At 40.1% G+C, this 122,696-nt stretch overlaps 8 protein-coding genes across 12 annotated transcripts; 3 read left to right on the top strand and 5 right to left on the bottom strand.

The window, feature by feature from the left end:
- Positions 1–5,250: 5,250 nt before the first annotated feature.
- On the bottom strand, positions 5,251–7,289 carry LOC147334953 (zinc finger MYM-type protein 1-like). The gene is made up of 3 exons (XM_086286961.1): positions 6,822–7,289; positions 6,283–6,397; positions 5,251–6,075 (listed from the first exon to the last, which is right to left on the bottom strand). The coding sequence occupies exons 1-3, from the start codon at positions 7,259–7,261 to the stop codon at positions 5,548–5,550; spliced, it is 1,083 nt and encodes a 360-aa protein (XP_086143087.1). The 5' UTR covers positions 7,262–7,289; the 3' UTR covers positions 5,251–5,547.
- A 5,189-nt stretch (positions 7,290–12,478) lies between these two features.
- Positions 12,479–20,099, bottom strand: LOC147334952 (NLR family CARD domain-containing protein 3-like). Of its 2 annotated transcripts, XM_086286866.1 has the most exons (8): positions 19,900–20,099; positions 18,660–18,689; positions 17,819–17,947; positions 17,579–17,701; positions 17,211–17,339; positions 16,469–16,547; positions 16,080–16,299; positions 12,479–14,483 (listed from the first exon to the last, which is right to left on the bottom strand). In XM_086286866.1, exons 2-8 carry the CDS (start codon positions 18,665–18,667, stop codon positions 12,685–12,687), a joined length of 2,487 nt encoding a protein of 828 aa, XP_086142992.1. In that variant the 5' UTR covers positions 18,668–18,689; positions 19,900–20,099; the 3' UTR covers positions 12,479–12,684. The 2 variants fall into 2 exon arrangements, with proteins under 2 accessions (XP_086142992.1, XP_086142993.1); XM_086286867.1 differs by lacking the exon at positions 17,579–17,701.
- Positions 20,100–49,404: 29,305 nt separating this feature from the next.
- LOC147334951 (protein NLRC3-like) lies at positions 49,405–60,673 on the top strand. Its single transcript, XM_086286849.1, has 12 exons — positions 49,405–49,594; positions 49,776–49,875; positions 50,836–50,865; positions 51,075–51,200; positions 51,455–51,577; positions 52,623–52,674; positions 53,207–53,426; positions 53,524–55,318; positions 55,409–55,582; positions 55,938–56,111; positions 57,443–57,489; positions 57,566–60,673. Exons 3-12 carry the CDS (start codon positions 50,858–50,860, stop codon positions 58,105–58,107), a joined length of 3,261 nt encoding a protein of 1,086 aa, XP_086142975.1. The 5' UTR covers positions 49,405–49,594; positions 49,776–49,875; positions 50,836–50,857; the 3' UTR covers positions 58,108–60,673.
- A 3,181-nt stretch (positions 60,674–63,854) lies between these two features.
- On the bottom strand, positions 63,855–67,388 carry LOC147334950 (polymeric immunoglobulin receptor-like). Its single transcript, XM_086286028.1, has 5 exons — positions 67,336–67,388; positions 66,848–67,183; positions 65,402–65,722; positions 64,648–64,835; positions 63,855–63,941 (listed from the first exon to the last, which is right to left on the bottom strand). Exons 1-5 carry the CDS (start codon positions 67,373–67,375, stop codon positions 63,855–63,857), a joined length of 972 nt encoding a protein of 323 aa, XP_086142154.1. The 5' UTR covers positions 67,376–67,388.
- A 4,808-nt stretch (positions 67,389–72,196) lies between these two features.
- Positions 72,197–74,990, top strand: LOC147334949 (tripartite motif-containing protein 16-like). 4 transcript variants are annotated; one of them, XM_086286897.1, is made up of 3 exons: positions 72,197–72,955; positions 73,082–73,148; positions 73,266–74,990. In XM_086286897.1, the coding sequence occupies exons 1-3, from the start codon at positions 72,205–72,207 to the stop codon at positions 73,888–73,890; spliced, it is 1,443 nt and encodes a 480-aa protein (XP_086143023.1). In that variant the 5' UTR covers positions 72,197–72,204; the 3' UTR covers positions 73,891–74,990. The 4 variants fall into 4 exon arrangements, with proteins under 4 accessions (XP_086143023.1, XP_086143021.1, XP_086143020.1 ...); XM_086286896.1 differs by having other exon boundaries at positions 72,205–72,239; positions 72,375–72,682; positions 72,755–74,990; XM_086286895.1 differs by having other exon boundaries at positions 72,197–72,663; positions 72,817–74,990.
- A 15,835-nt stretch (positions 74,991–90,825) lies between these two features.
- On the bottom strand, positions 90,826–97,159 carry LOC147334948 (neoverrucotoxin subunit beta-like). Its single transcript, XM_086286969.1, has 4 exons — positions 97,027–97,159; positions 96,395–96,568; positions 93,579–93,625; positions 90,826–92,478 (listed from the first exon to the last, which is right to left on the bottom strand). Exons 1-4 carry the CDS (start codon positions 97,110–97,112, stop codon positions 91,937–91,939), a joined length of 849 nt encoding a protein of 282 aa, XP_086143095.1. The 5' UTR covers positions 97,113–97,159; the 3' UTR covers positions 90,826–91,936.
- LOC147334947 (protein NLRC3-like) lies at positions 97,066–104,922 on the bottom strand. The gene is made up of 9 exons (XM_086286868.1): positions 104,593–104,922; positions 103,351–103,380; positions 102,486–102,614; positions 102,245–102,367; positions 101,278–101,406; positions 100,535–100,613; positions 100,146–100,365; positions 97,289–98,958; positions 97,066–97,200 (listed from the first exon to the last, which is right to left on the bottom strand). Exons 2-9 carry the CDS (start codon positions 103,356–103,358, stop codon positions 97,186–97,188), a joined length of 2,373 nt encoding a protein of 790 aa, XP_086142994.1. The 5' UTR covers positions 103,359–103,380; positions 104,593–104,922; the 3' UTR covers positions 97,066–97,185.
- Positions 104,923–119,596: 14,674 nt separating this feature from the next.
- Positions 119,597–121,789, top strand: LOC147334946 (tripartite motif-containing protein 16-like). Its single transcript, XM_086286876.1, has one exon. It carries the CDS (start codon positions 119,612–119,614, stop codon positions 121,286–121,288), a length of 1,677 nt encoding a protein of 558 aa, XP_086143002.1. The 5' UTR covers positions 119,597–119,611; the 3' UTR covers positions 121,289–121,789.
- The last annotated feature ends 907 nt before the right edge of the window (positions 121,790–122,696 follow it).

The following is a 122,696-nucleotide window of genomic DNA, read 5'->3' as shown; positions in this document are numbered from 1 at the left end:
TTTGGTTATGTGATGAGAGGGAAACATGAAGATGAAACCAGGAGATGTCCTTACTGAATCATTAGAGCTGTGATGGAGAAACAGGTTTACCTTTTAGGTGACATGAATGAGTTGAAGGGAAGTTATGAACTGTTTCTGAGAGACAAATAACCCCAGGATCCTTTTCTATGTAGCTGACAGCTGGTAACTGTGCAGGGGCGGGTCTAGCAAAGTTTTGCCAGGGGTCCATGTAGGGCATTAACAGGGGAAGGGGGGCACAAAGAAATACTTTCTTATTCTCATTTAAAATGTCTCACTTTTAAAAAAAATAATTATCTGAGTCTTGCAACAAACAATTGATAGATTGATACATATACACCATCAGAACATTCATGCACAACTCTGTTGCTTGTGAAGCTCACACACAAGAATTTCGCTCACATGTACTGTACCAATGTACCTGCACATGTGATGTGACAATAAAAGTGATTTGATTTGAACAGTGTACATCACTGTCACAACAGTGTTTGTTTTCATTCACAGGCTTTATGATTTTTCCTATAATGGTGGGCCGGTCTCTAGTCAAAATGCCCGGGACGATTTTTTTGTCCCAGTCCAGCCCTGTATGCAGCTCATCTGCAGTCTGGTGTTACCTACATCTTCCTATTCAGAAGGCAGAATTTCCGAGTTCTGAGTACAATCAAAGCACCACGACTGCAGTTTTTGTGTTGGATGTAAAAAGCAGGCTAGGATAGAATCAGGCGTGGGATTTCTCTCATGGAAATGTGCACATTATTTTTTCCTTTCTATTGGTAGGTGGCACAGTGCACTTGTGGCAAGTAAGCAAGCTAGAAGACTGGCAATCTTGCTGGGTATCCAGTTACGGAAGCAACACTTTAAGAAGAGAATTCTGAGTAAAACCAAAGTTACTTTCCCTAGTAAATAGTTACTCTGAAAGTAACGAGTAACTTGAAGTAACTGAGTTACTTTTGATAGAAGTAACTAGTAATGTAACTAAGTTACTAATTTAAAGTAACTTACCCAACACTGGTTAACAGGGACTATAAGACACTTTAGTGGCTTTAATGCATATTTATATGTTTAACACAGTCAGGTGCACAGGTTCTTTATACTAAAATGAGGGAGGAGATGTGCTTCCAAGATTTATTATCCAGACAGGGAAATCAACTTCACATTCAACCATACAGGGAAGAGGAGTTCAGGACTGAGGCTTACCAGCAGGTGAGAATGGTCGACACAAGGGGGAGGCGGATCCATCAAATAAATAAATAAGTAAAAATAGATCAACAGTAACACTGTTTCGTCTTCCGTGGACTCTGTATCTCCTGAATCAGATAACTCCACTACTGTGTGTTTGAACTCTAAAGACATTATTCAGAGTGACACCTCGGTGTCAAGTTGAAACCGTCTTTGGCACCATTAACCTAGTTTGCCCAGTGACTGCTACTGCTCCTGAGCTCCGCTCTCCACTTCCAGTTCCTGTTCCCAGGGCAGCTCAGCTGAGGACTGCATCTTTCTGACAAAGCTCAGACAGACTGTTTTGGGCTCCTGCTGCTGGAACTTTGATTTCTTTGGACTGCTTTCCTGGACTCCAGCATTTTTGTTTTAAGTTTTTTTCATGTATTTCTGAACTCATGCTGAATTAACACAATGTATGTGACACTGATATGTCTGCTGAAATGTCAAAGCACCAGCAGCAACAGGTGCAACATGCCAATAAATTCTACGGCGCAAACAGCTCAAGTCAGAATATTTTAGACCAAAACTAACAACACTGTGAACAGCGCACAAATATTAACAAACTCATCAGTCTGATTACAGTTTGTTTAGATAAATCCAAGAGGACGTGAGATGTTGATGTTAAAACTGTTGCAGTGTTTTCAAATGATGGGACAGAGAGTGTACTCATGAATACTGAGGTGATGGTGACATTATTCATTTTTATTAAGAAAATAATTCTGTTTTTCTCCCATTGTGCTTGGAATGAGCTTGTTTCTCTTTTTGGTAATAATCTCCCCGACTTTGGAAAACCCTTTCACATGGAACTGAGGAGAGTATCCCACAGCAGGCCTGTAAAGGTTTGGATCGATGCACCTCTGCCTAGATAATACCCATAGATCAGGTGGTGTTGGTGTTGGTGGTGTTCCCCAGTTGCTTGGTACAACACAAACACTTCACCTTGGAATTCAAAAACACAAAAGCTTGTGAGTATTTTAGCAGTAACACATTTCATTATTGACGTGAACATTATGTGTAATATTTTCCTGAGAAAGATCAGCTCAAAGTGTTGCCACACAGGAGGAAACCCTTCTCCTTTAAGCAGGCTCCATGGAAACAAGCTCCTCTGTGTCACAGCTGAAACTGTTCGTAACTCGCACCAACACTCGAAACACTTTCTGAACCAGCGAGACTTCAGATGTCATCGGTGACATCACCGTCCCTTAAAGAAGTGAGCCTGAATATGAGCTTCATCAAAGACTTCCTGGATTTGTCGGCACACGCCTCGTTGTTACATAACATCAATATCCACATTGTACACATGCAGCTATAGTGATGACAGACAGAACCAGGGTGTATGTTGTTAACAAAATGACAAACCAAAGCATCATTACCAGCAAGATAAGTCCCATAAACATTAATCAGGTGTGTATAAGGTTCACCTTTTTGTACCTGACACAGAAACAAAAGCACAATGTTGTCTGCAGGGTTGTTGGGAAGTCACTCTGAACCTGTCTTCCAGAAAACATGGATGTGCAGTTTTTCACTAAAACATGTTTTTCTCTCAGATGTAAATTCATCCAGTGAGTCGTTAAACTGTGAAAAATTAGCTTGTTTGTCTTTTGTGACATAAAACACTCAGTGTAAACAACACTCATGTGTGGAAATGTGCTGATAATGTGTGTTGGGAGCTGATAACAAGTTAAGACAGCCAGCAAATGTGTGCCCTCGATAGTTGTTGTTTTAACAATGCTGGTTAATTCTGTCGTGTTCATGTTGATTCTTAGTAGCAGTGTGTGGTCAGTGTGGTTTGTGCTCGGCTGCAGGGGAGGAGTGGAGCAGTGGGTTCAGGGTATGGTGTCAGAGGATACGGTTGTTACAACCAGCAAGCATCATCTAAACACACCTTCCCTCCTTTAAACAGCGAAACAAATGAGATTCATGGTACGATCCAGAGGATTTCTGAAACAGGTTTCCAGCCTTACATTTCCAGTTTGAATTAACGACACATTAGTGAATGCTCTTTATCAGCTTCCAGGCTCAAGCTGAATAAAGTGCACTTGCTCTCACAGTCTTTCTGTCATCACCCAAAAGTTCAATGTTGCAGTGAAACAGAATTTACAAACTAAAAGACAAAAACAAAAAAAGACATGAACTGATCCATATCAGTTTATAACAATATTGAACACAGGCTGCAGCTGGACGCTGACAGGTAACATAATTTTCACCTGCTGTCTCCTGTATGTGGAGCTGTACTGTAAACAAACACTGAAGCCCAATTCGATCAGAATAGGAACAGAAATGTGCTATGGGGTGCTCTTGATAACTGTTTTTGTCATGTAACTGGATTGCACTTTGTCAGGCCTCCACCCTAAGACTAGACCAACCTGGGTGTCGCACCTGCAGGCTAAACTTCTGCTGGTGTAGCTCTTAGGGTCACTGAGGAACGCAAACCCCCCCTGACCACATTAAGGTGGTAATCCATCAAGGGGAAAACAGAAAAACAAAACAACAAAGAATAAAATAAAATATTCCTCATCAGATCCTAAACTAAAAACACTAATTAGATGCCCTATATTAAATACATCCAAGCCCAACAGTAATACTTCTTACTATTGCCAATATTAACTAAACTAAAAAGGGTAGGCAATGTTATTAAAAAATGCAGTTCACCAAGTCTTAAAAAATAAAACTCAAAAATGGAATTAAAAAATAAAATAACATAAAGAATAAATTAAACTATCCACCCAGATCTTTACAACCACCAACATAAAATCCATCTTTATTGAATGGCCTAATTCACAAATAAATTTGTAAAATAAAGTAAGAATAAAATAAGATTTCTCAATATAGTCAATATTTACAAAACTAAAAGGGGTTTGCATAGTAATGAAAAAAAAAAAAAAACAATTCACCATGTGTTTCAGGTTTTGCTTTAAGCTTACCGTATTTTCACGACCATAAGGCGCACTGTGCTAAAAGGCGCAGTCTCAGTTATGTGTGCCCTTACTGTATTTAACACACACATAAGGCGCACTGGACCATAGGCCGCATACAAGTACCGTATGCGTATTTAAAAATAAAGCGGGAGCAAACCTGAATTCGGTACCTTACTCACATTTCTATTGCCGGTAATCGTTATCATCAACAACACACAAGCATACAAGTGTGCATATTTAAAAATAAAGCAGGAGCAAAACTGAGTTTGGTACTCACATTTTTGATGGCCAGCTTTTCCTTATAATCCCCTGGAAGTTGCTGCGCTACCGTAGTCCTGGTCCGGATGGAAAAATGGCACCGTTTCATAAAACGAAAGCACCAAGACGGACCTCCTTGGAAATGTTCAATGTTCATCTCTTCAGCTAGTGAAACTGCTTTTAGCCGAATGGTGACCGTCGAAACGCTTCTCCCGCTCGCTCTTTGCTCGATGATCCACCGCTCGAGTCTTTCCTCCAACTCGAGCCACCTCGCCTTATGTCCGCGGAAACTCAGCTGCGTTTTCTTGACCTGCCGGAGCTTGTTTTCCAGCTTCCTCCATTTGCGAACCATCGATTCGTTAATCTTAAATTCTCTCGCCGCTGCTCGATTTCCATGTTCCTCCGCGTAGCTGATGGCCTTCAGTTTAAACTGTGCTTCGTAAGCGTGTCTCTTTGCCATTTTCAGGGTTGTTAAAACAACGATGTCCTGCATAATGCACATACCTGTTCTTTTATACAGGTATGTGCGATTGTCCCGGTATATACGATCAACGCCCACACTTCACCCTTTAACGTTCTCATGGTGTTCTCTACTACGTCCTCCTTACAACACATAGGGCGCACCGCGCTATAGGGCGCGCCGTACTTTTTGAAGAAAATCTAAGACTTTTAAGTGCGCCTTATGGTCGTGAAAATACGGTATTTGTCTTTTGCAACTAAACAGCTCCACTCCCCTGTCTCTGTTACACCCTGAAAAGGGGCTGAAAAGGGGATAAGTCAATGATGACGCTCAGACACAGTGGCGGCTCCTGAAAAAAATCTCAGGGGGGGCAATTTTTATGATATCGACTAAAATGACCCATTTAATGAGTACATCAAACAACACAATTTTAATTTAAATTTAAAATGAACAACCATATTCTGGCCATTTGTATAGATTTGTAAAAATGAACAACCATATTCTGGCCATTTGTATAGATTTGTAAAAATGAACATGAACAGATTTTTTTTTTTTTTTTTGAATGAATGAAAAATAACTATTGAAAACAACAACTGTAAACTGATTGGGGGGGTGGGCTAAAGAGAGAAAGAGAGAGGGATGGAGAAAGAGAGTAAATATGGTTAAGGGTTCTTATTTGTACAAGAACTTTGCTCGTCTGTCTTTCTGAGTGGCAAATTTCTCGATGACCCTGGTGTTGAAATCAGGAAGTTCTTGTGTGAGTTTTTTCTCTATGGACAGCATAGCCAGAGCGTTGAGCCGATCCTGAGCCATATTGTTTCTCAGGAAAGTTTTTATCCTCTTTAAAGTAGAGAAACACCTCTCCGATTCTGATGTTGTCATTGGTGTGGTGATGAGGATGTTAAGAAGACTTACAGTTTCGGTGAATGTGTCTTGAAGGTTGTTTTCCATCAGAACCTGATAGAGCGCCAGCGCACCACTACAACTCTGAAACTCCTCGTTGTCGTAGATCAGGGACAGTTCTGTTTTAAGTCTGGCTTTGTCCAATGAGGGATAGGCTTCCACTGTGGTTTGTAGTGCTGCATCTGGAAAATTTTTGCTGTGTTGTTGGAACAAGTCTCCTTGCAACAGAGTGGCGCTGACAAGGTGCTTGGTGAAAGAAAACCTCTCCTTGGCATGGCTCATAATGGTGTCGCACACCTATCCAATAATATATAATTGGTAAGAGTTAGATTCAGTGGTAAGACTTTGGCACATGTCTCATGTTAATCATTATTCTGAAAAAAAAAATCTGTCCATAACAAAACAAAACAGTCATGACCACTATATCAAATGACATCTGACAGCATCGTCATTAGATTTTATCTGATGATCCGATTTAAATCAGACCAAGCAGCTAGTGCTTACCTCCAGTGCCAAATGGTGTTGCCTGTCTTCCCCCAATGTTCTCCGTCTCTTTGTGGGTGGGTCTTGAACAGGTCCCCTGTACTCCTCATCCACAACCAGATTAGGAAGTGCCTCCCTGATCCAATACATAAGTTTCATTAATGGCTTCTGAAAACTGAATAGGGATATATTAACCAAACACAAACCAAACAAAGGTTGTGTTCTAATTACCGGGAATTACCGGATTTAATTAATAACCGGACCTGGTTTAATGGCTGGGGGAAAACCAGTGCAAGTAAATAAAGGCCCTGGCCATAATTTCAGGAAATAGCCTATGGTATAGGCTACATCAAATCATTACTGGGAATATACTTCATCAAATATACTTAATCAAATATTTTTCATAAAATTACTTCAAAGGCTGATATAAATCAAAATTATCTGAATTCCATTAAACATTTAAGTCACAGAACACAGAATATATGCAGAGAATTTGATAGAATCTATGCATAGATAATTAACATTTATTCTAGGTTACATATTTATGCTTTTATGCCTACCTGATAGCCTGCATGCGGCTGATGAATGTCTGGGTGATCCCTGCGATGGTGACAGAATCGATGTTTCTCTTCTGTAGGTGGTTATACAGCATGTCTACATGTGGCATTATCTTGTGAAACAAGGCCAGGAAAAAACAGAAAGCTTCGTCTTCCAGCATTCTCACGAAACCACCGGCATCTCTCTTTGTAGGGGCATCAAATCCTTCACTGTTACGGATGGTCTGAAAACACCTCACCAGATCGTCTTTATGTTCATACACTGTATTCACAGCACGACTGTTGAAGTTCCAACGGGTTGCCGATGCACTTGGAAGTCGGTGCGCCACCACCTCGTCAAGCACTGCAGTCCTCTTGCTCGATTTAGTAAAAAAAGAAGCGAATCCTGCTATGTCGGAAAAAAAGTGACTGATTTGAGGGATGTGGGAGGTTGCTTGTTGCATTACCAGGTTTAACTGATGGGCATAACAATGTACGTAGTGAGCATTAGCATAAATGTCCTGTATCTTACGCTGCACTCCTCCAGTGGTACCCCTCATTACAGCGGCCCCATCGTAGGCCTGGGCGATCAACTTTCTCTCTTGTCCCTGGGGGAGGATGAAGCGCAGCCTCTCCGATAAGGCACTGGCTATTGCATCTGCACAAGCATTGGGTAGCTTGATGAATTCAAAAAAACGCTCTTGAATACGGTTTCGTTGGTCAATGTATCTTAGCACCATGACTAACTGACAGTGTGTAGAAATGTCAGTGGTTTCATCAGCTTGAATGGCTAAAAACTTCGCTGCCTTTACTTCTTCCACGATCCTTTCTCTCAGAACTGCCAACATGCAATCCAGGATCTCGTTCTGGACTGTTTTCGAGGTGCCTTTAAATACAGTAGCATTTTCAAGGTGTTGCCTCAAGTCGTGATCAATTGATGCCATCAAGTCGACTAAACCTCTAAAAATCTCTGGATTGTCTGAGGAATCACTTTCATCATGTCCCCGCATTGCTAGCTCAAAAGCACCACAAAACTTAATACAATCGATGATTTTAGATAAAATATGACGGTTTTTATCTACCTCTTCGTTGTGCCTTCTTAAAGCAATCCGATGTCCATCATCTAGCTGCGCCGCTATGCTAGTTTTCCCTAGCACAGCTAGCTTTACACTGTTGTCCATATGAACTCGTGAGCTTTCATGTTTCTTGATTCGTTCGGAGAGGTGCTTTAAGTCGGTTTGTCCAGATTGTGTCCACGTCAAATCACACTTGTCACTTTTGAACAGTATGCACGGGAAACAAAAAAGTGCATTAGCTGTTCCACAGCCTGTCAGCCACGACTTGCGCTGGAACCAACTCCGACAAAAAGTCCTGTTGTATGCTTTTGACTTCTCCTTCGTTGCCTGGGTTAGTTGAATTTCGGGCTTGTCAGGTCCCAACTCTTTAACTTGCAGTTTTTCTGCCATTGTCCTTCTGGCAAAAGGGTAGGTTAGAAGCGATCTAACCGAATTTGGGGGAGGCTGTGCCTCAACCGTTAACAATACCGCTGCCATCGTCTCTCTCTGACCTTATAGCTCACTTAGGCTACTGACTGAGGTAAAATTCTAGAACAGCAAATCTTCGCGCGTTTTCTGCAGGGGCGCAATTTTAAGCGCCCCCAAACCATTTAATTCAGCGACGCTGATAGGTCAAATATTTATTATTTTCCCCTGGCAACCATTTAATGATAGGCTATTTCGCTGCATATCAAGGGCGCTTTGACGAGCGCCCCAGAAGAAGAAAAACACCGTTTGTTGGTTGAACTTTAATGAGTCAGCTGGTGAAAATGTTAAAATACGCCTGGCTGTATATGGGCACACACATAGTAAAACTATCATTGATGAATTTTTTAAAAATATATATTTTTACTCCTCCACATTTGGGGGGGCGGAGCCCGAGCGCCCCCTATGGGCCAGCCGCCACTGCTCAGACACGATGCTTCTCTTTCAGCAGCTTCATTGCGAATGATTCAGAAATATACACATACATACAAAAGTATTAAACATCCTAACAACGATGTACAGTCTCTGTTAGTTGTAAGACAATATATCTCAAGACTGTTTTTTTCCTTTTCTATAAGTTACAGATTAAATTGAATGTAAGAATTTACAAAAACAACTTATGAATCAATAAACAAACTTAGATCATTAAACTGAAATGTACAGAAAATAAACAAAATATTCATATAAAAATACTAATAGGCATTTGTCCCTTCACACAAAATAAACATGTTCTTTGTCCAGATCAAATGCAAAATCCACACAATGTATGTTTCATACACAGTCTGGCACGATAAGGCTTCATGCTAGCCACCAACAGAGCGCTTAGCTTAGCTTGCTGCTTATAGCTTATCCTAACATCACAGTTAACACAGGTCATCTTAGTATTCCTAGTATCCTCTTGGTACATTTGGAAACACGGTCAGTACAACTCAACATACATATTTGGAAAGTCCAACAGCAGAATTGCTCAATTATTACCTGAAAAGGGGATAAGTCAATGATGACGCTCAGACACAATGCTTCTCTTTCAGCAGCTTCATTGCGAATGAGGCATCGTGGCCTGAGCTCCCCCTTCCGGCAACGGCAGGCATAACTAATCAATCATGATCACTAAATCACATGGATTATTCCCCAGCCTCGACAAGTGGATCACAGATTGCATTTTACACAGGTTGTAGTCAGATTAAGGATTATTATCCAGTTGAACATAGTCATGAACTCTTTTAACTATTTTAGCCTGTGTTACATTACGTCTCTTAATGGGACTTCTTTTACCCTTGTTTATAGATTTACATATTTGAAATAAATTGAATAATATATTGGGTAACTTTTAACCAAAACTTTTTTACTCCATTATGAACTTCAACAAATAATCAATCTATCACATCTCCTCAGTCCACTCTACAACAACAGTCTCCTGTTTACCTTTCCAAAAAACTCTTACAGATTCATCCATATGCAACATATTTGTTATGGACTTCTCATGGACCAAGGTCACCGAATTCCTCTTTCTCTTATGACCCAAAACTAAATAATCTTTGCTAAAATCGCTGTGATTACATCAGTATATGAAACGATGAAACTGTGGAGTGCAGAGTTGAAAGCTGTGATGGGGCTTTGTGTCGCGTCTGACAGACACAGGTCGCCCAGTCGGCTGCTCGCAGCAGACAGGCTCACAGTGCTGCTTGTGGGATTGAGAAACACTTCTTTTCAGGATTGAGGCTACGTCCACACTAGAAAATGGTGTTTTCGTCTGAAAACGCTCCGCGTCCACACTAGCGTTTTCAGTCGTTTTCACAGAGTTGTTTGTCCACATTGAAACATCCGAAAACACTTACGTTCCAGTACTGCGCATGCGTGAAACGCAAGACTACTCGGCCTGCCTCATTTCTGTCTGCTGCTTATTTACTTTCCGGCTCTTTGAAAAGCGCAGAGTTTTTTAAATGGACTAACAATGAGGTGGAGTTGTTGCTGCCACATATAAATATATCATTAATGCATCACATGACTAACATGCATCATCAGTGTCGACACTGCAACGCAAAAGCACTGTTTTCAAAACGCTGCGTTTTCCTTGAGCGAAAACGTCGTCTCAGTGTGGACGGGAGGCCAAAACGGAGAGAAAACGATGCCATCATGTGACTAATGATGTGTTGGTCGTGAATGAAACAGCTCTTAGCAGTAGCGGTTTTTGATACGGGTGACACAGGCGGTTGCCCGGGACGGCATCGTGGTGGGGGGCGGCATCACAGGCATCGGCAGAAACCCCCCCCCCCAAAAAAAACAACCAAAAAAAACATCATGCTAGCACATTTTGGAGATGGCATAGGCACCGATCAGTTTTCTGCCACCCATTTGCTGGGAGTAAGGGCGCCCTCCGTTTGCGAGGTGCACCTGCTGCTTGCGGCACAGGGAGGAGAGGGCGGCGGGGGATTCTCTGACTGGCTGGAGCAGCATCTAATAACTAACCCGCAAAATAAAACAAAGTAAAAACAAACCAACAAACACGAAAACACCAGACATCATGATACAGACGTATAATTTGCACCGATGTTTTTTCAAATTCTATAAAGTGAGCGAGAGAGCCCTCGATGCGCCTGCTCGCTGCTGAAGTCAAAGTAAACTTTATTGTCATCTCCGCTACATACAGTCCAGTATATAGAGAGACGAGATGACGAGGCTCCAGTTACAGCAGTGCAAGTATACAAACAATAAATATAAGAAGAGTAAGAAAATAAATATACACTTTAGGACTAGAGGTAAAGGGATCAATAACAATTTAAAATTTATAATTTACAGTTTGATGATTTAAAGTCTCACACACAACCTGTCGACAGGGGAGGGAGACATGCTGCTTCCAAATAGAGCACATTATGTATTCATGATCTGAATCCTGGGTTGTGTGAAAGCCCAGAAATAAATCTTAGACAAAGTGAATCTGTGAACTAAGGTGTAGGTCTGTTAGGTCATGTTGTGGTGATCCTCGGGTTGGGGGATGGGTGTTCACTGGAGTGCAAAATTAAAACCAATGAAAGATGGACAAGAAAAGTTCAAAACCATCAGGTGCTCAGTTTTGAAAAAAGAGAAGAAGAGCAGAAACGATCAAAGCGGGAGTGTTCCCTCATGTGTTTACTAGTTCTTTGACCTACAACCCTGCAACTCTCCACAACTTCACACCACACAATTTATATTATTGTTATCAACAAGGCTTTGAATTATGCTGGACGAGATCTGAAGACCCAAAACAGTGTGGATGGTTCTCAGTATTTTGTGTTCTGATGAGAAATGCTGCAGTCGCGGTCTCTGTCACTGCTCGGGTATTTATGTGATGAGAGGAGAAACTGATAGAATGAAAGTTGGAACGAGTCTTTCTGCTTCTCGCTTTTTCCCCTCATATACAGAAAATATACACTTGTTGTATAAATGTTTACAAAGATGCTTTAAAAACATCTTCCTGTCTGTTTTTCCTCTGTTTTTGTTTTTGACTCTCTGGATACAGTGTACAGTTTATACACATATAAACAGTTTCATTTTAGTGTTTCATATAAACAGTGCAACATAGTACCAGACAAACAGTCCTTTATTAAAAGGACTGTTTGTCTGGTATGATGTGACATGTTGTATGTTTGAACAGCCTTCAAACATACAACATGTCACATCATTGTTAGGAACTGCTCTGAATTTGATGATGTACAGTCGAACTAACAGATTCTGATTCTAGTTAAAGTTGTTAAAAACACACTAACTGGCTTTTCTGTACTCAAATTTAAAAAAAACAACAAAAAACATAATTATTTTCTGTCTTTTTTACTATGACGGACACGTTCTCATCCAAAAACGTAACATACCGATGCTATGTGACAAATCGTCTGTATGTTACACATTCGAAAATATGAGAGCCGTTTGGAATAAATCTACACTAAATCATAAATAAAGTTATAGTTTTTTTGATTTGTGAAGTGTGTGTTTCACTTCTACTGTTCTCTTTCAGTAGCTTACATCAGAACAGAAACAACATCTTAAAATCTATAAAATAACGACAGTTGTTGTGAAATACCCACATTTTCTTAAACAAAGAATCAGCTAACCTGAGAGTTTCCAGCACACAGTGTGGACTCCCAAGTCCAACACAAAGCAGCTTCACTCCTGAGTCCTGAAGGTTGTTGTTACTCATGTCCAGCTCTCTCAGTCTGGAGGACTGAGAACTTAGAATTGAGGAAAGAGCCTCACAGCTTCTCTCTGTGAGGTTACAGCCACTCAACCTGGAAACGTGAATATCAGAGAACTTTCCAAACTCTTAAAAGAAGCACTTTAAAGTAATCTCTTGAAAGGCTTAAACTGGATACTTACTGGGCTTTCTCACAGACTTTGACCACTGGCAGCAGCTGCAGAAGAGCCTCTTCAGAAGCTGAATATTTCCTCAAGTCAAACTCATCCACACCTGTTTCTGATGACAGTAAGATGAAGACCAGAGCTGACCACTGAGCAGGAGAGAGATCAACTTTGGACAGGTGTCCTGAACTCAGGTGATGCTGGACCTCTTTCACTATAGAGTCATCATTCAATTCATTTAAACAGTGGAGCAGATGGATGCTTTTCTCAGGAGAGAGAGTGTCATTCATCCTTTCTTTAACATATTTGACCATATCCTGATTCATCTGTGAGCTGATTCCTTTTTGTGTGAGCAGGCCTTGTAAGAGATCCTGATTGGTCTGCAGTGAAAGACCAAGGAGGAAGCGAAGAAACAAGTCCAGATGTCCATTTGGACTCTTTAAGGCCTTGTCCACAGCACTCCGGTAGAAATGTCTTACTGAAGATTCTCCAGTCTGCACTGAGGCTGTTTCTTCTTCTTTCAGCAGGTTGATACCAGAGTTGGTGAATGTCAGATGGACATGAAGAGCAGCTAAAAACTCCTGAATGCTCAGATGGACAAAACAGTAAACCTTCTCTTGGTACAGTCCCCCCTCCTCTTTAAAAATCTGTGTGAACACTCCTGAGTACACTGAGGCTTCTCTGACATTAATGCCACACTCTGTCAGGTCTGATTCATAGAAGATCAGGTTTCCTTTCTGCAGCTGCTGAAAAGCCAGTTTCCCCAGTGCTTCAATCATCTTCTTACTCTTTAGACTCCAGAGAGGATCTGTCTCAGCTCCTCCATCATACTTGATGTTCTTCACTTTGGTCTGAACCACCAGGAAGTGAATGTACATCTCAGTCAGTGTCTTGGGCAGCTTCCCTCCAGCTGGTTTGGTTTTTAACAAACTCTCTAGAACTGTAGCAGTGATCCAGCAGAAGATTGGGATGTGACACATGATGTGGAGGCTTCGTGATGTCTTGATGTGAGAGATTATGGTGTTGGCCTCTTCCTTGTCTCTGAGTCTCTTCCTGAAGTACTCTTCCTTCTTTGGGTCAGTGAACCCTCTGATCTCTGTAACCATGTCTATATACTCAGCAGGGATCTGATTGGCTGCTGCAGGTCGTGTGGTTATCCAGATGTGAGCAGAAGGAAGCAACTTTCCCCTGATGAGGTTTGTCAGCAGCACATCCACTGATGTGGACTCTGTAACATCAGTGAGGATCTCAGTGATGTGGAAGTTCAGAGGAAGTCGACACTCATCCAGACCATCAAAGATGAACACAACTTTGAACTTTTTAAAGTTACAGATTCCTGCTTCTTTGATTTCAGTAAAGAAGTGATGAATAAGTCCCACTAAGCTGAACTTTTTATCCTTCAGTAAATTCAGCTCTCTGAATGGGAATGGAAACATGAACTGGATGTCCTGGTTGGTCTTGTCTTCAGCCCAGTCCAAAGTGAACTTTTGTGTCAGGAATGTTTTCCCGATGCCAGCCACTCCTTTGGTCAGAACTGTTCTGATTGGTTTGTCTCTTCCAGTTGAAGCTTTAAATATGTCTTCACACCTGATTGTTGTTTCTGGTCTGTTTGGTTTCCAGGAAAACATTTCAAGCTGTCTGACCTCATGTTCAGTGTTGACCACTCCGGTTCCTCCCTCTGTGATGCAGAGCTCTGTGTAGATCTTATTCAGATTGGTTGCGTTTCCTGGTTTAGCAATCCCCTCAAACACACACTCAAACTTCTTCTTTAGGGTAGACTTAAGCTCACACCTACAACCTGAATAAGGGTTTTCTAAGCAAAAAAAGAGAAATTCAAATATAAATGTTAGTCCATAATTTCTTTTATAAAAGTATCGTAAGAATGTTATATATTTTTATTAAAGTATTGAATATACAGGACTAGGGATGGGTACCGGTATCCAGTGCCATGATGGCATAAAGGGTAGTAACCAGACCGAAAAGCAGCGCACATTTCGGTGCTTTATTTCGGTGCTTTTTTTTTTCCTGAGATGTCACACAATTTGAATTCTAGCCAATCATTTTACGTTTCCGAGGATAGTAGGCGGGTCCAGGTACGTACGTTCTTTTAGAGCAGAGCTACAGATTAAAAATGCCCAAGGCGAAGCGGTCAAAAGTCTGGCTGTACTTCACAGCAAAATATGCAAACTCAGCAGCCTGCAACAAGTGCTTTAAGCTGATACTGTGATACTGTCAAAGGAGGTAACACCTCAAATCCGATGAAACACCTGGCGACGCATAGTGTTGTTTTTTTTAAGCCGAAAAATGCAGCGTATTTGATAGCTTGCTGCGAGACCTCACACCGAGCACATCTACTGCGGGTGGGTTGCCTGTTATTGGACCCGGAGTTAGCAACATCCCCCAAAAACCCGAAGAGTAGAGTCCTGGCCCCTAGCCCTGCCAGTGTAGCAGAAATGATGATGGATGATGATGGCAGCAGCAGCCGTTCTTCTCTGCGTGAGTAGCTTAATGTTGTTCGTGTATACTTTACATTGAGTAGGCTAACCACGTTATTACATTAATGCAAGTAAGGTGAACTAGCAAACACCGTAGTAGTTACATGCGGCTGTCTTCTTGTTTAATGGCAGATACTCCCTTCACCCAGGCCAAAAAGGCTAAAATACATCATCCATCCATTCGCTACCGCTTATCCTTTTCAGGGTCGTGGGGGGCGCTGGAGCCAATCCCAGCTGTCATAGGGCGAGAGGCGGGGTACACCCTGGACAGGTCGCCAGTCTGTCGCAGGGCCAACACACAGAGACAGACAACCATTCATACTCACATTCACTCGCACATTCACACCTAATGGCAATTTGGATTATCCAATTAACCTATCCCCACAAGCTGCACATCTTTGGACGGTGGGAGGAAGCCGGAGTACCTGGAGGGAACCCACGCAAACACGGGGAGAGCATGCAAACTCCACACAGAAAGACCCCGGCTTGACGGTGGAATTGAACTCAGGACCTTCTTGCTGTGCGGCAACAGTGCTAACCACCGTGCCACCGTGCTGCCAAAAGTGGAAAACAGTTAAACATGAGAGGTCTTTGGACAAAGTTTGTGTTTTTTTCCATTGTTTAAGCACTGCTTCCAGCCATGAGTGATACCATATATGCCCTATAGCTGCAGAAAAGGCTAACATTGTTATCTCTTTACAAAAAAACAGCTGAACATGAGAGGTTTTTGGACCAATTTTGTGTTCTCCATTCTTTAAGCACCGGTTTGAGCACCGTTTAAGCACCGGCACCGTTTCAAAAGTACCGGTTTGGCACCGGTATCGGATAAAACCTAAACGATACCCATCCCTATACAGGACACACAACAGTTCTGTCCTCCTAAATGGTGCATTTATGAAAAGAAATCCTCTTACTGCTCTCCAGACAGGCAGCCAGATCTTCCAGTTTCATTGTCCTCAGGAAATAAACTGTGATCTGCAGAAGTGCCTCTCCAATGATCCTCCTCTGCTCCTCATCTTCACTGTCCAATATTTTCACATCTTCTCTCTGACTTTCATGGGATTCTGCATTTAGATGATTTTGCATTTTCTTTAGCTCATTCTTCACAAAAGTGACAATGTTGTCCTCCAGCCCCTGAAACAGAATGAATGACAAATGAACAAATTTCCTGAAGTGAAGGTAACGCTTTGGCTTTATTTCTGTTTAAAATGTAGCTCTAGTGAAAGCAGATTACTTTTATCTACTTTTTGATTTAAGCTGTATAGTAAAAAAACAAATAAATAAATGTTTCACATATACAGACCATAAATATTTGGCTCAGGTCAGTTTTATGTTGCGGGGCATGATGGGGGCAGGAGACATCTGAGCCAGACTGAACAACTCTATGGAGACAACGTGAAGAATCAAAGCTTAGACTTTGTGTGTCTGTTTTATAAAGGTCTTAAAATTAACCTATTTATGTTCATCTTGAGCTCTCTTTTTAAAATTTGGACTCTACTAGAGTACCATTGCATGAGTAACAGTGCAGGCCTTCAATTCATCCTCTGTCTGACCAGCAGGCGGATTCTACACTCACAGTGCTTGAAATAACAATATAACGGCCATTCTCTCTTCATCTTTCATACCACCATAAATATCAAAGGGAAAAATGTCTAATTTGTTTTGTTTTACATAGTTGTTTCTTAATTTTTCATTGTAAAAACTTTGTAGACCCGATTTTGAAAAGTACTATAAAACATGAATATAAACAAAAGGTGACTATTGAATAATGTTAGTATTAAAATAAGACTTTTCTTTGATACTCAAGAATAATAATCACATACTAATTTTTTATCAGTAGTGTTCCTACAAAGAGAAAGATCAATACCAAGCTCATGTTGATATCATGTATGGATTACAGTATACACTGAATCCATCTTTCAGACAGAAAATGATTTCCTTATATTTCAATTCTTACTTTAAGTTACCATTTTATCACCAGTTCACCAGACTGGAGTAAGGAAACACGTCAGCTATAACTCCTACTAGGCATCATTTAATCTTACTTCTCAACAGCAGGGGATCCCTTTCCTTTGAAGACAACGATGGCTTCCTTTGATCGATCACTCTTTACAGACACACATCTGGGTTCAGCTTCAAGTCCAGGTTCAGGGACATCTGGTTTATGATGTGTCCTGGTAAACAGAAACAATGACCATCAAGGAGGAAAATACACTTTTCAATCTTCAGTTTTATAAACTACTGAAGCTACATGTGATTGTTTTTTTATTTACACTGACCATTTTAGACACATTTTAGACAAAAATAGTTTTCATCTATTTTTAGCTTTAATTTAAGGTGTAAGTGAAACAAAAGCAGTTTTTAGGTTTTCCTTACTGCAGATATGTAATGTATGGAAATAATCATATCTTACTTATGTGCAGCGGAGGATTTTCTTCTTTTAACTTCAGTGGGATATAATTTTGAACTCTTCCTATTCATTCTACCCTTCGTCTTCCTCGTGCTGAGTCCAGGTTTAGGACCAGAGGAATCTGATCTGGGGAATGTGGACAATCAGTATTAATTTATGGGTTTTTTTTGTTGTTGTTGTTGTTTTTTGCTTTTTCTTTACTCTTCAGCTACAACAGCTGCTAGACAAATGGTTATATCTTACTCATCATCTGAAGGAGATCCACTTCCTTGGAAAACAACGATGGCTTCCTTTGACCGATCACTCTTCACAGACACACAGCTGAGTTCAGGTTCCTGTTCAGTTTCCAGGGTTTCTGGTCTTTGATGGATCCTGGCAGGCAGAAAAGGAGACCATCAGGGATGGAAATTACCTTTACAGTCTTCAGCTGCAGGATATGCTGCACAAACTATTTACAAGAAGAAGAAAAAAACACTGGGTCTATATAGTTTACAGCTCTTCACACTAAATTATTTTGGTTCACTTCAGTCTTTTCTGGTTTCCAGGAAGACTTCAGACATCTGTTTTCATCTGTTTTTGTTGGTGCTTAACTGCAAGAAACCTATGATCTGAAACAGATCACATAAATCTATGGATGTTAGAGGACAGCTTATAATGGCCGTGAAGACTAAAGGCAGGCAGGTATTCTTTGGATCTAAAAACAAGACTAATATAATAACCAGCACCTCTAGATTTATAATATAGGTTATATGGCACATGTGTATCAAAAACACACCAGTCCAATATTTACTGCAGTCTTTTGAAATGATTTCACATTGATGCTGCTTTTATAGTGAAGCGTTTTGATAAGGTGGTAAAAACACTTTCTTTTCTCTTTAAAGAAAATCTCATAATGAGGCAGATCAGGGGAAATGTTGTTCATTGTAAATATTATTCTAGTAAATATATATAACCCTAAAAGGCATCTTAATCTGTAGGAAAAATAAGCTTTAGTTTCAAACCATCATAGAGTAAAGCTTTCTGTGACACTGTATGAATAAATAACACTTATACTAAAAAGGATGTGTGGTGTTGAGTGTCATACCTTTCCATTTTGGCCAAATCCTGCAGTCACCTGATCAAAGAGAGAAACAAGTTTTAATCTGGTTTGTTTCTGTTGATGTGTTCTGTTTATTTGTTTGTTTCTAATTAGGTTGTGGTGTATTCAATAATATGGATACTCTGATACATAGATACAAAGTACCAGCGCTTTAAAGAGCTTTTACAGATGTTTATGGGCAATTCCACAAGTGATTAAATTCATAAGTGGCTAAAAAAAATCCAGAAGAAAATACTGTGGAAAAATAAAGTAATACATAAAATTTATTTAATTTAAAATAGCATTGTACTGTATTATTAAATAAAAGAAAATGATCCAGAGCGGCTGTATCACACACTCCACAAACTCCGGGCTGAGGCAAAGCAGAAGACTTTGGTCTGAATCTCAACACGTGAAATTATTTTAGGGAAAAGTGGACGGTGAAAAACAGAAAAAAGAAACTCATCATCCGGAGCATTTTTGATAATGTTATGTGTAACTTTCACGTCCTTTTTTTGCTTAATTCAACAAAATGCATCAAGCAGTTACAGCAACATGGCTCAGAGTCACAGCTGTGTTCCAGACCCACTGAAAAGATCTTGGCACATATGAAATATGGAACAAAGGAGACTCCGATCAATAACATAATTTAATCAGATTTAAAATGTTCCTTAAATACTAATTACTGCATTTAAACACAGAGAGCCCTAACTGACTTCTTATTTTTTACTACCTTAACTTACTTCCATGTTTCATGTAGTGCATTTTTACTGCTGTCTATACTGCTTGTTTTTGTCCCTGGGGAGATGGCGGCGTCCTCTTTAGTTTCACTTTCGTTATTTATCAAACTACGCAGATATAATCAGGATCTTCGTAACTCAGTGAATCCAAATAATAATAGGAAACAAAGAAGACTAAGCCTTCAAAGACGAGTGAAAATGTGCGACATAAACTGGAAATTGAGTTTATTTCGATAAATTCGCAACAAAGACGCATCAGCAGTTTATTTGGTTACAATAACAGTCCAGTCGCCTTTTTTTCCCCAAGCTCTTTACAGTAACTTGACCCGGATGACCGAGAACAATAATATAAATAATATAAAACCGCATAAATGTAATCTGTGCGTTAATAAAGTTAATTGTATAGCTTGAAGAAAGGAAAACAAACTCTGAAGAAGAAGAGAGAAAAACCTAGGACACCGTAAAACGACACGATTAGCATGAAGGTTTACGGTGTACAACTTTACCTCCAATTAACGGTGCAGAATTTAATCCAGAAACCACCGATAATCCAGAAACGGTCCAGCTGAACAGAAACGTTAACGGACCGCCATGAGAAAACACAGGAATAAACCTTTTCAGGAAGCAGTGTGACCCAACATGGCAGCTCGCTCTGAAAGTAATTTCATATCAGTTTCAGCCAGCTTTTTATGGTCGTTATAAAGACGCAGAAGCACTAAGCGGCGGTCAGCTCTATGTCACGCCCTCCAGCTTAACCAGAAAAAAAATTCTGGTAGCTTAATTTAAGTGTGACCTGTACACACTTACGAGGTTATGACTTTTATAGAAGAATGACACATTTCTTCTGAACTGAACTGAAAGTCCTCAGTTAGATTTTATCCAGCGTCAGTGTTTGTAGCATTCTAACCTGACATGTCTGCTAGGTCAGTAATTTTCCACCAACATCTGACCAAAAGGACTGAAACATTTACTTAGAATTGTTTTTCTTTAAGGAAAAACTTAATTCGTGTCCAGTTAACTTCCCTTAAATACTTTAAATTTGGTTTATGTAGTGATGCTGTTGTCATTGTGCTGATCCTCCTTTATAAAATATGTAACACTGTGGATGTTGTATCTTCAAGTAAGGAACATCAAGACATTTAGTTATTTTATTGAACTTTGAATCTGTCTCCCAGTAGCGGTTTTAGATACGGGCGACACGGGCGGGTGCCCGGGGCGGCATCGTGGTGGGGGGCGACATCACGGGCATCGGCAAAAAAAATGCCCGTACTCATGCTGCCCCGACGTCAGCAAGGCGCATATTGGGAATGGCATAGGCTCCGATCGGTTTTCTATCGCCCATTGCTGGGAGTAAGGACGCCCTTCGTCTGCGAGGTGCGCCTGCTGCTTGCGGCGCAGAGAGGAGAGGGCGGGCTGGTGCGGCATCTAAAAACCAACTCGCAAAATAAAACAAAATAAAAACAAACCAACAAACACGAAAACACCAGACATCATGATACAGACTTATAATTTGCACCGATGTTTTTTCGAAATTCTATACGCGAAAAGTGAGCGCGAGAGCCCTCGGTGCGCCTGCTCGCTGCTGAAGTCAAAGTAAACTTTATTGTCATCTCCGCTACATACAGTCCAGTATGTAGAGAGACGAGACGACGAGGCTCCAGTTACAGCAGTGCAAGTAAACAAACAATATATATATAAGAAGAGTAAAAAAATAAATATACACTTAAGACTAGGGGTAAAGAGATCAATAGCAATTTAAAATTTACAGTTTGATGATTTAAAGTCTCACACACAACCCGTCGAAAGGGGACGGAGACATGCTGCTTCCAAATAGAGCACATTTCATTTATAATGTTGTAAATCCAAGTCCATTACGTATTCATGATTTGAATCCTGGGTTGTGTGAAATCTCAGAAATGCACCCTAGACAAAGTGAATCTGTGAACTAAGGTGTAGGTATATTATTATTATTATTAGATTATGTTGTGGTGATCCTCGGGTTGAGATGGGTGTTCATACTGGAGTGCAAAATTAAAACCAATGGAAGATGGACAAGAACAGTTCAAAGCCATCAGGTCCTCAGAAAAAAGAGAAAAGAAGAGGAGGAGAAACAAGAAAAAAATGTTGTCCGGACCAATGACCTGTCTCCGCCTCACTCAAGTACCGACCCGAGTCATCAGTCCTGAGTCTGGACAGTTGCAGTCTGATTCGTCCTTCTCTGAGGGCGTCTTTGTCACTCTGGACTCGTCCTGAAAACTTTTCATCCTGAGACTCTGACACCTCAACACCTTCATGAACATCATACAGGATTAAACGTTTAACCACAGTTATCAGTTCACAGAGGATGTTGAGAGTTTGGGTGGATCTGTCAGGTTTGGTGGTGAACGTCCACTCCAGTGTGATGTTGTGGTTCTCCTCTGCCTGATAGCAGGTCTGTGTCACATTGACTACAAATGATCCTGTTGAGGAGACAGAGAGGGAAAGAGAGGAGCAGACACACTGAGAACTGGAACAAATCTGTTGTTGAGCTTTATTTGGAGTTCATAAAGTGAAGCTGTAAACTAACCAGAGACACATGAGGTGAGGATGATGAGCAGCAGGATCCTGCAGATCATCTTCTCCCTGTGAGAGGAGACAGAGGTGAAGAGTCATCAACACATGAGGTCAAAGGTCAGGCACTGCAGCTAGAAGAAGGAAAATCTGACTTTATTCACTCATTTCAAGATCTGCAAACAAACACAAAGAGAAACTGCAGAAATATCAAAGTAGGCTTAAAATCATTTAGAAACAGTTTTGTAGTTACAGAGTTTGTCCACCAGGAGAAAAAAAACAATTTTTGTGTTCTTCTTATAAAAAATTAACCTCAAACTGATGCCTCATGCAAATATAGCACAGTGTTATATAAACCTCATTACTTTTATAGGAATGATCACAATATAAAGAAACTGTTTCTCCAAGCTGACAGTAAAATATAAAGCGTAACTCATAAAATCTGCCTCTGTGAGTTCTCACATTACAGTGAAATCAGAAATGACATCATCACTTGTTCAGCTTCATAAAAATGATGATGATGATGGATGAAATAGAGAGAGAGAGAAAAGAAGGAGAACAGTCTGTATTAGACTGTAACATCAGCTGGTAAAATAATAACATTATATCTAATGATAATGAGAGCAGAGATTTCACTTTAAACACTCTCAGAGACGTTTGACATGAAAAAACAGAGTTACAGATACAAATACATACATACTGCTGCTGTCTGCTCTTCTTTATACCCACATTCTGCACACACCAACAAACACGGACAGATTTCACTGACTGAGCTGGAAGGAGCAGAGTTACTTATAGTTACTAACCTCTGCTCCGCCTACCGCCCCTTCGTGCCTAGCACAAACCCCGCCCAATGATGAGGGGCAGGGAATAATCAAGCACAACCACGCCCATTGGACGAGGCGGGAGTGGTCTGTTCCCTCCAGCAGTCTGTGAAATCTGTCCGTGGATGTTGTGTACAGAATTTGTGTGGGAAGAAGAACAGACAGCAGCAGTATTTGATGTGTTCGTGTCTTACAGCAGGAACTGTTTACCTAACAACCATTTTCATATTTTCGCTTCAGCTTAGTTTTTGCTTCAAACTCGTTTCACGTATTAACATTTTTTTTATTTTTCCGGACTTAAAGAAAATGTTTGATTCCAGATGAATCGACTCTCGTGTTTCCTCCTCTTTACTCGGTGTGAATCAAAGCCGTTCATGTTTTACATGAACTTGTTTTTCTTGTGTTTCTGATCAGTCTTTAATTTCTAGCCAGCAGCTTCTTCCTCCTCTGAGTCTTTCTCACTGCTGCTGACAGTCACTTCGTTCTTCAGCTGATCATTAAATTATTAATGTGAACAACAGGGACAGCTCGCTGCTCGCTCTCTTTAAACTGGTGAGTAAAAACTGCGGGAGATTTGACTGTTTCTATTTTTCATGTTCAGTCCTTTAAAACATCTTTAATGTTAAAATATAAAACTCAGCAGGATTTCATGTTAGAATTTTTTTCAACACATCTACTTCCGCTTATCACCTTATTCCGGGTCTGGAGCCTGTCCCAGCTGTCTTTGGGCGGAAGGCAGGATACGTCCTGAGCTGGTCGGGACTTCTTAGTGATCCAGAGGAAGCCCATTAATTAAACTATTATTAAACCAGCTTTTATATTTTGACTCTGGTCCTTCGTCAGCTTTTGGACCAATCACAGCTGTGAAGTTTTGAAAATTTAAAGTGCGCATTGAGGAAACAGAAGAGCAGTTCAGTCCTTGAACCTTTCAAATAAATAAAATCTTTATTCAGAGTTTAAACTCAGTGTTGCTGCTTCCTGTGGATATTTATTTAGGTCTTAGAGGGAAATCTGTTCCAACTCAGTCCTGAAATGTGTTTTTATCTCAACATTTAAGCATCCTTCTTTGTTTTTGTCATGAGTTCTGATGCAGTATTGAAACACATCATGTTATACGCTCTTACTTCGTGGATGGAAAAATGTTTGTTCAGTGAATGATTTTCAGCTGATTCTGAGAAACACAAACACTACTCCCCTACAAGAAAAAAAGAAGAAACGTTTTATTAATTTTAATTTGTTTAAAAGAAGTCCGACTGATCAATAATCAATAATAATAAAACGAGTCAGCCAGGAGTGAAATGTTGGTGATAATCCCTGAAAGTGCAGCAGGTCAAAGTAAAGCTGCAGGATCGTCTGTAAACTGTGGTGATGTTTGCAAGAAACTGAAAATAAGATGGTGTCTGTAACAGAGCAGGAAACAGTGAGCTTACAGCGCCACCATCTGGACAGACAGCCTCATTTCAGCTCAGACTGTAGCTGAGTGTTGATGTTCAAACTGCAGCATTTCTGTGATTCTTTGAATGTTACTTTGTACATTTGGTGAAGCTGTTGCTGCTGTGATGCTCCTCCTCTATAACACTCATAAGTCAGCATATTACTGTGATATATACACTGTTTGTACCTGTTCTGTTTATTTCCTGTATTTACCTCTGAATCTGTTCACACAGATGATTCCTATGATGAGAAGCTGTTATCAAATGATTTATATTCTCTATGAACTTTTCTGTGATAGAAAATGATTCACACTAAACTCAATAAAACACTTTGTAACTCTGTAAACACAAATGTGACTCTATTATTTCCTACAGTGTTAAACTTGAATCAATGCAGAAAATCAGAGTTTGTCCTGACTGTTGGAGCATGGAGGGATTGTGTTTTCCAGATGTGTTCCAGATGCTGCTGTTTGGTTCATATAGTTCTTTCCTTCCATGAATCCAACATGTGAATGTTTGAACGATGGAATCAGTCACTCACTGAATCTTTTCAGTCCACTGGGACCTTGTTTGGTCTCCATGTAGAAGAGCTGAGGTTCCTGTGATGATCCTGTTCTGGAAGCAGAATAAAGTCCAGCAGGTAACCAGACAGCAGCTCATCTTTGTGTCCTTCACACTCAAAGTTCATGTCAAGTGAAAGCAAAGCATCACTTCCTGTAATTATAACTGAATGCATGTCATAGTTGTGAGACTAGTTGTTGTTTGTTGCTCCACTTAAATAGTCTAAAGTGTTTTTCTAACATTAAATCAGATGCATCACATGCTGTATTATACTGTAGTTTACTGATTCTTTGCATCAGCATTTTACTGCAATAACAATAAAACAAATCTAATCTAATCTGAACATCAGAAAAATTGCATGCACATTATACATGTTCAGTGTAATATAACGAACATTGTGCTGCTGTATTTATCAGTGACTTATCCTGACTCAGGTGATCAGGTGCAAGCACACTCTGGGTTTGTGGCATTTTTGTTGGTATTTGTAAGATTGTATATTTATTATGTATTTTTAAGAAATAAAACAATAAACAGTCATAAGAGAGACAACAGGCTCAGAGTCCTCTTGTCTCATTGGAGAGTTCTGTGATGTCACTTCCTCTCACTCTCCAGTTTAGGTAGCAGCTAACTGCTAACAAACCTACTGATCCAGTGCTTTGACAAATTTAGATTTCATCCACTTAAGTTGAGCAGAGAGGAGCTCACTGTGTGAAAAACAAACAGCATCGCTGCTCGGTGAATGAAACTCAGTGTGGAAAACAGTTTGCATTATCTGATCTTCCCACAGCAAAACGTCACTAATACCACAAAGATTATATTATGTTCAACACGCTCAGTCATTTGTATTTTTATCCTTAATGTTTGCCAGAAAGGAGGACAGCTCCAGTCATTTTCAGGATATATTTAGGTACAAGACGACCATTACAGCAGGAAGAATACAAACAATAAACAACATAAAACAGTAATTTTCACAGTGGAAGAATCTTTTAAAAAGACATCTCATGCTGTTTACAGTGTAAGCTTCAGTTTTCATGACCAACCAATGAAAAACAAACAAACAAACAAAGAGAGCCTTGTACAAATTTAACAAAGGTTTTTATTAAAAGAGTTCAGGACATGGCACGTGTGAGCTGTACAGGTATTTCTCTTTTTCATTTTCCCTCACTTATGGGTACAAACATGGTATAAACACACTATTTCTTAAGGCTTGTGCTGTGCAATAATGGTTTCCTGCCACATAAAGCAAAGTGTAGCATGGTGTGACGTTGATAGAAATGCAGAATGACAAACTACAGCACAGGACATGCAGAGCAGCGATCAGCTCAGCCCAAATTCTGTCTCATTTACTCAACCTGGCAGTCAGCTCAGGATGTGCTCTTCCTATGTGAAAAGGGCTTTAAGAATAAGTCTATGACATACATGATGTATACATATATAATCACTGAAACCAGCTAACTAATACACAAACAGAGCTTCTTTTATGCCTTATTTGTAGGTGATCAGCACAGACAGGGACCTTTCCCATGTTAGGTGAATGTGCTGATCACCACACTCACAGGTCTTTTTCTAGCTCCATATTTTCATTCTTGGACTTCACTGCAGGAGCTTGAGATGAGACTTTTTAACCCCACCTGCTTTTAACCCAGGTTCTTCTGATTGGCTTTGCTTCAGAAAAAGGATTTCACAGCAGTTGGGTGGACTTTTGTGCAGTCACAGCCGTGTGTTTGAGATGGCCAAGACTGAAACTAGATTATGTTGATTATTATTATATGTTATAGGTGATACTGTGCTGCTGTTCTGTGTCCACATTTCTGTATAGGCAGGTATAACCCAGTGTTAAAAATGGGATTGAAAGTATAAATATTCATACTCTCACAATGAGAATAAATATTGATAAAAACAAAGTTAAAATATAATAAATACTGATAAAAAGCATGTAAATATAAGTTAATTAATGTGTACATATGTATATGTAATATATAAATGGTGTGGGGGCAGGACTTAGTCCTGTAGAGTGTGTTTGTCAGATCCACTGAGCGACCAATCATTGGCCGGTCTGACCCTCCCCCAGTCTGCGCGCTGCTCAGACACCTGTGTGTGCCTTCGTGTGCCAGTGAGATACGCCAGAGACACAGACAGTGAAAGATCAGTTTACCCGTGCGGCAAAGAAGCTAGCTGGATAGTGAAAGTCCTTTTTTCGGCGAGAATAATAACAGTGATACTGTATTCCAGAGGCCGTGAGCCAGCGTGAGCACTGTGAAGCCCCGTGTAGCATTTGTTGCTTCACATGGTCAGGTTTTTTCCCTTTGCTTATTTGGATTGGATTGGGTTTGAGGACCTGAGAAGAATCGAGAATCCCTTTTCCAGTACTGGATGGCGAGCCCAGCCCAAAGAGCCGGATGAACTGGTAGATTGTAACCCGACTGGTTACAAACACACTGAGTGACTATTGAACATTGAAAGACTGAAATTGACTTTAAAAAAGACAAAAGACACAAAAGACAATATATCCTTGAGTCGACCATTTGTGGGGTTTATTTTATTTTGTTTTCAAGAAGCGCGCTCTACTTTTGTTAAATGTGCACAACTTGCTAAACTTTAATAATTGCTAATAAATGCGATTGTGTTTTCTACACCTACTGTGTACAAGTACTCTGTTGTCATACACCCTTGGCTCCTACCAATCTAGAACCTGTCTGATCTGGTCCATATTTCCCTTCTGTCCTCGTACTGTGGTTAAAGGTAACTATACTGCCGCACTACAGGCAAAGAAGGCAAGAAGTAGCACTAACAGGTCTTACATGCCCATTACTAGTATTGCACCACCAGTGTTAATGGGCATGTAAGACCTGTTAGTGCTACTTCTTGCCTTCTTTGCCACTGGTAATTCATAGATTCATTACATAAGTCATCTTTTCAGGATTAATAAATGTGAAAATATATGTGTTTACATAAAGTAATTTTAAGTCACCTCTCACTTTAAGTATGCAAATGCAATAGTAGCATGAAACCCTGTGTGAGAGGGGAGGAGCATGGACAGAGAGGTTATGAGTCTCACGGTTTTCTGACTGTGTGCACAGGTAGTTCTGGATAACTGCTATTTTCTGGAAATTTCATGCTTATTTAGGAAGGAGTTCATTGTTACATCTTCAGTTTGTAATAAATAAACAGTCTTCAAATCATAATGCAACTGGAAGCATTTCTTTTGGAAACCAGGAACACGCGTCAGCCATAGACTCCCCTTTTTGAACTTGGTTTATTGGAAATTACCCCACATTACTGTTGTTCAGTCTCACTGTACAAACACAGCAGCTTCATACTTTGCAGCCAGTAACAGACGAACACTCAATTATTTTATTTATACAGCTGCTGCCTTTGAATCCACAAAGAAAAAAGATTCAAATAAAATAGAAACAAACACACTATAACATAAACACACTGATAGAGTAAAATATTATAAACACTCAAATACTTACTCCTAATGTCTCCTCGTTTCAAATGGAAGCTTTCTCTTTGCTTCAAAGACTTGATTTATCGTTGTTGTGCATGATGACTCGCTCTTCTTACTGACTGAAACAAACTCTCTGCTTTAAGGTTCACATGTTCCTGTCAGTGATCAGGTGATCAGACAAATTCCAACATCCCTGTTGGATTTTCACTTCTCCTTCAACTTACATCTGGATCAACTCAGACTAATAAAGTGTTTGTTGATCCAGAAACTGTTTAAACTGTTTAAAGAGCAGAATTGATCTTTAACTGTAAACTTAAAATCCTCAGAAATGAAACTTGAGGTGAAACTGTTTTATTTTCATCTTCATTAATCACACTCAGTGAGAACAGGAACATCATCTGGTGTCCTGATTGTTGAACTTGATCAGAGATGTTAAAGCAAACAGGTGTGAATCAGGTGTCAGGATGTCTGCAGTCTGAATCACTGTCAGTTATCTCTCACATTTCCTCGCTTTTAAATCCAGAGCTTTTCAGGGCCCCCCCTTTATGGAGGTTTTTACCCTAAACCTACCAACAGTTTAGGGTAAAAACCGTGGAGATTGTTTTTTCCTACTAATTGGGAGTCGCAAGTTTTTGATAATTTTTTGTTTTATGTTTAGTAATATTGTTTTTGTTTTTTGTTTTTTCAAATCTGAGGGGATGGTTACTGCACATTGTACAAGTCATGAGTGGTGTAGGTAAAATAAACATTATCTCAATCAATATCAACGGTCTGGGGAATTCGGTTAAAAGGAGTAGGTTGTTATCTAAATTGAAACGACAGAAGGCGCAGATTATATTCATTCAAGAAACTCATATGTCAAAAGAGGAACATGAAAAATTTAAAAAGTTTGGCTATATAAATTCCTTTTACAGCTCATGTAAGAATAGCAGACGAAGAGGAGTTATAACTTTAATTTCTAATACGGTAAATTTTGAAATGTTAGAGGAAGTCTGTGACAAGGATGGTAGATATGTTGCTGTTAAAGGGAAGATTAATAATAATGTGGTATCTCTGATAAATGTGTCAGATCACAACGCCATACACTTGACTATTCACTTATATAATCAGAACAAGAAATCATTGTGGAAATTAAATACTGGTATTCTTAACAATGAATCTGTGGTACAAGAGATTAAAAAAGAATTACAAGTCTGTATTGCTGACAACAAGGATGAACAGATGGATCCAACAATAATTTGGGATACTGTTAAATCAGTAATCCGAGGGTATCTGATATCAAGGACTACCCATATCAAAAAAAATGAAAAAGCTCACACAATTCAAATTGGAACAACAATTAAGGGATTTAGAAAAACACAGCATACAGATTTGAGTGCCGACTTGGCTGAAAGTAGAGATGGCACGATACCACTTTTTTATGTCCGATACCGATACCGATATCATAAATTTGGATATCTGCCGATACCGATATGAATCCGATATAGTGTTTTTTAATCAACAAAACTGTTTTTTAAAATATCTTGCTGCATTTTGCAAGTCTGCAAGTTCATACTCAAGTTTAAAACAACAACTACACTAAAGCTATTCTGTTATACCTGTATACAAAAAAAATATTTCATAGTTCAGCAATACTGATCAATCTAATAAACTTAAACCTACACCATCCTCCCTATTCTGGTATTTTAAAGAGTACTTAGCGTAAATATTAAGCAACCTAACTAATAGGGTTCCAACTCCCAGCAACAACAAAAATAAATAAATAAAAAATAGGGAACCACCCCTCACGCGCCACCTCATGATGCTTAATCGACGTAATCAACCTTAATTTGATGCAGTGTGAAAAAAAATGCACAGAAATCAATTATTTTTCAAGAAATATTAAATAGATTCAACATCTTTCTTCAACAAAATTGCAGACTGCACAGATGGTACCTTCCCAAAGGAAAAAGTACTATATCTTACTAGGGTATATATATTAGACTTAATAGTCACTATATACAGTAATTGACTTCTATTCCTTTTACATCAAATTAAAACTTTGGGTGTCAGATAATTATTTATTAAAAGCTAGACATTTTAAATGAGAATAAGAAAGAAAAGTATGTCTTTGTGCCCCCTTTTCCCTGTTAATGCCCTATCGGCCCCCCTGGCTAAACTTTGCTAGATCCGCCCCTGCACAGTTACCAGCCGTCAGCTACGTTGTTAGAGGAAAAATGATTCTATGTAACTTTACCTTCTTTTAAATGTACAAGCTGTGTTTAAGATAAGTAGTTTAGAAGTGTCTTTCAGATTTTCCCAGCAAGGACATATTGTTTCAGATTGTTTTATCTTTCTCCCAGCTCTCTGCTGACTAGACTAGAACCATATATGGAGTTGTTTTACTTTATCTGTTTATTATTTTCTTATCCTGTTCTCACTGTCTCTGTGCTCTGTGCCTATAAAAAATGCCAAGCCACTGTGCAGGGTGTGAGTTGTTCTCAGCAGCTCACCCGTGTACACGTTTAGCAAAGAAAGTAACTTTGTCTCATTGTGTCTTTATTTCTCCTGGGTTTTTTACAGAGTTTTCCCCCAACATACGTAGAAAAAGATCCTCGAGTAGAAAGTAATATTAAATAAATTCTAACAACAGCTGATCAAGCTTAAACGTTCTGCTGTTGTTCAGCCGCTGGTTTCCTCTTTCTGGTGCAAAGTGGGCCAAAAACAAACAAGACAGACGGAGTCGCGACAGAAAAGCCGATCAGCTGATCATTAAGCAGTTTCACGATTGAAGTAGCAGCTGGAGAGCGAGAGGCAGTCGCTTGTTAAGCTTAACGTGGGAATGCTTTACAAACATTCAGAGATGGACTTACACACTTGCTTTACTTCTGTCGGGATAACTTTGTCGGAGATGAAATGCCGGGTTGCTAGCGAAGCTCCAAATGCTATCCAGACCACCGACAGGTCCCGCATGCCACAGCTGCTCTATCACGTGATGCATACTGCTCCGACGTGCTAACGTTCTGAGGTGAGTTACGGCGTGTTGCAAGTTTTGTGAGGTGCTTTCGTGATATTTAATGGATCGGATTACATTTTTTATCTTTCTCCGATATCCGATCCAGTAATTTAGGTCAGTATCGGACCGATACCGATACGTAATATCGGATCGGTCCATCTCTAGCTGAAAGCATTAAAGATGTAAGAAAACAACTAAGCGATCTGTCTATGGAGGAAATAGAAAAGAAACTGAGATTCACAAAACAAACATTTTATGAGTGCTGGTTCCAAAGCAACCAAAGTACTGGCTAAACGGTTAAAATCAATACAAATAAGTAATGCAGTTAATAAGATTAGAGATCCAAACACCAAGGAACTATTATATGAACCAATACAGATAAAAAATGCCTTTCAAAAATATTATAAAACATTGTACAATCAACCCGACCAGAAAAACAGACAAGAAATTGAAGAGTACTTGGATCAGTTGGACCTTCCTTCTATTGGGACAACTCAAAATGAATTTTTAACTAAACCAATCACTAAGGAAGAACTGGATAAGGCAATAAGGAGATTGAAATCTAATAAAAGTCCAGGGAGTGATGGGTATCCCAATGAGTGGTATAAGACTTTTAAAGAGGTTTTGGCTCCTATTTTGATAGATTCTTTTAACTGGACATTAAAACACGCTAAAACTCCACCCTCTTGGAAAGAGGCGATTATATCAGTCTTACCAAAAGAAGGTAAAAACAAGGAAAACTGTGACTCTTATCGCCCAATCTCTATCTTAAATGTGGATTATAAATTATTTACATCCATAATCACAAGACGCTTAGAGCTGTTTCTCCCAGATCTGGTGGATGAAGACCAGACAGGGTTCATTAAGGGGCGACAGACACAAGATAATATACGACGCATATTGCATATAATTAATGAAGTTAATAAAGAGAAAATCCCAACAGTCTTAGTGAGCTTAGATGCTGAAAAGGCCTTTGATAGAGTCTCTTGGATATTTCTTTTTGCTGTTTTGAAGAGAATGGGCTTTAACAGTATCTTCATCGAGTGTATACAATCCTTGTACCACAGGCCATTGGCTAGAGTTAAAATAAATGGAGACCTGAGAGACAGTTTTGAGCTCTTCAGAGGAACCAGGCAGGGTTGCTGCCTGAGTCCAGCCCTTTTTGCTCTGTATATCGAGCCTTTGGCTCAGTATATACAGCAAAGTGTAGACTTAAAAGGGGTTTCTAAACTGAACAACGAATAGGTCTCTTTGCAGATGATATAATTATATACCTACAGGATCCTGACACGACCTTTCCTCGGTTGATTAAAGCATTAAAATATTTTGGCAAAAATTCAGGATATAAACTATCGTAAAGACTCAAGTACTCTGTCTGAATTATTTCCCCAAAGAATCAATTCAAAACGAATATAAACTAAAATGGGACTCAAATAAGATCAAATATTTAGGTGTCTATCTAACTAGCGAAATAAGTACACTATACGAGGCAAATTATGTAAAGATTAGTAATACAATCCAAAAAGATTTGATTTAATGGGCTCCGCTTGTCATGGACCTTAGCTCAAGAATAGAGGTAATAAAAATGAATGTGCTTCCCCGACTACTGTATCTATTCACTTCATTGCCAGTCCATATACCAGATGCACAATTTGGTAGATGGGATAAATTAGTTAGTAGATTTATTTGGAAAGGGACAAAGGCAAGAATAAGATTTAAAATACTCCAATTAAGAAAAGAAAAAGGAGGACTTGCCCTCCCGAATTTCAAGGAATATTTCTATGCAGCCCAGCTGAGATATGTTGTTTACTGGTGTTCACCGGATTACACCTCAAAATGGAAGCATATGGAGATAAATTATTGCTTATCATATCATCCACAAGCAAGATTGGGAGAAGAAACTATCCAGTCTACGAACACAAATCTCATTACTGAATTCACTATTAAACTCTGGTGGATTATAGTGAAGAAATATAGAATTATAGAAGACTGTAAATTGCTGATTTGGCCTGCATATTCTCGAAAATTCCAAAGTGGACAATAGGATAGTACATTTTTAAGATGGGTCAATAAAGGAATTACAGCAATGTGCACATTAATAGACGGGACAACATTCAAATCCTTCGAGAATCTACAGAGACAATTTGGACTGGATAAATCAGATTTATTTAGGTATTTTCAATTAAGACATTTTTACAATACAGTAATTTCTCCAATTAGGAAGAAGTTCTTGAGAGAAGGAAGCCATATAATAGAAATAATAACAGGTGCATATAAAAATCCTCCATCAAGAATTTTATCGAAATTATATAATGGCCTGCAAAATTTGAATAGGAATGAAACATTATATATCAAACAAAAGTGGGAATCTGAATTACATCTTGAGTTGTCAGAGGATGACTGGCGATCCGTATGTCTCACACAGCATAATTCCACCAGCTCTAGACGATGGAGAGAATATGGCTGGAAAAATGAGAGGGTTAGGGGTACTGAGAGGACAGACGCACGCTCCACTTGACTGTCGCGTCTCTCACCCTCTCTGTTTTTCACACAATGATATTATCTTATATCCTCGCATGTGATTGGCCACAATATGGAGAGATTGGAGCATAGCTGAGCCACTGTGTGAGAGCTGAGCAGCGAAAGGAAACTAAGTGAGGAGCCGGCTCTCGCTCAGTGGGAGTCGACTCTTCTGATTCACTACAAAGCTCTCTCTAAGCACGGCTCTTAGAGCTGATGCTTTTGCAGATGACACATTATCGAACGTTATGTTGTGTGTCATGGATACTGTTGACTCCAAATCTCCCGACCACTATGTCGAGCTGAGACAGCGAGACCAAGACAAGACCAAGACCACGTAAAAGTGGTCTCGAGACCAAGACCGGTCTAAAGATATCCAGCTCTAGTAAATATATGTATTTCATAAGGTGTTTTATAAAGTTGAGTATGTTTTTAGTTAAAATTAAAGTTAAAGAGCAACATTAAGATCATCAGTCCTCACCTGACAAGAAGCAGAAGAAGAGAAAATAGAGGATTTTCATTCTGACTTTAATCCTGATGCAGAAATGTTGTTAAACTTCAGTTGTCGGACCATGACACACTGATACATCCAACCACTGCAGAGTCATCATAAAACTTCTGAAGATGGCAAACTCAACATGAACAATTTATAAAAGACTCCACAAAGCTGGGTGGGACAGGCCTTGAGGACACAGGACTCATCTGGTCTGGTCCAGCAGACGTGCTTGACTGGAGTCTTCTCCTTTGTCTTTGAGTGGAAGTGAATGATGGAGGAGAGGCAGCAATGGTGCAATGTGGAGAGGGAGGGAGAGAGAGTGGCATGGCTGTGGATTGCAGGCTGGCTACAGGTAAGTCAGCAGGGGGGTGAGCATTCACTGCAGTGTCGAATCTGTTGAAAACACATTCAAGTATCTGGCTCTGTCCTCACTGCCTCCAGCTCCTCTGTGTTTGGATGGCTTGAATCCAGTGGTTGTCTTCATGCCACAACTGTCTCATGCTGATCTTGGCCTTCAGTAACACCTGAACCGTTCTAGCCTCCTCTCTATCGCCCGCTCTGAACGCCCTCTTCTTGTTATTGAGGAGAGCTTTGATGTCCTTAGTCACCCACGGCTTGTTATTTGGGTAACAAATAATGTCCGTGCTGGGACAATGGAGCTGGTGCAGAAGGTTATGTAGTGAGTGACACACTCAGTAAGCCCACTGGTGTCCTCACCGTGAGGCCCACAGAGTGTCTCCCAGTCTGTCACCTCAAAACAACCCTGTAGTCCCACTAAAGCCTCCTCCGACCACCTACTACTATACTTCTAGTGGTCACAGCTTCCCTCTTCACAATAGGCACATAGCAGGGGGTGAAACAGGGGTTTATATGAAAGCTAAAATACTAAAGCTACAACCTTTAATATAAAGCTGCTGCTGAGCAAACATGGCTTATACTCCTACTCTTTCTGTTAACTAGACATAAAAACACTTGAGGTCACCCTCTGATGTATTTACCACCCCATCGTAGATCAATCACAGTATCCTGAACTCTCATTGGTAGACGCTTGAATTGTTGTCGTGAAGTTCAGCCTGGATATCTTAAAAAGAAGGAAACTGAACTTCTTTTCAGGCACTTAGACTAACATGACCTGGACCCTTTTAGCGCCCTCTGTAGTTGAACTGTGGAAGCGAAACAGAGCCACAGCCTGCACACAAACAGTTTAACTGTAGATTACAATATGATGAGAAATGAGGGCTGAAATGTGAGGAGGTTTCAGACGGTGCAGACTTATGGACGTATCATAGATTTGTATTAAATGTGGTTTATGAAAAGTTCATTACTGCTTTGTAGATTTGCCCTCATTAACATACTGTCTGACCAGCTTCACTGTTTGATTCTGATAGCTGAGCTGACACAGGCTCTGTGATCTGCTGTAGTTTGTTAGAAATACTTTGACTCACAGAAAAAGCTGCTCAGCTCTTGTTCTGGACACATTTGGGAGAGAACCTGCCTCTGTGTGTAACAGCGCCCCCTGCTGCTCATGATGATAAATGTGCAGATGCTGATTCTTGCTGTGACTGTTGATCCAACTGGAAGTTCTGTGGTTACAGGTCCAGCTTCCTCCTGTGAAACCTGTACTAGTGAGCTGCTGTTACAGACCACCAAGTTCTAATATCCAGTATCTCCAGGTCACATGTACAAAGCTGCAGTCAGTCACTGGAGACCTTAATATTGACTGGTTCTCACATACCAGTATTTAGCCACGTCCATGCTCAAGATGATTTTGTGTGATCAACTCGACCGTAATAACAGAAAAATACTTTTAAAGAAGGATCAGAGTTTCTTTTTTTTTCTGTCAAACATTTATCACATTTTTGTGGAGATGACTGTGTTTGAAAAATCTTTAATTTATTTACTGCCTCATATACCAACTACTACACCTGCTGCACCCTCTCACCTCTGATGGTGTTTCCCGAAGAGAAACAACTGAAATGAACATAAACTTAAATGCAACATAAGCATCATGTCAGTGGCTGCCTTATCTGTATGTTTAGGATCATTATCCTCCTGCATTGACTGAAACTGAAGGACTGTTTGTTAACTTCAGTGAGAACTCTGACATTTCTAAACTGAAGTTTATTTATATAGAAGAAAGTGTTAACAAGCTTAAAAGTTGACGTGAGCAGTAAATAAAAGGGTTAAACACACAGTATTGCTCTCTAACTGCTCCTCTTCCTGGAGTGAAGCACAGCCTGATAACCTCCCTCTTCTTCCTGCTCTTAAACACAGCACCTCCTCTCTGTCCACGTGTTTCCTCGTTCCCTCCCCTTCAGATCTGCACTTTGAAGATGGGTGTAACCAACATGTGGTGACGTGTAAGAGCTGACAGGCTCCATTCACTGCAGAAACATGTTGTTGAGATCAGAGCTCAGACTAGTTTCAGTTATAGAGAAACTCACACAGTCACTGACACTGAGAGGAGAAATGGCGCAGAAAGGAGTTCAGCTAGACCGAGAAACAATTTCTTGTTCGATCTGTTTGGATCTACTGAAGGATCTGGTGACTACAATTCTACAATACTACTATTCCCTGTGGACACAGCTACTGCATGAACTGTGTTGAAACCCACTTTGATGAAGAGGACAAGAAGGGAATCCACAGCTGCCCTCAGTGTAGCAAGACTTTCACACCGAGGCCTGTCCTGGAGAAAAACGTCATGTTTGCAGCTTTAGTGGAGCAGCTGAAGAAGACTGGACTCCAAGCTGCTCCAGCTGATCACTGCTATGCTGGACCTGAAGATGTGGCCTGTGATGTCTGCACTGGGAGGAAGCTGAAAGCCATCAAGTCCTGTTTATCTTGTCCAGCCTCTTACTGCAGAGCTGGATTCTTAAAATATTCACATGAAATCACACTGGATCCAAACACAGTAAACACACATCTGTTATTATCTGAAGGGAACAGAAAAGTAACATTTATGAACCAACAACAGTCTTATTCTGATCATCCAGTCAGATTCACTGTGTGGCCTCAGGTCCTGAGTAGAGAGAGTCTGACTGGACGTTGTTACTGGGAGGTGGAGTGGAGAAGTGGAGCAGTTTGTCTAGCAGTTGCATACAAGAATATCAGCAGAGCAGGGAGCAATTCAATTCAATTCAATTCAACCAGATGTCAGCTGATGTTTTATGAGTTGAACAGGCTGACTTCCATCCTCTACACTGACAGTAAATTGTTTATGCTGTCTATATATTCAGCTGGTATGAAAGTGGAATTCAGTGAATATAAGCATCATGAGGTTAACTGCAAATTCATCTCTGCTACACTTGATGTAACCAAACTGAGCATGAAGCCACAGCCACTGTGCAGCAGTCACACACTGTTCTGTTAAGTCCATCACAGTGCAGCAAACTAACCTATTTTTCCTGCACTAACATGCAACTTTCAAATAAACCAGTGAGTCTGAAAGGAACTTTTAAAGAACACCGATCACATGACCTGTTTAATTTTGCCTCATTTATTTTCTGGTGAGAAACGCCCCCTGTTGGCTAATGCTCAACTTATCTGTGAGGTCTGATGAAATGAAAATCTATTACAGTGATATTTTGTTTTTATCTTGCAGGTCAGTGAGTGAAATGCACCGGGTAAAATCAACAGAAAAAACTTCACATGTTCTTCCACGTTCGTAGAGAGGAGCTCATGGTTCGTAGAGACAGCTGCCAGAGACGGAGAAACGCAAGGACAGGTACAGATAAACTCAGCCTGCAAACATCTAAACGTGTTACTGGAGTAACACAACAACACACTTCACTCTGATGTCAACAGACAATTTTACATCTTGTAGCTGAAAGTGTGCACAGAACAATGATCATGATTTGGATCATAGACGAACATTAACTCTTCATGTGCTGGTGAGCTGCACTGAAACTGTGGCTGCAAACTCTGTCAAGTGTCAAGCGTCTGTTATTGTCATTACCATGTGCAGTCGTACAGTACAGAGTGAAATGACAGCTTTCCTCCGAGGCCCTGGTGCTACATATGACATATAATAGAAAAACACGGGACTACATAAAGTGCAATGTGCCAAAAAACTGCTAAGAAAACAAGACAAGACAGTGCAACACTAGACAGAAAAGGGCGACACAGACACAAGACAGTGCAATGGATGTGTGTGTGTGTGTGTGTGTGTGTGTGTGTGTGTGTGTGTGTGTGTGTGTGTGTGTGTGTGTGTCCAGTCACTGAGTGTTCAGGAGTCTGATGGCTTGGGGGAAGAAACTGTTCCATAGCCTGGCAGTGAGGGCCCGAATGCTCCGGTACCTCTTTCCAGAAGGCAGCAGGGTGAAAAGTGTGTATGAGGTCCTCCATGGTGCTGGTGGCGTTGCAGATGGAGCGGGTGCTGAAAGTGTCCTTGGTGGAGGGAAGAGAGGCTCCAATGATCTTCTCAGCTGCTCTCACTATCCATTGTAGGGTATTGCAATCCGATATGGTGCAGTTACCACACCAGGCAGTAATGCAGCTGCTCAGGATGCTCTCGACAGTCCCTCTGTAGAAGGTGGTAAGAATGGATGATGGCAGATGGGCTTTCCTCTGCTTCTGCACGAAGTAGACACACTGCTGGGCTTTTTTGGTTATGGAGCTGGTGTTGAGGGACCAGGAGAGGTTCTCCACCAGGTAGAGACCAAGGAATTTGGTGCTCTTGACAACCTCCACAGAGGCTCTATTGATGTTAAGTGGGCAGTGATCTCTCCGTGCTCTCCTGAAATCAACAATCATCTCTTTTGTTTTGTCCACTTTCAGAGACAGGTTGTCAGCTCTGAGATGAGTTTGAATCCCTGTGATCTTGACCTCAAGTTCAGAGTCAACTTTTCTGAGATCACCTGTGATTTTCTTTTTTTTTTTTGCCTGTCCCGTTTGGCTCTTTTGCCATCAGAATTATTGTCTAAAGGCAAAGAAAGATGCCCAACGGATTTACTTTACCAAATTGACCATCCCAGCCTTGCCGTAATGGTCCATTTGATTCACCTTTTATTGTTTATTTTATTTTCACTTGCTGAATACGGGACAGACTTGACTGGGGGAAAGAAGGAGAGAAAGAAAGAGAAAGAGCTGAGAAGAGGGACAGGGGAGAAGGAAAAAAAAAACCAAACAAAAACCAACAGAATGGGCAGAAAAAGGAAAAAAAAATGCATATATCAATCACCTGGATCACCTGTTGAGAAAGAAAAAAGAAAAACAAGCAGAAGAGAACAAGAGTAATAGAATAAACAACATCACAATGAAATATGGGAATATGACAGTAAATACTAAATATTAAACATTATTGTGCAGCACATAAGATCAACAGCACACAGTGTGCCTCTACACAGGGTGTAGTTTGTGGGTGTGATCACCCGTGTGTACACCTGTGAGCATGGACGCGCTTGTTTTTTTAAAAGGTTCCTTCATGTAATGATCTGCTAGAGGGTGTGGGGGGGGGGGCACAGCCCCGTCCTCCAGGGCATGAAGCAGGTATGGAGGAGAGCAAGACTCCAGACATCCAGAGGCCCCCAGAACACAAGAGACCAAGGAAGACCAACAGAGGGGCAGCCGCGCCACTGTCCCAGAAAGAGCTGAGGAGAGTCCCAGATGAGGGGTCACTCAGCAGCCACGGAGCAGAAGCCAGGGGGAGTTGCAGTGATGCGCCCGTGAGCTCCGCCGGCAGCCAGCTGTGCCTGAGTGACCGAGCCCCAGGCCGAGAGGCTCGGTCCAGGCCTCAGACAGTCCAGTGGCGGACTGTCTGAGGGAGTCCGCCACTGGCAGGGGAAGTGGTGGTGGGGGGAGATAGGTCTCCATACCTTGGACGGCCTGAGATGTCCCCAGATAGGTGGCGTCTGATACCCAACCTGACATATAGACACAGACGTACAGGCACACACAGATACAAACATCCATTCCCACCCTCATGCTCTCATATGCACTTACTCCACACTCAACCAACGTGGAGACAGACATAAAGAGACGCTGTACACACGATCACACTCCCCAAGCGTACTCTACGAACCGGGTCTAGGTACCCTTACCCCTGGAGGGGGGAACTGCACCCAGACCCAGGTGGTGTTACCCTTTTCCCTGCGGTGGGGAGAGTTAGACCGCTCCGACTCCGCAGCAGCAGGGAGGCCCCACACTCCAGACTGCAGCCGGACGGCCAACTCCTCCTCCTAGCCCCCCCGCTCCAGCAGGCCGCAGATAACGGGGGTGAGAGAAGACTCCAAACCTCCCTCCACCCGCTCATTGTAGTGTTGATGCATGTGTGTTCTAAGGTGCATTTAAAACCCAGGAGGGCATGGAGCTACCTGCCAGAGAGCAGCAGGTAAGCGCATAGTCCCTCCTGCTAGCCGTCAATGTCTACGTGTATTTAAAATTGAGAGGTGGGCAACCACGCGAGGGGTGAGGTGTATACCCTGATGGTAATTTGGATTCCGTGTATCGTGCCCACTCCCAAGATCCTATATGTATGTGTAATGAGAGTGTGAGTAATGTGAATGTCTAAGTTGTGAGATAAAATTGAGGCAGAGGCAGCCAGAAGGGGACAGGGGGGGGGGGGGGGGGTAGCCTCCTCTGCACCCTGGTGACATACCCCTACTCCAAGGCCCTGCATGTGTGGGTGGTTGTGGTGGAGCGGGAAGAGGGAGGCAGCTGGAGATGGGGAGGGAAGGAAGGGAGGGGCAAGTGACCCCTCCCTGGGGCCAGCTCCCCCGCTGACCCCAGTAGGCACCCCCATACTCCGCGACCCGCCAGGGAAAGGGGGCCCAGGCCCATCCAGACCGGGGCCCAGTGCAGCAGCGCCTCCCGGCTCCACAGAGCCCGGGACAGTCCACCCAACCCCACCACAGAGAAAACTGCACCCACCCCACCATCCACTCATCTTCCAGACTACATAAGACAATAGACGCCCAGGCTGAGATCTTCCTCCACCTCTCCTGTATCTCCCCCTTCTCCAGAGAGAGTTCCTGAAGAGCGGAAAGCTCCTGCAAGATGTGTCAATCTCCCCCACCAGTTTAAGAGTCCCCCCAGGTGGCTCGACGCACCGGCGGCACCCTGCGCCAGGGCTGGGCCCCCATGCACCCACCCGCCCACAACCCCGGCAACACACCTACCAGGACCCAAGCCCCCGGGGCAAGGGCCCCAGCCCAGAGACGGAGCGCCCCCAGAACCTCACTCCCATCCCGGACCCACCCAGGGGCAGCCAGGCTACCAGGTCAGTAACCCACGTCCGTCAGCACAGACCCTCCCCTAGCCCCGCTTCACGCAACCACGAGGAAACAGTCACCTGAGAGCCAACAGAGCCCCTAACCGGACATGACCCCAGATTGAGCCCCCCAAGGAAGATGCCTCCGGGGAACCCCCCGATGCCCTAAGCCTGTCCCTACCCCCACACCAATCACAACAATGAAGGCGGGACCAAACTATGACCCCCCACCCCCACTAGGTGATGGAGCTGATCAAAGGAGCCCAGAGCGATTGGTCTGATGTGGTGGCAGAGGCTGTATCAAGACTAATGTAATCTAATAGATAATTTCTATATTGGTTAGAATTAAGATTATTTTTATTTTTCCAGTTCACGAGGACAGTTTTCTTGGCTATGCATAGGGCAGTGAAAACCATATGGGCTATATTCTTTTCTGAAGCGACATTATCTAAGCTGCCAAACAAACACACTAAGGGGGAAGTTGGAATGTTACATTTCAGACACTTTGATAAGTCTTCACATATCTCGCGCCAAAACTTCTGAACTGGTGGACAGAACCAAAGAGCGTGGATATAATTGTCCGGTGAATTGGTTTGGCAGTGTGAGCAGTTGTTGGTAGACGTGAAGCCCATCTTGAACATCCGATGACCTGTATAGTGCACTCTATGTAATATTTTGTATTGAATTAATTGAAGACTGGGATTTCTAATTAGATGAAAGGTTTTTAAGCAAATCTGAGACCAGAAGTTTAGGTCTAAGTTAACTGATAAATCCGCTTCCCATTTTGCAATAAGAAGTGATATTGATTCATCTGTTTTAGAAAGCATTCTGTATATTTTGGATAGTAATTTGGGGGTTTTAAGAGTAAGAAATTGAACCACACTTGGTGGTGTTTGTAGTTCAACTAGACTCGGTTTGAATTTTTTTTTACTATGGATTTAATTTGTTGATATTCTAAAAATCTTTTCCTGTTGATCCCATATTGTGTAACTAGTCTGTCAAATGAAATAAATTCTGTTTCTTCTAGTATATGTTCTAAATATTTGATTCCTTTACCACTCCAATCTGAAAAGTTTATCATATTATTGTTTTGTAATATGTCAGGGTTGTTCCAGATAGGTGTACGTTTGCATGGGATTAATGAAGACGCCGTCAATTTTAGAAACTCCCACCATGCTGTCAGAGAAGAGCAGATGTTGATGCTTTTAAAGCATTCATGTCGCTGGATGTTTGAGCTGATAAATGGTAGGTCTGAGATCTCTAGATTATTGCAAAGTGCTTGTTCTACATCTAGCCAAGGTTCATCTAAGAGGGTATGTTTTAGCCATCCTGAGATAAACTGAAGCCTGTTGGCTAAGAAGTAGTGCTGAAAGTTAGGTAGTTCTAATCCTCCTCTATCCTTGGTCTTTTGTAGTGTTTTTAAGCTTATACGTGGGTTTTTTTTTTTTCCAAAGGAATTTGGACATACATGAATCTAGAGATCTGAACCAATCTTGTGGCGGTTTAGTTGGGATCATTGAGAATAAATAATTTATTTTTGGTAAGACCATCATTTTTATAGTGGCAACCCTTCCCATGAGTGATATGGGTAGACATTTCCATCTAGCCAGATCATCTTCTACCTTCTTTAAAAGTGGGATATGGTTTAATTTAGTTAGATCTGCAAGCTTGGGAGAAACATTAATACCTAAATATTTTATATTTCCCGATTGCAGTGGTGTAGAAGAGGAATTATGGAGGGAGCAATTAATCGGTAGGACTGTAGATTTTGACCAGTTAATTGAGTAATCTGATATTCTTGCAAAAGAGTTTATCAATTCAGAGAGATATTGGTTTGTGAATTTTGGAGAAAGAGTAACACATCATCCGCATAAAGGCTGATTTTATGTTCCATGTTCTTGCATTTTATGCCCTTAATTACTGAATTCTGTCTAATTGCTGCTGCTAGTGGTTCAATAAAAATTGCAAACAGTGAAGGGGAGAGTGGGCATCCCTGCCTGGTGCCCCTCAAGAGACAGAAGCTGGAGGATGTCTGGTCATTTGTTCTGACACAAGCTGTTGGGGAATTATATAATATTTTTAACCAGTTGATGAAAGAGGATCCAAAACCAAATTTGTGTAAAGTTGCAAATAGAAATTTCCAGTTAACTCTGTCAAATGCTTTTTCTGCGTCTAAAGAGAATATTGTAGTTTCTAGGTTTTTACTGTATGAGTAGTCTATTAAATTAAGTAATCTGCGTGTATTTGTTGATGAGTGCCTACCTTTTATGAAACCAGTTTGGTCAGGATGAATTAAGAGGGGGGTTATTTTCTCCAGTCTCTTTGAGAGAGCTTTGCAGATTATTTTAAGGTCTACATTTATAAGGGATATTGGACGATAGCTTGAGGGATATACAGGGTCTTTGCCTGGTTTTAGCAGGAGATTAATGTTTGCAGAATTCATATTTGATGGAAGTCTGCCCTTTTCTTTGATTTCCAACAGCGTTCTGTAGAAAACTGGTGCTAGAATCGACCAGAATTCTTTGTAGAATTCTGCAGGAAAGCCGTCTGGACCTGGAGCCTTATTATTGGGCATACTTATCAGGGCTTCCTGGAGTTCACCTGGTGTCAGTGGTGAATCCAGTGCCATTGCTTGAGTGTCTAATATTTTTGGAAGAGTTATGTTGTCCAAAAACTGATCAATTTCGTTTTTAGATGGGTTTATTTGTGGTGAATACAACGTTTTATAGAAATCCCATAAAAATGTTGTTTATTTGTATCGGATCATATATTGTGTTCCCAGATGAATCTTGAACAGCACATATACCGTATTTCCCGGACTACAAAGCGCACCTAAATATTAGCCGCACAAGCTAAAATCAGGGGAAAATCCTGTTTTGTACATACATTAGCCGCACCTGACCAAAAGCCGCAGGTGTTTCAATGTTGACTTATCATATGTAAGAGAATATGCACAAAGGGAATTGTCAGGAAAGAGATGGCTGTTTGGAGACATCACTTTTATTAATATTTTGAAAAACAAGTTATGGGTACATATTTGCACATGTAGTACATAACAGTAGCCTACAGCACACCAGAAAAATAGATTCGGACTACCTTTTAGGCTCAGGTGCAGTGACACAGCTTTAACAACAAGAAAAGTCAGTCATTCACCACCATCTTTCTCTTCTTCCTGCGCACTAAAACCACCAAAGTCCTCTTCTCCAGTGTCGGATACAAACAGGCTCAGGATGGCTTCGTCATCCACTCTTCTTCTCTCCTTCGTTGTCACTTTCAAAACCAAAGAAATCCTCATTGTCAGTGTCAGAGTCGAACACCCTCAGAAGGGCCGTGGCGGTGTCCTCCTCTCCATCATGCAGCAGTCCAGCCCTTCAAAATCCGTTGGTGATCGTGGATGTTTTCACACTTTTCCACGCTGTCAGAATCCACCGGTGGAGTTGGGCATAACTTGCTTTTTGGGCATAACTTGCAAGTTTATCACCGCTCATCATCCACGCCTCCCGCTGAATGCGTAGCGCTACTTTGAAGTTTGTTTTTCGCGCTACTTCGTACGGCACTACGTTGCCTGGCGGACGGACATGTGACTAACATACCACTCTTGAACCCCGATCCTTCCGCCAGGCAACGTAGTGCCGTACAACAGCGGAACACACAAAACAAATCGTCTTACGATATGACAAAAATCACGGACAATCCATAGAAAAGCCGCACCTGACTAAAAGCCGCAGGGTTCAAAGCTTGTGCAAAAAGTAGCGGCTTATAGCCCGACATTTACGGTAGTTGTTTTTTCTTTATTTATTTTTAGCTGGTTTGCTAGAAATTGACCGGATTTATTACCATGTTCATAATTTTGTACGCGTAGTCTTTGTACTAAGAATCTTGTTTTTTTTATCAATTATCTCATTTAATTCTAGTTTTGTTTTGCGTATTTTGTTCAATGTTTCCTGATCTTGGTGGGACGCGTAGGCTTCTTCTAGTGATTTGATGTTTTTTTCTAATTCCTGAATATTTTTGTTTTCTTTTTTCTTTTTATGTGATGAGAAAGAAATTATTTTACCTCTCATCACAGCTTTCCCTGCTTCCCATAGAACAGAATCTTTAAGTAGTCATATATTAAATCTCCAGTTTTTTCTTGGCGTAGTATTATTCTTGTGCATTAGTGTTAAAGATACAGGACCATGATCGCTGACAGCTATAGGGTGAATCCCAGTGTCTGAAATGTCGTTCAGCAGTGAGCTGCTGACCAAAAAATAATCCAGACCAGAGTAGGAGTGATGGACATGTGAGAAAAAAGTATATTCCTTACTGGTGGGGTGAAGGGAGCGCCATGCATCGCAAAGACCAAAGTCGCTCATATACTGTTTGATTATATTTGTGGACTGCCAATTACGCTGAGTTCCCGCTGTATTGAGCCTATCCATGTCTTCATTTAGTCCAAGGTTGAGGTCGCCTCCAAGAACAAGTGTGCCATCTAAGTGTTCAGAGAGTGCACTGAAAAAACCGTGAAAGAATGAGGGATCATCAACATTTGGACCATATACACTTGCAATACATAGCTTTTTATCACGTATAGATAGTTTAATGATTAAGAATCTGCCCTCTGGATCTATAACTGTATCGAGTACCATGAAATTAATATTTTTATGTATTAAAATTGCTACTCCCCTTTGTCTAGAATTATAACAAGCTGAGAACACATTGGGAAACTCAGGTGTTTTAAGTTCATTCGAACCTCTAAGAGGTCTGTGGGTCTCTTGTAAAAGGACAACATCTGCCTGTAGTTTTTTGAGTTGGTTAAATATTTTTAACCTCTTTTCTCTGGAGCCAGCTCCATTTATATTCCATGTAATGAACCTCAGTGTACCCATAGATGTTTGTGTATAACTAGGGATGTATGCTGTGTGCGTTGCTTAGACAGGTGGAGAGAATACGTCACTTGTTCATAAATAAGGACAAGGAGAGAGAGAAAAAAATGTGTGGCGAGATGCTCCCTGAGTCTGACTTTGTGTATGCATATTTACTAATATGAGTAGGCTTGGCTTAAGTGTGTGTATCCTAAACGACTGTGTGCGCTGTCTGACTGATGTAAATGTGCTGTCATTAAGCGCATGGTGCATGTGTCGAAATAAAGGATGTTTGTGGATGAGTGTCGAAGCAGGTGATCGAGGCAGTGAAAGGAATAAAGAAAGAAACCAAGGACAGGGGTGAGCAGCATAAAACCAAGAGGGGGAAAAGAGAGGAAAAAAAAACGAGAAGAAAAAAAACAAAACAAAACGTAAACATTCCAATTAAATCACTGACGGAGAGTGACGGTGTTAATTCTGCTATGAAATCACACTTTAAGATGCGATTTGATACCGGTAAGTTAAACAGATGTTAATGCAAGTTAGTGTGAGTAGATAGGGAAAGGGTGTAGCTGATTCGTATCTGGTGTGAGGTTAATACAGCCACGGAGTGATGTTGGGGTCGCGGTGGAGCTGTCCGTCCACGTACAGCCGGTCCACAGCGATGACAGCGCGGGAGCCCTTCTGGATGAAGCCGCGTCGGATTGGGAAGAGGACCCTGCATCGTTCCAAGATCTCTTTGGGGAACTGGTCGTTCACGCTGAAGTCCGTTCCTTTTAATTCCCTGCCGCGGCTTTTCACATGTTGCTTTTGTTTGAAGTGGCCGAATTTGGCCACGATAGGACGTGGTCTCCCGGCCGTAGCCCGAATGGGGCCGAGGCGATGTACCCGATCGAAGACGATGTTCTTCACGGTGTCCTCCGGCAGCTTCAGGTGGGTTTTGATGAAGCTTTTTACCGTGGTCTCCGCGTCCTCTCCAGCGGCTTCTGGAATACCAGAAAATACCAGATTATCACGCATGCTACGAGCTTGTAGATCAATAACTGTTTCTTTTATTTTTTAATTTTCTCTATTGAGCTGGGTAACATTTTCTGTGAGACATTTCACCGACTCCCTTAGCGTGGCATTTTCAGCAGCAAGCGTTTCCACCTGCTGCTGGCTGTACTCCAGGGATTCTCTCAAGCATTTAAATTCTCGGTGAAGAATCTCCACCAAGGACAGCCTTGCATCGAAACTGGACAATCACCTGTCGATTGACTCCAGTATGTCGGCAATATCTTTGCCGGCTGGCGATGTTGAGCCGGGGGAATCTGCCGGGCGTTGTCTTTTCGACGACGGCGTCTCAGGTTTGGCCGGGGAAGCTGCACACTGGGTCTTCTTCATCACGAGATCCTGAAAGCACTGATCAATATAATCTTGGAGAGTCTCTAAACTCTCCTCGTTGTTTTCCAGGGTGTTGGAGATTATTTAGACAAATATTGTTAGTTATAAGACAATTGATAAGTGTATTTGGTAATACTGAAGCTTAAATGAATTTGTTCAAATCTAAACTACCATTTGCTTTAATTTTCCGCCAAAATCTCCGGCGTCTGACGTCAGTTACAACATGAGTCGCTTACTTTGTCCGTCACCTGTGATTTTCACATTTCACATTTCACACACAAAATGTTTTAGAAGATGAGAAAGTTCATGTGAGACAAGATTCAGCTCTGTTAATTTTTTTTATACTTTTATTTAAAACATATAAATGTGTGTGAAAAGGTTCTTCCTCAAATCAAATTTTATCGTCACAGGGAGAAGATGATCTGCAGGATCCTGCTGCTCATCATCATCACCTCATGTGTCTCTGGTTAGTTTACAGCTTCACTTTATGAACTCCAAATAAAGCTCAACAACAGATTAGTTCCAGTTCTCAGTGTGTCTGCTCCTCTCTTTCCCTCTCTGTCTCCTCAACAGGATCATTTGTAGTCAATGTGACACAGACCTGCTATCAGGCAGAGGAGAACCACAACATCACACTGGAGTGGACGTTCACCACCAAACCTGACACATTTATCCTCCTGAGAAACAGCATTTATGTCCTCTTTAATGGACATTTGTTTTAAGTCTATATCTTTTGCCCCTTTTTAGCTAAGTCCTCATGTACTAAATAGAGGACGTCCTGGGATTTCTATTGATATCTTGTGTGTTTAGGCCTCTTTTAGATTCAAACAGAAAGGAAATAATAAAAAAAAGTTAATTTTTTCTCAGACTCAGTTTGACAAAAGAGCTGAAGCCATAATCAGTGTTCATCTGACACAGGTCCAGTCCTGAGTCTGAACAGCTGAAGTCTGATTCGTCCTTCCTGAGACTCTGACACTTCATCGCCTTCATGAACATGACAGGTGTTGAGGTGAATACGTTGTGTTAAATGAAACCAGATTTCTGCCCAAACAAATTGTCATGGACATAATACAGGACAGACTGTTTGATCAGTTATCTCTCCACAGAAGATAAAAATATAATTCCAGGATCTGTCAGGTTTGGTTGTGAACGCCCACTCCAGTGTGATGTGTGTCATGTTTTAGGCTCTAACACAGGCAGGTCCAACAGAACAGGGGAAACAGTGGATTTAAACACCTGTTGTTGAAAACTCAAAACAGATTTTGGCACAAAATGGAGAATCCACTGTGTGATCATGTAGTTCAAAGTTCAGGCTGGAACTGAAACAACAACAAAAGTGAAGAATCAGGAACAAACACACACAAACACACAGACAGTGAGCACACAATAAGTAAGAAAAATCAAGTTACAGAAAGCAAATAAAAAGACTCATTTACACCAAAGAGTGGGGCTGTTGCTGAGATGGTGAGCTCAGGTAGAGTGAAAGAAAACTGCGTCTGAGCCGATGACCTGAGATTGGACACTGAATTATTATTAATATTAATAAATTTTCCAGTTTACCTACATTAACATTTCTAAGTGTGCCAATGAGACACATAAACATGAGCTCATATTAGTTCCTATTACAGAGGATCATATTTTTTGTTTCAAGGTCAACACACACACATAATTATTGTTATTTTTTACTCCTGTTTTACTGTTGTCTTCAAACATTACTCATAAAACCAAACCTAATAATAACTGTGTGTTTCTTCAAAGCTGCTGAAAACTGAACAGAAGCTGTAGTGAAAACAAACAGAGGAACAAACTCGCTGATGTAACCTGACCTCAGGCAGCCGGGCATGACGGCTGTGTTTGCATATGAAACTACACTCGGTTCTTTGTCCTGTAAGGGCTGATGAAAAAAGTACAGAGTGACAGAAGGACACACGGCAGATGTACGTATTTTATCTTTCATTTATTTTTACTGTAATTCTGTGTCTTCTGTCCTGCTACCAATTAATTATTAGCCAGTCAGCTATCTGGTGAACGTGGTTAAATATTTCAGTCAGTGCACATCATCATGTGAAGCTAAGACCAAATCAGCTGATTATATGGGATAATGTTGTCCTCTGAAAGGGGCTCGTGACCACAAAACCTTTGAGAACCTTTTTACTGGACTGAGGAGGCTGAAGGTTTCCCACTGCAGGCAGAACAGACTCTGTTGGAAGGACTAAAGGTGAGACATGAACCATGAATTTGGTGTTTTGTGTTTTCAGACAATCAGATGATGGTTTTATGTGCTTTGACAAAACCATTAATCCTCTGGGTGATGAGCTCTCTGTGTAGTTTATCATGTTTTTGATTCGGATGGCTGGATCATTTCTGACTTTGTCAGGACGCAGAGCCCTACAGTTCTTAACATAATTATTATTCAATTAAAATGTTTTACGCCATTTAGTAACTGCATTATTTATGTTTAGTTGTTCAAACCCTTTACTTGATGGATGAAATTCAGTAGCCAGGGGCAGGAAATTCAGCAAAACACCAGAACAAGGCAGTGTTTAACCAGTTTAACCAGTCTAACCAGTCTAACAGTTTAGGCGTGTCATCAGTACAGTGAGCACCTGTATTCAAAACAATAATAGATACGAGAAAAACAAGGAAGTGAGCTACAGAATAGTTTACTTAAATACAGACTCAAACTCCTGAAGAATAAAGTGATGAAAGTAAGACAAGACCTTAATAGAGAAAGAACAGAATCAGATCTTATCCTAGTGCAGACAGCAAACAGCTGCAGACAGACAGTGTTCAGGAAGATGATGAAAAAGTGAATCTTTGATCTGATTTATATCATGTAAGTTTTTTATGCTTTTTTTTTTAAATTTGCTTTCTATGTAATCTCCTCTTTAAAAAGTTTAATCATCACAATGATTGTTTGTTGACTCTTTGATTGCCAGAAAACACAGCTCACTTTATTTCAGATTTTTTTGAAAAACAATGAAACCTTAATTATAATATAATATAATATAATATAATATAATATAATATAATATAATATAATATAATATAATATAATATAAAACTATTATTATAATTAAACAGGTATTTGATAGCGATACCTTATTGCTATCAAATATCTCAATAAACAGAAAAAAAATAAAATCTGTGTTTTATTCTCACTTTTCTCTTCCATCAGGTGACTGCAGGTTTTTACCAACATGGAAAGGTATCACACTCAAAACCTCACATTATCGTCACTGCTAAAAGAACAAATACAGAAATGATTTCATACATGCAGTAACTCTCTACAACAAACCTGCTCTCTGTTTTGTTAATTCAATTTAATCCTGCAAAGTTTTTCCAGCGTATGTTCCACCTGGAGATTAAAAAAGTGTATATATATAACCCTGCCTTATTCTTTTCCTCACTCCTCAGACCAGACTCTCCTGAGCCTGAGACCAGACTCAGCTCTGTACTCAGCTCTGCAACAATGAGGAAGAGAAGCTCTCCAGAGAAAGACCGTCCTGACTTTAAAAGCAGGAAACTGTCTCCTGATGAGACGTAAGAGTTAACAAATTGAGTAAACAGGTTTGGTTTAGTCATTTATTTATTTAATTTTTTAACTTTGTTCACAAAAAGAAGAAAAGACAGTTGGATAAACAAACAGACTAAAGAGAACATTGTGAAGAGCATCAAACTTTTTAGCCTTATTGTAATATTATCACTGTGACTAGCTCCAAGTTTATCCTACTTTTTGTGTCTGAAGGCGAAAAATGTGATTTCTCTGCCTGATGGTCTTTTTCTCTGTTCACCAGGATCACTGAGACACCAGATGCACCTGAACCTGAACCTGGACCCAGCTGTGTGTCTTTGAAGAGTGATCGGTCAAAGTTTTTCATCTTTGACTTTAAAGGAACAAAGTCTGCTGCTGCTGAGGAGTAAGACGTTTCACATTTACCTTACAGCTCTGTGGTACACCTAGCCTCAGTCCTGAGATTAAAGAGCTCCATAAGTGAGGCTGCTTCTTTAAAAGAAAAATAAATCTATCTTAACAGCCCTGCATTCCCTGCACTGGGCATCACACTGATTGTAATTTATGTGATAATCAGCAGGAATGTGTCAGCAGTCAGTTTGACTCTTTTATTTGGTAAATGAGAGTTTCAGTATGATGCGGTTGCCAGTTTTGCGCAGGAAGGTGAAATGATCTGCAGCTGTATGTGTGGTGCTGGATGCCACGATATGAGCTGCTGGATTTCTCTAAATATTAAATGATTCTCATAATTCATAGTGACACACCATCCCATCACCATGGCAATCATCAACAAAATCGATAAAGGAAATTAGCAAATCTTTTATTTTTAACCTTATTATTGACATTACATTTTTCACCAGTGGTTCTTTTTTATATGACCTGCATGAAATAACAAGACAAAATGGATTATAATGTAGTAAGATAGTAAGCGCTATACAAATACAGACCATTTATACAAATACAGACCATAAGATGATCATTTTTAGTTCAGCATCGGGACACTGAACACCACAGATGTAGCCGAGTGTAGGCTGATTCAAAGTGTCATCATATGATTTTGTTTATGTGTATTATAAGTTTTTATACTCAGAAAAAAACTTCAGCTGCTGCTGTAAGATGCTCTTCCTTGTATTTTAAAGGCACAAAGGTCAAATTTAAAATGAAACACTTCAACACATCAACATGAATCTGACTTTTTTAATGTGATGATGCAATGTGCAGGAAATATCCATAATATGGTCATTACAAGAAGACTGGTACAGAACCATCACTGACCTGTTAGTTTTGGACTAGTGGAGTCCAATAAATAAGTCTATAAATTAACATAATAGGTTTGTTACAGCACAGTTGTGCTTGTTTTAATCAGGATGATTTTCTAACAGTAGAAGAAGAAATCTGTGGCTTGTATTTATGTGCAAAATGGTTCAAATGTCTTCATGATGTCTCCACAGAGCTGATCAGGAGAGTCTGCAGCATCAAACTGATCTGGACTCAGTATTTAAGGTTTGTACATGTACACCAACCTCTGTTTGTAATTATTTTCATGTTGCACAGTCCAATATTCATCATAAAATAATGGCAAAATATCAGAAATAATTCAACAGTGAATTAATTTTTTACTTTATTTTTATTTATAAAACACTTTTCAAAACAAAGTTTCAGCATAACTTTATAACACGACCTGGAAATAAGGTGCAAGTACCCTGTACTTACGTGGAATTTGCAGGAAACTACAAGGTACATAAGATGTAAGATGGGAAAATGTACCATGAAATAACAGAGTACTTAAAATTACCTAATTTAATTTATGTTATTATTTTATTGTTTCCTGTACAAAACCTGCAATCTAACTATAATAATTATTTTAATTGAGTGTTTTAATTATATATATTTTTTCATTGTTTCCTGTAAAATGAACATAAGTACAGGGTATTTTTGCTAAATTGAAAACAAACACAAAACAAATCTGTGAAAATTCATTTTTACAATGAAGATCTGATTTTTGTTAATTCAGGTTGTGTCATTTATTTTCCAGATGCTGGAGGAAAACATTATCACTTTTGTGAAGAACGAACTAAAGAAGATGCAGAATGATCTGAATCCAGATTATTCAGAGTGTCAGAGGGATGAAGAGGAGGTGTTGGACAGTGAGGAAGAGAAGCAGAGAAGGAGCAGCAGAGAGGCATTTCTCAAACTTGCAGTTAACTTCCTGAGAATAATGAAACAGGAGGAGCTGGCTGACTGTCTGCAGAGCAGTGAGAGGATTTCTCTTCATAAATTCAGTCTTTACAGGAATGAAATTGTCACATTTTCTATAATCATAACACTCATGTTTCTGGTGCTTTCCTGTAGAAAGTCCTGATCCACTTTGTGAGAATACTTTTAAATGTAACCTGAAGAAGAAGTTCCAGTGTGTCTTTGAGGGGATTGCTAAACCAGGAAACCAAACCACTCTAAATCAGATCTACACAGAGCTCTACATCACAGAGGGAGGGACCGGAGAGGTCAACACTGAACATGAGGTCAGACAGATTGAAATGTTTTCCTGGAAACCAAACAGACCAGAAACAACAATCAGGTGTGAAAACATCTTTAAAGCTTCGACTGAAAGAGACAAACCAATCAGAACAGTTCTGACCAAAGGAGTGGCTGGCATCGGGAAAACATTCCTGACACAAAAGTTCACTTTGGACTGGACTGAAGACAAGACCAACCAGGACATCCAGTTCATTTTTCCATTCCCATTCAGAGAGCTGAATTCACTGAAGGATAAAAAGTTCAGCTTAGTGGGACTTATTCATCACTTCTTCACTGAAGTCAAAGAAGCAGGAATCTGTAACTTTAAAAAGTTCAAAGTTGTGTTCATCTTTGATGGTCTGGATGAGTGTCGACTTCCTCTGAACTTCCACATCACTGAGATCCTCACTGATGTTACAGAGTCCACATCAGTGGATGTGCTGCTGACAAACCTCATCAGTGGACTGTTGCTTCCTTCTGCTCACATCTGGATAACCACACGACCTGCAGCAGCCAATCAGATCCCTGCTGAATATATAGACATGGTTACAGAGATCAGAGGGTTCACTGACCCACAGAAGGAAGAGTACTTCAGGAAGAGACTCAGAGACAAGGAAGAGGCCAACACCATAATCTCTCACATCAAGACATCACGAAGCCTCCACATCATGTGTCACATCCCAATCTTCTGCTGGATCACTGCTGCAGTTCTAGAGAGCGTGTTAAAAACCAAACAGGCTGGAGGAAAGCTGCCCAAGACACTGACTGAGATGTACATGCACTTCCTGGTGGTTCAGACCAAACTGAAGAACATCAAGTATGATGGAGGAGCTGAGACAGATCCTCTCTGGAGTCCAGAGAACAAGAAGATGATTGAAGCACTGGGGAAACTGGCTTTTGAGCAAATGCATAAAGGAAAGCTGATCTTCTATGAAACAGACCTGACAGAGTGTGGCATTAATGTCAGAGAGGCCTCAGTGTACTCAGGAGTGTTCACACAGATTTTTAAAGAGGAGAGAGGGCTGTACCGTGAGAAGGTTTACTGTTTTGTCCATCTGAGTGTTCAGGAGTTTTTAGCTGCTCTTAATGTCCATCTGACATTCACCAACTCTGGTATCAACCTGCTGAAAGAAGAAGAAACAGCCTCAGTGCAGACTGATGAGTCTTCAGTAAGACAGTTCTACCAGAGTGCTGTGGACAAGGCCTTAAAAAGTCCAGATGGACATCTGGACATGTTTCTTCGCTTCCTCCTTGGTCTTTCGATGCCATCCAATCAGGATCTCCTACAAGGCCTGCTCACACAAACAGGAATCAGCTCACAGATAAATCAGGAAACAGTCAAGTACATTAAAGAAAGAATGAATGGCGCTCTCTCTCCTGAAAAAAGCATGAATCTACTCCACTGTCTGAATGAATTGAATGATGACTCTATAGTGAAGGAGGTCCAGCATCAACTGAGTTCAGGACACCTGTCTAAAGTTGATCTCTCTCCTGCTCAGTGGTCAGCTCTGGTCTTCATCTTACTGTCATCAGAAGCAGGTCTGGCTGTGTTTGACTTGAGGAAATATTCAGCTTCTGAAGAGGCTCTTCTGCAGCTGCTGCCAGTGGTCACAGCCTGTAAGAAAGCCCAGTAAGTATCCATTTTAATCCTGGCAAGACATTGCTTTAAAGTATTTATTTCAAAAGTTTGGAAAGTTCACTGCTATTCATGTCTTTCCAGGTTGGGTGGCTGTAACCTCACAGAGAGAAGCTGTGAAGCTCTTTCCTCAATTCTAAGTTCTCAGTCCTCCAGACTGAGAGAGCTGGACATGAGTAACAACAACCTCCAGGACTCAGGAGTGGAGCTGCTTTGTGTTGGACTTGGGAATCCACACTGTGTGCTGGAAACTCTCAGGTTAGCTGACTCTTTGTTTCAGGAGATTTGGATATTTCACAACAACTGTCATTATTTTATAGATTAAACATGTTGTTACTTTTTTGGTGTAAGCCCTGAAAGAGAACAGTAGAGTAGACTTGAAACACACACTTCATAAATCAGAAAAATATGACTTTATCTATGATTGTCCATCATAGCAAAAAAGACAGAAAGTCAATGTGTTTTGTTCTTTTTTAAAACTGAGTGAAGAAAAGCCAGTTTGTTTGTTTTTTAACTACTTTAACTGAAATCAGAATCTGTTAATTTGACTGCATGTACATCATCAAATTCAGAGCAGTTCATTACAATGATGTGACATGTTGTATGTTTGAAGGTTGTCAGGCTGTCAGATCACAGGAACAGGCTTCACCTCTCTGGCCACAGCTCTGCGCTCCAATCCCTCCTATTTGAAAGAGCTGGACTTGAGCTATAATCATCCAGGAAACTCAGGAATGAAGCTTTTGTCTGCTCTAAAGGAGAATCCACATGTGAAACTGGTCATACTCTGGTAGGAAAACAGGAAATAAAGCTAAAATATATTTTTTTTCTCCAGCATATTGTAAGGTAACCACTGATCTGATTGCCAGTAATACAGTCTGTATGTCCAGTTAAGTGGGCAGCTGTGTGGGTGAATGACTCAGAACCAATCACAGTTAAAACACGAGGAAGGATACACAGCTTGAAGGAGAATGTAACAAATACATAAGGATTGGACCCTCGATACTGACGTTTCAAGACTGTGTCAATCAAAACACCAACATCACATGCCCATGGCTAAGTGAGGTTTGATGTGTTTAACCCCAGATCTGACAGGTGCCTTTGTGATGGTTCTGGGTCTGTGATCCTGTTTATAGTTTCGTTTTGCTGCTTCCTGCTGCGTTCCCTATGTCCTCACTTCATGCTCCACACAGTCACAGCCTTACCTCCCTGTTTTTAGTCAGCTGAGGCACCAGGATTCCTATTTTCATGAACAAGTCATCTGTGCAGGAACACGTTATTTTTAATTGTGATTGGGAAGAATTATATATGCTCTCAGTTCAATTAAGTAAGTAAGTAAGTAAGTAAAATTTTATTTATATAGCACATTTCTAGATAAAAGATCACAAAGTGCTTCACAAGGGATAAAAAAAAACAAAAAAAAAACAAAAACAAAAAAAAACAGTCAAAAGTTAACAAAACGCAATTTTAAAAAGTACTCAGATTCAAAATGTAATTAAATAAATATTGACTTAATTGGAATGTTTGCTGTCATAGCCTCCTGAGAATCGAGAAAAAAATCATCTTCTCATTGAACTTTTTATTGTTTTCTGCATGCAGGACTCAGTAGGTCTATTGAGGCTGGAAATAACCGTAGCTACAAAACAAAAACAATAACAGGAACAACTTGACTTGAAAAACGGATTCAGACTCAAAAAATCTAAAGCCTTTGTCATTATCAGAATGAGCACAGCAGTCTTTTCTCAAAATATTTTTTTCTATATATTTATTTGTTTTGTTTTGCACTGAATAACTAAGCAACGGAAACATCCTCACACGTGTTAACAGAAAGAGAAAATAGTATTTGAAGCACAGTGTTCATTGTAGTGACAGAAACACAGGGAGGCAGAAAATAAAGCAGACTGAAGGTTGTATTTAGGTATTTAGATAATTTAAGAACCTGGTACAGACCAGATGATTTATTTTTTTAATTGTGCTTTGATACATAAAACCTTAGAACCGTATTATCTGTTTGACTTTATTAAGAGATAAAATAAAACACAAGGTTATTTCTCTAGAAAAGATGAATCATAGAACATAAAGGCCATGTCTGCACACTAAAAGATAATGTGCTCATTTCAGTGTGGAGCCTCAAGGAGTCCAGTGGATGAGACCAGGTCTAAGGAAATGTAAGTATTTTTGATTTATGAGCTGCATTCACACAAACTTGTACTGTTCTACATTTTTTCTCACGGTTCCTTTTAGATTTCTGTGATCTGACGCTGGATCCAAACACAGCACACAGAAACCTCAAACTGTCTGATGACAACAAGGAGGTGACGCATGTGGAAGAAGATCAGCTGTATCCTGATCATGATCATAGGTTTGATCACTGGCCTCAGCTGCTGTGTACCAACAGTCTGACTGGTCGCTGTTACTGGGAGGTCGAGTGGAGAGGAGAGGTTCATGTTGCTGTAGCTTATGGAGGAATCAGACGGAAAGGAGAAGAGGATGAAAGCAGGTTTGGAAGGACTTACCAATCCTGGAGTCTCTACTGTCGTGATAATATAGGTTACTATGGAAATCATGATTACATTGGAAGAGCCATCCCTCTTCTCCCCTCAGCTCTCTCTCACAAAGTAGCAGTGTATGTGGACTGCTCTGCAGGAACTGTGTCCTTCTACAGTGTCTCTTCTGATAAACTGATCCACCTGCACACCTTCAGCACCACCTTCACTGAACCTGTATATGCTGGGTTTAGAGTGAAGCCTGACTCTAGTATCCACCTCTGTGCTGACTCACAATAATGAACTTACTGTGCAGAGAAATATTCCCACATTGGTGTTTCATACTTTTCCTCATTTAGTATATCAGGTATACTGTCTCGTACATATATTAGTAGGGATGGGTATCGTTTAGGTTTTGTCCGATACCGGTGCCAAACCGGTACTTTTGAAACGGTGCCGGTGCTTAAACGGTGCTCAAACCGGTGCTTAAAGAATGGAGAACACAAAATTGGTCCAAAAACCTCCCATGTTCAGCTGGTTTTTTGTAAAAAGATAACAATGTTAGCCTTTTCTGCAGCTATGGGGCATATATGGTATCACTCTTGGCTGGAAGCAGTGCTTAAACAATGGAAAAAACACAAACTTTTGTCCAAAAACCTCTCATGTTTTCCACTTCTTCTTTGGTCATTTTAGCCTTTTTGGCCAGGGTGAAGGGAGTAACTGCCAGCAAACAAGAAGACAGCCGCATGCAGCTATGATGATGTTTGCTAGTTCACCTTACCTGCATTAATGTAATAACGTGGTTAGCCTACTCAACGCAAATTACACACGAACAACATTAAGCTACTCACACAGAGAAGAACGGCTGCTGCTGCCATCATCATCCTCATCATTTCTGCTACACTGGCAGGGCTATGGGCCAGGACTCTCCTCTTCGGGTTTTTGGGGGATGTTGCTCCACCCGCAGTAGATGCGCTCGGTGTGAGGTCTTGCAGCAAGCTATCAAATACGGCGCATTTCTCGGCTTTTAAAAAAAACGCAGTTGTTTCATCGGATTTGAGGTGTTACCTCCTTTGACAGTATCACAGTATCAGCTTAAAGCACTTGTTGCTGCTGAGTTTGCATCTTTTGCTGTGAAGTACAGCCAGACTTTTGACCGCTTCGCCTTGGGCATTTTTAATCTGTAGCTCTGCTCTAAAAGAACGTACGTATTATACCTGGACCCGCCTACTATCCTCGGAAACGTAAAATGATTGGCTAGAATCTAAAGTGTATCACAGCTCAGGAAAAAAAAAAGCACCGAAATAAAGCACCGAAATGTGCGCTGCTTTTCGGTCTGGTTACTACCGTTTATGATGGCACCGGACACCGGTACCCATCCCTATATATTAGTTTGTTTTTCAGTCGAGAGATGTTGGATTAGACTGATTCTCCTGAAAATTTTTTTAATCATCTTATTGTCTTTGGTGCCTTTTTTAAGAGCAGATATCAGTTTTTACTTCTATACTGCAGTTTAAATACCCACAGGACTTTTAGTGCTGAGGAAAGAGGAACTGTATTTTTAAATCTGTTGCATTACTATCATCTATTACTAAATTTGTTGCATTATACACATTTTAATCATGCTTACACTGATGGATGAAATCTTTGGAACATATAATTTAGACATTTTAGACGTTGTTGGTTAGACTTTGTGATGATGAGAGCTGCAGGCTCTAAATATTTTGTGTATAGGAGTCTTTAATTTTTTTACATTGCATAACTATACATTTGTGTCTCTCTCTTGTTATGCAAATTAAGTAACATTTCACTACAATTAGTTCCTGGAGAAAAGCAATATCACCACTGTGTGACCAGTTTTCACAACAACTGATCTGGATGGTTCTGGATCCATTTATTAGTCTGTGTTGATCCAAATGTAGCTTCTAGTACTGCCGATACAAGAAGAGCAGCTTATGGCTAACTGGACGCTGTGGAGACGTCTCTCTTCAGTTCATAATCAATAAAAACAGTCTGACCTCCAGTCTGTGTTTCTTGACTGAACAGAAACAGTTTTACAATCTGAGATCTTGTTTTTATTCCGTGTTAAAACAGACTCATGAAATGTAACAGAAACGGAAAAGTGAAGACAAAAGAATCAAAAACAGTTGGATTTTTTCTTCTTGACTTCTTGAATATTCTGTCAGTGTATGTTTACTTCTCCCGTGTATATATGTGTGTAGTATACACACCAAGTGTTATTAAAGTTAGGTTAATTAACAAACTTGATTTATTTAATTTACAAACTTGTATAGAGTAAGTTGCAATTCTGTTAAAGTGATTTAATCCTATAGTTTCAGTAGAGCTTGTTTTGGTTGAGTAGATTTATCAGATGTACTTAAAATTTCTTGTTCAAATTAAAAGTATCATACATTTTATATTTCACTAACCCAGTTGTGTGGAACCAGTTGACATAACTGGGTGGAGTAAATACAACATTTTATTTCTTAGAGTGTATTTAAAAGTGACTGTTTGGATTCATTTAACCAAGATAATTAAAATCTGTAAATAAATGAAAAAATGCATCTTTGAAAATGAGAGTAGGATAAAAAAAAATAATCTGAAAAGGTGATGATTGAAGAAAGAGAAAAGTACACAGGAGTATTTTAATCTGTTTGACTGGGTCCAGTGAGCTCACAGCGCCTCCAGCAGGTGGATTCCAGTACTGTTTGTTTTTTAAGCTGTAAACAGTTTCCTTCTCTGCTGTCAGTGTCTGTTTGGAGCCGAGTTACTAAAGAGGTCTTTTATTTGAGCCAGTTTAAATGGTTTAAATTTTTTTTTCTTTTTTTTTATTTATCTTTATTTATTTCAGACATAATAAAACAAACAATAAAAAAAAAACAATATATACTCATCTACATGTATTTTCATTTACGGATACGAATATATGTGTAGATATACTCACACACACGTATTTGTACAGACAAACAAGAAAGAATTCTAATAAAATAAAACACACTCATCTAACATGAGATAACAGTCGTTTGGTCTGAAAAGGAGTAGGAAGAAGTATGCACATACTTATTAACTCCTACCCCTGCTCAACATCTTATTAATCCCACATATTTACCTAATTCTCCTCATCGTATACTCTACACAATACACAAGAAACTTATGTCAACAAGATTTGAAATATCTGTCTCCTCACTAACGGGACCTAAAACACAACCCAGCTGACTAGAAAACACAAAAGCGCACCACCTGGTGGCCAGAGGTGGAAACACAAATGAAAGCAAAGCACACATACACAGCTCCTTCAAGTTTGGTGAAGTGTGCAGCTCTCTGAACACATGAGGCAGAGTTCATGTCACAGCCACTGCTGCAGCAGCAACAAAGTGAGCCACAAAAGACAAGAGCTGTTTCTCAACATCAAATACTCCAAGTTTGTTCTTCCTTAGTTGCTAATTCAAACTTGGCAAATGAACTTAAGCGCCCAGACTTCTGAGCATGGGAGGACACACACACACACACATTTCGACTGTGATTAATATATAAAACGGAAATTATTAGAGGCCACATAAATAAAAATATATATTACTGATTTATTTTATTATTTTTTTGAAGTGGAAATGTGGAGTTAACAGTTGTTTGTAGACAAAACTCTTATGGCTTATATACAGTCTACTAAATGACTTGTGTAGATGAGTTAGTGAAATTCTACTTCAGAATTGGTATTTATTAAAATTATTTCTCTTTTAGCACATAAACAGTGGTGAGAGTTATAAGGCCATGTGGTGGTGCAGAAAGCTGCATCTGGTCAGAAGGGAACAAACACACAAACTTGTTGGCTGGATTTGTATAAAATGAAATGTCTGGCAATGGACAGAAGCAAGGATATCGATGGTTACACCCTTGTGCAATGAAGAGGATGCATGTTGTATCACAAGACACGATAAGACAGCTGATTGTTTTGTTTCACTGAGGCATTTTGTGAGGGTATAGCTGCTGTGGCATTTGTCTGGCTTGAAACAACAGCTGTAATCTCCACATTTCGACTTTTCTCAAAATACTATTTTGAGGTAAAACTCCTTCCTTTCATTAATGTGACCTTAGTACTCTGCTGTACCACTAATTACCCAAATTGTTTTGAAGGATTTCTCCAAAACATGTAGTGATCGAAGATATTGATAGTCTGATATAATAAGTGTTTGAAGTTGTGCAGAACTTGTCTGTGTCACCATTTCACAGAATATGATCAGGACGTGACAATAGCCAAATTGTCCAGCAGGTGCCACTGTGGAGATGGTTTGAGATTGTTTGGAATCATCAATACAAGCACAAAGACTTCAAATGTTTCACGAAATCTCGCTTTGCTCATCACTAGTATGGTGACAACTTCACAGGAGGTCCGTATCTCAGCACTGTCATAGTTAAAGGTGACCTTCATAAACCGAGAAACTGACATTCATGTTTGCCACAGGAAATCCACATTTACTCCTAACTAAGCGTTTAAATGCACAAAGGGCAAAAATAAGATACGAAACAGACACTGAGGCAGAGACTAAGATGCATAAACTTGACAGGGACAAAAGGAAAACAAACATGAAAATGAAACTGACTAAACATTTGAGACACAGGGTTCATAAGAACAACAGTCACATTTTTACTCAAAGTCCCCAGATACATTCATTAGACACTATTATGTCTAACATTTTGTCAGATTGAAGAAACCTTGTTGTATTTCCCATCAATTTCAGTGCAAAGTGTTTCACATGTAAAACCCAACATGGGAAATAGACTATGTGCACGTTAGCATATGCTACTTCCGGTGTGGAAACTCCTGTGGGGAGCTTTGTTTCCGGTGTCCTATTCGCGCCTTGTTTATGGCCCAAATCAAGTTAAGCAAATGAATGAATCAAGCGGCGATTTACATTTCTATAGATGTCTTGGGCATTTACCCAATATGTCTGTAAATGATGTTCATCGACTTGTCGATATTTTTTCCCCCGCGCCTCAGAGCAAAAGAGAAAATGGATTCAAATGTTATATTTCTCAGCTGTCCCTCGTTTATCGCGGGTGTTATGTTCTAAAAATAACCAGCGATAGGTGAAATCAAGTAGCCAATTTTAATTTTTGACGGTGCGAAACGTTTCGTCGACATAAAATACTGCACCTCAGAGTCACACTGCTAGTGATCGATGCAGCGATTCTGTACTGTACAGGAGAGATGTCACGGAGGAGATCGTCTGCAGCGATCAGGATGCAGGAAACAATGTGATTTAAAAAAAAAGAAATTTTTGTGTGGCTTTTTTTCACGGTTTGTTAACATGCTGTGTAGGTGTGTACTTGACTAGCTGATATCAACAAAACAGGGGAAACATCTGGTTTGACTATTCTTCACCTGTAGTTTGAATGCTGAATATTTGCCTGTTTAAATCATAATAATTGTCACTATACAGAGATGTGCTTCTGAATGTGGACGATGTGTCTTCTGCATGCAGTGATGCAGTTCTGCTTGTGTTGAGTGATGTAAACAACTGATCGATCTAAACGCTTTAAACGTCAAAGTTGATCATTAGATTTTTTTATGACACAACAGTGGCGAGTGTTCCCACCTTCTGCTCTTTGTAACTTAACGCGATCTTTCCGTTTTCGAGTTTTGGACATGATTTTGGAGTATATCTACACAGTAGCGATTGACCGCAAAGTAAAGCAACCGGAAATGTACAACCCCACATCCGGTCTCAAACCAGGAAGTTAGCATTTTCTCGTGTACAGGGTCTATTCTGCAATTCTCCAGTTGAGGTGCTTGATCAGATTACTGGAACGCAAAACAAACAGCAAACAACACAAACAAACGACAAATCTCCAGAAGCAAAGTTAGATAATTATCTGCTATCAGATATTTATCATAAGTAAGCACATAGATGTATAAATCATACAGTAGACAACAATGAATGAAATAAAACCAAATGTTTACAACATTTTTCAGTTACAGTTGGGAAATAGCAATCGATTTGTGAAATCACAAATCTCAAAATTCATTTTTACTTTTTAGATTTTGGTCTTTAATAATGAAGAGTGGGTTTTGTCCTGTTGCTTTTGGACTCTTTGTGTTTGATGGTTGGATCCCAGTTCTCATGTGTTACAGATAACTGAAAAAAAAAAAAGACAATAACCTCATGCAGCATCACAGTTTAATGCAAATTGAACTTTAAAAAAACAGAAGCACAAAGTTTATTCAAGAGAAACAAACAAACAAAAAAAAATGTAACATTATAAATATCATAGGAAGTTAAACAGATTTGCTTCAGAGCAGCATACATGTACTACAGTGTCTGGAAACAGAACTAAAGGGGCTTTCACACTTTTAGATATGACATCCTGAAATTATGATGCTGTGGAATAACCTCAAAGGACCAAAAAATATGTTGTATGCATTTATATCTACATAATTATAGAAAATATTTCTGTCTGGTATTAAAATTGTTCACTTTGTCTTCACCTCCCACTGCTGGTAAAGACGACTGTTAAGATGTATCTGTCCCACTGCGCAAGTGTCCAGTGAAGGGGGGCATGGCTACGTGCAGGTGGGAAGGGGGAGTAGAAGTTTTGGAGGGTCAGGTTTTTTTTGTGTGGTTGAACGAAAGAAGGCGACCATTAAAGTTGGAGTTAACATACCAGTTGTGTGATTATTGGACTAACACTACAAGGATATTATTGAAGGAACCGTAATAACAGGTAACATCACCTCTTTTCACTACATTTCACTGAGAAAGTCACACTGACAGCATGAATCAACAACACTCACTGAAACCTGCAACAACAGACAAGTGATGAAAACAAGTGACACAAACTCACCTCTATGTTTGTGTCATTTTCTCTGGTGTTCAGTCCAAAGTTCCTCCTTGTCTTACTAATGTAGCAGAGCATGAGGAAAACAGCCATCAGCAAAACACCATCCACGGACGCACGCACAACCAGAAGCCAGGAGCAGTCAGGACAATGTGTAGAGACTCCTGCAGTGACACTTTCACTCTGTGTTGTTGCTGTCTGAGTTTAGACTGAAGACCAGAGGCGATCGTGCCTTTGCTTCAGCTGCACCCAACCTTTGGAATAGCCTCCCTGCTTCTATTCGAGCCTTGGACTCTATCCAGTCCTTTAAATCAAGATTAAAAGCATATCTATTTGACTTGGCTTTCCCGACCAGTTAATACCCTTTTAAATCTTTTAATTATTAAACTTTTAAATCTTTTATTAGATTTTATTAAATGTATTATTTTTATTAATTTTACTGCTGTTTTTGTCTTCATAGCATATTTTGTATTTATCTAACTCTCCTGGTCTGTTAGTGCCTCTATCCTATCTGTGCTTGTGCCTGATTTGTACCCTGTTTTTGACTTATGTTGACTCTCCATATTACTGTGAAGCACTTTGGTGTGCCTTCGGGTTTTTAAATGTGCTATATAAATAAAATTGTATTGTATTGTATTGTATTGTTAGAAAGGTATAATGATGTCTCAACCCATCAGCTGATCTCTGGCAGTAACAACAATCTCACCTCAAAGTCACCAAAAGTTAAAAGTTTTTTTTACTGTTTTGAAAAGAAACTTACCATCAATGACAAGAACATATTCATTCACACATGAATCTGGAGACAGAGGGTTCCCATAACCACAGATGTACTTTCCTGTGTCTGACTTGGACGACTGTGTGATGGTTGCATACAGTCCGTACACAGATCCTGGTCTGTATTCAATGCTGTATCTGCCACTCTCAGATTTGTTATTAGTTGTGTCAATGAGGATCTCCCCTTCATTCTTACACTCATTCTTACAAAAGAACTTCCTGTGTCCATATGTGTTGTTGGAACATACCAATGTCATCTTTTCTCCCTCAGTTTGTGTGCGATAAAAACCAACGTTTTTATCCAGATCTGTGAAATAGAAGAACATTAATTAGTCTGAACTGAACCAGTTTGTGGGGGAGGTGTGATCCCTGGCTCAGCTGCAGGGGAGGTGTGGTCCCTGGCTCAGCTGCAGGGGAGGAGTGGGGCAGTGAGCTCAAAGGGGCAGTGCCAAGGAGGCTGGAGGGACAGGTGGTGGTCATTTAACCATTGAGGTTTCTCCCTATATATATAGTGAAGGCGGAGACCTGAGAGAGAGAGTTTGTGTGCTTATGACTTATGTGCCGAAACGTAAAGCCACGTGTGTGGCACTTCAATAAACACCCCACAAGCATACAACATACAACATACTAGTGTGTTGGGTCATTTTTTACACTGTTGTATTATGATTATATTTCATGGATCAAATGAGCACAGTTATCATTTCATAATAAATCAGAAAAATCTGAAAAACACATTCTTACCTGATCCTCTGAGAATCAAAACTTGTTGTTGCATATTTAATGAACCCATGCAAAATGTAACATACATACTATGAACTTAAAGAGCAGCATTATAGACCCTTGAAGTTCACCGGTGTGACTGCAAATGTTTTAGTTTTTGTTTCATTTGTCCTTTTTTTGAGGCATTTCTCAGGACTCACAGCTTGAAGATGAGCCTGTATATAAAAAAGGTGACTAACTTCTTTTTAGCATGATGACACTCTTGGAAGATCATCAACTTTTTAGGTCAAACATTTCTTCTGTTACTCTCCATCATAGGAATTAAATTAGTAGATTTCATCTATTTAAATCATGATGTAAACCATGATACTGATGCTCAAAATCAGTTATAGACAAAAGAAAATCTGAACAAAAGCAAGATTTTGCTTTAGACTTTGATAGTTGGAGGTGGTGTAAAACTCAGTTTTAGCAGAGCCTAAATTTGAATCAATAAATCATTGAATATTATTGTAGGATTTACACTGAGGTGCTAAAACGTTATCTTAGTACAGTTGTCACATGCCATATAACATGGATACTTAAGTGGAATAACAGGTAAAATGTGCTTGTATTTATTGATTGAACAGGTTGATCTAAAAGTGGTCCACATTACTAAATTAGACCTGGGGGGTCTCCACATTTTCAATTTCAGTGACCTTTAGTAAAAACTCACCATTTGAAACTCTGACCTCAAAGTCAAAGTATGAATCTGGAGCAGAAGATCTTCCCAAACCACACCTGTACATTCCTGCGTCAGTCTTGATCATTTGTGAGAAGCTTAAAAACACAATTCCTCTTCTTGGAGATCCATCTTTATACTTCATGCTGTATCTGCCACTCTGAGCTGTGCTTCCATCTGTTTTAATGAGGATATCTTCTGCTCGCTCACATTTTTCCTTACAGAAGAACTTTGTGCTTCCAGACAAAGATAAGTTGCAGTTAAGCGTGCCATTAAATCCTTCAGCTGCAGACCAAATATTATGTTTTGCCTTGACGAGCCCAGCTGGACCTGTCAGATGAAAAATAATAATAATACATTTAACACAAGATGGATAATCACAACATTATTTACTGTATGTAGATAAATGTATTTCATAAAGTGTTTTATAAAGTTGAGTATATTTTGAATTAAAGAGCAACATTAAGATCATCAGTCCTCACCTGACAAGAAGCAGAAGAAGAGAAAATGGAGGATTTTCATTCTGATGCAGAAAAGTCGTTAAACTTCAGAAGAACAGCGTCTGACTCTTCACTCTGTCAGATCATCAGAAAACTGAATTTACTGAATGAGTTGTTTCCTTTTTATCACTTCCTTCAACTTTTTTAGATGCATCCATCACACGATGATGTAGATCAGTGCTGTGAAGTTTCCCTGATGCCGTAAGTGTGAATGAAAAGAGTTTCAGACCAAATTTGACTTTGAAAACCTGACGACAGCTGGTTCAACCTCTGAGAGGAACACATGAAGCACATTGATTTTTTCTCCAGGTTATAAAATGTTCCTGGCATTTTATTCTCATCTGAATATTGTGTTTGGCTTAAGGAATAAAAAGGATATTTATTTATTTATTTATTTCTGAATCACCATCATTTCTTGATGTTGCACTCTGAGATTATTTAACATTAAATACTCAAAATAAATCATAGAGTTGATATAAAGCTAAAAATATCTGATCAAATCATCCCATGCACAAATCTTACAAACTGAATTTATAAGCAACAACAAAAACCTGTCACCAGCTTAACAGATGGATAAAACTAGAGTCCTCACTGCAGGGCCCAGGTCTGATTCTGCCTCCGACCACTTCCTGTGTCATTTCCCCTCACACTCTCATCACCCTCCTGTTTCCTTTCTGTGCTATCTAAAAAACAAAAATAAACAACATCTCAAAGCTGACTGTTTTCTTAGGAATAAAGAGGCATATTAATTAATTTGTTTAGAAATCTTTTTTTTTTTTCTTTTGCTGTCTCATTTTGAGATTATTTTATATAAAATATTGAAAGTAAATGGCACAATTAGCCAAATGGCACAAATTTGAAAATGGATTTAAAGACTTTCTTTGAACATGAACCCTTTTGTAATCTCTGAAGAGGAAAACACATATCCCTGTTATGTAGCAAGAACAGCAGGCTACACAGAGATACCCTGAGATATTGTATTCCTCTACCTGATAGACAACAGTAAACCATTTAAAATATAAAATTAAAAATATTCGATCAAATCATTTCATGCAGGAATCTTACAAATTGAAAGCAACAACAACAACAACAACCTCTCACCAGCTTAGGTAAAGGAAGAAATTACAATGAAGGTAAAAATAAATACTTCTGTTGTCTCCTTCCTGGTGGTTTGAGAGTTGTTTTGAACTTCAGTGAAATTTACCAGTTATTAAAGTAAGAAGGAGTCGCTAGAACTCAGTTATGCTCACCTTCACCTTCACTGTCTGCCAGCTTCAAAGAAACTTGCATAAAGTCTCTGTCTAGGCCGTCATAGTTGGAGGAGGGAGTGGGTTTGACTCACTGTCATTAACTCACTAACTCACTGTCAGACTGAATTTACAGTGTTGTTATAGTTAACCTGGCTGAGCAGACGACCAATGTAGTGAAGGTTATAGTCCTCACTGCAGGGCCTGGGTATGAATCTACCTCAAACCATGTCCTGTGTGTCATTTCCTCTCACACTTCCCACCCTCCTGTCTACTAAACACCACAACATTACTGCCAGCTTGATCATTAAGTACCCATACAGCCAGATCCATTTATTTGTTGTGTTTATTTGTTGTGTTTATTTGTTACGTTGAGCTGCAGATGATTCTGCTTGCACCATGTGACAAAACAGCCCAGTATTCAGCCTCATCTCTGTCACTGTGTCACAGTCAGAGACCAAACCAGACAAACGGACTCAATTGCAGATACAAACAGAGTCACTGGGAAACATGATAACAAGACGTTATTTACAAACACAGAATCACAGCTATGATGTGACTATGAACTGTGAACCATGATGTACGTGAGATTCTAAGAAGTAGTTTAACAAACGTGAACTGTACAACAAACATGAAGTACTAGGAAACTATACACATATGAATTCTGTGACGTGGGGAAAAGGGAAGTCAGGCTGAGGGAACGAAACCAGGAGACTTTTGAGTCACTGTAACGAGAGGAGATAAAGTTCAGAAGGTGTTTTTCTGCAGGTCAGGAAAGACCAAATATGGACAAGAACTGTGTTACTTATTGTAGGTGGAGGATCTGCATGAGAGGGGTAAGTGTTCCGAGTGAGGCGGTGATGGATACCGGTGGTGGTATACACATGTGGTATACACATGTGGTATCCGGTAACTGTGGCAGGGAGGAGAAGTGAGCAGGAGCTGTGGAGGAAGAGCTGCAGAGAAAACTGGCGTCCAAATGAAGGTGAGTATTGTCAGAGTTTGAGCATCGGGATCAGGTGGATGACTACAGGCAGAGAATATCACTGTAAACAATATCACAAGAGCTGTGTCGGCCTACACTAACAGAGGTTAGTTGAAGACCTGGTGACGCTGGTCTTAAGTATTGGCAGCTTAATTGCCAACAGGTGTGGACTGCAGGCTGTAATGCAATGACTCCGCCCAGAGGTGGAGCCACCGGCTCTATGGAAAAACCTGCACTCAGCCGGACCATGACACACTGATACATCCAACCACTGCAGAGTCATCATAAAACTTCTGAAGATGGCAAACTCAACATGAACAATTTATAAAAGACTCCACAAAGCTGGGTGGGACAGGCCTTGAGGACACAGCACTCATCTGGTCTGGTCCAGCAGATGTTGTAACAGTCACAATGGTGTGGTGTCTCTTTAAGACAACCCAAGTCGAGGGTTAATGTTGTCATCCATATGCGCCACTGGCTCTCTCTGTGATTGTGTGGACATGTGCTTACACGCTAGTGCATGAGGATGGACAGATTTTATGTTTTACCTCTCCAGACACCTTTGTTTGCAACGTAATGGGTTGTACGAACACTATGCGCTATGTTTGTTAAGCTGCAGCCGTTCAACCGGGCTTATATGGTTGATGAACAGAAGGTATATTAAAGAACATACTGTGGAATTCCCAATGCCAGTGCGAGTGTGTATTCTTTCGACTATCCTGCTAAGTGTTTTGCCGCCTCCTCTCAACCACTAAACACAACCCGACGTTACAACGTGCTTGATTGGAGTCTTCTCCTTTGTCTTTGAATCTGGTCACGAGTGGAAGTGAATGGTGCAGGAGAGGCAGCAATGGTGCAATGTGTCCATGCTGGGACAATGGAGCTGGTGCAGAAGGTTATGTAGTGAGTGACACACTCAGTAAGCCCACTGGTGTCCTCACCGTGAGGCTCAGAGTGTCTCCCAGTCTGTCACCTCAAAACAACCCTGTAGTCCCACTAAAGCCTCCTCCGACCACCTACTACTATACTTCTAGTGGTCACAGCTTCCCTCTTCACAATAGGCACATAGCAGGGGTGAAACAGGGGTTTATATAAAAGCTAAAATACTAAAGCTACACCCTCTAATATAAAGCTGCTGCTGAGCAAACATGGCTTATACTCCTACTCTTTCTGTTAACTAGACATAAAAACACTTGAGGTCACCCTCTGATGTGTTTACCACCCCGTCGTAGATCAATCACAGTATCCTGAACTCTCATTGGTAGACGCTTGAATTGTTGTCGTGAAGTTCAGCCTGGATATCTTAAAAAGAAGGAAACTGAACTTCTTTTCAGGCACTTAGACTAACATGACCTGGACCCTTTTAGCGCCCTCTGTAGTTGAACTGTGGAAGTGAAACAGAGCCACAGCCTGCACACACACAGTTTAACACATGAGTAACTGCACAACATGCAGAGCAGGAGTGAACATGCTGCAACACTTCAAACTGATCATAACTGTGTCAATAAAACCATGAATGCTGCCAAACTGCTCAGTGTATGACTCAGACTGATAGCTGCTCCCTTCTCTCTGACACACTGTTGAGTATTTCATATATTTAACCACTTTAACAACTCTGACCTTTGACCTATTCTGGTATTAGTTACAGTTGTTATGGCGATCCTTGGTGACCTCTGATGTTAAAAACAGTATGAGGCTGTGAGCAGGTTAAGAGGCTCATATCTGTGCTGTTTCCTTCATTGATGTAGAGGTGTGTGTGTGTGTGTGTGTGTGTGTGTGTGTGTGTGTGTGTGTGTGTGTGTGTGTGTGTGTGTGTGTGTGTGTGCAGACAGTGAGCAAGAAGACGATGCAGAGGATGATGAAGGTAAAGAGAGCAAAGAAAATGAAGGTCACCCTGAGGGTGGTGAAGGATGAGGAGAGGACAGATTTCTTACATTTTTTGTCCTTCGTGCTTTTGAACCATCAAACTGTAGGTCAGGAAAGCTGATTCTTTTTGTCTGTTTCTGATAATAAAACATGTTTCTGGGGACGTCGTGTTCAGCTGTCTTTATCATGCAGTATAGGAAACATGTTTCAGTGTGAATGTTACAAAGATGAGATTTTACTGTGAAGCTTTTTTATACCAGGGGAATCATAAATACTTCAGTGATGTAAATGTTGCTCTCAGAAGCTGGAAACTCCAAGCAAAACTCACTGAACCATAAATAACTGTAGATCACAATATGATGAGAAATGAGGGCTGAAATGTGAGGAGGTTTCAGACGGTGCAGACTTATGGACGTATCATAGATTTGTATTAAATGTGGTTTATGAAAAGTTCATTACTGCTTTGTAGATTTGCCCTCATTAACATACTGTCTGACCTGCTGACTTACACAGGTCAGCTTCACTGTTTGATTCTGATAACTGAGCTGACACAGGCTCTGTGATCTGCAGTAAATAAAAAGGGTTAAACACACAGTATCGCTCTCAAACCGCTCCTCTTCCTGGAATGAGACACAGCCTGATAAACAAGACAGGCTCCATTCACTGCAGAAACATGTTGTTGAGATCAGAGCTCAGACTAGTTTCAGTTATAAGGAAGAGAAACTCACACAGTCACTGACACTGAGAGGAGAAATGGCGCAGAAAGGAGTTCAGCTGGACCGAGAAACCTTCTCTTGTTCCATCTGTTTGGATCTACTGAAGGATCCGGTGACTATTCCCTGTGGACACAGCTACTGCAGGAACTGTATTAAATCTCACTTTGATGAAGAGGACAGGAAGGGAATCCACAGCTGCCCTCAGTGCAGGAAGACTTTCACACCGAGGCCTGTCCTGGAGAAAAACACCATGTTAGCAGCTTTAGTGGAGCAGCTGAAGAAGACTGGACTCCAAGCTGCTCCAGCTGATCACTGCTATGCTGGACCTGAAGATGTGGCCTGTGATGTCTGCACTGGGAGGAAGCTGAAAGCCATCAAGTCCTGTTTATCTTGTCCAGCCTCTTACTGTGAGAAACACCTCCAACCTCACTATGATGCAGCTCAATTAAAGAAACACAGGCTGGGCAATCCTAGAAGAAGATCCAAGGATCTTCCTGTGCAATTCTGCTCTCGTCATGATGAGGTGATGAAGATTTTCTGTCGTACTGATCAGCAGAGTATCTGTTATCTCTGCACAATGGATGAACATAAAGGCCATGAAACAGTCCCAGCTGCAGCAGAAAGGACTGAGAAGCAGAAGGAGCTCGAGGTGAGACGACTAAACATCCAGCAGAGAATCCAGGAGCGAGAGAAAGATGTGAAGCTGCTTCAACAGGAGGTGGAGGCCATCAATGGCTCTGCTGATAAAGCAGTGGAGGACAGTGAGAAGATGTTCACTGAGCTGATCCGTCTCCTCCAGAAAAGAAGCTCTGATGTGAAGCAGCAGGTCAGATCCCAGCAGGAAACTGAAGTGAGTCGAGTCAAAGAGCTTCAGGAGAAGCTGGAGCAGGAGATCGCTGAGCTGAAGAGGAAAGACGGCGAGCTGGAGCAGCTCTCACACACAGAGGATCACAACCAGTTTCTACACAACTACCCCTCACTGTCAGCACTCAGTGAGTCTACACACTCATCCAGCATCAATATTCGTCCTCTGAGCTACTTTGAGGATGTGACAGCAGCTGTGTCAGAGACCAGAGATAAACTACAGGACATTCTGAGAGAGGAATGGACAAACATCTCACTGACAGTCACTGAAGAGGATGTTTTACTGTCACCACCAGAGCCAAAGACCAGAGCTGGATTCTTAAAATATTCACATGAAATCACACTGGATCCAAACACAGCAAACAGACGTCTGTTATTATCTGAAGGGAACAGAAAAGTAACATTGATGAACCAACAACAGTCTTATTCTGATCATCCAGACAGATTCACTGAATGGTCTCAGGTCCTGAGTAGAGAGAGTCTGACTGGACGTTGTTACTGGGAGGTGGAGTGGAGAGGGAGAGGAGTTCGTGTAGCAGTCGCATACAAGAATATCAGCAGAGCGGGGACGGGCAATGAATGTTTATTTGGAAACAATGACAAATCTTGGGCATTACGTTGTGACACAAACAGTTTTCAATTTTGGCACAACAAAGTCCAAACTGTCCTCTCAGGTCCTCGGTCCTCCAGAGTAGGAGTGTACCTGGATCACAGAGCAGGTATTCTGTCTTTCTACAGCGTCTCTGAAACCATGACTCTCCTCCACAGAGTCCAGACCACATTCACTCAGCCGCTCTATGCTGGATTTTGGCTTTATTCCTTTGATGGAGACACTGCAGAGTTGATTAAAGTCAAATAGAGAAGACAGGTTCATGTTGATCCCTGACCATTATATGTACTTGTGTAGTTTCTAAATGAGGCTTTAAATTTTAGAAGCTGAGAAGTTCAGTGGTCCATTGATGTGTGAAAATAATATTGCACTGATTCAAACTGTACTTACATTTATATAACTTACATCAATATAAATCTGAATTTGTTCTTATGGCTGATAATCATGTGAGTTTAAATGATACTACTCTTCATATTCAGCATGTTTGAAATCTGTCATCAGTCTGGTTAGTGCTTTTATTCTGTAGTTGCTGTAGTGGGTTGTCAAATGCAAAAATATATTGGAGCTGCAGTGATTCATCATGTTGGGTCTAAACTCAGACCCCGCTGTATCCAGGACTTATTCCCATGAAAGAAAAACAAGGCAACAGTGTTCGATCGATTTCTTGCGCAAGGGAGGCCCTTCCATCTGTGACCAGCACGTTGAAATGACCACACTGGTGGCCTCCTCTCGCTGCCTTTTATTGACAAACTTCAAACAATAGTTTACAAAACACCTCCCCCTGCAACCCCCTTTGGTTACAAAGACAAGGCACTGTATGTAAGTGTGTGTGTGTGTGTGTGTGTGTGTGTGTGTGTGTGTGTGTGTGTGTGTGTGTGTGTGTGTGTGTGACCTCCTGCTGAAAAAAGGGTCATAAACCCAGGAAGCTTACATCAGAAGAAACAGATCTTTCAGATAGGATGTATCTACAATAAAACCTCCCCCAGCACAGTGTGGCTGCTTAAACTAAGACTGTACAAATTTAAGAAACACAATGGCAACATTCAACAATTAGACTTAACACATCAGTTAGTCAATTATTAGAGAATTGATTGTTTTATCATTATTTTAGTCTCATTTAAAGCTGGTTCCAGTTTCTGAAATGTGAAGATTGTTGATTTTCTTTATCATATATGACTGTAAACTTAATGTCTTTGAGGTTAAAACTTTTAAAATGTAACAAAAATTAAATACTTAATGTTTGACATTTAATTTTATATTTCATATGTAAAGTTTGATCACACTCGATTATTTATACATTTAAATATAAAACTAAATAACACAGGCCTGTATATTGTGGAGGATACACATGTTTCTTTGCCCTGAGCTGTGTCTGGCAGGCAGAGTGTCTCCACAAATCTGAAGCTTCTGATTTGGAGAAAATGAGCTGAGGGAGACACCTGGTGGACAAACACAGACATGACAGGAAGAAAGACTAAAGTGCAGAGTGGAGACAAACAGCTGGAAATACTTGTTGGAAAAGATTGTCATGCTTCAGAAAAACACACAGCACACACTCTAACAGTCCTTTATTTGCACTGAAGGAGACACGTGAAGAAACCAAATCACACAATAATGAAGTGAACACATTTATAGTCAGTGTTCAAGATGATGGATAGAAATGAAAATCATGGAGCATTTATGCATTTTTACGTCTGTGTCACAGAAACTGTTCAGCTATTCTCTGTTTATTAGTCTGTTTATCAGGAACCTCTGTTGATTTTACATGTAAAGGATTTTCCTTCTATCATTGAACCTTTTAAGGGTTTTCTCTTAGTAGTTTTGGGGAGTTTTTAATTAGATTTACAGCTTCAGAATAACTTTGTGATGTCAGATCAGAAAGTCTGTGTCCAACCCTGGTGTTTGATCAGATGTTTGATCCCTGCAGGGTTGGATTTTTTTCTATGAATGTTGAATTTGTTGTATTTGATTTGAGTTAGATTTTTACTGATGGATGATTCGTTGTAAAGTGGATCTACCAACAGTTAATTTTTTTGAACAAAGGTTCTTTACACTAAAGTGAGGCAGGAGATGTGCTTCCAAGATTTATTATTCAGACAGAGAAAGCAACTTCACATTCAACCATACAGGGAAGAGGAGTTCAGGACTGAGGCTTACCAGCAGGTGAGAATGGTCGACACAAGGGGAAGGCGGATCCATCAAATAAATAAATTAAAAAAAATAGATCAACTCAGGCGCTTTTGAACGTGCACTCAATCGTGAAGGGAATCCGGTCCTGGATCAGTCCTGGGTGCTACTGAAACAGGGAAGAATGATTAGATGATGTTTGCCGGCTGACAAAAGCAGCATTCACTGACACCACAACCCTGAACCCGCTGATCCTCCCCTGCAGCCACAAACCACACCCCGCCACAAATACCTCAAACTTTACATGAGCAAAATTGTGCAACAACAACGCATAAACCTCACAACTTTTCAAGACACACAAAATTAAACAATGCTTCATCAAAGAAAAGCAATACACAATTAACCCCACCTCAAACAGGTGCACACACACTCACTTTAAATTATTAAGGCTCCATTTAAGACATCGAACATGGTCACTGCTCAAGTGACAGAACTGCACAAAACCACACTGAATGCAGAGGACACAAACCAACGCACACAGCAGCAAAAAGAACTACAGCAACACAACCGAGAACAAACGAGAAGCACAAAACAGGAAAACAAACTGAGAACAAAACAGCAGGATATCCCTCAGCAGCAGCTACAATATCTTCAGACTGACAAACTGCATTTAGCAGAACAACAATTTAAATTCAAAGAACAGGAAACTGCAGTTTATACAAACCGGGTCCACTAAACTACTCCACCTGAACAGGAGAGGAGCGCTTCCTGGACCGGTGTTTGTCAAAACGTCAGACATTGTCAGATTGGCCGAAAACGGCGTTCACGCCACCGTCGCTCCAGTACAGCTGAGCAGACTGCAACCGTGGGAGAGAGTGACTGTGTTTCACACGCTCAGCTCGAGCTTTCTGATCCTGGACTTCATGACAGATCTACCACTGTGAGTAACACTGTTTCGTCTTCCGTGGACTCTGTATCTCCTAAATCAGAAAACTCTGTTACTGTGTGTTTGAACTCTACAGACATTATTCAGAGTGACTACTTGGTGTCAAGTTATTCACCGGTTGTCCTCGTTAGTGATCTTTGTGTTCCTGAGCCGTCAGACTCTGGTAATGCTCGCAGTGTTTTCTCTGAGTTAGCCAATAAGGATTTTCCAGCTGTTGAGCTGAACAAAGGACTGTTATTCCACCCCAGACTCACCTACACGCTGTTACTGGCACTGTATCCCCGCTGGACTGTTTTACTCCTCAGCCTGTTGATTCTGAGGTTTCCCAGCCTGAGCCCAGCCACACACCATCAACAGCTGGAAATAAAACAGTGCGTGCTGAGGAGCACAAACAGTCGAAGACTTTGTCCTGTAGCCGATGCTCCTTCTAGTGACTGGTTTGTGTTCCAACCTGTTTTGTCTTTTCACATTTCCGGTGTTGCCCAGCCAGCCCTGGACACAGTAAAACTTCTGCATCTGAGACTTCCTGTGTTGGTCCGACAGTTTTCCAGTCTGTGATCTTTTCTGCGCCTCAGCTGGTAAACGTAAATGGTAACAGAGTGCAACCTGCCACAGTTAAACTGGCTAAAATGCTTGAACTTAGCACAGACTTTGTTGGTTCCTGTTTACACCTCAGCTTCTTCTTATTTTATATATATGGCCTGGTCATGGGGAACGAGACAGAGCACAGGAAATATTCGTTTTTGTTTTTTGGCTTTTTTTTATTTCTCCAAATGATCTCAGAAAAGCACAGTTTTAAGCACAGTGTTTTAGTTTTTGTGGTTTTGAGTGAAAACATTTAAGTTTAACGTTAAACCCAGGAAGAGTTCCCACTTTGGGTTCCAGTTTAAGCAGATTATTAAAGTAGATCTAATTTTAACAACTTCACGGCACCTGTTGAACTGTCACTAACCCAAAACCAGCGACAGCTCTAATCCTGCTCCACAGGCTCAGCCTAAAACACCTGTAACTTTCAAGGTCTGAGACAACAATAAATATCAAACTATCACAGTGTATTAATAATTAATATTCATAATATATGTGTAATACTATTTTTATTATTATTTGATTTGATTTTCCTGTTTGCAGCAAACAATTTTGCAAGCAGAGCTGCTGTCAGTCCACAGTAGAGGCCGATCCTTCCTCGTCTCTCTACTGCAGAGACACAAACACATCTGGGTTTCTCACATTCATTAAAATCAATTACACCAACAACACATCACAACACATTTTCTTTGGTCTGTTTTACTCTAAATTCACATTTATATGAAACATTTCTGCTGATCTACACAGACCAACTGTCAGCAGAGTCAGTATCAAATATCAGAAAGTGATTATTACCAGTCTACTTTCATAAGTCACCAGTATCCTCTAAACGTCATGTTGCCTCCTGTCATTCAGAGGTGTGAGCTGAGCTGGAGCCGCAATAATGTAGAAACTATGAAACAGAAGAAACTGCAGCGCACAGGAAACATTTATGACACGTTGAGTTATGATTACAAGTGTGTGAGTCAGTGTTGTGTTTCACTTCTTAAGACTCAAACACTGCTGTGTTTTGCTTTTAAAATGTACATTTATAAATCCATAAAATATCTTTACATGTACTATTATTAATTATTTTTAAATAGATGAATAGAAAAATAACATTTGTTCATAACACAATTTCAACTTATCAATCAAAACATTAAAGCTTCAAGTACAAAGTTTAAGTCTCTAAATGAATCCTGAGGGTCTGAACTCACAGCTACACTCTGAGAGTTTGTATGAGATCAGAGAATAAAGCAGCAGATCACTGTGGATCGAAGAACACAAACACCACTGATTCTGTAAGAAAAGAAAAGCATCACCTCCTGTTCTACGCTACAGCGTAATCAGAGCTTATCATACATAATCATCATCATAAAATCAACGTGAATACTTCATTACAAACTGCCATTCAGTAAAAAACTGAATCACAGGAAATGAAATAAAGCTAAACATCTCAAATCAGCTTCACGTTGCTGTGAGGTCGATGGTTTCATTGTGTTTCATTATCAGCGACAGTCTGTTTACCTTCAAAATAATGTAAACTTGAAAAACTGTTTCCTTCATCAAGTTTATGATTATAGTCATGAATGAACAGACTTGCATGAAGTTCATGATTTCTTGGATCACGTCTCATTATTTTGTCCATCATGTGTTGTCCTCGGGATTCCCATATACTTGTTTAACATTCACCTCGAGACCCGTGGCCCGAGGACAACACAAGGGTTACAGTGACCTCCAAAAGTCTCATTCACATTGTTGATCAAACGGTTTCCACTGACTGATCTGAGGAAGTTTTCTGACTCCATTATTAGATGAGTTAAGTTGCATTAGTAATGAAGGCTGTGAAATAAATCTATTGAATCCAAGTTTAAAGCTTTACTGTTTCTGACATCACTGTGAATAACATCATATCCTTTTAGGACTTCCTGACCATCATAATGAGAACAAAGAGAATCCTGTAAACTGAGAAAACTGATTATTGGTTCTTTTGATCAACACTGCATGTAGAGGAATATTAACATTAGAGTCCTGAGATCTGCTTCCTTAACACAAGATATTTTTGCTTGAAAGTGGAAACCAGAAATAGTGTGTTTGGCCGCTCCAGTGTCAGAGGACTTGGGGGCGTGACGATGAGTTTTGTGATTCGGTGAAGAGCAATCAGGCTGTCACAAGTGGACTGGGAGGAGTGAAGGTGCAGTGAAATGTGCTTTCACAGCAGGATGGATTTAATTCTTAAACTGTCTCTGTTGAGGTTTTGTAGACATGTGACTGCTTATCATGTGACATTAACTTGTCAGTCATTTTGAACGTGGAGTAATCCTGATACATCAAGTGAGTGAAAAACCTGGAAATATTGGCCCCATCTCAATATGCGTACTCGTGTTCTCGTGAACTCGTAATACGTCATCAATCGGAGACCAAGTACTGTTCCAATTCAAAGCACGCATCAAGCTGAGGACGCAAAAGAATCCCCGGATGTGTTCTCGCTCCACCTGTTTTATCGAGGACGCATTGGTGGTGATTTTTTTGTGTTTTTGGTGCAGCTAAATATCCCAGAATACATTTCTTCCAAAACTCAAACGCGGCAATGGTGGAGGAGCGCGGCTAAACACTTTTAAATATTAAATATTACTCTTTCTGGGTCACAAAATGAACTTTATTTTCAGGCAAGAATGTATCTCTGTAAACTTTAAATATCTGCTCGATTTATCAGGATATTTCCAAAAGTGCTCTGATGTCGAAGACGTCTGTTACCCACCAGCTTGATAGCAGACCAAGAGGTCAAGGATCACTAGAGCCCGGCGAGAAGAGTGGATTCAAAACCCCCCGCGGTCTTTCATTACTCAAGTTAAACATGATATATACGTCTCTTAGATAACTTTGAAATGTTAATGTTTGGTTTATTTCAAGCATTAACATTTCGAACAGTGTTTTAAACACTGATTTCCTTTCCGATACGATACCAAGTAAAATTCAGGGTGATACTGATCCATAACTGACACTCTGTACAAACACGTAATGTTTCATTGTATTTCAAAATCCAATATGTAATTGTATTATGTAATTGTAATAATATATAATATATAATATATAATATATATATAATATATATATATATATATATATATATTATATATTAGTGGTGTTGCCACAACAACTCACTGTCTTGCCACGTGTATCGCAAACAGTTTCTTGGCTGTTTGTGGAGGTAAAATACGTCCACACGTGACTCCGTTTACACTCAGCCATTGTTGTGAGTGCGCACGCCAGGGGGCTGCAACACATGTATACAGCTGTATTTCACATATGACTATGAAAGGCATAAGAGGAAGTAGTTCCTTCCAATTTAGACGATCCGAATGATACAGTTTCTTTCCACTGTGTTCTGATTAATTAAAAACTAGAAATTTACTCCAAAGTACTAAAATGTTGATATTCTAATATGAGAATCAATTCTATAACATAAATTACTGGTATTGAAAGAATCGATATTTCAGTATCGATCTGCACACCACTAATGTTAACAGTGTTTTATTTGTTCCTGAGAAAATCGGTTTGGCTGAGATTAGCTGACTCTGGATTAAACCTAACATTAAAAATATTTTCATTCAGCAGGAAACAGTTTAACCGGGAACAAAAACAGCTGTTAATACGTAGTTTACTCTTAGTTAACTATGCTAACCAAGAGTAAACAAACAATTATGTGTTCCTGGTTATGGAGGAATTGTGTAACGGGCTGAATATGGATGTTCACTTACTCCCTTCAAATGTGTTTACTAGTTCTATGACCTGTGACCCTGGCACTCTCCTCGTCTTCACACCAGACAGTTTCTATCATTATGTTATCAACAAGGCCTTGAATGGACAAGATCTGAAGGCCATATACAGGTTCAGTGAAGGTGGTGTTGAAGGTGTGCAGGTGGATCAGTTTGTCAGAGGAGACGCTGTAGGAGGACACAATCCCTGCAGAACAGTCCACATACACTGCTACACTGCCACACTCACCGCTGAGGGGAGCAGAGGGATGGCTCTTGCTATGTAATCGTGGTCTCCATAGTAACCAACACCATCATGACAGTAGAGACTCCAGGACTGAGAAGTCCTTACAAACCTGCTGTCATCACTGTGTGGTTTATTCTGCAGCTCACTTACTTGTTTTTCTCTTGATGTTGATAATTTGATGTTAGTAATTTATTAACATCAAGAATAATATCTGTATATTACTCTATTGTATATAGTATTTGTATTCTATTTATTCTATTGTTTATAGTATTTAATTTTATTCTATTCTACTGTGTACAGTATCTTATTCTAATCCTGTTCCAGAGTTTTTCTAATGTTTTGCTATGTAACTTTGCACTGTCCACTTTCTGCTGTAACAAAAGCAATTTGCTCAGCTCTTTCTGGGACAGTGGCGCGGCTGCCCCTCTGTTGGTCTTCCTTGGTCTCTTGTGCTCTGAGGGTCTCTGGATGTCTGGAGCCTGGATCTCCTCCATACCTGCTTCATGCCCTGGAGGACGGGGCTGTGGCCCCCACACCCTCTAGCAGATCATTACATGAAGGAACCTGTTAAATACAAGCGCGCTCATGCTCACAGGTGTACACACGGGTGCTCAAACACACAAACTACACCCTTTTTGGCTCCTACCTCGACGCACACTGTGCGCTGTCGATCTTACGTGCTGCACAATAACATTTAATATTTAGTATTTACTGTTATATTCACATAGATCATTGCGATGATGTTTTGCTATATTTCTGTCTTTTTTTTGCTTGTTTTCTCTTCTTTCTTTCTCAACAGGTGATCCATGTGATTGATACATGTATTTATTGTCTGTTTGTTTTGTTGGTTTTTGTTTATTGCCCTTTATCACCGTTCCTCTTCCCCGCTGTTTTTCTTTCCCTCTTTCTTTCCCCCAGTCAAGTCTGTCCCGTATTTAGCAAAGTGAAAATAAAATGAAATAAACAATAAAAGGTGAATCCAATACGGCAAGGCTGGGATGGTCCATTTGGTAAAGTTAGTCCGTTGGGCATCTTTCTTTGCCTTTAGACAATAATTCTGATGGCAAGAAAACAACAACAATTTCCCGCGTGTGGGACTAATAAAGGTTCTGTTATCTTAAAGGCACTTACTGTACTGTGATTTTACTTGCACTGACACGCCTACGCTGTCCGACTGTATTTAACAGGTGCTGCCTTTCACTTGAATTTCTTATCAAGTGAAAGGCAGCACGGTGGTTAGCACTGTTGCCGCACAGCAAGAAGGTCCTGAGTTCAATTCCACCATCAGGCCGGGGTCTTTCTGTGTGGAGTTTGCATGTTCTCCCCGTGTTTGCGTGGGTTCCCTCCGGGTACTCCGGCTTCCTCCCACTGTCCAAAGACATGCAGCTTGTGGGGATAGGTTAATTGGATAATCCAAATTGTCACTAGGTGTGAATGTGAGTGCGAATGGTTGTCTGTCCCTGTGTGTTGGCCCTGCGACAGACTGGCGACCTGTCCAGGGTGTACCCCGCCTCTCGCCCTATGACAGCTGGGATAGGCTCCAGCGCCCCCCGCGACCCTGAAAAGGATAAGCGGAAGCGAATGGATGGATGGATGGTTATCAAAAGTTATCAAGTTATCAATTTCATGTTTCCTGTTTGGACTTCTTAATGATCCAGATCTTTAATGGTCCAGCAGGTTATAGATGACAGAATGACGATCAGAGAGGAAGCACATTAATTAATCCAACTATTATTAAACGTATTAAAGTTTCAGTGTTTTGACTCTGCTTCTGCGTCGGTTTTGTTTGGATCGGTGGAGTTTGAGGAAATTTAAAGTGCACATTGAGGAAATACAAGAGCAGTTCAGCCCTTAAACCTCTCACATAAACCAAAACTATATTCAGTGTTTGAACTGCAGTGTTGCTGCTTCATGTTGAGAAAGAAATTAAGCCAACGACACCTCTATGCTGATGTAGCGATGTTGAGTGTCTCAGAAAAACAAACTGGGACTGACAGGATTCTCTGTGCAGGACCAACTTTGGATCAGAGCGAATCATCAGTCACATCAACAAAAGACTCTGAGCTGCTTTAATTACAGGAAGTGATGTGTGCTGTGTAACATGACTTATGTTAATTCAGGCTCCTGTTATCCTGGGATTGAATTCACAGCCGTAATCATTAATGTGCCTGAAAGGAGAGATTAATTCTAAGACACATTCCTGGAAAGCTGATCTCCTTTTCCCCACACTGTGAACACAAAACCCAAATTTCAAGCTGCATTCACAAAACCAAACTTTCACCGCCAAACAATTCAAAACTGAACTATGCCATCAAATCATGCCTCAAGTCAATCTAAATTAAATACTCTACTGAGTAGTTGCTAAGCACTACATAGAAAAAAGGAAAACACAATGCTCAGGACATGAAGCTGTCACGGGTAATGGGAAAGTACGGACTCAGTCGCGGAGCTCTGGATGCAAAGTACACAGTGCGTTTATTTACAGTGCCCAAAAACAGTTTCAAAACACAAAGTGAAGTGCAAAGTCCAACAGTGATCTTCTCCAAACTCCCAGTAGTGCGCAGGTGAGTTTCCAAAGTGATTCTCAGAGTGTGTGTTCTCCTCCAATAGCTTAATCCACAGGCTCCTTCTCTCCAACCTCCATATCTCTTCCTCCCAGAGGTGGGACCAAGTCATTGTTTTGCAAGTCTCAAGTAAGTCTCAAGTCTTTATCCTCAAGTCTCAAGTCAAGTCTCAAGTAATGTCAGGCAAGTCAGAGTCGAGTCTCAAGTCACTGGTGTAAAAGTCCGAGTCAAGTCACAAGTCTGAAACTTTGAATTTCAAGTCCTTTCGAGTCTTTAAAAAAAAAAACAACGAAAAAAAGCATGTTGCAGTTATGCTAAATGTAAATATTAGACCATGTAATTTTAAAATCTGTGTTTTTCTCAACACATGACAAAATAGTGAACTTAGAAAATATACACAAATTGTGAAATTGCACCTCTTTAAAATGCAGCTCAATTAAACCTAGCTCCAAGAATAATTTTCACCGACAGTTCTGAGATACGCTGCATGTTATTCTTGGATGCGGTTGTAGGACCAGCTTTAAAATCGCATGACAAAAATATCATACACATTAAAAAAAAACTGTATCACCAACGTAGCCTGGACAACATTTGCTAGTTAGATGAAGTCAGCTATCTCATCTTAGCATATTTATATGCATATTTATAATTATACGGTTCTTGGAGTGAGTGCATACACTCATGAAGTTTAGTAACTTCCGGTCACTGCAACAAGCCCAGGTACAGTTTACCGACGGATGGGTGCAGGACCTTGAAATGCACCGTGTAGAACGAAAGACCATCGTACGTATCATAAGTTTACCAGTCTCACAAATCGTCGTCATAAATACACATTCGTTAACAGTTTATTAATAGGACCTTTGAGCTCAACGGTAATTAATTAGTAGTGGAAATAATTTCTGGTAGCGTCACAGAAATGTAGCAGTGACAACAATATTGTATGCTGTAATCGTACTGGGCAATTAGTGATACAAAAAACCTGTTTTATCCTGTGAATAAAAGCATATGTTTTTGTCAATGTACCATAATAACAGAAGCGAAACACAATATTGTGTCAGGACAATTCACTATTTATGCACAATAAACAAAGGAGCATAGCGCGACAATTTCTGCTCAGCGCCAGACTTGCTTGTAACCTATATCACCAATTATGTTATGAAAATGACGTATTAACTACTAAAAAACACTGACCTTTGTGTAAATGCTTGGAGCAGACTAACCTGTGAGCTGGAGGGTTCTGGGACGTTATATTTGACCTTTGAATGGCTGCAATCCAGGCCACCCGTCGCCTCTTTGTTACTTCGGAAACATGGCTCGAACAATTTCTCTTCAACGACGTAATCCGATAACAACCGATCTCTTTACCCGTCGGCTTCCCGTGGCTGTCATGCGACCGTCTATTGCAGTTAATAATACAACGGCTTCTTGTGTTTCTTTTTATCGCTGTATAACTGATTTTAATTGAAAGCCTGCGTGCGCTAGTACCGCTTGCCACGAGTTCCCAGAATCCTTTGCGGTTCTACCCGTGAATGACGTCACATTTTCAATCTCTATATAATATGCATGTTAAATTTTATATTTGGGGTAAAATATCAAGTCTTTTCAAGTAAACCGGTTCAAGTCCAATTCAAGTCCCAAGTCATTGGTGTAAAAGTCCAAGTCAAGTCACAAGTCTTAGAACATTTTTTCAAGTCAAGTCTAAAGTCATAAAATTAATGACTCGAGTCTGACTCGAGTCCAAGTCATGTGACTCGAGTCCACACCTCTGCTTCCTCCTATAAACAACAGGTGAGGAAGCTAGCCGGCTAAAGCTAAGCAGGACGTCACAAAACACTCTTTACTACCGAGCTTCAAGTACAATCCAGCGTCAACTGCCATCCGGACACACAGTTAAATACCTCAGCCCACAACGAAGGATGATCAGTGACAGCTGGGTGGCAAATTAGGTGCGGGTGTGTCAGACACTGGGTGGAGGAGGAGAGAGAGAGAAGCACACACATACAACAACAACAACAACAATCTTTATTTATAGAGCACATTAAAAGCCAGGGGCATGCCAAAGTGCTTTACATGAAACAATAAAACAATAAAATGATTTACACTAAAACATCAGAATCATATAGGTGTGGGATTATGTTCACAGGTAAAAACCACTAATAGGAACAGTCAATAGCACACAGCTGTAGCAAAGAGAACTGTACCATCATACACAGTGATAGAGGACATAGGCAACGCAACAATAAAATAATAAAATAATTAAGACTATAACGTCAGAGTCATATAAGTGTGAGATACACACACAGGCAGGTCGCCCCGGGAAGGACCGTCCGACCATGACAATAAAGGGTGTCCAATTTAAGGAATAAGTACAATTATGTGTTTAGGTGGTTTAAGTATTGATGGAAACATGCAGTAGTTTAGTATTGGTTAAAATACCTATAAAGAAAGGTAGATTTCCAGTCATGATTTAACTGTTGTTTTAATAAAAAGCAACTGTGCGAAAGAGGTGGAAAATCAACACCATAGCTCAACAGTGTTTCAATATCAGAATCTGACATTGTTTCAATGTCAACAGTATTAGAAAATATAACGTTCAATCAATGTCAGGTTTCAACATTGATTCAACATCAAAACCTGACGTTGTTTCAACATTAAAAAAAGGTGCAAGAGTGACGTTAGGTCAACATCACACTTCAACGTTGATTCAATGACATCACCTGATATTGACTCAACGTAGTTTCAATGTTTCCTTGCTATCTGGGACACTATTCTGTTAAATCCATCACAGTGCAGCAAACTAACCTGTTTATCCTGCACTAACCTGTAACTTTCAAATAAACCAGTGAGTCTGAAAGGAACTTTTAAAGAACACTGATCACATTACCTGTTTAATTTTGCCTCATTTATTTTCTGGTGAGAAACGCCCCCTGTTGGCTAATGCTCAACTTATCTGTGAGCTCTGATGAAATGAAAATCCATTACAGTGATATTTTGTTTTTATCTTGCAGGTCAGTGAGTGAAATGCACCGGGTAAAATCAACAGGAAAAACTTCACATGTTCTTCCAGGTTCGTAGAGAGGAGCTCATGGTTCGCAGACAGCTGCCAGAGACGGAGAAACACAAGGACGGGTACAGATAAACTCCTCAGCCTGCAAACATCTAAACGTGTTACTGGAGTAACAAAACAACACACTTCACTCTGATGTCAACAGACAATTTTACATCTTGTAGCTGAAAGTGTGAACAGAACAATGATCATGATTTGGATCATAGACGACCATTAACTCTTCATGTGCTGGTGAGCTGCACTGAAACTGTGGCTGCAGACTCTGCCAAGTGTCAAGTGTCTGTTATTGTCATTACCATGTGCAGTCGTACAGTACAGAGTGAAATGACAGCTTTTCCCCGAGGCCCTGGTGCTACATATGACATATAATAGAAAAACACGGGACTACGTAAAGTGCAATCTGCAAAAAACTGCTAAGAAAACAAGACAAGACAGTGCAACACTAGACAGAACAGGGCGACACAGACACAAGACAGTGCAATGGATGTGTGTGTGTGTGTGTGTGTGTGTGTGTGTGTGTGTGTGTGTGTGTGTGTGTGTGTGTGTGTGTGTGTGTCCAGTCACTGAGTGTTCAGGAGTCTGACGGCTTGGGGGAAGAAACTGTTCCATAGCCTGGCAGTGAGGGCCCGAATGCTCCGGTACCTCTTTCCAGAAGGCAGCAGGGTGAAAAGTGTGTGTGAGGTCCTCCATGGTGCTGGTGGCGTTGCAGATGGAGCAGGTGCTGAAAGTGTCCTTGGTGGATGGAAGAGAGGCTCCAATGATCTTCTCAGCTGCTCTCACTATCCATTGTAGGGTATTGCAATCTGATATGGTGCAGTTACCACACCAGGCAGTGATGCAGCTGCTCAGGATGCTCTCGACAGTCCCTCTGTAGAAGGTGGTAAGAATGGATGATGGCAGATGGGCTTTCCTCAGCTTCTGCAGGAAGTAGACACGCTGCTGGGCTTTTTGGTTATGGAGCTGGTGTTGAGGGACCAGGAGAGGTTCTCCACCAGGTAGAGACCAAGGAATCTGGTGCTCTTGACAACCTCCACAGAGGATCTATTGATGTTAAGTGGGCAGTGATCAACAATCATCTCTTTTGTTTTGTCAACATTCAGAATCAGAATCAGAATACTTTATTAATCCCGAAGGAAATTAGGGTTACAGCAGGCAGCACGCTAATGGCGCATGCGCACTTACAAAGGAACCTTCTGACCAACTTTACACAAACATCACATTGGGCAGACATGTCAGAAAGGTAGGCTGATAGGAAAAAAAACAACAAAAATACATAACAGGTTTAGGTTTTTAATCTCAGGTTCTTCGGTGATGTTAATCCTGCAAAGCCTGAATGCTGAAACCAGGGATCAGGTGGACACTGTGCTACATCAGCACATAATCCACCATTGTTGGCTCACAGACCACCAAAAACTTCTTTTGGTGCTCTAAAAACCTTTAACTGATTCTGCTACAACAACTGGCCTCACTAAATGGAACTATGTTTTGGCACAAGCTTTGTACACTTTGTACACCAGATACACTGTAGCTTAAAGGCTACTTATTGAATAAGATGTGCAGTTGATTGATCTTAAATGATTCACTGATTGTTGACCATTTGCAAGTTATCAAATCAATCAAATATAAAATGAAAGGTGGGCTCTTGTATGTCCATTAAACATTTACAAGACAACATCAAAAACATGATAACATTAGCTGTCCTCTTACATGAACTGTCAATTGCCAGATTATTTAGTTTACTTACTGAATATTCTAATATAGTTAGAAAAATTAAAAATCACATTTGATTTCAATGGAAATGGAATATTAATGAATATGTCAATGTAAATACGCCAAAGTCAGCAATAAGGTTACTTTCATCTGTTGTCTTATAATGTTTGCTACACCAGTGTGTGAATGTGTGTGTGAATGGGTGGATGACTGAATGTAGTGTAAAGCGCTTTGGGGTCCTTAGGGACTAGAAAAGCTCTATACAAATAAAGGCCATTTACCATTTACACCTAACGTTTTGTGCACTTTGTTGCTTATAAATGTATTGTTTTTTAGGTTTTTCAGGAAAAAAAATATCAGTGAAGCACTCTCAAAAGCACATGTATAAAATACAAACAGCTGTAAACTCACTATGTGCTGAGCTGGAGCAACAATAATGTAGAAAATGTTTAAACTGAAGAAACTGCAGAAAACACAGGAAACATTTATGGCACATTTACTGATATTTGAACATGAATACAAGGGTCAGTGCTGGATTGGATTTCCCACAAACTCTGCAGGATCTGCAGGTTTTCATGTCTCTGCATAATGACTAGCTAAATCCATCATATACACTGTATATATTATACAAATACACAGTTAATGTTTAACATTAATACCTATCAGATACACGAGGTCTGTGAGGTCGACATGATTCTCATCAGTAAAGTGAACATGGAGCAAATTTCATCTTCTGACTGAAAAGTGACAGTTTGATAAAGTTTCCTTTTGAATGAACAGACTTCCATGAAGTTCATGATTTTGTGGATCGTGTCTCATTATTCTGTCCATCATGTTATTAAAGTGAACTCCAACAGTCTCGTTTACATTGTTGATCAAACTGTTTCCACTGATTGATCTGATGAAGTCTTCTGACATCTATTATTAGATGAGTAGAAATCCCGTTTTCTATTCAGACAGTCAATAGTAGTTTTTGGGTGACATGGGTGGTTGCCCAGGGCACATTGTGGTGGAGGGCGGCATCGTGGGCACCAGCAAAAAAAGCTGCTAGCACCCATACTGCCCCAACATCATGCCACCTCATTTTGGGGATTGCATAGGCACCGATTGGTTTTCTATCGCCCATTTGCTGGGAGTAAGGGCGCCCTCCGTTTGCGAGGTGCGCCTGCCGCTTGTGGCACAGGGAGGAGAGGGCAGGGCGGCGGGGGATTCTCTGATTGACTGGAGCAGCATCTCGCAAAATAAAAACAAACCAACAAACATGAAAACACCAGACATTATGATACAGACTTATAATTTCTTTTTTGAAATTTCAACGCGAAAAGTGAGTGCGAGAGCCTTCGGTGTGTCTGCTCGCTGCTGAAGTCAAACAAAGTCATCTCCGCTCCATACAGTCCAGTATATAGAGACGAGACGACGATCAATAACAATTTAAAATTTATAATTTAGAGTCGAAAGGGGACAGGGGTGGCTACTTCCAAATATTTCACATTTCATCCATAATGATGTAAATCCAAGCCATTTATGTATTCATGATTTGAATCCTGGGTTGTGTGAAATCCCAGAAATAAACCGTAGACAAAGCGAATCTGTGAACTAAGGTCTGTTAGGTTATGTTGTGGTGATCCTCGGGTTGGGGGATGGGTGTTCACTGGCGTGCAAAATTAAAACCAATAAAAGATGGACAAGAAAAGTTCAAAACCATCAGGTGCTCCGTTTAGAAAAAAGAGAAGAAGAGCAGAAACGATCAAAGCGGGAGTGTTCCCCCATGTGTTTACTAGTTCTTTGACCTACAACCCTGCAACTCTCCACAACTTCACACCACACAATTTATATTATTGTTATCAACAAGGCTTTGAATTATGCTGGACGAGATCCAAAAGTGTGGATGGTTCTCAGTATTTTGTGTTCTGATGAGAAATGCTGCAGTCGCGGTCTCTGTCACTGCTCAGGTATTTATGTGATGAGAGGAGAAACTGATAGAATGAAAGTTGGAACGAGTCTTTTTGCTTCTCGCTTTTCCCCTCATATACTGTACAGAAAATATACACTTGTTGTATAAATGTTTACAAAGATGCTTTAAAAATATCTTCCTGTCTGTTTTTCCTCCGTTTTTGTTTTTGACTCTCTGGATACAGTGTACAGTTTATACACATATAAACAGTTTCATTTTAGTGTTTCATATAAACAGTGCAACATAGTACCAGACAAACAGTCCTTTATTAAAATTTATTTAAAAAACAGCTGTGTTTAAATATTCTCCAACTGAATTTAAAAACTGACAAAGGTTTAAAATTAATTACACACATTTATACACTGGAGAAGTAAAAACACCTTCGTCAACAAGAAAAAAATCCTACTCTTTACATATTTCTTTTGTCTTCACCTTCCCTTTTCTGTTACAAATCAGGATTGTGTTTTTCACACAGAATAAAAACCAAATCTGAGATTGAAAAACAGTTTCTGATCAGTCGAGAAATACGTTTGTGAAGGTTCTCAGTCATCCAGGTCATCGTAGTAACTTTAAGAAGTCCAGACGCTTTTCTTTCCAAGCTCCTTAGATCAGTCGAGAAACACAGACTGGAGGTCATCAATAAGTCAGACTGTTTTTACTGAATATGAAATGAAGAGAGATGTCTCCAAGGCCTCCAGTTACAACCTCCATAAGGTGCACTCGTGTCAGTAGTATTTAAAGCTACATTTAGATCATCAGAAATTAATAATTTTTTTTTGGATCCAGAACCATTTGGATCAATTGTTATGAAAACTGGTCACATGGTGGTGATATCGCCTTTTTCCAGGAATTAATTGTAGTGAAATGTTAATTAATTTGCATAACAAGAGAGAGAAACACAAATGTATAGTAATGCAATGTAAGAAATTAAGCCTAAACACAAAATCTGAAGCCTGCAGCTCTCCTCCTCACAAAGCCTAACTCATCAACATCTAAAATGTCTACATTTTCTGTTCCAAGGATTTCATCCATCAGTCTAAACATTATTAAAATGTGTATAATGGAACAAATATAATAGTTGACAATAGTAATGCAACAGATTTTAAAGTAAAGTTCCTCTTTCCTATTTAAACTGTGACGCATAATAGAAACTGACAAGTGCTCTTAAAAAATAGGCACCAAAGACAATAAGATGATTTTTTCAGGAGAATCTCATTCAACAACTCGGGGCTACAAACCAAGCCAATATATGTACAACGTATCTGACAGTTTACCTGATATATTTAAGGTTCATAATATTTAAGTGAGAAAAAGTGTGAAACACCAATGTGAGAATATTTCTCTGCACAGTAAGTTCATTATTCTGAGTCAGCACAGAGGTGGATACTAGAGTCAGGCTTCACTCTAAACCCAGCATATACAGGTTCAGTGAAGGTGGTGTTGAAGGTGTGCAGGTGGATCAGTTTATCAGAGGAGACACTGTAGAAGGACACAATTCCTGCAGAACTGTCCACATACACTGCTACTTTGTGACAGAGAGGTGAGGAGAGCAGAGGGATGGCTCTTGCTATGTAATTGTGATCTACATAGTAACCCCTGTCATCACTGCAGTAGAGACTCCAGGATTGGTAAGTCCTTCCAAATCTGCTTTCATCACCATCTCCTTTCCGTCTGATTCCTCCATAAGCTACAGCAACATGAACCTCTTCTCTCCACTCGACCTCCCAGTAACAGCGACCACTCAGACTGTTGGTACACAGCAGCTGAAGCCAGTGATTAAACCTATGATCATAATCAGCATACAGCTGTTCTTCTTCCACATGTGTCACCTCCTTGTTTCCATCAGACAGTTTGAGGTTCTTGTGTGCTGTGTTTGAATCCAGCGTCAGATCACAGAAATCTAAAAGGGACAATAAGACACAGTGTATATAGCAAATAATTAATTATAGCCAATGTGTAACAGTAAATGTGGTCCTCATATTTTGTGTTCTATTGCTTAAACATTCAAGGATGCAGGCAGTGTGATGAGTGTGAATGAAAAATAGAAAAAAAATCTTAAAATTCAAAATTATCAACAATAATTAATTCAAAAGGGAAGTGACTGGAATATATATGAACATGTAACTATAAGTATAGAGGCTTTGCATTCACATTCAGTTCACGTCTAAGGTGCACCACCAACACTAAACACAAACATCAAAGTGATGTTATGTGATTTGATTATTTTCATTTTATGTGCACATCAAAATGCATGTAAATGTGTTGCTAGGCAACTAGGAGTGCCAGAGTTGTTTTACACTGATTTCTACACAGTGAAAATATCTCCTGTGGTGACAGGATTTTTAAAATGCTGATGGGTAAAAATATTCTCCTTGGTAGTTTAGTGTTAACAGAGCCAAACTTTACATTTGCCTTTCAGTCAAAAATCAGGTCATCGTCAGAATCAGTCAGCATCAGCAGTGTATTTGATTTATGGAAAGATTTTTCTGTCTTCATTCTCAAATCTGATCATCGGTACATTAGCTAATGCTAGTTAACACAGATGAATTACAACCTGACTCATGAAGCCAAATTCTGTTCAAAGTAGATCAATAATTTAATTAATCTACCCCCCCTCTCTGGTAACTTTGATTTCGCACCAAATATTATAAACTAATCACGAGGTTGGCGCTGTTACAGCTGTTCCTCTAGCCATGCCAATCTTACCACTAGCAAAATTATATCTGAATAGAAAATTCTAGTTGACTATGTGGCCACGTTCCTTCACCAGATAATGAAGAAAGGGTTTAATTGGTTTTCACGTTAGTTTATGAAGAAGAAAAACCAGTATGCTAAACTTTGTGATGTTTTAAGATTGTATCAAAAATGGGTTTTTAGTTGTGGAATTAAATAACTGAAACAATTTTTTATAAAATATATGATAAAAGATATTTAGCAGAGATGCATATAATGTGTGAAAAAATGATGTAAATACAGCTAGTAAATCAAAAACACACTTACATTTTCTTAGACCTGGTCTCATCCACTGGACTCCTTCAGGCTCCACACTGAAATAAGCACATCATCTTTTAGTGTGAAAACATGGCCTTTATATTCTCTGATTCATCTCTTCTAGAGAAATAAGCTTGCACTTTATTTTATCTCACAATAAATTGAAAATGATCATAGTTTCTCATTTAGTTCTAAGGTTGGATTTTTTTTTTTTATGTATCGTAAGCACGTTTCTTTTAATTATCAGGTCTGTATTAGGTTCTTAAATTACCTAAATACAACCTGAGGACATTGAAGACGTGTAAAAAAAAAGATCCTGTATAAATAACACTGTATAAAACAGTGCAGCCCTGTAGGATCACCTCAACAATGAGTAGGAATTGAATAACTTAAGAAGAATTCTTACTTTTTCACATGACTGTATCTGCACCGCATGAAATGCAAGTACTTACTTCACTTTTATTTGGCACCAGGAAAGTCAAAATCCTGTTTCAAAGCTTACAGTGGTTCTGCATTTATTGGCATAAAGGTACACAGTAAGCTCCAGACTGAGAGTCAGTCTGGGAAGACAATCTGACCCTAAACATTGGCAAGGGAAAATAAATCTGGAGGGGACAATGAAACAGGGTTACATAATGTCATGATCCCTGGGTTTTAGACTCAGAGTTTGGAGTTTTGGGATGTTTGGGTTTTTTCTGGTTTTGAATTTTTGATTATTCTCCATATTCTGTATTGGTTTCATACTTTCTTGCAGCAGCATTTCTTGGTTTCAGTCTGCTTTATTTTCTGCCTCCCTGTGTTTCTGTCACTACAATAAACAATGTGCTTCAAATACTATGTTCTGTCTCTGTTAACATGTGTGAGGATGTTTCAGTTGCTTAGTTATTCAGTGCAACACAAAACAAATCAATATATAGAACAAAACATTTTGAGAAAAGACTGCTGTGTTCAGGCTTCAAGTTATTTGGGTCTGAGTCTGTTTCTGTCTTTGTCACTGTTGCCCCAGCATTGGTGGGGGACAGTGTTGGGAAGGTTACTTTTAAAACGTATTCCATTACAGAATACAGAATACATGCCCCAAAATGTATTCTGTAACGTACTCCGTTACGTTACTCAATGACAGTAACGTATTCTGAATACGTTGGATTACTTAATATATTATCATGCTTTTTACAACAACGTGAATGTACTAGTGCCAGTATACCATGTACACTGACACAAATACAAGAAAATAGCCTTTGAATAGCTGTCCACTGCTGTGACCACTATATGTGAAAGGGTTAAAAGTGTGTGAATTTGAGTGAATGAATAGTGGAATTGTAAAGCACTTTGGGTGCGTAGAAAAGCGCTATATAAATGCAATCCATTATGAAGACGAAGAAGACGAAGACGAAGAAAACATGAATAATAAAACATGTAATTACTTTTGTTGGCTAATTCTGACCAGTCACAACATAACTGTCACATTGTCCTCCCAGCCCATTGTTCCTTCAGTGGGCTGGTTTCAGTCATTATGCAAATGTACTGTTTATAAGGTTGGGGAAACCTGCAGTCAGCTGAGACTGAAGAAGTCACTTGGATGAGTGACGAAACGTTTCTCCCACAAAAACGCTACGTCCAGATGAACAGAATCAACTTTTGGAGATTGTCCAATACCTTTCAAAATCTGAGCAAACATATCACCCTGTGCAACCTCTAAACTCAGTCTGAGTCTTTCTCCTGTTGTTTATGAGATGTTTCTACCAGAAGTGTCAGTGGGAATAACAGGGCAGGGAAGCATGAGCATCATGGAAAGTCTTTCATTCATCATCATGTGAATATGCTGAAGATATTGTCTTCAAAGTCAGCTGTGTGTGGTGAGTTCATTGAGAGAATATGTGTGTACAGCTTGTCTCTTGCTTCTACAGTCTAACACAGATATTTTTGTACTTATTTTAACCATGGATATATTTCCTTCTGAGTATACTGTGACTGTATAGTTGCAAATATACATTGCTTTTTTTTTTTATTTGAAATGGCAAAAAGAGTCAAATGTCAACCTTTCAAAGTTAATTGCCCCTCCAGTTCATTTAGACTGCTGCTGACCCTGTCATATAGTCCTGGGGCTTCGATCCAGCGTTTGTGTTTGGACTCTAAGTTCTGACTGATCTTTATTATTCTCATATTTTTATAATTGAAAGTTTTTAGGGTAGGCGTCTTTGATTTAGTGTTCCTGGGTTTCTTCATTACTTATTATGCAGTTGTGCTTATTTTTGTTTCTGCTCTTTCATATTCCTGGTTATAGTGATTGTTTATTTTGATTCCTGGAGTTTCAGTTTGTTCCCTGCTTTCCCTCTGTCACTCCTTGAGTCTCTGTCTTTGTGTTTGTATTCCTCTGTCTCCATGTTTGTCTACCTTTCTGTCTCGGTCAGGTTCATGTGTCTCTGTCACAGTCAGTATACTCTTAATTCCTGTTTTATTTTGAAAGTTCCTCATCTCATGTGTGTTTGCTTCCTGTCTCATCAATTAGTTTCTGTTAATCTGTGTTCCCCGGGTGTGCCCACACCCACAGATGACTTCTTCGTGAAAATGGAAACCCTGGCGCCTCGTCTGACTAAAAACAGGGAGGTATGGCTGTGACTGTGTGGAGCACAAAGGACATGGGTACACAACAGGAAGCAGCAAAAAAAAAAACCCTCAAAACCCTGTGTCACAGACCCAGAACCATCACAAAGGCACCTGTCATAACTGGGGTTAAACAAATCAAAAATTCAAAATATCTGCTCTTTGTTACAATATGTTGGAGAAAAAATAGATTTTTCCAGTTGTATTTCCTGTTTTCCTACCAGAGTATGTCCAGTTTCACATGTGGATCCTTCTTTAGATCAGACAAAAGCTTCATTCCTGAGTCTCCTGGATGATTATAGCTCAAGTCCAGCTCTTTCAAATAGGAGGGATTGGAGCGCACAGCTGTGTCCAGAGAGGGGAAGCCTGTTCCTGTGATCTGACAGCCTGACAGCCTTCAAACATACAACATGTCACATCATTGTTAGGAACTGCTCTGAATTTGATGATGTACAGTCGAACTAACAGATTCTGATTCTAGTTAAAGTTGTTAAAAACACACTAACTGGCTTTTCTGTACTCAAATTTAAAAACAAAAAACAAAAAACATAATTATTTTCTGTCTTTTTTACTATGACGGACACGTTCTCATCCAAAAACGTAACATACCGATGCTATGTGACAAATCGTCTGTATGTTACACATTCGAAAATATGAGAGCCGTTTGGAATAAATCTACACTAAATCATAAATAAAGTTATAGTTTTTTTGATTTGTGAAGTGTGTGTTTCACTTCTACTCTACTGTTCTCTTTCAGAGCTTACATCAGAACAGAAACCACATCTTAAAATCTATAAAATAACGACAGTTGTTGTGAAATACCCACATTTTCTTAAACAAAGAATCAGCTAACCTGAGAGTTTCCAGCATACAGTGTGGACTCCCAAGTCCAACACAAAGCAGCTTCACTCCTGAGTCCTGTAGGTTGTTGTTACTCATGTCCAGCTCTCTCAGTCTGGAGGACTGAGAACTTAGAATTGAGGAAAGAGCCTCACAGCTTCTCTCTGTGAGGTTACAGCCGCTCAACCTGGAAACGTGAATATCAGAGAACTTTCCAAACTCTTAAAAGAAGCACTTTAAAGTAATCTCTTGAAAGGCTTAAACTGGATACTTACTGGCCACTGAGCAGGAGAGAGATCAACTTTGGACAGGTGTCCTGAACTCAGGTGATGCTGGACCTCTTTCACTATAGAGTCATCATTCAATTCATTTAAACAGTGGAGCAGATGGATGCTTTTCTCAGGAGAGAGAGTGTCATTCATCCTTTCTTTAACATATTTGACCATATCCTGATTTATCTGTGAGCTGATTCCTTTTTGTGTGAGCAGGCCTTGTAAGAGATCCTGATTGGTCTGCAGTGAAAGACCAAGGAGGAAGCGAAGAAACAAGTCCAGATGTCCATTTGGACTCTTTAAGGCCTTGTCCACAGCACTCTGGTAGAAATGTCTTACTGAAGATTCTCCAGTCTGCACTGAGGCTGTTTCTTCTTCTTTCAGCAGGTTGATACCAGAGTTGGTGAATGTCAGATGGACATGAAGAGCAGCTAAAAACTCCTGAACGCTCAGATGGACAAAACAGTAAACCTTCTCTTGGTACAGTCCCCCCTCCTCTTTAAAAATCTGTGTGAACACTCCTGAGTACACTGAGGCTTCTCTGACATTAATGCCACACTCTGTCAGGTCTGATTCATAGAAGATCAGGTTTCCTTTCTGCAGCTGCTGAAAAGCCAGTTTCCCCAGTTCTTCAATCATCTTCTTACTCTTTAGACTCCAGAGAGGATCTGTCTCAGCTCCTCCATCATGCTTGATGTTCTTCACTTTGGTCTGAACCACCAGGAAGTGAATGTACATCTCAGTCAGTGTCTTGGGCAGCTTTCCTCCAGCCTGTTTGGTTTTTAACAAACTCTCTAGAACTGTAGCAGTGATCAAGCAGAAGATTGGGATGTGACACATGATGTGGAGGCTTCGTGATGTCTTGATGTGAGAGATTATGGTGTTGGCCTCTTCCTTGTCTCTGAGTCTCTTCCTGAAGTACTCTTCCTTCTTTGGGTCAGTGAACCCTCTGATCTCTGTAACCATGTCTATATACTCAGCAGGGATCTGATTGGCTGCTGCAGGTCGTGTGGTTATCCAGATGTGAGCAGAAGGAAGCAACTTTCCCCTGATGAGGTTTGTCAGCAGCACATCCACTGATGTGGACTCTGTAACATCAGTGAGGATCTCAGTGATGTGGAAGTTCAGAGGAAGTCGACACTCATCCAGACCATCAAAGATGAACACAACTTTGAACTTTTTAAAGTTACAGATTCCTGCTTCTTTGATTTCAGTGAAGAAGTGATGAATAAATCCCACTAAGCTGAACTTTTTATCCTTCAGTAAATTCAGCTCTCTGAATGAGAATGGAAACATGAACTGGATGTCCTGGTTGGTCTTGTCTTCAGTCCAGTCCAAAGTGAACTTTTGTGTCAGGAATGTTTTCCCGATGCCAGCCACTCCTTTGGTCAGAACTGTTCTGATTGGTTTGTCTCTTCCAGTTGAAGCTTTAAATATGTCTTCACACCTGATTGTTGTTTCTGGTCTGTTTGGTTTCCAGGAAAACATTTCAAGCTGTCTGACCTCATGTTCAGTGTTGACCACTCCGGTTCCTCCCTCTGTGATGCAGAGCTCTGTGTAGATCTTATTCAGATTGGTTGCGTTTCCTGGTTTAGCAATCCCCTCAAACACACACTCAAACTTCTTCTTTAGGGTAGACTTAAGCTCACACCTACAACCTGAATAAGGGTTTTCTAAGCAAAAAAAGAGAAATTCAAATATAAATGTTAGTCCATAATTTCTTTTATAAAAGTATCGTAAGAATGTTATATATTTTTATTAAAGTATTGAATATACAGGACTAGGGAACCGGTACCGGTATCCGGTGCCATGATGGCATAAAGGGTAGTAACCAGACCGAAAAGCAGCGCACATTTCGGTGCTTTATTTCGGTGCTTTATTTTTTTCCTGAGATGTCACACAATTTGAATTCTAGCCAATCATTTTACGTTTCCGAGGATAGTAGGCGGGGCCAGGTACATACGTTCTTTTAGAGCAGAGCTACAGATTAAAAATGCCCAAGGCGAAGCGGTCAAAAGTCTGGCTGTACTTCACAGCAAAATATGCAAACTCAGCAGCCTGCAACAAGTGCTTTAAGCTGATACTGTCAAAGGAGGTAACACCTCAAATCCGATTAAACACCTGGCGACGCATAGTGTTTTTTTTTTTTAACCCGAAAAATGCACCGTATTTGATAGCTTGCTGCGAGACCTCACACCGAGGTACACCCTGGACAGGTCGCCAGTCTGTCGCAGGGCCAACACACAGAGACAGACAACCATTCATACTCACATTCACTCGCACATTCACACCTAATGGCAATTTGGATTATCCAATTAACCTATCCCCACAAGCTGCACATCTTTGGACGGTGGGAGGAAGCCGGAGTACCTGGAGGGAACCCACGCGAACACGGGGAGAGCATGCAAACTCCACACAGAAAGACCCCGGCTTGACGGTGGAATTGAACTCAGGACCTTCTTGCTATGCGGCAACAGTGCTAACCACCGTGCCACCGTGCTGCCAAAAGTGGAAAACAGTTAAACATGAGAGGTCTTTGGACAAAGTTTGTGTTTTTATTCCATTGTTTAAGCACTGCTTCCAGCCATGAGTGATACCATATATGCCCTATAGCTGCAGAAAAGGCTAACATTGTTATCTCTTTACAAAAAAACAGCTGAACATGAGAGGTTTTTGGACCAATTTTGTGTTCTCCATTCTTTAAGCACCGGTTTGAGCACCGTTTAAGCACCGGCACCGTTTCAAAAGTACCGGTTTGGCACCGGTATCGGATAAAACCTAAACGATACCCATCCCTATACAGGACACACAACAGTTCTGTCCTCCTAAATGGTGCATTTATGAAAAGAAATCCTCTTACTGCTCTCCAGACAGGCAGCCAGATCTTCCAGTTTCATTGTCCTCAGGAAATAAACTGTGATCTGCAGAAGTGCCTCTCCAATGATCCTCCTCTGCTCCTCGTCTTCACTGTCCAATATTTTCACATCTTCTCTCTGACTTTCAGGGGATTCTGCATTTAGATGATTTTGCATTTTCTTTAGCTCATTCTTCACAAAAGTGACAATGTTGTCCTCCAGCCCCTGAAACAGAATGAATGACAAATGAACAAATTTCCTGACGTGAAGGTAACGCTTTGGCTTTATTTCTGTTTAAAATGTAGCTCTAGTGAAAGCAGATTACTTTTATCTATTTTTTGATTTAAGCTGTATAGTAAAAAAACAAATAAATAAATGTTTCACATATACAGACCATAAATATTTGGCTCAGGTCAGTTTTATGTTGTGGGGCATGATGGGGGCAGGAGACATCTGAGCCAGACTGAACAACTCTATGGAGACAACGTGAAGAATCAAAGCTTAGACTTTGTGTGTCTGTTTTATAAAGGTCTTAAAATTAACCTATTTATGTTCATCTTGAGCTCTCTTTTTAAAATTTGGACTCTACTAGAGTACCATTGCATGAGTAACAGTGCAGGCCTTCAATTCATCCTCTGTCTGACCAGCAGGCGGATTCTACACTCACAGTGCTTGAAATAACAATATAAAGGCCATTCTCTCTTCATCTTTCATACCACCATAGATATCAAAGGGAAAAATGTCTAATTTGTTTTGTTTTACATAGTTGTTTCTTAATTTTTCATTGTAAAAACTTTGTAGACCCGATTTTGAAAAGTACTATAAAACATGAATATAAACAAAAGGTGACTATTGAATAATGTTAGTATTAAAATAAGACTTTTCTTTGATACTCAAGAATAATAATCACATACTAATTTTTTATCAGTAGTGTTCCTACAAAGAGAAAGATCAATACCAAGCTCATGTTGATATCATGTATGGATTACAGTGATACACTGAATTCATCTTTCAGACAGAAAATGATTTCCTTATATTTCAATTCTTACTTTAAGTTACCATTTTATCACCAGTTCACCAGACTGGAGTAAGGAAACACGTCAGCTATAACTCCTACTAGGCATCATTTAATCTTACTTCTCAACAGCAGGGGATCCCTTTCCTTTGAAGACAACGATGGCTTCCTTTGATCGATCACTCTTTACAGACACACATCTGGGTTCAGCTTCAAGTCCAGGTTCAGGGACATCTGGTTTATGAGGTGTCCTGGTAAACAGAAACAATGACCATCAAGGAGGAAAATACACTTTTCAATCTTCAGTTTTATTAACTACTGGACAAGATATGAGGCATTTATAAATATCTTGTAGTCTGTCCAATCCAACGTGGAATTAACTAAAAGAAGTCAGCAGGCCTGTAGTTTCAGGCTCATAACAGGGAATGATTGTTGTTCTCTTTAGCCTGTTGGGCTTCTGGATCTCTTTTTCAGACACAGACATTTAATGAAGTCAAGTAGAAGCTCTGAAATGATCTTGAAGACCAAATTTGAAAACTATGAGTAGTAATTCTGTCATCGTCTTTAATGTCTGCTGTGGTAGTGTGTAAACTGTGTTTCCTTTAGAGAAGCTACATGTGATTGTTTTTTATTTACACTGACCATTTTAGACAAAAATAGTTTTCATCTATTTTTAGCTTTAATTTAAGGTGTAAGTGAAACAAAAGCAGTTTTTAGGTTTTCCTTACTGCAGATATGTAATGTAAATGGTAAAATGGTAAATGGCCTGTATTTATATAGCGCTTTACTAGTCCCTAAGGACCCCAAAGCGCTTTACATATCCAGTCATCCACCCATTCACACACAGGTGATGGCAAGCTACATTGTAGCCACAGCTGCCCTGGGGCGCACTGACAGAGGCGAGGCTGCCGGACACTGGCGCCACCGGGCCCTCTGACCACCACCAGTAGGCAACGGGTGAAGTGTCTTGCCCAAGGACACAACGACCGAGACTGTCCGAGCCGGGGCTCGAACCGGCAACCTTCCGATTACAAGGCGAACTCCCAACTCTTGAGCCACAATCGCTGTATGGAAATAATCATATCTTACTTATGTGCAGCGGAGGATTTTCTTCTTTTAACTTCAGTGGGATATAATTTTGAACTCTTCCTCTTCATTCTACCCTTCGTCTTCCTCGTGCTGAGTCCAGGTTTAGGACCAGAGGAATCTGATCTGGGGAATGTGGACAATCAGTATTAATTTATGGGGTTTTTTTTGTTGTTGTTGTTGTTTTTTGCTTTTTCTTTACTCTTCAGCTACAACAGCTGCTAGACAAATGGTTATATCTTACTCATCATGTGAAGGAGATCCACTTCCTTGGAAAACAACAATGGCTTCCTTTGACCGATCACTCTTCACAGACACACAGCTGAGTTCAGGTTCCTGTTCAGTTTCCATGGTTTCTGGTCTTTGATGGATCCTGGCAGGCAGAAAAGGAGACCATCAGGGATGGAAATTACCTTTACAGTCTTCAGCTGCAGGATATGCTGCACAAACTATTTACAAGAAGAAGAAAAAAACACTGGGTCTATATAGTTTACAGCTCTTCACACTAAATTACTTTGGTTCACTTCAGTCTTTTCTGGTTTCCAGGAAGACTTCAGACATCTGTTTTCATCTGTTTTTGTTGGTGCTTAACTGCAAGAAACCTATGATCTGAAACAGATCACATAAATCTATGGATGTTAGAGGACAGCTTATAATGGCCGTGAAGACTAAAGGCAGGCAGGTATTCTTTGGATCTAAAAACAAGACTAATATAATAACCAGCACCTCTAGATTTATAATATAGGTTATATGGCACATGTGTATCAAAAACACACCAGTCCAATATTTACTGCAGTCTTTTGAAATGATTTCACATTGATGCTGCTTTTATAGTGAAGCGTTTTGATAAGGTGGTAAAAACACTTTCTTTTCTCTTTAAAGAAAATCTCATAATGAGGCAGATCAGGGGAAATGTTGTTCATTGTAAATATTATTCTAGTAAATATATATAACCCTAAAAGGCATCTTAATCTGTAGGAAAAATAAGCTTTAGTTTCAAACCATCATAGAGTAAAGCTTTCTGTGACACGGTATGAATAAATAACACTTATACTAAAAAGGAAAGAATTAATACAGAGAAATGTAATGTGTGGTGTTGAGTGTCATACCTTTCCATTTTGGCCAAATCCTGCAGTCACCTGATCAAAGAGAGAAACAAGTTTTAATCTGGTTTGTTTCTGTTGATGTGTTCTGTTTATTTGTTTGTTTCTAATTAGGTTGTGGTGTATTCAATAATATGGATACTCTGATACATAGATACAAAGTACCAGCGCTTTAAAGAGCTTTTACAGATGTTTATGGGCAATTCCACAAGTGATTAAATTCATAAGTGGCTAAAAAAAATCCAGAAGAAAATACTGTGGAAAAATAAAGTAATACATAAAATTAATTTAATTTAAAATAGTACATTGTATTGTATTGTATTATTAAATAAAAGAAAATGATCCAGAGCGGCTGGATCACACACTCCACAAACTCCGGGCTGAGGCAAAGCAGAAGACTTTGGTCTGAATCTCAACACGTGAAATTATTTTAGGGAAAAGTGGACGGTGAAAAACTCATCATCCGGAGCATTTTTGATAATGTTATGTGTAACTTTCACGTCCTTTTTTGCTTAATTCAACAAAATGCATCAAGCAGTTACAGCAGCATGGCTCAGAGTCACAGGTGTGTTCCAGACCCACTGAAAAGATCTTGGCACATATGAAATATGGAACAAAGGAGACTCCGATCAATAACATAATTTAATCAGATTTAAAATGTTCCTTAAATACTAATTACTGCATTAAACACAGAGAACCCTAACTGACTTATTATGTTTTACTACCTTAACTTACTTCCATGTTTCATGTAGTGCATTTTTACTGCTGTCTATACTGCTTGTTTTTGTCCCTGGGGAGATGGCGGCGTCATCTTTAGTTTCACTTTCGTTATTTATCAAACTACGCAGATATAATCAGGATGTTCGTAACCCAGTGAATCCAAATAATAATAGGAAACAAAGAAGACTAAGCCTTCAAAGACGAGTGAAAATGTGCGACATAAACTGGAAATTGAGTTTATTTCGATAAATTCGCAACAAAGACGCATCAGCAGTTTATTTGGTTACAATAACAGTCCAGTCGCCTTTTTTCCCCCAAGCTCTTTACAGTAACATGAACCGGATGACCGAGAACAATAATATCAATAATATAAAACCGCATAAATGTAATCTGTGCGTTAATAAAGTTAATTGTATAGCTTGAAGAAAGGAAAACAAACTCTGAAGAAGAAGAGAGAAAAACCTATGACACCGTAAAACGACACGAGTGCAGCCGATTAGCATGAAGGTTTACGGTGTACAACTTTACCTCCAATTAACGGTGCAGAATTTAATCCAGAAACCACCGATAATCCAGAAACGGTCCAGCTGAACAGAAACGTTAACGGACCGCCATGAGAAAACACAGGAATAAACCTTTTCAGGAAGCAGTGTGACCCAACATGGCAGCTCGCTCTGAAAGTAATTTCATATCAGTTTCAGCCAGCTTTTTATGGTCGTTATAAAGACGCAGAAGCACTAAACGGCGGTCAGCTCTATGTCACGCCCTCCAGCTTAACCAGAAAAAAAATTCTGGTAGCTTAATTTAAGTGTGACCTGTACACACTTACGAGGTTATGACTTTTATAGAAGAATGACACATTTCTTCTGAACTGAACTGAAAGTCCTCAGTTAGATTTTATCCAGCGTCAGTGTTTGTAGCATTCTAACCTGACATGTCTGCTAGGTCAGTAATTTTGCACCAACATCTGACCAAAAGGACTGAAACATTTACTTAGAATTGTTTTTCTTTAAGGAAAAACTTAATTCGTGTCCAGTTAACTTCCCTTAAATACTTTAAATTTGGTTTATGTAGTGATGCTGTTGTCATTGTGCTGATCCTCCTTTATAAAATATGTAACACTGTGGATGTTGTATCTTCAAGTAAGGAACATCAAGACATTTAGTTATTTTATTGAACTTTGAATCTGTCTCCCAGTAGCGGTTTTAGATACGGGCGACACGGGCGGGTGCCCGGGGCGGCATCGTGGTGGGGGGCGACATCACGGGCATCGGCAAAAAAAAAAAAATGCCCGTACTCATGCTGCCCCGACGTCAGCCAGCGCATATTGGGAATGGCATAGGCTCCGATCGGTTTTCTATCGCCCATTGCTGGGAGTAAGGACGCCCTTCGTCTGCGAGGTGCGCCTGCTGCTTGCGGCGCAGAGGAGAGGGCGGGCTGGTGCGGCATCTAAAAACCAACTCGCAAAATAAAACAAAATAAAAACAAACCAACAAACACGAAAACACCAGACATCATGATACAGACTTATAATTTGCACCGATGTTTTTTCGAAATTCTATACGCGAAAAGTGAGCGCGAGAGCCCTCGGTGCGCCTGCTCGCTGCTGAAGTCAAAGTAAACTTTATTGTCATCTCCGCTACATACAGTCCAGTATGTAGAGAGACGAGACGACGAGGCTCCAGTTACAGCAGTGCAAGTAAACAAACAATATATATATATAAGAAGAGTAAAAAAATAAATATACACTTAAGACTAGGGGTAAAGAGATCAATAGCAATTTAAAATTTACAGTTTGATGATTTAAAGTCTCACACACAACCCGTCGAAAGGGGAGGGAGACATGCTGCTTCCAAATAGAGCACATTTCATTTATAATGTTGTAAATCCAAGTCCATTACGTATTCATGATTTGAATCCTGGGTTGTGTGAAATCTCAGAAATGCACCCTAGACAAAGTGAATCTGTGAACTAAGGTGTAGGTCTATTATTATTATTATTAGATTATGTTGTGGTGATCCTCGGGTTGAGATGGGTGTTCATACTGGAGTGCAAAATTAAAACCAATGGAAGATGGACAAGAAAAGTTCAAAGCCATCAGGTCCTCAGAAAAAAGAGAAAAGAAGAGGAGGAGAAACAAGAAAAAAATGTTGTCCGGACCAATGACCTGTCTCCGCCTCACTCAAGTACCGACCCGAGTCATCAGTCCTGAGTCTGGACAGTTGCAGTCTGATTCGTCCTTCTCTGAGGGCGTCTTTGTCACTCTGGACTCGTCCTGAAAACTTTTCATCCTGAGACTCTGACACCTCAACACCTTCATGAACATCATACAGGATTAAACGTTTAACCACAGTTATCAGTTCACAGAGGATGTTGAGAGTTTTGGTGGATCTGTCAGGTTTGGTGGTGAACGTCCACTCCAGTGTGATGTTGTGGTTCTCCTCTGCCTGATAGCAGGTCTGTGTCACATTGACTACAAATGATCCTGTTGAGGAGACAGAGAGGGAAAGAGAGGAGCAGACACACTGAGAACTGGAACAAATCTGTTGTTGAGCTTTATTTGGAGTTCATAAAGTGAAGCTGTAAACTAACCAGAGACACATGAGGTGAGGATGATGAGCAGCAGGATCCTGCAGATCATCTTCTCCCTGTGAGAGGAGACAGAGGTGAAGAGTCATCAACACATGAGGTCAAAGGTCAGGCAGTGCAGCTAGAAGAAGGAAAATCTGACTTTATTCACTCATTTCAAGATCTGCAAACAAACACAAGGAGAAACTGCAGAAATATCAAAGCAGGCTTAAAATCATTTAGAAACAGTTTTGTAGTTACAGAGTTTGTCCACCAGGAGAAAAAAAACAATTTTTGTGTTCTTCTTATAAAAAATTAACCTCAAACTGATGCCTCATGCAAATATAGCACAGTGTTATATAAACCTCATTACTTTTATAGGAATGATCACAATATAAAGAAACTGTTTCTCCAAGCTGACAGTAAAATATAAAGCGTAACTCATAAAATCTGCCTCTGTGAGTTCTCACATTACAGTGAAATCAGAAATGACATCATCACTTGTTCAGCTTCATAAAAATGATGATGATGATGGATGAAATAGAGAGAGAGAGAAAAGAAGGAGAACAGTCTGTATTAGACTGTAACATCAGCTGGTAAAATAATAACATTATATCTAATGATAATGAGAGCAGAGATTTCACTTTAAACACTCTCAGAGACGTTTGACATGAAAAAACAGAGTTACAGATACAAATACATACACACTGCTGCTGTCTGCTCTTCTTTATACCCACATTCTGCACACACCAACAAACACGGACAGATTTCACTGACTGAGCTGGAAGGAGCAGAGTTACTTATAGTTACTAACCTCTGCTCCGCCTACCGCCCCTTCGTGCCTAGCACAAACCCCGCCCAATGATGAGGGGCAGGGAATAATCAAGCACAACCACGCCCATTGGACGAGGCGGGAGTGGTCTGTTCCCTCCAGTCTGTGAAATCTGTCCGTGGATGTTGTGTTCAGAATTTGTGTGGGAAGAAGAACAGACAGCAGCAGTATTTGATGTGTTCGTGTCTTACAGCAGGAACTGTTTACCTAACAACCATTTTCATATTTTCGCTTCAGCTTAGTTTTTGCTTCAAACTCGTTTCACGTATTAACATTTTTTTTATTTTTCCGGACTTAAAGAAAATGTTTGATTCCAGATGAATCGACTCTCGTGTTTCCTCCTCTTTACTCGGTGTGAATCAAAGCCGTTCATGTTTTACATGAACTTGTTTTTCTTGTGTTTCTGATCAGTCTTTAATTTCTAGCCAGCAGCTTCTTCCTCCTCTGAGTCTTTCTCACTGCTGCTGACAGTCACTTCGTTCTTCAGCTGATCATTAAATTATTAATGTGAACAACAGGGACAGCTCGCTGCTCGCTCTCTTTAAACTGGTGAGTTTGGCTCTTTCTATTTTTCATGTTCAGTCCTTTAAAACATCTTTAATGTTAAAATATAAAACTCAGCAGGATTTCATGTTAGAATTGTTTTCAACCCATCTACTTCCGCTTATCACTTTATTCCGGGTCTGGAGCCTGTCCCAGCTGTCTTTGGGCGGAAGGCAGGATACGTCCTGAGCTGGTCGGGACTTCTTAGTGATCCAGAGGAAGCCCATTAATTAAACTATTATTAAACCAGCTTTTATATTTTGACTCTGGTCCTTCGTCAGCTTTTGTTTGGACCAATCACAGCTGTGAAGTTTTGAAAATTTAAAGTGCGCATTGAGGAAACAGAAGAGCAGTTCAGTCCTTGAACCTTTCAAATAAATAAAATCTTTATTCAGAGTATCAACTCAGTGTTGCTGCTTCCTGTGGATATTTATTTAGGTCTTAGAGGGAAATCTGTTCCAACAGTCCTGAAATGTGTTTTTATCTCAACATTTAAGCATCCTTCTTTGTTTTTGTCACGAGTTCTGATGCAGTATTGAAACACATCATGTTATACGCTCTTACTTCGTGGATGGAAAAATGTTTGTTCAGTGAATGGTAAATGGTAAATGGCCTGTATTTATATAGCGCTTTTCTAGTCCCTAAGGACCCCAAAGCGCTTTACATATCCAGTCATCCACCCATTCACGCACACATTCACACACTGGTGAAGGCAAGCTACATTGTAGCCACAGCCACCCTGGGGCGCACTGACAGAGGCGAGGCTGCCGGACACTGGCGCCACCGGGCCCTCTGACCACCACCAGTAGGCAACGGGTGAAGTGTCTTGCCCAAGGACACAACGACCGAGACTGTCCAAGCCGGGGCTCGAACCGGCAACCTTCCGATTACAAGGCGAACGCCCAACTCTTGAGCCACGATCGCCCCTGGTGAAGCTGTTGCTGCTGTGATGCTCCTCCTCTATAACACTCATAAGTCAGCATATTACTGTGATATTTACACTGTTTGCACCAGTTCTGTTTATTTCCTGTATTTACCTCTGAATCTGTTCACACAGATGATTCCTATGATGAGAAGCTGTTATCAAATGATTTATATTCTCTATGAACTTTTCTGTGATAGAAAATGATTCAAACTAAACTCAATAAAACACTTTGTAACTCTGTAAACACAAATGTGACTCTATTATTTCCTAGAGTGTTAAAGTTGAATCAATCTTTATGTATTAATCTTTATATGCAGAAAATCAGAGTTTGTCCTGACTGTCTGAGCATGGAGGGATTGTGTTTTCCAGATGTGTTCCAGATGCTGCTGTTTGGTTCATATAGTTCTTTCCTTCCATGAATCCAACATGTGAATGTTTGAATGATGGAATCAGTCACTCAGTGAATGTTTTCAGTCCACTGGGACCTTGTTTGGTCTCCATGTAGAAGAGCTGAGGTTCCTGTGATGATCCTGTTCTGGAAGCAGAATAAAGTCCAGCAGGTAACCAGACAGCAGCTCATCTTTGTGTCCTTCACACTCAAAGTTCATGTCAAGTGAAAGCAAAGCATCACTTCCTGTAATTATAACTGAATGCATGTCATAGTTGTGAGACTAGTTGTTGTTTGTTGCTACAGTTAAATAGTCTAAAGTGTTTTTCTAACATTAAATCAGATGCATCACATGCTGTATTATACTGTAGTTTACTGATTCTTTGCATCAGCATTTTACTGGAATAACAATAAAATAAATCTAATCTAATCTGAACATCAGAAAAATTGCATGCACATTATACATGTTCAGTGTAATATAACGAACATCGTGCTGCTGTATTTATCAGTGACTTATCCTGACTCAGGTGATCAGGTGCAAGCACACTCTGGGTTTGTGGCATTTTTGTTTGTATTTGTAAGATTGTATATTTATTATGTATTTTTAAGAAATAAAACAATAAACAGTCATAAGAGAGACAACAGGCTCAGAGTCCTCTTGTCTCATTGGAGAGTTCTGTGATGTCACTTCCTCTCACTCTCCAGTTTAGGTAGCAGCTAACTGCTAACAAACCTACTGATCCAGTGCTTTGACAAATTTAGATTTCATCCACTTAAGTTGAGCAGAGAGGAGCTCACTGTGTGAAAAACAAACAGCATCGCTGCTCGGTGAATGAAACTCAGTGTGGAAAACAGTTTGCATTATCTGATCTTCCCACAGCAAAACGTCACTAATACCACAAAGATTATATGATGTTCAACACGCTCAGTCATTTGTATTTTTATCCTTAATGTTTGCCAGAAAGGAGGACAGCTCCAGTCATTTTCAGGATATATTTAGGACGACCATTACAGCAGGAAGAATACAAACAATAAACAACATAAAAGAATAATTTTCACAGTGGAAGAATCGTTTAAAAAGACGTCTCATGCTGTTTACAGTGTAAGCTTCAGTTTTCATGACCAACCAATGAAAAACAAACAAACAAAGAGAGCCTTGTACAAATTAACAAAGGTTTTTATTAAAAGAGCTCAGGACATGGCACCTGTGAGCTGTACAGGTATTTCTCTTTTTCATTTTCCCTCACTTATGGGTACAAACATGGTATAAACACACTATTTCTTAAGGCTTGTGCTGTGCAATAATGGTTTCCTGCCACATAAAGCAAAGTGTAGCATGGTGTGACATTGATAGAAATGCAGAATGACAAACTACAGCACAGGACATGCAGAGTGCAGCGATCAGCTCAGCACAAATTCTGTCTCATTTACTCAACCTGGCAGTCAGCTCAGGGCGTGCTCTTCCTATGTGAAAAGGGCTTTAAGAATAAGTCTGTGACATACATGATGTATAAATATATAATCACTGAAACCAGCTAACTAATACACAAACAGAGCTTCTTTTATGCCTTATTTGTAGGTGATCAGCACAGACAGGGACCTTTCCCATGTTAGGTGAATGTGCTGATCACCACACTCACAGGTCTTTTTCTAGCTCCATATTTTCATTCTTGGACTTCACTGCAGGAACTTGAGATGAGACTTTTTAACCCCACCTGCTTTTAACCCAGGTTCTTCTGATTGGCTTTGCTTCAGAAAAAGGATTTCACAGCAGCTGGGTAGACTTTTGTGCAGTCACAGCCGTGTGTTTGAGATGGCCAAGACTGAAAATAGATTATGTTGATTATTATTATATGTTATAGGTGATACTGTGCTGCTGTTCTGTGTCCACATTTCTGTATAGGCAGGTGTAACCCAGTGTTAAAAATGGGATTGAAAGTATAAATATTCATACTCTCACAATGGGAATAAATATTGATAAAAACAAAGTTAAAATATAATAAATACTGATAAAAAGCATGTAAACATAAGTTAATTAATATGTACATATGTATATGTAATATATAAATGGTGTGGGGGCAGGACTTAGTCCTGTAGAGTGTGTTTGTCAGATCCACTGAGCGACCAATCATTGGCCGGTCTGACCCTCCCCCAGTCTGCGCGCTGCTCAGACACCTGTGTGTGCCTTCGTGTGCCAGTGAGATACGCCAGAGACACAGACAGTGAAAGATCAGTTTACCCGTGCAGCGAAGAAGCTAGCTGGATAGTGAAAGTCCTTTTTTCGGCGAGAATAATAAGAGTGATACTGTATTCCAGAGGCCGTGAGCCAGCGTGAGCACTGTGAAGCCCCGTGTAGCATTTGTTGCTTCACATAGTCAGTTTTTTTCCCTTTGCTTATTTGGATTGGATTGGTTTTGAGGACCTGAGAAGAATCGAGGATCCCGTTTCCAGTACTGGATGGCGAGCCCAGCCCAAAGAGCCGGATGAACTGGTAGATTGTAACCCGACTGGTTACAAACACACTGAGTGACTATTGAACATTGAAAGACTGAAATTGACTTTAAAAAAGACACAAAAGACAATATATCCTTGAGTCGACCATTTGTGGGGTTTATTTTATTTTGTTTTCAAGAAGCGTGCTCTACTTTTGTTAAATGTGCACAACTTGCTAAACTTTAATAATTGCTAATAAATGCGATTGTGTTTTCTACACCTACTGTGTACAAGTACTCTGTTGTCATACACCCTTGGCTCCTACCAATCTAGAACCTGTCTGATCTGGTCCATATTTCCCTTCTGTCCTCGTACTGTGGTTAAAGGTAACTATACTGCCGTACTACATGCAAAGAAGGCAAGAAGTATCACTAACAGGTCTTACATGCCCATTACTAGTATTGCACCACCAGTGTTAATGGGCATGTAAGACCTGCTAGTGCTACTTCTTGCCTTCTTTGCCACTGGTAATTCATAGATTCATTACATAAGTCATCTTTTCAGGATTAATAAATGTGAAAATATATGTGTTTACATAAAGTAATTTTAAGTCACCTCTCACTTTAAGTATGCAAATGCAATAGTAGCATGAAACCCTGTGTGAGAGGGGAGGAGCATGGACAGAGAGGTTATGAGTCTCACGGTTTTCTGACCGTGTGCACAGGTAGTTCTGGATGACTGCTATTTTCTGGAACTTTCATGCTTATTTAGGAAGGAGTTCATTGCTACATCTTCAGTTTGTAATAAATAAACAGTCTTCAAATCATAATGCAACTGGAAGCATTTCTTTTGGAAACCAGGAACACGCGTCAGCCATAGACTCTCCTTTTTGAACTTGGTTTATTGGAAATTACCCCACATTACTGTTGTTCAATCTCACTGTACAAACACAGCAGCTTCATACTTTGCAGCCAGTAACAGACGAACACTCAGTTATTTTATTTATACAGCTGCTGCCTTTGAATCCACAAAGAAAACAGATTCAAATAAAATAGAAACAAACACACTATAACATAAACACACTGATAGAGTAAAATATTATAAACACTCAAATACTTACTCCTAATGTCTCCTCGTTTCAAATGGAAGCTTTCTCTTTGCTTCAAAGACTTGATTTATCGTTGTTGTGCATGATGACTCGCTCTTCTTACTGACTGAAACAAACTCTCTGCTTTAAGGTTCACATGTTCCTGTCAGTGATCAGGTGATCAGACAAATTCCAACATCCCTGTTTGATTTTCACTTCTCCTTCAAGTTACATCTGGATCAACTCAGACTAATAAAGTGTTTGTGGATCCAGAAACTGTTTAAACTGTTTAAAGAGCAGAATTGATCTTTAACTGTAAACTTAAAATCCTCAGAAATGAAACTTGAGGTGAAACTGTTTTATTTGAATCTTCATTAATCACACTCAGTGAGAACAGGAACATCATCTGGTGTCCTGATTGTTGAACTTGATCAGAGATGTTAAAGCAAACAGGTGTGAATCAGGTGCTGCTGTCAGGATGTCTGCAGTCTGAATCACTGTCAGTTATCTCTCACATTTCCTCGCTTTTAAATCCAGAGCCTTTCAGGGCCCCCCCTTTATGGAGGTTTTTACCCTAAACCTACCAACGGGATCATGGTGGGAGATTGTTTTTTCCTACTAATTGGGAGTCGCAAGTTTTTGATTATTTGTTGTTTTATGTTTAGTAATATTGTTTTTGTTTTTTGTTTTTTCAAATCTGAGGGGATGGTTACTGCACATTGTACAAGTCATGAGTGGTGTAGGTAAAATAAACATTATCTCAATCAATATCAACGGTCTGGGGAATCCGGTTAAAAGGAGTAGGTTGTTATCTAAATTGAAACGACACAAGGCGCAGATTATATTCATTCAAGAAACTCATATGTCAAAAGAAGAACATGAAAAATTTAAAAAGTTTGGCTATATAAATTCCTTTTACAGCTCATGTAAGAATAGCAGACGAAGAGGAGTTATAACTTTAATTTCTAATACGGTAAATTGTGAAATGTTAGAGGAAGTCTGTGACAAGGATGGTAGATATGTTGCTGTTAAAGGGAAGATTAATAATAATGTGGTATCTCTGATAAATGTGTCAGATCACAACGCCATACACTTGACTATTCACTTATATAATCAGAATAAGAAATCATTGTGGAAATTAAATACTGGTATTCTTAACAATGAATCTGTGGTACAAGAGATTAAAAAAGAATTACAAGTCTGTATTGCTGACAACAAGGATGAACAGATGGATCCAACAATAATTTGGGATTCTGTTAAATCAGTAATCCGAGGGTATCTGATGTCAAGGACTACCCATTTCAAAAAAATGAAAAAGCTCACACAATTCAAATTAGAACAACAATTAAGGGATTTAGAAAAAAAACAGCACACAGATTTGAGTGCCGACTTGGCTGAAAGCATTAAAGATGTAAGAAAACAACTAAGCGATCTGTCTATGGAGGAAATAGAAAAGAAACTGAGATTCACAAAACAAACATTTTATGAGTCTGGTTCCAAAGCAACCAAAGTACTGGCTAAACGGTTAAAATCAATACAAATAAGTAATGCAGTTAATAAGATTAGAGATCCAAACACCAAGGAACTATTATATGAACCAATACAGATAAAAAATGCCTTTCAAAAATATTATAAAACATTGTATAATCAACCCGACCAGAAAAACAGACAAGAAATTGAAGAGTACTTGGATCAGTTAGACCTTCCTTCTATTGGGACAACTTAAAATGAATTTTTAACTAAACCAATCACTAAGGAAGAACTGGATAAGGCAATAAGGAGATTGAAATCTAATAAAAGTCCAGGGAGTGATGGGTATCCCAATGAGTGGTATAAGACTTTTAAAGAGGTTTTGGCTCCTATTTTGATAGATTCTTTTAACTGGACATTAAAACACGCTAAAACTCCACCCTCTTGGAAAGAGGCGATTATATCAGTCTTACCAAAAGAAGGTAAAAACAAGGAAAACTGTGACTCTTATCGCCCAATCTCTATCTTAAATGTGGATTATAAATTATTTACATCCATAATCACAAGACGCTTAGAGCTGTTTCTCCCAGATCTGGTGGATGAAGACCAGACAGGGTTCATTAAGGGGCGACAGACACAAGATAATATACGACGCACATTGCATATAATTAATGAAGTTAATAAAGAGAAAATCCCAACAGCCTTAGTGAGCTTAGATGCTGAAAAGGCCTTTGATAGAGTCTCTTGGATATTTCTTTTTGCTGTTTTGAAGAGAATGGGCTTTAACAGTATCTTCATCGAGTGTATACAATCCTTGTACCACAGGCCATTGGCTAGAGTTAAAATAAATGGAGACCTGAGAGACAGTTTTGAGCTCTTCAGAGGAACCAGGCAGGGTTGCTGCCTGAGTCCAGCCCTTTTTGCTCTGTATATCGAGCCTTTGGCTCAGTATATACGGCAAAGTGCAGACTTAAAAGGGGTTTTAGTTTCTAAAATTGAACAACGAATAGGTCTCTTTGCAGATGATATAATTATATACCTACAGGATCCTGACACGACCTTTCCTCGGTTGATTAAAGCATTAAAATATTTTGGCAAAAATTCAGGATATAAACTAAATATCGTAAAGACTCAAGTACTCTGTCTGAATTATTTCCCCAAAGAATCAATTCAAAACGAATATAAACTAAAATGGGACTCAAATAAGATCAAATATTTAGGTGTCTATCTAACTAGCGAAATAAGTACACTATACGAGGCAAATTATGTAAAGATTAGTAATACAATCCAAAAAGATTTGATTAAATGGGTTCCGCTTGTCATGGATCTTAGCTCAAGAATAGAGGTAATAAAAATGAATGTGCTTCCCCGACTACTGTATCTATTCACTTCATTGCCAGTCCATATACCAGATGCACAATTTGGTAGATGGGATAAATTAGTTAGTAGATTTATTTGGAAAGGGACAAAGCCAAGAATAAGATTTAAAATACTCCAATTAAGAAAAGAAAAAGGAGGACTTGCCCTCCCGAATTTCAAGGAATATTTCTATGCAGCCCAGCTGAGATATAATGTTTACTGGTGTTCACCGGATTACACCTCAAAATGGAAGCATATGGAGATAAATTATTGCTTATCATATCATCCACAAGCAAGATTGGGAGAAGAAACTATCCAGTCTACGAACACAAATCTCATTACTGAATTCACTATTAAACTCTGGTGGATTATAGTGAAGAAATATAGAATTATAGAAGACTGTAAATTGCTGATTTGGCCTGCATATTCTCGAAAATTCCAAAGTGGACAATGGGATAGTACATTTTTAAGATGGGTCAATAAAGGAATTACAGCAATGTGCACATTAATAGACGGGACAACATTCAAATCCTTCAAGAATCTACAGAGACAATTTGGACTGGATAAATCAGATTTATTTAGGTATTTTCAATTAAGACATTTTTACAATACAGTAATTTCTCCAATTAGGAAGAAGTTCTTGAGAGAAGGAAGCCATATAATAGAAATAATAACAGGTGCATATAAAAATCCTCCATCAAGAATTTTATCGAAATTATATAATGGCCTGCAAAATTTGAATAGGAATGAAACATTATATATCAAACAAAAGTGGGAATCTGAATTACATCTTGAGTTGTCAGAGGATGACTGGCGATCCGTATGTCTCACACAGCATAATTCCACCAGCTCTAGACGATGGAGAGAATATGGCTGGAAAAATGAGAGGGTTAGGGGTACTGAGAGGACAGACGCACGCTCCACTTGACTGTCGCGTCTCTCACCCTCTCTGTTTTTCACACAATGATATTATCCTATATCCTCGCATGTGATTGGCCACAATATGGAGAGATTGGAGCATAGCTGAGCCACTGTGTGAGAGCTGAGCAGTGAAAGGAAACTAAGTGAGGAGCCGGCTCTCGCTCAGTGGGAGTCGACTCTTCTGATTCACTACAAAGCACTCTCTAAGCACGGCTCTTAGAGCTGATGCTTTTGCAGATGACACATTATCGAACGTTATGTTGTGTGTCATGGATACTGTTGACTCCAAATCTCCCGACCACTATGTCGAGCTGAGACAGCGAGACTGAGACAGCGAGACCAAGACAAGACCAAGACCACGTAAAAGTGGTCTCGAGACCAAGACCTGTCTAAAAATATCCAGCTCTCGTAAATATATGTATTTCATAAGGTGTTTTATAAAGTTGAGTATGTTTTTAGTTAAAATTAAAGTTAAAGAGCAACATTAAGATCATCAGTCCTCACCTGACAAGAAGCAGAAGAAGAGAAAATAGAGGATTTTCATTCTGACTTTAATCCTGATGCAGAAAAGTTGTTAAACTTCAGTTGTCGGACCATGACACACTGATACATCCAACCACTGCAGAGTCTCATAAAACTTCTGAAGATGGCAAACTCAACATGAACAATTTATAAAAGACTCCACAAAGCTGGGTGGGACAGGCCTTGAGGACACAGCACTCATCTGGTCTGGTCCAGCAGACGTGCTTGACTGGAGTCTTCTCCTTTGTCTTTGAATCTGGTCACGAGTGGAAGTGAATGATGGAGGAGAGGCAGCAATGGTGCAATGTGGAGAGGGAGGGAGAGAGAGTGGCATGGTTGTGGATTGCAGGCTGGCTACAGGTAAGTCAGCAGGGGGCTGAGCATTCACTGCAGTGTCGAATCTGTTGAAAACACATTCAAGTATCTGGCTCTGTCCTCACTGCCTCCAGCTCCTCTGTGTTTGGATGGCTTGAATCCAGTGGTTGTCTTCATGCCACAACTGTCTCATGCTGATCTTGGCCTTCAGTAACACCTGAACCGTTCTAGCCTCCTCTCTATCGCCCGCTCTGAACGCCCTCTTCTTGTTATTGAGGAGAGCTTTGATGTCCTTAGTCACCCACGGCTTGTTATTTGGGTAACAAATAATGTCCGTGCTGGGACAATGGAGCTGGTGCAGAAGGTTATGTAGTGAGTGACACACTCAGTAAGCCCACTGGTGTCCTCACCGTGAGGCCCACAGAGTGTCTCCCAGTCTGTCACCTCAAAACAACCCTGTAGTCCCACTAAAGCCTCCTCCGACCACCTACTACTATACTTCTAGTGGTCACAGCTTCCCTCTTCACAATAGGCACATAGCAGGGGGTGAAACAGGGGTTTATATAAAAGCTAAAATACTAAAACTACAACCTTTAATATAAAGCTGCTGCTGAGCAAACATGGCTTATACTCCTACTCTTTCTGTTAACTAGACATAAAAACACTTGAGGTCACCCTCTGATGTATTTACCACCCCGTCGTAGATCAATCACAGTGTCCTGAACTCTCATTGGTAGACGCTTGAATTGTTGTCGTGAAGTTCAGCCTGGATATCTTAAAAAGAAGGAAACTGAACTTCTTTTCAGGCACTTAGACTAACATGACCTGGACCCTTTTAGCGCCCTCTGTAGTTGAACTGTGGAAGTGAAACAGAGCCACAGCCTGCACACACACAGTTTAAATAACTGTAGATTACAATATGATGAGAAATGAGGGCTGAAATGTGAGGAGGTTTCAGACTGTGCAGACTTATGGACGTATCATAGATTTGTATTAAATGTGGTTTATGAAAAGTTCATTACTGCTTTGTAGATTTGCCCTCATTAACATACTGTCTGACCTGCTGACTTACACAGGTCAGCTTCACTGTTTGATTCTGATAGCTGAGCTGACACAGGCTCTGTGATCTGCTGTAGTTTGTTAGAAATACTTTGACTCACAGAAAAAGCTGCTCAGCTCTTGTTCTGGACACATTTGGGAGAGAACCTGCCTCTGTGTGTAACAGCGCCCCCTGCTGCTCTTGATGATAAATGTGCAGATGCTGATTCTTGCTGTGACTGTTGATCCAACTGGAAGTTCTGTGGTTACAGGTCCAGCTTCCTCCTGTGAAACCTGTACTAGTGAGCTGCTGTTACAGACCACCAAGTTCTAATATCCAGTATCTCCAGGTCACAAAGCTGCAGTCAGTCACTGGAGACCTTAATATTGACGGGTTCTCACATACCAGTATTTAGCCACGTCCCTGCTCAAGATGATTTTGTGTGATCAAAACGACCGTAATAACAGAAAAATACTTTTAAAGAAGGATCAGAGTTTCTTTTTATTCCTGTCAAACATTTATCACATTTTTGTGGAGATGAATGTGTTTGAAAAACCTTTAATTTGTTTACTGACTCATATACCAACTACTACACCTGCTGCACCCTCTCACCTCTGATGGTGTTTGAGGGAGAGAAACAACTGAAATGAACATAAACTTAAATGCAACATAAGCATCATGTCAGTGGCTGCCTTATCTGTATGTTTAGGATCATTATCCTCCTGCATTGACTGAAACTGAAGGACTGTTTGTTAACTTCAGTGAGAACTCTGACATTTCTAAACTGAAGTTTATTTATATAGAAGAAAGTGTTAACAAGCTTAAAAGTTGATGTGAGCAGTAAATAAAAAGGGTTAAACACACAGTATCGCTCTCAAACTGCTCCTCTTCCTGGAGTGAAGCACAGCCTGATAACCTCCCTCTTCTTCCTGCTCTTAAACACAGCACCTCCTCTCTGTCCACGTGTTTCCTCGTTCCCTCCCCTTCAGATCTGCACTTTGAAGATGGGTGTAACCAACATGTGGTGACATGTAAGAGCTGAAAGGCTCCATTCACTGCAGAAACATGTTGTTGAGATCAGAGCTCAGACTAGTTTCAGTTATAAGGAAGAGAAACTCACACAGTCACTGACACTGAGAGGAGAAATGGCGCAGAAAGGAGTTCAGCTGGACCGAGAAACCTTCTCTTGTTCCATCTGTTTGGATCTACTGAAGGATCCGGTGACTACAACCTGTGGACACAGCTACTGCAGGAACTGTATTAAAAGTTTCTGGGATGAAGAGGACAGGAAGGGAATCCACAGCTGCCCTCAGTGCAGGAAGACTTTCATACCGAGGCCTGTCCTGGAGAAAAACACCATGTTAGCAGCTTTAGTGGAGCAGCTGAAGAAGACTGGACTCCAAGCTGCTCCAGCTGATCACTGCTATGCTGGACCTGAAGATGTGGCCTGTGATGTCTGCACTGGGAGGAAGCTGAAAGCCATCAAGTCCTGTTTAGTCTGTCTGGCCTCTTACTGTGAGAAACATCTCCAACCTCACTATGAATCTCAAACTTTTAAAAAGCATACGCTGGTTAAAACTTCTGTGAAGCTCCAGGAGAACATCTGCTCTCGTCATGATGAGGTGATGAAGATTTTCTGTCGTACTGATCAGCAGAGTATCTGTTATCTCTGCACAATGGATGAACATAAAGGCCATGAAACAGTCCCAGCTGCAGCAGAAAGGACTGAGAAGCAGAAGGAGCTCGAGGTGAGACGACTAAACATCCAGCAGAGAATCCAGGAGCGAGAGAAAGATGTGAAGCTGCTTCAACAGGAGGTGGAGGCCATCAATGGCTCTGCTGATAAAGCAGTGGAGGACAGTGAGAAGATGTTCACTGAGCTGATCCGTCTCCTCCAGAAAAGAAGCTCTGATGTGAAGCAGCAGGTCAGATCCCAGCAGGAAACTGAAGTGAGTCGAGTCAAAGAGCTTCAGGAGAAGCTGGAGCAGGAGATCGCTGAGCTGAAGAGGAAAGACGGCGAGCTGGAGCAGCTCTCACACACAGAGGATCACAACCAGTTTCTACACAACTACCCCTCACTGTCAGCACTCAGTGAGTCTACACACTCATCCAGCATCAATATTCGTCCTCTGAGCTACTTTGAGGATGTGACAGCAGCTGTGTCAGAGACCAGAGATAAACTACAGGACATTCTGAGAGAGGAATGGACAAACATCTCACTGACAGTCACTGAAGTGGATGTTTTACTGTCACCACCAGAGCCAAAGACCAGAGCTGGATTCTTAAAATATTCACATGAAATCACACTGGATCCAAACACAGCACACACACATCTGTTATTATCTGAGGGGAACAGAAAAGTAACATTTATGAAACAAAAACAGTCTTATTCTGATCATCCAGACAGATTCACTGTATGGTGTCAGGTCCTGAGTAGAGAGAGTCTGACTGGACGTTGTTACTGGGAGGTGGAGTGGAGAGGTGGAGGAGTTCGTGTAGCAGTCGCATACAAGAATATCAGCAGAGCAGGGACGGGCAATGAATGTTTATTTGGAAACAATAACAAATCTTGGGCATTAGATTGTGACATGAACAGTTATATATTTCTGCACAACAAAGTCCAAACTGTCCTCTCAGGTCCTCGGTCCTCCAGAGTAGGAGTGTACCTGGATCACAGAGCAGGTATTCTGTCTTTCTACAGCGTCTCTGAAACCATGACTCTCCTCCACAGAGTCCAGACCACATTCACTCAGCCGCTCTATGCTGGACTTTTTCTTGGGTTGTTTAATGGAGCCACTGCAGAGTTGATTAAAGTCAAATAGAGAAGACAGGTTCATGTTGATCCCTGACCATTATATGTACTTGTGTAGTTTCTAAATGAGGCTTTAAATTTTAGAAGCTGAGAAGTTCAGTGGTCCATTGATGTGTGAAAATAATATTGCACTGATTCAAACTGTACTTACATTTATATACCTTACATCAATATAAATCTGAATTTGTTCTTATGGCTGATAATCATGTGAGTTTAAATGATACTACTCTTCATATTCAGCATGTTTGAAATCTGTCATCAGTCTGGTTAGTGGTTTTATTCTGTAGTTGCTGTAGTGGGTTGTCAAATGCAACAATATATTGGAGCTGCAGTGATTCATCAGTTAGTCAATGATTAGAGAATTGATTGTTTTATCATTATTTTAGTCACATTTAAAGCTGGTTCCAGTTTCTGAAATGTGAAGATTGTTGATTTTCTTGATCATATATGACTGTAAATTTAATGTGTTTGAGGTTTGAACCCTTAAAATGTAATAAAAAATTTAATCTTTGAGGTTTTTTATATTGTTATTATTGTATCTAGAGTGATGACATTTAATGTCATTTTTCAGATACAGAGACACGTGAAGAAACCAAATCACACAATAATGAAGTGAACACATTTATAGTCAGTGTTCAAGATGATGGATAGAAATGAAAATCATGGAGCATTTATGCATTTTTACGTCTGTGTCACAGAAACTGTTCAGCTATTCTCTGTTTATTAGTCTGTTTATCAGGAACCTCTGTTGATTTTATATGTAAAGGATTTTTCTTCTATCATTGAACCTTTTAAGGGTTTTCTCTTAGTAGTTTTGGGGAGTTTTTAATTAGATTTACAGCTTCAGAATAACTTTGTGATGTCAGATTAGAAAGTCTGTGTCCAACCCTGGTGTTTGATCAGATGTTTGATCCCTGCAGGGTTGGAGTTTTTTCTATGAATGTTGAATTTGTTGTATTTGATTTGAGTTAGATTTTTACTGATGGATGATTCGTTGTAAAAAGTGGATCTACCAACAGTTTATTTCTTTGTTATTGTGATTAAAATGTCAAACAAATATATTTTCCACTTTTTGTGTGACAGAGGCAGGAATTTCTCTGTCCTGCATGTGGAGAAATCTGCTGTTAAATCAGAACATTAACAGGTTTCAGGTTTTGTTCAAACACATATTACTGTGTATCATGTGTCAGCAGGCATGTGTTAACAGGGACTATAAGACACTTTAGTGGCTTTAATGCATATTTATATGTTTAACACAGTCAGGTGCACAGGTTCTTTAGACTAAAAAGAGGGAGGAGATGTGCTTCCAAGATTTATTATCCAGACAGGGAAAGCAACTTCACATTCAACCATACAGGGAGGAGGAGTTCAGGACTGAGGCTTACCAGCAGGTGAAAATGGTCGACACAAGGGGAAGG

The sequence above is a fragment of the Aulonocara sp. 'chitande type north' Nkhata Bay genome, linkage group LG3 (genome assembly GCF_057382095.1).
Source record: "Aulonocara sp. 'chitande type north' Nkhata Bay isolate Kocher_YH1m ecotype deep benthic linkage group LG3, A_spYH_male_GT1.1, whole genome shotgun sequence".
NCBI classification, from domain to species: domain Eukaryota; kingdom Metazoa; phylum Chordata; class Actinopteri; order Cichliformes; family Cichlidae; genus Aulonocara; species Aulonocara sp. 'chitande type north' Nkhata Bay.
The sequence above is the reverse complement of the archived record's forward strand: the minus strand, read 5'-3'. Positions and strand labels throughout refer to the sequence as shown.

What these genes read in the sequence shown, in the direction of transcription:
- LOC147334953 (XM_086286961.1), bottom strand. Translation starts at nt 7,261, where the DNA reads ATGCAACAAGCAACCTCCCACATCCCTCAAATCAGTCACTTTTTTTCC. An exon ending in AGCCGCATGCAGGCTATCAG is followed by an intron (nt 6,398 to 6,821) that starts GTAGGCATAAAA and finishes GTATTGGATCAG; the next exon opens with GGAGGCACTTCCTAATCTGG. An exon ending in AACACCATTTGGCACTGGAG is followed by an intron (nt 6,076 to 6,282) that starts GTAAGCACTAGC and finishes ATTATTGGATAG; the next exon opens with GTGTGCGACACCATTATGAG.
- LOC147334952 (XM_086286866.1), bottom strand. An exon ending in GGATCTCCTTCAGATGATGA is followed by an intron (nt 17,702 to 17,818) that starts GTAAGATATAAC and finishes CACATTCCCCAG; the next exon opens with ATCAGATTCCTCTGGTCCTA. An exon ending in GGCTGCCTGTCTGGAGAGCA is followed by an intron (nt 14,484 to 16,079) that starts GTAAGAGGATTT and finishes TTTTTTGCTTAG; the next exon opens with AAAACCCTTATTCAGGTTGT.
- LOC147334951 (XM_086286849.1), top strand. An exon ending in ACAGCCTGTAAGAAAGCCCA is followed by an intron (nt 55,319 to 55,408) that starts GTAAGTATCCAT and finishes ATGTCTTTCCAG; the next exon opens with GTTGGGTGGCTGTAACCTCA. An exon ending in GTGAAACTGGTCATACTCTG is followed by an intron (nt 56,112 to 57,442) that starts GTAGGAAAACAG and finishes TGCTCATTTCAG; the next exon opens with TGTGGAGCCTCAAGGAGTCC.
- LOC147334950 (XM_086286028.1), bottom strand. Translation starts at nt 67,375, where the DNA reads ATGAAAATCCTCCATTTTCTCTTCTTCTGCTTCTTGTCAG. An exon ending in CTTCTTCTGCTTCTTGTCAG is followed by an intron (nt 67,184 to 67,335) that starts GTGAGGACTGAT and finishes TTCATCTGACAG; the next exon opens with GTCCAGCTGGGCTCGTCAAG. An exon ending in AAAATGACACAAACATAGAG is followed by an intron (nt 63,942 to 64,647) that starts GTGAGTTTGTGT and finishes TTTTTTTTTCAG; the next exon opens with TTATCTGTAACACATGAGAA.
- LOC147334949 (XM_086286894.1), top strand. Translation starts at nt 72,205, where the DNA reads ATGGCGCAGAAAGGAGTTCAGCTGGACCGAGAAACCTTCTCTTGTTCC. An exon ending in TGTGCAATTCTGCTCTCGTC is followed by an intron (nt 72,683 to 72,754) that starts ATGATGAGGTGA and finishes CAATGGATGAAC; the next exon opens with ATAAAGGCCATGAAACAGTC.
- LOC147334948 (XM_086286969.1), bottom strand. Translation starts at nt 97,112, where the DNA reads ATGAGTAACAACAACCTACAGGACTCAGGAGTGAAGCTGCTTTGTGTT. An exon ending in TGTATGCTGGAAACTCTCAG is followed by an intron (nt 96,569 to 97,026) that starts GTTAGCTGATTC and finishes GTATGTTTGAAG; the next exon opens with GCTGTCAGGCTGTCAGATCA. An exon ending in GAGACCAGGTCTAAGAAAAT is followed by an intron (nt 92,479 to 93,578) that starts GTAAGTGTGTTT and finishes TGTCCCTTTTAG; the next exon opens with ATTTCTGTGATCTGACGCTG.
- LOC147334947 (XM_086286868.1), bottom strand. An exon ending in GGATCCCCTGCTGTTGAGAA is followed by an intron (nt 100,614 to 101,277) that starts GTAAGATTAAAT and finishes TTGTCTCCATAG; the next exon opens with AGTTGTTCAGTCTGGCTCAG. An exon ending in ACCTGAGCCAAATATTTATG is followed by an intron (nt 100,366 to 100,534) that starts GTCTGTATATGT and finishes ATTCTGTTTCAG; the next exon opens with GGGCTGGAGGACAACATTGT.
- LOC147334946 (XM_086286876.1), top strand. Translation starts at nt 119,612, where the DNA reads ATGGCGCAGAAAGGAGTTCAGCTGGACCGAGAAACCTTCTCTTGTTCC.